The 109,546-nt window shown below is 48.1% G+C and overlaps 9 protein-coding genes and 1 long non-coding RNA gene across 17 annotated transcripts; 5 read left to right on the plus strand and 5 right to left on the minus strand.

Moving 5' to 3' along the window:
* Window positions 1-6,088: 6,088 nt before the first annotated feature.
* On the minus strand, window positions 6,089-12,505 carry CENPM (centromere protein M). The gene is made up of 6 exons (XM_063394895.1): window positions 12,361-12,505; window positions 12,046-12,125; window positions 9,470-9,568; window positions 8,366-8,445; window positions 7,258-7,349; window positions 6,089-6,565 (listed from the first exon to the last, which is right to left on the minus strand). Exons 1-6 carry the CDS (start codon window positions 12,415-12,417, stop codon window positions 6,440-6,442), a joined length of 534 nt encoding a protein of 177 aa, XP_063250965.1. The 5' UTR covers window positions 12,418-12,505; the 3' UTR covers window positions 6,089-6,439.
* A 25,116-nt stretch (window positions 12,506-37,621) lies between these two features.
* On the plus strand, window positions 37,622-42,605 carry SMIM45 (small integral membrane protein 45). Of its 3 annotated transcripts, XM_063396058.1 has the most exons (3): window positions 37,622-38,553; window positions 39,175-39,391; window positions 41,658-42,605. In XM_063396058.1, the coding sequence occupies exon 3, from the start codon at window positions 41,660-41,662 to the stop codon at window positions 41,864-41,866; it is 207 nt and encodes a 68-aa protein (XP_063252128.1). In that variant the 5' UTR covers window positions 37,622-38,553; window positions 39,175-39,391; window positions 41,658-41,659; the 3' UTR covers window positions 41,867-42,605. The 3 variants fall into 3 exon arrangements, with proteins under 3 accessions (XP_063252128.1, XP_063252127.1, XP_063252126.1); XM_063396057.1 differs by lacking the exon at window positions 39,175-39,391 and having other exon boundaries at window positions 37,623-38,553; XM_063396056.1 differs by lacking the exon at window positions 41,658-42,605 and having other exon boundaries at window positions 37,628-38,553; window positions 39,175-39,385.
* Window positions 42,606-48,455: 5,850 nt separating this feature from the next.
* SEPTIN3 (septin 3) lies at window positions 48,456-61,275 on the plus strand. Of its 4 annotated transcripts, none has more exons than XM_063396059.1 (10): window positions 48,456-48,465; window positions 53,551-53,742; window positions 53,992-54,120; window positions 54,856-54,937; window positions 55,313-55,450; window positions 55,813-55,930; window positions 56,356-56,451; window positions 57,282-57,381; window positions 57,857-57,908; window positions 59,163-61,275. In XM_063396059.1, exons 1-10 carry the CDS (start codon window positions 48,456-48,458, stop codon window positions 59,296-59,298), a joined length of 1,053 nt encoding a protein of 350 aa, XP_063252129.1. In that variant the 3' UTR covers window positions 59,299-61,275. The 4 variants fall into 4 exon arrangements, with proteins under 4 accessions (XP_063252129.1, XP_063252130.1, XP_063252131.1 ...); XM_063396060.1 differs by lacking the exon at window positions 48,456-48,465 and having other exon boundaries at window positions 53,559-53,742; window positions 59,163-59,294; window positions 59,614-59,635; XM_063396061.1 differs by lacking the exon at window positions 48,456-48,465 and having other exon boundaries at window positions 53,559-53,742; window positions 57,285-57,381.
* On the minus strand, window positions 56,499-62,592 carry LOC134549928 (uncharacterized). Its single transcript, XR_010080213.1, has 3 exons — window positions 62,572-62,592; window positions 61,275-61,436; window positions 56,499-58,471 (listed from the first exon to the last, which is right to left on the minus strand). It is a non-coding gene; the product is annotated as an uncharacterized LOC134549928 (long non-coding RNA).
* Window positions 62,593-62,616: 24 nt separating this feature from the next.
* Window positions 62,617-73,156, plus strand: WBP2NL (WBP2 N-terminal like). Its single transcript, XM_063396066.1, has 8 exons — window positions 62,617-62,757; window positions 65,751-65,859; window positions 67,130-67,265; window positions 68,763-68,855; window positions 69,643-69,831; window positions 70,222-70,341; window positions 70,678-70,754; window positions 71,651-73,156. The coding sequence occupies exons 1-8, from the start codon at window positions 62,699-62,701 to the stop codon at window positions 71,696-71,698; spliced, it is 831 nt and encodes a 276-aa protein (XP_063252136.1). The 5' UTR covers window positions 62,617-62,698; the 3' UTR covers window positions 71,699-73,156.
* Window positions 73,157-73,502: 346 nt separating this feature from the next.
* On the minus strand, window positions 73,503-79,514 carry NAGA (alpha-N-acetylgalactosaminidase). Its single transcript, XM_063396065.1, has 8 exons — window positions 79,279-79,514; window positions 78,756-78,930; window positions 78,436-78,613; window positions 78,062-78,156; window positions 77,227-77,388; window positions 76,562-76,759; window positions 76,211-76,354; window positions 73,503-75,955 (listed from the first exon to the last, which is right to left on the minus strand). Exons 1-8 carry the CDS (start codon window positions 79,440-79,442, stop codon window positions 75,773-75,775), a joined length of 1,299 nt encoding a protein of 432 aa, XP_063252135.1. The 5' UTR covers window positions 79,443-79,514; the 3' UTR covers window positions 73,503-75,772.
* Window positions 79,515-79,841: 327 nt separating this feature from the next.
* Window positions 79,842-86,447, plus strand: PHETA2 (PH domain containing endocytic trafficking adaptor 2). Of its 2 annotated transcripts, XM_063396068.1 has the most exons (3): window positions 79,842-80,063; window positions 81,014-81,110; window positions 81,634-86,447. In XM_063396068.1, the coding sequence occupies exon 3, from the start codon at window positions 81,642-81,644 to the stop codon at window positions 82,458-82,460; it is 819 nt and encodes a 272-aa protein (XP_063252138.1). In that variant the 5' UTR covers window positions 79,842-80,063; window positions 81,014-81,110; window positions 81,634-81,641; the 3' UTR covers window positions 82,461-86,447. The 2 variants fall into 2 exon arrangements, with proteins under 2 accessions (XP_063252138.1, XP_063252137.1); XM_063396067.1 differs by lacking the exon at window positions 81,014-81,110 and having other exon boundaries at window positions 79,847-80,063.
* A 96-nt stretch (window positions 86,448-86,543) lies between these two features.
* SMDT1 (single-pass membrane protein with aspartate rich tail 1) lies at window positions 86,544-89,118 on the plus strand. 2 transcript variants are annotated; one of them, XM_063396070.1, is made up of 3 exons: window positions 86,544-86,855; window positions 87,409-87,549; window positions 88,369-88,816. In XM_063396070.1, exons 1-2 carry the CDS (start codon window positions 86,571-86,573, stop codon window positions 87,544-87,546), a joined length of 423 nt encoding a protein of 140 aa, XP_063252140.1. In that variant the 5' UTR covers window positions 86,544-86,570; the 3' UTR covers window positions 87,547-87,549; window positions 88,369-88,816. The 2 variants fall into 2 exon arrangements, with proteins under 2 accessions (XP_063252140.1, XP_063252139.1); XM_063396069.1 differs by lacking the exon at window positions 88,369-88,816 and adding an exon at window positions 88,830-89,118 and having other exon boundaries at window positions 86,547-86,855.
* A 1,531-nt stretch (window positions 89,119-90,649) lies between these two features.
* On the minus strand, window positions 90,650-92,980 carry NDUFA6 (NADH:ubiquinone oxidoreductase subunit A6). The gene is made up of 3 exons (XM_063396071.1): window positions 92,808-92,980; window positions 92,503-92,618; window positions 90,650-91,271 (listed from the first exon to the last, which is right to left on the minus strand). Exons 1-3 carry the CDS (start codon window positions 92,932-92,934, stop codon window positions 91,140-91,142), a joined length of 375 nt encoding a protein of 124 aa, XP_063252141.1. The 5' UTR covers window positions 92,935-92,980; the 3' UTR covers window positions 90,650-91,139.
* A 789-nt stretch (window positions 92,981-93,769) lies between these two features.
* LOC134549929 (cytochrome P450 2D14) lies at window positions 93,770-108,079 on the minus strand. The gene is made up of 9 exons (XM_063396064.1): window positions 107,653-108,079; window positions 103,881-104,052; window positions 102,999-103,151; window positions 101,208-101,368; window positions 100,903-101,076; window positions 98,755-98,896; window positions 96,535-96,722; window positions 95,503-95,644; window positions 93,770-95,389 (listed from the first exon to the last, which is right to left on the minus strand). The coding sequence occupies exons 1-9, from the start codon at window positions 107,863-107,865 to the stop codon at window positions 95,211-95,213; spliced, it is 1,524 nt and encodes a 507-aa protein (XP_063252134.1). The 5' UTR covers window positions 107,866-108,079; the 3' UTR covers window positions 93,770-95,210.
* Window positions 108,080-109,546: the final 1,467 nt, after the last annotated feature.

Here is a 109,546-nt window from a genome sequence, read left to right on the forward strand (position 1 = left end):
GAAGTGGGGAAAGATATCAATCACACTCAGCTTTCAGTGCAAAGCAGATGGCAAACATTCCAACTATACAATTTATAGAACACCATCACTAATGTATTAGTCCCATACAGTGGCTGAGCTCAGCCAACCACAGCTCATGCACACTCTCATAGGTGATGCTCCACAGGCAACCTGGGTAAAACCCGTTTTGAAGAAAGCACATGCTGCATGTTTCATCTCCTTTATAACACAGAGCAGAAGATGCAATGCAACAGCCCTCGTCCCAGAGGGTCTTCCTCTTCCCCCTGGACTGGGGAAATGCTTCCCAGCCTGCAAACTTGTGTTTGAACTAGGTCTGTATTACACAACATCTGCATGCAAGCAACTCCCCATCCCTTCCCTGCAAGCAGCTCATGCAGCAGCATAATGAATGCCAGGGCAGCCCAAGGCCAGGTGTTGGGGTTTGTTTGCACTTCACGGCTGCCATGCCATGCTTGCACGGCCTGGCCTGCAGTATGCTGGGGGTCACAATGCCCAAGAGGGACGTGCATCACCACCACAGCTCAATTTCAGCAGTGCCTAAGCTTCCTTGCCTTACCTTTCACCCAGACGCATACACAGTGGGTGCAGTGAAGGACCTGTAGGTCAGGAGGGGGAATTGCTCAGGATGGCCAAGTTTGGTTGTAACAAAGAAAAAGGGTAAAAAGGCAACATCAGGTAGTGAAAACTCTCCCTCTGGAGGAAGGTGATGATAGCTCCAGCCTTGTCTCCAAGGTTGAAGAGTTTTCAATCCCCTGCATGGCTAAAAAAAGTCCTGGAGGTACAAGATTGAGCCTTCACAGGTGGCTTGGTGTGCAGGCACAGAGTGACACTGTGGTATCCCAGAGCTTCCCCAGCTCCAATGCCTTTGATCTTCTGCTGTTCAACATAACAGCATGAGGCACTGAATCACCCCTCAGTCCCACAGGGGAATGAGGATTAATTAGTTGATTCTGGCACATGCGTTTTAAGAAAGATACTCCACTGCCACACAAGCCACAGGTTGTTACTGAGCTGAGGCAAATGCAGCCCCGGCTTCATGTCTGTGATCTCTGGAAGAGCAAGAAAAAGAAACAGCAGTGGGGCAAAAAAATTGAATGTTCACACTGGGGCAATGCCAATGCTGCCATCAAAACTAGGAGAGTGGCCAGCACAAAGGTTCAGGAGAGCTTTGAGCTGACCAGTGCAGAAAACAATAGTGCCTCAAGGACTGTCAGCCCTCAACAAATACCTAAGGTGTTTCAACAATCTGAGCACAGGGCAGGACCAAGGCAGGTCCAGTCACAGCATGACACCGTCACCTTGTCACTGCATGGTAAACACATAGGAGGACAGGAGAGCTTTCATGAGAAGATAGAAAAGCAATGCTTCATACTGACAGAAAATGGGAAAGCCTCCTTAGCTTGTTTAATGCTGGCTGGGCTTTTTAGTTTTTTCCAGCATGCCTGAGCACAGATGCTTCAGTTGCCCCTGGCACAGCTTGTTGTAGAGCAAACAGGGTGTTGGGATTCACAGGCTAGAGCAGACCCTGCACCCCAGGGCTGTGTTTCCCAAGGGGAGGTGTTCTCTCTTGTTGTTTTTGTCCTTGCCCCACTTCAGTGCTCCTTCCCGTGACACAGAGCCCATGGGGCTCTTGTACCCAGCCCGCAGCTGCACCTGGGCCAGCAGCGAGGAGGCTGCCTGCACATATGTAAAACATGGGCTCTTTTTCACACACTGCTGACTTCCCTCGGCAAAGGAGGTGGCAGGGCGGGGCACACGGGCACGGTGCTTTTCCTGGCTCCTCTCAAAATGCCCCAGTCCATGGTGAGCTCCAGGGGGAATGAGGGATGTGACATCAGAGCATGTGACAGCTCTTGCAAAAGGAGCCTGTGGCAAAGGAAATGCGACCCAGCATGGGCTGGGAGCCCCAGCTACTCAGCTGCCAAGGAGTCTGAGCAAGTCACCACTCCAGAGACCCCCGTGCCCAACCTCTCTTGCACATCGGTTCTTCACAGCCAAGACAGACCCTCCTGCAGAGGGCTGACTCGAGGAGATGCCTTCCTGCCTAGTATTGCCGTAGTGTATTAATATTTAACAGTGAGGAACAGATCCAGAGTCTTTGATTTCCTCACTGGCCAAATCAAGGATAATTAAACTATGCAGGGAATTTCAGCATTTCAGAGGGTGATTTCGTTCCAGTTCACACCAAAACCTAACCATACTGCAATGCCTTATGAGAAGGATTGCAGCCAATTTCAGGCAGCCTCCCTGCAGTGGAGTCAGGCATGCGTGTAAGCAGCATAAAAATGGCCAATCTCAGGCCGGCCAGCAGGCCCCACCAATGCATCCCCCATAGAACTTAGGTAAAGAGAAAAAAATGTGTTTTTCTGAATGTTTTCACTCAATTCCAGATTTGCAACCCCAAAGTACTGTCAATTTGCCCTTGTTACACACCCCAGTAAAGGCACATCCTGCTGTAGTAGTAGAGCAAGAGAGGCACAGTGAATTTTCACACACGTGCTCACGGTCATGCAAGAAATCAGCCACAGAAGTGAAACGAATCCAGTGTTTTTGGCTACTGCCTGTGGGCTGTACCAGCTATTGCTTTCTCTTGCATAAAAATCACTTTTCCCCACCAGTGAAGGACAGCTGGCCACTGAATGTAAAGTGGCAGCTGTTCAGCAGCCCACAGCAACACCGCACACCAGCTTAGGGTGAGGAGTGGAGAACAGAGTGCAGAAGAGACTGCCAGGGGATCTGGGCCAGCTGAACGGAAACAGAGCAGCTGGAAACGAGCCAATGCTCCAGCAGAATCAAGACAAGTTAAAAACCCCTCAGGATGAAGCCTCTTCCTTGCTTTTGGCAGCTGACCTCTGCCACAGTTCTGCCAGTCAGCTCTAGGCAGCACAGCAAGAGTCCCTTTTTGTCCACCACTGCTGTGTACAGTGTTCATGATGACAGTAACCAAGGAGCACTTACAGCTTGATCACAGCTGCTAAACACCACTGACCTAAGCCAGCCACTCCCTTCAAACTACAGGTCTTGGCAAGCAAAGACATCCAGTTTTAACCAGTCCCCAAACCAAATATCAGAGGTGACCTTGAATCTAAAACTCTACTACCAGTTTCAAGGTTTGGAAGGGACAGATGTATCCCCACGGTTGGATTTATCTCTGGTCTTTGTTCCAGGAGCAGAGAGATCTTTTACTATGGATGCCATTTCAGTGTGCAGACTTTCTCTCCCATTGGTATAGACTGAGCATATCATGTTTTATCATGCTTTAAAGTTGATCTGATTTAACTGCTGGTGCAGCAGAGACAGTCTTAGGAAACCTGGCACAGCGGAGAGCTGTAATCCCACCAAGTAATGCCAAGCAAGCAAATTTGTGCCAAAATTTCTCACAGACCACCTCTGTGAGCTGTTCAGCTAGCAGGCTGAGGATGAAAATCTTCTTCAAGGGACTGGATTGAAAATGAAATCCTGTGGGTCAACCTGCCATAGCAGAGGAGACCATATTACAACCTAATTTAGTTCCATCCCCCAAAAAAAGCACTGTGAGACCAAAGCTTACACCAGTGCAACTGGTATGAGCTTTTCTATACTAATTAAACTGCTTTTACTCTAAATTTGCTGACATAACTGACAAACAAACATATCCACAAACTGAAACAGTCAAACCAGCAACACTCACAGGTACTTTCACTACAGAGAGGGGGATTCCTTTTTGAAAATCTCCACAGGGATAGGGAACTGAGACAAGAGAGAAGAGAAAGCAAGTAACTCCAAAATGTTTCTGTTAGTTTAGATTTCAGTCAGCTTGGCAAGCTCTTTCATGAAGTTTGAATACAACAGAACCTAAGTAACTAGCCTGAATTCAGCTTCAGGCCTTCCATGCCTCTGATCCCAGTCCAAGTACTAATTTCATAAGACCTTTATCAAATATTAGCCCTGGCTACTCCATCCAGATCAAAGATATCCTCAGCTGCCTTGTCTCATCTGGTAGCAAAAGCAGTGTTATGGCCTGTCTAAACTAATAGCTGACAGTTCCTAGAGGTATTTACATAGTTGAAGATGTAACTTTAGATGTGTCCCAGCTACTTTGGGTTGTAAAACGTGATGGACCTGAGACACAGTGTCATATTGTTAGGTACGCTCCGCTTCCCCTGCCAGTTCTGGTAAATACTTTCTTCTAAGAGTAAGAAAAATATTTGCCCCAAGGTGAAGCAAGATGCCACTCTTAAGGAACTAGATTTATTATGGGCTAGCTGAGATTCCAGCCACCTGTAGGAAGTAAAAACAGCATCTTTCTTATTTGAAAGCAGTAGAATGGAAGAAATATCACATTTGAAACATAACAGTGGGGAAAAAAAACCCTGCTTGAAGGTGCAGAAATGGACAGTAACACATGTGGGTTACTCTAAAGCATTCTGGGTTGACCAAAAAAAAAGTTTCATTTTCACTAGTTAAAAAAAGCGCAGTGAAATTACTCCTGAAGGCAAAGGGATTTAACTCAAGTCCATCAGTTACTAAAGTCAATTAATAAGGAGAGCAACCTAGCAGATGGAAAAGTCTCCTCGCCTTATAGGAGTTGCAGAGGACACAAAAGAGTAGCTCATTTTATGCCACTTCCTTCTACAGACTGCACCTGCACATGGAGAACAAATTGAAACTAGCCTATTCTAAGCCATGGTCTCTTATTTTGATTAACTCAAAGCAAGAGCAAGGCTGAGACAGCATAACCAACACAAGAAACTTGTTTCTCAGCATGATTTTCCCCTCCATGGTGGCCAAGTCCTGGTTAGTACCATCAGGATGGCAAAGCTAGCTGAAAGTAGGGCATGCCCAGTAAGCTTTCAATCCTCCTTACACAGCCACGACAGTTTGCACATGTCTTTCTCCTTTGGGTTTTAGCCAGAGTCCAGCCCTTTTGGGCATCATAACACAGCTGAATGGTTTAGCTCCTTTTGTTTCAGCTGACAAACAGCCTAGCCCTCCCCCACCAGCAACAATACCACTGGAGCTGGGATTTGTGTGTCCTCTGAGCAAGGATACAGGCTTTGTGCCTTGCTGAGCTGTCTTTGCAAGGACTGCCAACACTCACAGCTGATTAAGCCTGCAGTGCTGCTTTTTGCTTTTCCTGCTCACAGACAGATGTCAAAAACAATCTAACTGAAAAAGTGCACACAGCTAGAGCTCTGCACCTAGGAACATTAAAGCAGACTATTAGGGATTAAATAAATTAAACCAGAGGAGAGCTTAACACGTTCTCTCTAGGCTTCATTTCTACCTGGCATGCAATTCTGGGTAAGAAACATGCCCCCAAATATTTTCAAAAAAACTGTATTCTGGCAGGTGGCTCAACTCAATGAACAGAAAGGGCTGTATTTGAAAAGCTTTTGCCACCACCACATGGTTGAAGGCACAAGTGCAGCAAAACAACTAACTGGGAGTTCGAGCTGCCAGCAAGGACCAGCCTGCCAGGGGAAACTGGGGCAAGTGTTCACAGGTTTTAGAGCCTGTGCCACTTTGCTAATAAACAGCATATAACTATGTAAGTAGTTACTAAGTAAATTACGTATTACTTGTTTTATTAAATTAGAACTCTCAAACCTTAGTGACTTGCAGTAAGTACAAGACACAACTTACTGCTGGTCAGAACCTGTTAGTAAAGGGATTATACACAGCATATGCCCAACTAGCTGAGACAACCTGTTTTCTGTGTGCTGCTGTGGTCCATTCTTCTGGGTTTCACCTCTGGTCAGCCCCAGAGGCTGCATTACTGGGGCTGTCTTGGGCTTGACAAGTGGAGTCTTTTTCTTCGAGAATCTAAAAGAAAGCTAAAGTGCTGGATTAATTATCTTCTTTAGCACCTTCCTTCCCAGTTAGGTACCAGGCACGGAAATAGTGAGTCCTTTGCTGGGCAGATGCTCACGCAGCTGGATCATTAACTGCTAAGTGCAGTCTATCTAGAAGCTGCAGACCAGCCTTCCTTCCCCAGTCTTCACTTGGTGGACAGACAAAACCTGGCAGCAAGGTTTTACATTAGACTAAGGTGCTGCATTTCAATTGAAAGAAAGCAGGAGTCTGCTGTCTCTTCTCTGGTACTTTGGAGACAGTAGCCTGTTCTTCTAATATTCTCTCAGAAAAACATGTAACTCCTGACCACTGGCCAAGTGGAAAAAACTCAAACTTGATCATGAAATGGGATTCAGATATAATAATGGATAGAACTCCCCAATTCAAACTGCCCTCCCCATCTGTTATCCACTGAATAGGAATCAAACTTTTCTTGAGAGGTAAGCAACTAGAAACTGTTCTGCATGAGTGGTCATGACAAATCACATAAAAAAAGCTTCCCAATGTGATTCCAACTGCAGCAGCTTGAATGCCTGAAGTGAAAAAACCCTGATGAAAGAGTCTGAAGTATCACAATGAGAAGCTAATCATCATGAGAGTTCCTCATCAGCGAGACAAAGGACAAGGCAGAAACTCCCGGTATATGACCAGCACAGATCTGTAACATTCGCAGAAGTCGTTGAGCAGTAGCAACTCGAATCCCTTCCAACTGAAAACAAAATGGAGAAGTTATTTAAACATTTGAAAAGAAGAAAAGCAACAGTTAGTTGTAATAAAAGAAAGAACCAGGGCAGGCATCAAGTGGCTACCTACAGAAAATTGCAAACAGGCCTATTTACTTCCCTAATGTTAAGGAAGGTACAGTGTTGCCAGCTGGAAGTGCTGAAGGGATTCTACCTGCTGGTAGGGAAGCAGTCGAGGATGCAGTGACAAGTACACAGAAAAGTGAAGTGTGGTGCTGCTAAATGCCAAATTCTCCCTCCAGCTTTTCAGACCAAGCAGGTAACTGGAAAGAGTGGAATACCAGATGGCAAAATGGTCAATGCAGCCACAAAACCTTACATGGGCAAGGCAGTCACACAGCAAATAACATCTCAGGGGCTCCCAGGAAGAGAAAATGCAGCAAGGAAGAAGTGTACCAAGGTTTTGCATATCAGAGATGTTTTTTGTTAGCTTAGGCTTCACGAAGTTTTGAAGTAGCACAGGAAGGACCAGATTACTAGAAGACTCATTTCAAGGACAGCCAGAGTCCTGTACCTCTACCGTTCCTGTAGACAGCCTGGTCTCTGACACTTATGAAAGCCAGTAGCATATGTATTTATTGCTAATATAATGATGTTTCTAACAACCACAGAGCAGTAGAATTCAGAAATTCCTTGATATATTAAATAAGCACCTTACCTCCAGTTCACAGAATAGTACAGGACTGCAGTAGGCTTCTCCTAATTTACAGATGGCATTTGTCTCAATGCTGCAAGCATTCACCCTGCCAACTAAAACAAATGTTTTCCCACGTTACAAGCCTCATAATCGGCAATCAGTGAAGAAAAGTTTTAGGAAATTCCACATCCACAGAACAATCCAGAGCTAATTTTGAGAGTGTAATAGAAGGTAAGGCAACAGTCTGCAGTGCAAACAGAATGGTAGAACTTTTGAAATGGATTTAGCACAGAAGTCTTTCATAATACTAACAGCAGGAATAGTACCACATCAATCTTCATATAACATTAACATTCTGCATAAGGGATCAGCACACCATCAGCGAGGCAGTCTTCCACTCACTTATCAGAAGTCCTCCTGGCTCATATGGTATCACAGAGTGGTCTGGTCTCCAAGGAATTCACTTCATCAGGAGAGCCATAATACAAGACAATGCTAAGATTCCTCCTCTACCTTAGAATTAGGCCTCCTGACCCCAAAACTCCAGGGACAGCACCTATCTTCCAACACAGAACAGTACAGTCTGACCCCTCTAGTTGCTCAGAGCTGAAGCAGGGAGGGTACACAGGAAACCACTAGGAGACAGAAGCTTTAGAGGCACAACAGGGCCAGACAGTACACAGCAGGGATACTAGTCTTGTATTAAAACTATACTGCATAGTTTTGTAGCTCATCCATTTAGATTCACTTTATTACCACAGTATCATATACTTCTCACTGCTCATTAAGATTATCATTAAGACAGATCTGCAAGAACAGATAGAACAGACTTCTAGAGTGCTACACACACAAAAAATAGTATCAATAACACATCATATTCAGGGATTAGGAACAGAGAAGAGAGGTCTGACTGGCAAAAAAAAAAGGGAGAGCAAGTGAGCATGAGAGAACTGTGTTTTATCTAGGAAAACAATGAAAAAAAGCAGAGGAGTTCAGAAATAATTTAAACAAAGTTTCAACAAAGCCACTGGTTTACTTTAGTTTATTTCAAGTTAAGTCAGTGCCCTGTTCTAAGAAAACCAACAGCGAATTGTACTGCTTGAAGAGAAGAAAGTGGTGCCATACATACCCCCAGTCACAAGAAAGCACACTTTCCCCAGGAAGAAGCTGGCATCCACATGAGCTAGAGAAGTTTCAACATTCTTCAAGCTGTCAGAAAAGTAAGTACAGACAATCCAGTTGGACAGGGAGGTTAAACCAGTGTAGCATAGGAACAACAGGAATAATTTTCAGAAGCACAATTAGAAAACGAATGATGTTAACATCTGCTGATTTGTGAGCTTGCAGAGTTCTGCTTTATGCTAAAAGCATGACATCAGAGACCTCTGTAATACCCACAGCTGTTTAATAACCCATAACATATCCTTTCTACACAAGACTCGAGTTAGTTTGAACAGTGTCCTCCATGATTTACAGACATTAAGCATCTGAATTCATTAATATCCAATGAAACTTCAGCACCACTTCGGCTCTTTCAGGAAGCGCTTGCCCACACATTTCTGCAGCACCATCTGTGCTGTAAGTATGCAGCTGGGCCTGTCATTTTTTGGTAAATGAGAGCCCAGGATCATCAGTCACAAGTTAAGTCAGTAATAAAATGCTGACTTCTGTGCCTTAGCAAGTCTTTACTTGTGGCCTGGGGAAACAAGTATCATTTCTACAAAGGCAAGCACAAGATAATAGAAAAGGGATCAATCCCTGCAGACCTTTCTCTTTTACCTAGAGACATCCATAGTGCCGATCCCACTTGACCAGGAGTATCAGTGAACTGAGGACCAGCATTTGCTGGTTACTGGGCAGCACTGCCCAGCACACATCAGACTTCTGCATATTATAGAACTTTACAGCACCACCAGCACTTCCATCTGATTCTACAGACAGCATTTTTCCAAAGCTCAGTTCATATTGTCACATATCCAGATCTAGAAATAAATTCTGTCTTCTCTGCTATGGCAACTTAGTGCACAACAGGCATGTTACTGGACAGAGCAGTTCAGTCCTAATCCACTGCTGGAGGCCAGAAATTCACTGTATATATTACTGAGTTCTTCTACCACAGCAAGTTTTGGGTTTGAAACCCACTATTCAGCAATTCCAACACAGTAAAAATGTAGATTTAGCCATCGAACCAAGAAAATTAGTCCCCCCTCTCATATTTCTGCCCTTCTTTTACCTGTACTTGCTCTTGATGTCAATCATAAACACAACCAGATCTATCCTGGGTCGGAGATGATCCCTCTCTGAAGGTAAGGGGAGGGATGTAGCAAGGTGACTGAAAGATAACAAATTTGCCAGTTTAACGAAATAGCTTGGCAAGACAGTGTCCACTCATCCATAATCTCATAACCACCGCAGTTCACCCTGTAGCAAGTTACTAGGAAGGCTGCTAATTACTAAATATGTGGGCATTGAAGAGACATTGTGCTTCTTTAAATGGTACTCTCATATCTTAGGCCCACTCATAGCTACTGACAGGCACACTGGTAATTGCTAGACAAGGCTGGTTATAATGGGACGCTTATTAGAGCATAGCAAGACTCACAGAAACATCTTCTCTGTGCAGATCTGTATGGCAAGTCATTTAATTTAATTGTTATAAAAAGTCCTTTCTAACAAAGTGAACCCCAATTCTTTACTGGAATATTTTGCTGCCAACTTTCAGTTAAAATGCATCAGTGCTTTTCTGTTACATTCGAGAGATACTGCTCATATGCTCACACAGGACAGGTGACCTTTCCAGGTACAGAAGAATCTTAAATCACGAATTTGTCACTAGTACAGCTTTATAGATGAAGATATAACTCAAAAAGAGCTTCTATTATATAACTACTCCCTCTTTTAACCCTTCCACTATGTCAGGAGCTGCTAGTTTAGGCATCCTTCTACACAGTATCACCACTGCTAATTAGAGCTGTCAGAAGAACTACAGGGTGGGGATTTTTTCATCTCCTCCCACTAAAAAAGCCAAACAACCACAACCACAAACAACTAACAACAACAAAAACCAAGCAAACCAACCAACTAAAAATTCAACCAAAAAAGGTTTCAAGAGTGCATAACTGGATCTTCCACAGGGAAGAACATTATCAGCATCACATTTTTAGAAGATCACCTTAATTTAAACTGGACAAACAAATATCCCAGAAGTTCAGTCACTCTCACAATTCACTTCCTCTCAAGAAGCCAGGGAAGAAACACTGATTCTGGTCTTCTCGGGAAATATTACTTCTAGCAATTCAGTCTCAAGGATTTAACAATTTTCTCCTTCAGCCACAGACCATGGTACACATTCCCTTCCATTAATCCTATGTAGTTTGCAGTTTTGTTTGCTCCAAATAAAGGTGTTTTGTTTCTTCCATTTATGGAAGATATGATTTAACAAACATATTCTGAAGCTAACACAAGGGATGAGCAAAGTGAGCTTGAAAGACACGCTGCAACACAAACCAGCTTATTAATTTAGAGTGAAATTTAGGGAGACTCTTTGATTCTGCTATATTTAAGCCAACATGACTAGATGATGTCAGGAATCTCCAGATATGAACTGCAGAAGCCTTCCCCCACTCCCACCTAGCAGTAAGAGACACAAAACCCCCAAACTCTGTAATCCTTCACCCAATAGCTGTAGCTGTCAGATTAGATACCTACCATATTTGTTTGTAATGTGTATAATCCCAAAGTAACACAGTGGGGGGGAAAAAACCCACGGACTTTGCTTTCCTAGCGATATTTACACAGGGACGTATCTTGCTGTGTAGCACGAGCACACGATTCTGTGCCTTTGGGCAGTTACCCAGCTGTAGTACCAGCAGCCAGCTAGTTATGGCACTCCACAGCTCAGCAGAGGCTGCAGGTTTCACATAGAAAATGGGGTAATTCATTTCATATTAGTTAGCACAGACATCCAAGATGTCACAATCAGAGCACTACAGTCACTGTAATTATCCAGCAGAACTGGGTGGCTCGGGTGGCTTTTACTGCATAGCCATGGATTACAGCAGCAAAATAACACAAACACCTTCTGAAGAGCTGACTAAACTTATTTGGTCTTGGCAAGAGAGCTGTCAAGGACGTTTAATCATAAAAAGTTAGTTAATCAAGCATTTAAGACAGGACATGTCACGTGGCTAAAGCTGAAATTCCAAGTGCATCTTAATAGCTTGAGGAGGAAAAGCACGTATGTGTATACAAACCAGAAAACAGCTACAAAGAGCATCCAAAGCAATAGACATTTTTCAGAAACACTTGTTTGCCTGCAAGTACTTGCAAGCATTGTACCTGCCCCATTTGTGTCCCAGGATGTTTAATTTCCGTATCTCAGGCGTGGGAAAAAAATGTGTAGCTCTCAAACCTTTCCAATTTAGTAATCAAACACCTTTGCAACACGTAAAAGGCAAGGGTATGTGCGTGGTGAACATGAACGTGGGAAATGCTTCCCCCCCCCACCCCGTTTTCAAGCACGCCCAAACTGCTTGCCCTGAGGACAGAGGAATTTGCCCGCTGCAGATGCAGTCACATCTGGGCATTGGTGCTCTCTAGCGTTCGCAAGAGCGAAGTCTCTCTGAACCGCGTGCTCGACAGCTCCGACTCCGGCCACGGGGACGGAATCTGCGTTTTTAACCAATTTCGGTGCATCAAGAATCTGAAGAGCAAGCTTTCCGTGAATTCGCGTCACAGCCACTGGTTTGCACCTCTTGGACCGTACGGGCCCGAGGCTGCAGGCGGCGCATCCAGCTCCCCACCACTCACATGTTGATGCTGAAGTCCTTCCTCTCCAGGAGGATCGCTTCCGCCAGCTTCTGCTGGAGCGCCTCGTCCGAACCCACGAGCTACGGGTAGAGGTGAGAGCATGGTCAGACACAGCCCCCGCCCGGCCGCAAATTTCCATAATGCCCCCGGACAGCCAACCTCCGCAGGAGGCCCGGCCGGCGCGCAGGCAAGGCCCGACAGGGCGGAGGGTACGGGACAGGCCGGTGCCCACAGCGGGGCCGGTCCGGACCAGGGAAAGGGAAGGAGAAGAGCCAGCGGGGCCGGGCTGCGAAGCGGAGCCACCGCCGGACCTACCAGAAGGACGCCGGAGTTGAGCGTCGGGAGCTTGTCCAAGGGCCGCAGCACCGCCATCCCGGCGGGAGACGGCGCCACCAGCCCGCCGGAATTCAAACGGCAGCCGCGCTCCGCCTTGCCCTGACGTCGAGCGGCTGGGCCGAGGCCTGTGGGGGCGGGGCCTGCGGGGCTGAGGCCTGCGGGGGCGGGGCCTGCGGGGCCGAGGCCTGTGGGGGCGGGGCCTGCGGGGCTGAGGCCTGCGGGGGCGGGGCCTGCAGGGCCGAGGCCTGCGGGGGCGGGGCCTGCGGGGCCGAGGCCTGCGGGGCCGAGGCCTGCGGGGCCGGGGCCTGCGGGGCCGGGGCCTGCGGGCGGGTGGCGATGGTCTCACTGGCTATCCCGGCTTAGAAGGACCCACAGAGATCATCGCGTCCAGCTCTTGGCTTTGCACAGGAATCACATCACGGGCCCCAGGAGCCTCAAGGGTCACACCATGTGCCTGACAGCGTAGACCAAACGCTTCATGAACTCCGTAAGGCTTGGTACTGTGACCTGGGGACCCACTGTCTGGGTGAAGAAACTTTTTCTAATATCCAGCCTAAATCTCCCCAGACATTGCTTCAGGCTATTATCCTGGGTCTTTTTGCTGGTTGCCAGAGAGACCAGTCAGTGCCTGCCCCTGCACTTTCCTTCACGAGAATGTTGTCGACTGCAGTGATGCAGGGGTGCAGCGTGGGGCCCCTGTGAGCACATAGGCACCACACGGTAAGACAGACCACCAAAGACAGCCAATCACCATAAAACCCTGCAAAGCAACACTATCCCTGTGGCATCCAGATACCCCCAGGGAACAGCTGGGCATGAGGCACCCACAAGCAATGCTGGAAGGATGCTGAGGGGAGGACACTGGCCTTGTCTTGGCTGTGCAGGGGGATCATGAACAGCCCTTAGCTTTTGAGAAACAGAGCCCTTATTTCCAGGGCTGTGCTGCTACCTGGCCCTTCCCATGAGCTGTTGCCCATTTGTTTACTCAAGACTGAACAATATAAGGAGGCTTCAGTAAAATTCCACAGCCTCCTTATATTGCAGTTTATAATGTAAACTAATACATAGACTCATTCAATCATTAGACTGAAAAGACCTCTAAGATCGAGTCCAACCATTAACCTTATACTACCATGTTCAAAACAACCATGTCCCCACATGCCACACTTTTCAAACACTTCAGAGATGGTAACTCCAACACATGCTTGGGCAGCCTGTTCAACTTCCACCCTTTCAGTGAAGAAATGATTATTAGTATCTGGTTGCATCCCTGGAGCACCCTGAGGCTACTGCTTGTTACCTGGGACTAGAGACCAACCCTACCTGACTGTAGCCTCCCTTCAGGGAGCTGTAGAGAGTGATAAGGCCTCCCCTGAGTCTCATTTTTTTCAGGCTAAACAACCCCAGATCCCTGAGCTATTCCTCGTAACACTTGTGCTCTGGACACTTCATCAGCTCCTTCTGTGCCCTTCTATGGACATGCTCCAGCACCCCAATGTCTTTCTTGTAGTGAAGGCCCCAGAACTGAATACAGGATTTGAGCTGAGGCCTCACCAGTACCAAATATGAGAGAAAAATTTTAACATAGTGTCTTAGTTTGGAAAGACAGGTATCTGTCAGGGAAAACTGGAGTTTCCCTTGGAATGGAAAATGTAAAACCTCCTCCCTCCAAATTATTACTATTTTGCTATTAGGAGGTTTCAGGCAAAAATATGGGAATAGGAACAACAGTTCTTTACTACAAATATTAAAAAAATACAAATGCAGTAATACAAAAACATGAGCAAGCAAACAAACAAAAGTCCTAGAAAACCTTGATGGAGTCAGGAATACAACCTGACACCCTGTCGGCCAGGGTGTTGGAAGCAGTCCAAATAAGTCCTCCTGGAGTGACAGATGTGGTTCTGTTGGAGTAGAGATGATCCTGTAGACAGTTTCAGTGGTGGTGAGATGAGATAAGTCCGGTCTTCCTCTGAGAATCCAGTGGAAAAGAGGATGCCTGGGGTCCCTGCATCCCCATTTTTATCTGGGTAGGGAAAGGTTGGCTCCTCCCCACTGGGTGGTGCATCTCACAATGTGATGATGTGTCATGTCATTAGTGAGCCTTAATGGCCCATTTAACAGAAGATATCCCCCGAGGGTGGACAGTTTATGAAAGAGATAAGAAACACTGGCCCACCTGGATTGAACAGATGGTCTGTTATCAGAAGGCATCCACCCTCCTCCTCCCTGGAGTTACAAGAGATAAAGAAAAAAGAAACCATCCCCAACTGCTTTCTACAGATGAAATAGAATACACATATTTTTTTGGTTACATAACCCAAGCCACATAGTTAACACCCTTTCATACTATGAAGATTACTTTATAACATACCTAGGGAAGGGAACTTCCCTAACACCGTACGACAGTAGCAACTGGCTTTGCACACTGAATTATTCTGTGCAATGTTTTGCGGCAGCTCCAGCAGTCTCGACCTCCATCCTGCCCTTTCCTGGGGGCCTTCCCCCTCATCCCCCAATCTGGTCAGCCTCTCCCCGGCCTCCAGGGTTTCTAGCCCGCTCCACAGAACTGGACCTCTACAGGCTGTCGAGTCCAGCTGATGCCCAGAGAGACAGCTGCTGCAGTTACTTGCAGAGATCCCTCTCTTGGCTCAGTGGCTGAGATCTGTTACACCTGTGCCACGTGTTGGTCCAAGTCCTGTCTTGTCCCAAACCCAGAACGGATGCAGTAGATGCAGACCCCCAGGAAGCTGGGAAAAGGAGACCACTTTCCTTGGTGTTTACTTGCCAAGAAACTGGAAGAGACGAAAAGAACAGGAGCCAAATGGCAGGGGGGTTTTCTTAGTCCAAAGTTTATTTGAGCCTCAGCATGGGCTCTGAACCAGTCAGACCCCAGCCCACCCTGACCATGCATCCCATGGTCCCTTTTATTCAGGGCAGGAGTGGGAGCAACGGGCAAGGAACTCACCAACGAGAGGGCAGGAGAGGAGACAATTCAGGTAGAAGGACATTCAGGTGAACCAGTGTTCTTCTAGGGAGGGGAACTTGCTTTGTTTTTCTCCTATCACTCAATGCCTGTTGGGGGTTAGATTTGCCTCTTTTTTTAACATGTGCTGCAATCAAGCAGGCTAAGCGAGTGAAGCCCCTATGGTATGGCAGGCGGTGGTCCAAATATAGGTATGGTGAAGCCTGGCAAATTGACTACATCACCCTTCCCCAAACCTGCCAAGGCAAGCGCTACGTACTGACCATGGTGGAAGCCACCACTGGATGGTTGGAAACATACCCTGTGCCTCACACTACTGCCTGGAACACCATCCTGGGCCTGGAAAAGCAAGTCCTGTGGATGCATGAAACCCCTGAGAGAATCGAGTTGAACAATGGGACCCATTTCAAGAACAGCTTATAACAACCAGGGCTAGAGAACATGGCATTGACTGGGTGTACCATATTCCTTATCATGTACCTTCTGCTGGGAAAGTTGAACAGTGCAATGGCCTGCTTAAAACCACCTTGAAGGCAATGGGTGGGGGGACTTTCAAGAACTGGGAGATTAATTTACCAAAGGCCACATAGTTAGTGAACACTCGAGGTTCCACCAACTGGGCAGGCCCTGCCCAATCTGAGCCCCTGAGAACAACAGATGGAGATAAGGTTCCAGTGGTACACATGAGAGATATGCTAGGAAAAACTGTTTGGATTAATTTTGCCTCCAGCAAAGACAATCCCATCCGTGGGGTTGTCTTCGCTCAGGGACCAGGTTGCACCTGGTAGGTGATGCAAAAGGATGGAGAGACCTGATGCATACCTCAAGAAGACCTTGTTTTAGGATGAATTACCCACATCACTGTGTCTGTAACCATATCTGTATGTACATATGTATATAATTTAGGTAGTGCATGTGTGTATATATTTTAAAGGTTTAAATTCAATGTAATAGGTTGGTATGGAAAAAAATTCGGGGTGGATAATGTTGGGGGTTAGATTTGCCTCTTTTTTCACTTACAGAATTTTTTCCCACAAGTTGCTAGGAAAACTTAACAACAGTGCTTAACCAGAACAAAGGGAGTAGCCAAAAGAGATGGCAGCACAAGGCTACACCTATTGTTTTGGGTCTCAGGGAGCTTCCCTCAGAGGGGAGATAACACAAGCTTTGGGAAAAGTAAAAGACAGAGCTGGGGGGACAGTTGCTCTCTCTCTTGCTCTCAGCATCCAGGAGGATAGTCAAACTGCCCCTCGCCGCAGGAAGAGTTCACAGCCATCACTCCATCTTGTCCTGGGAAATCTACCATCATCTGCTCGTGTACCCAGGAATCCTGCACTCGTTTTCTCCAGCCCTCCCACAACTGCCACTGCTCCTTCAAAGCTTTGAAGTTTTCCTGCTACTCTGTAGCCCTGCACTGCCCCTGCTCTGCTGGGACATCCCTGCCGCTTCAGCTACCAGTGCAGTGCATCTGATCTCATCCACCAGCCCAGGACTTTCCACCCTTCTAGCTTGACCTCTCGGAGTCCTGCAGGGGCACCGAGATCAAACTGCCCTGGGCTCTTGTGAAAGAAAGCCCTCGAGGTTCCCAGTTCTGTTTATTGTTAATGCTGTAGTTGTTGTTTGTTTGTTTGTTTTGTCATATATACTAGTAAAGAACTGTTATTCCTATCCCCATACCTCTGCCTGAAAGCCCCTTAATTTTCTAAATGAGAATAATTTCAGGGAGGGGATTTGAATTCTCCATCTCTAGGATGGTCCTGCCCCCTTCCTAGCAGACACCTGTCTTTCAAACCAAGACAACGCCCCTCTCTGGAATTTCCCCCAGGGGGTAAACCCCCTTTCATTCATGGACATGTCTCTGGGGAGGGGGATGTAGAAGGTTCTGGGGGTCTGGGAAAAGACAGGACTGACCTAAACCTGGGGGGAAGGTGGGGGGGGGCGGGCAGGGGGGAAACCATTAACAGAAATTAAATCTTACATCATAAAACACACCGCAACACTGGCCCAGTGCTCCCCTGCTCATGGTACAGGCAGGAACAGGCCTGGGCAGAAGCACTGCAGTAACACAGATAGGCTCAGTTTTTCTCATTCTGAGGTCAGAGGAGGAGGATGACATGCAGTTATGTAAAACCTCAGAGGGTCCAGTGTACCTCAGTGGCCTGTGATCCACCTTGCTCTATCTCCTGATCTTTGCCTCAACCCTGAGTTTGGCTCCACCTTAGTGTGGAAAGGGCTCCAGAACCCATTCTACTGTCTGCTGGTGCTGGCTCTCCCTGCCCTTTTAACCAGGGTACCTCCAAATGGCAGGAGATGTGCCAATGGAGAAAGAAGGCTGCAGGAGAATGAAGACACATCTGCCTCTCTACAACAATCTGGAGAGGGAAGGCAAAGGGGAGAGAGACAGGGTTAACAAAAGCTGACATCACGTGGCCATTTTTGATGGCCGTGTGGCATTTTTGATCTTGACAAAGGCAGACGGTTTCCCTCATTGCCAGCATGAGGCAAATTACAGGTGAAGCAGAAGGGATTACAAGATATTTCTGGCTGGTTTTGAGTTTAGTGGGGGTAAGGGAGGACAAATTCAGGGCAGATGTGTCCTAAAGATGGGAGACAAGCAGATGCAATAAATAACAAGAGCCAGCTCCTAGCCTGGGGAGATGTAGAGAGCAAATAGAACAATGTTCCTTTTGGGCTGCTGAAGGTGTGGGAATATGCTTAAAGTCCACCTAAAAGGTGTTTGTCCTCTTTCTGCCCCCTGTTGCCGCCTCTCTAGTCCCACTGAAGGGCCTGGGTGGCTTTAGTGTCTGGTCAGGGACATGCTTGCTGTGCCCTGCTGCCACAGGCTTCTGTCTTCTCACCACACTGGTGTCTGTTGAAATTCAGTGGATCCAGATGAGCTACCACTCCTCTCACAGTTAGAAAATTATTTTTCATGGTAGAGAACATTGTAAGGAAGTGGAGACTCAAGTTGGCAATTGTCACCTTTTGATAGAAAGGCGGGCGACCTGGTTCCAGAAAGCCAGCACGGCAGCTCGACGTCCCCGAGCTACTCGGGCCACTGACACGCTGACACCAATGTGGTGGAAGACAAATGGCGGTTTATTGGGTCAGCACATGGGGTTAAATAGCCTAAGGGGTCTTTACTACATCAGAGGAGGGGGCGGAGGGTTCAAGGTGAGAGGCCAATGGGGTTAGGAGGGGTCACCACAGGAGAGACGGGGGAGGGTCTTTATCTTTCCGTGACATCGCGAGATCTTCCGTGCGCCTTTCCTTATCTAACACACACATCTCCCCCCCCCCCCCCCCCTCACAAATAAATGAGGCAGTTAAAACATAGGCATTAAAAAAGAGGTACAAGGTAGTAACTTAACAAGGAGAAAAAAGGGGGTTTGGAGAACCTGAGTAAGTTCTGCGAGGCAGATCAGGCAGACCTCGCGACTGGCAATGTTCATAGTTTGACTCACAGCATTTGTTGTTGTCCTACAAACAGACTGATGGCCCGTTCTAAGCGTGTTTGAACAAATGTGACCAGCTTGTTTAGCAGGCATGGTCCAAAGGCGAGAGCTAAAAGCAGCATTGCCAGTGGACCCATCAGGGTGGAAATTAGGGTGGTGAGCCATGGCGATTGATTGAACCAGGACTCGAACCAGCCCTGTTGGGCTTCCCTGTCTCTCTTTCTCTGGGCCAGTCTGTCTCGGAGTTCCATCATGGAGTCTCTAACGACTCCTGTATGATCGGCATAAAAGCAACATTCCTCTTTCAAGGCGGCACACAGGCCTCCTTGTTGCATGAACAGGAGGTCCAGTCCCCGCCTGTTCTGCAGGACGACTTCTGAAAGCGAGGAAACTGATTTCTCTAGGAAGGAGATGGATTTCTCGATCCTTTGCAAGTCCTCGTCGATGGTCATTTGTAATTGAGAAAGTCCTTGGTGTCGGGTCACGAGGGCTGAGACACCTGTGGCCATGCCGGCTGCTCCCAGTCCGAGCAGCATCGCGATGGTTACCCCTGTTATTATCTCTCGTTTGTGGAGCCGGCCAGGTTCCTCGAAAAGTTGACACACCTCCTCGTCTGAGTGGTACAGGACCCTAGGAACGATCAGAACTTGAACACAGAAATCATCAGTCTCATTGAATTTGGCAAGGGACACACAAGGACTCATCCCAGACCGCTGGCAAACCCACATCCCGGATACAGGTGGGATCACCCACTTATTGATCTTCTTGTCAGGTTTGACAACTTCGGCGCAAACATTTCCTTTCTGCTTGGCTAAGGTTGCGTTGCCAAAGCATTTGCCCTGGCCTGTGACTTGACTCAGAGTGATTCCTCTGCGGGGCGTGTCCCACCTGCACTGGTGGGGGACATCAGCTGTGGAATAACTGAATGGGATGTTTAGAACAACTCCTTCATAGAAAGGAGGTTTAACATCGTAACAGAGCCAGCATGAATCAGTTAGGTTCGAGTTGGATTCATTTAGAGATGAAAAGGTAGCTTCTAACATGCGGAAAATGGGGTTCGGGTCAGACACAGCTAAGCGGTCTATCTGAAAGACATCTGCATAGCCGGTTGGGGTATTGGTGACCTTTGTGGGCAAGGCTTTGGGGTGGGTTGTGCTTTTCCCTTTTTAGTGAGTCTCTAATAACTTCATTGGGTCCAACCGCTCGGGGCACTGGCGGCTGGAGCCTGATAATTTGTACATTCACCCACTCTTTTGGCGATTGGAGGACTACTGTCCACGTCCTGCCTGTGGCCCAGCTAGGGTGATCTGGCTGCAAAATGGTCATGTTATAATCGGTGCATGTCCAGCGAGCAGGGTCCTGATAATAGTTTAGATAGAACCCTGTCCTGAAGAAGGGTTTGTTACAGCCGGTGGGTGCCCAGGTGAACTGTAAGAATTTATCAGGTTCCTGTGGGTCCCACCCGTATCCGGATGGTCTGGCATCTGTAACAATGGTTTCACACCCCCAGTAACCACAGTACCCCCACCCCAGGTAGTTGCAGTACCTTTTCCCTGGGTTGGAGGCTGGGCACCAGTAGGCCATGTACATGTGCATGAGGTATGGGGTGTGGCGGTCTATTTTCGGTCGCCCCGGGAACAGGTCAGTGATGTGAAACACGAAGGATGGGGTGCCCGGTGTGGTAATTTCTTTGAGCACTTTGTCACTTGAAAGATGTTTCATGACCCACCTGAATGGTTGGTGGGGTCTGGGCTGGCTTGCACTCTGGCTGGCTTGCAGTCTGGGCTGGCTTGCACTCTGGCAACAAGCCCTAGTAGCAAAATCATGCAAAAGCACCATTGTTGTTTGGGTCTCACCGGTGCATGACTCTTGGGTGCTCTTGGTTCGTCCCTTTCCTCTGGAACTGGAGTGTACGCTTTACGGGGGCGTCTCACAGGCATGTCCTGTAAACAGAAGCTCACAATTTTCATTAGTCTCATTCTGAAGATCAGGCTGGATCGACTTCAGTGGACACCACCTGATTCTTCCCTCCCTTTTGACAGCTGCGTACCCTCTCCCCGTGAGTACCAACCTCCAGCCCCGTTCCTATTCACCCAGCTCATTTTTGATTACAACTTGCAGGCCCTCCTCTAGTGCTTGGGTGGCCCAATGCTTTTGAGCAGGACTGTTTGTTTCATCCCCCCTGGGGAATTGGTTCAGTGCTAGCAGGGCAGTTGCCAGCAGCCGTGCCTGGTCTCCTGGGGGAATGGCATTGGCGAAACCCTCTGACTTCGCCAGCACCTCTATTCTGGTTTTGAGGGTTTGGTTGGCTCACTCCACTATGGCCTGACCTGTAGAGTTGTACGGAATGCCTTGCACTAACGTGATGCCCCACTTTGAGGCGAATTCTTGCACAGGTTTGGAGGTAAAATTTGAACCATTGTCAGTTTTTATTTGCTTGGGGATACCAAGCCATGCCATGGCGGTCAGCCAGTGTTGAATCGTGGCTTTGGAGTTAGTTTTGGAGTGCTGTGTGGCCACAATCACTCCACTGTAGGTGTCCACTGTCACTGCCAGCCATGCTCTGGGCTTCAGCAGTTGACATAAGGTGAAGTCCGACTGCCAGATTTCTGAGGCTTTGAGACCTCTTGGATTGACCCCACTGGTCCACAGGGGTGACTTCTGGCAATGAGGGCAGGTGGCCACTACAGGTTTTGCATCTGCTGTTGAGATTCTGCATCTCTTTGCCAGAACTTTGGCTCCAGTGTGGAGCAACTCATGCAGTTGATGAGCTGCCTGCAATGTCCACACTCCCTTTGCTGCGGCGTCTGCTTTGTCATTGCCGGTTTGGAAGAAGCCCTTGACTGGGTTGTGGCTGTTGACGTGAATGACAGACACGGTGCCCTGTCGTGAGGAGAGCGCTTCTTCAAGCATTGAGGCTGCTGCAGATGTTGACACGCCTGGTCCCGACATGGCCAGGCACAGCCTTGCCACGAATATAGAATCCGTCACGATGTTAAGGTGTTCATCTTGGAAGAGTCCGCACGCCAAGACCACAGCTGCTGCTTCCAGTTGTTGCACTGACAGTGTTGGGTCACATGCTTTGACACAGTGCCATTGTTCTCCTGCCTGCCACACCGCCGCTGCGGTGGAAGTCGCAGAGGAGGCGTCTGTGAAGACCGTCGGTCCTGGCAGTGGTCGGTCCATGATCTTTGGTGGCAGGTCTATGTCAACAATGGTCAGTAGCTGAGTCCAAGGTGGTCTGGTGGCGTAGCAGATTTCTCCTCCGAAGCCAGTGAGGGCAAGGGCCAGGTGCTCCGACGCTGCGGTTGACTCCGTGTTCAGCTGCTTGCGGAAGGGGAGATGGATTCTTGTTGGTTCAGTTCCCAGATGTTTCAGGGCAAGTTTCCTGCCTTTCATGATGATGTTGGCGACGCATTCGACTCCCGGGGAAAATGCACGAGCTGGTTTTCCGAGGACCACCCACTGGATCAGCCGGGCCTTCTCAGAGGGTCCTTGGGCCAGTGCTCCCACTCCTCCCTTCTGAGTGAAATGGACGTACAGATCAAGGGGCGCACCTGGGTTCCATCTGGCAAGTGTGCCAGTAGACATCTGATGTTCGATGAAGTCGAGGGAGCTCGCTGCTTGTGGCGTCAGCTCCTTGGGTTCCCAGGGGTGCTTTCCTTTCAGGAGATCATACAAGGGGTCCATGACCTCGGGAGGGATCAGGATGATGTTGCAGAGCCACTGCAGAGATCCCACGAGTCGCTGCATGTCATGGAGTGTCTTGATGTCTCGGCAGACCTTCACCTTGGGAGGGGTCACGTAGGAGTTTGTGATCCCCACTCCCAGGAAGGCCACGCAGGGTCCTCTTTTGATCTTTGCACTTGCAATCTCAAAGCTGTTTGCCTGAAGAGTCTCTGTGATTGTGGACACTAACTGATCCACCTGGCTGGCTGATGGTGCGGCGATGAGGACGTTGTCCATGTACTGAATGATGGTTGCAGCAGGGTGGGAACGTCGGACTGGCATCAGTGCTCTGTCCACGGTGATTTGGCATACCGTAGGGCTGTCCACAAAACCCTGTGGTAGCATGCGCCATTGGAAACGGAGGCTGGGTCGCTCGCCGTTTGGGAACACAACAGAAAAGGCAAACCGTTCCTTGTCCTCGGGGTGCAGAGGTATCGAAAAGAAACAGTCTTTGATGTCCAGCACTGCGCATGGCTGCCCTTCGGGGATGGCTGAGTTCATGGGCAGCAGCGTCTGGACAGGACCCATAGGTTTGGTTGTCTTATTCACTTCTCTCAGGTCATGGATGAGGCGATAACCTTCTCCAGACCTTTTGGGGATCACGAACACGGGGGTGTTCCATGGGCTGGTGGAGGGTTCTATGTGACCCTTTTGCAGCTCACGGTCGATCAGTTCCAGCAAGGCTGCCATTCGAGGCTTTGGCAGGGGCCATTGCTCAACCCATACAGGTCTGACGATTCCATGTCAGTTTGATTGGCAGTGGTGGGTGCATGGCAGTGCCCCTCAGGATAATTTTGTAATCCTCACTCCTAACATGGCAAGGACATCCCTTCCTATCAAGGGTGGTGAATTTTGCAAAATGTAGGGGTAGATTGCCACAGTTTGTTCTGGTCCTTTTTCTGTGTGGAGTGTTATAGCTACCAACTGGGTGCTTCTCCACGCCCGGGTCTGCCCTCCCACTCCGTTCAATGGGGGTACTTCTTTAAATTGCCAATGCCGGGGCCAGTATGCTTGCGGGATTATCGAACAGTCAGACCCTGTGTCCCCCCAAAGCTGAAGCCCTATGACATGGGGGTCCCGGCTGCCATAAAGGCGGCATGTTCCCCAAATCACCAGGGGCTCCTTCCCGATTTTCATGGCCAGGGCCACCCAAGGGTCCTGCTCTGGGGTGACCCCTGCTGGCCCAGTGCCACAGGCGCGGCTTGTGGCGGTGGTGGACACGAGGGCGCCGCTGGCGGTGTTGTGAAACCTTGCCATTGTGTCGCTGTGGGGGGTGCAAAACCAGCTGTCCCCTGTGGGGGCATGGGGTATGAGGGTTTCCCGCCCCACTGGGGGTTGGCATAGATGGGCCGCCTCGCATTTGCAGCGGGAGGAGGCTGGGTGCGGCCCACACGCCCCCTCCCTTTCCCGTTTCCCTGAGGCCGGGACCTGCAGTCTTTGGCAAGGTGCCCCTTCTTCCCACAGCTCCAGCAGGGCCCTCTCGCACGGGCTTGGAGCGGGGGCATCGCGGGGGATGGCTGTGCTGGCTGGGGACAGCTCACTGCAATGTGGCCTGCCTGGCCACATTTGAAACATGCCATCGCACTGGTTAAGGTGCGGACGGCTGCCTGGATGGGTGTCAGTTGCTCCTCTTTTACTACATGTTTAATCATGTCGGCCAGGCTGGCTCCAGCCGGCAAGGAGCTCAGAATGTCTTTGGTAATTGAGTTGCATTGTTGCCACAGGCAATCAGCTACTACAGGGCCTTTTGCCTCTGGGGGCAGGGTAGACGAATCCACCGCTGCCTGAAGGCGATCCACAAACTGAGTGAAGCTTTCACTTTCACCCTGTTTTATGGTGGACCATGGAGAGGGCCTGGCCACCACTCGGGATGCAGCTCGAATGGCCTCCCGGGCAGCTTGGGTGGTGGCTCTGACCTCCTCAGCCCGCATGTTTGAGGCTTGTTGCTGAGGGGTTATCATGTTGTCATGTTTTCCCATCAACCTGGATAGGCTCGAGCCATGCAGTGGCTGCCCTACTCCAGAAGACTGAGCCAGTAAATTTGTACAATTGTCCTCCCATTCCTGATTGAAAATAATCATTCCCGCCCCATCAAATATCATATGTCCTATCTGTTTAATATCAAAAGGGAGCAAATCATAGTTGCCAAAAAGGCCATCCACCAGAGTGGAGACCATGGCTGAATTCAACCCTTTTTCTGAGATTGTTTTTACGATTGTTTGTATATCTTTGGGGTTTACCGGTGTATATGTTTTTTGCTGGCTGTCCTCTGGCCCGGTAACCCTTACTGGGAAGGCTTTCACTGCGGCCGCCGGTGCCCATTCGGCACAAGCTATTTTTATTTTTCCCCAGTCAGTGAACTGGGCTGGCTCATATTTTGAACCCCTTCCGAAGTGGCTTAAGGTTTTATTAGGTTTTGCTCTAGCCCTTGCTAGCCTCTCTGTCTCTGTCTCTGTCTCTGTCTCTGAGTCCCAGTGTCCGACAGTTCTCCCGAACTGCTGCCGCTGGTGGTGTCCGACTGAGAGTCAGAGGCACACTGCCAGCGCACTTCCGGCCCCGCCCCTCCCCTCGGGGGTGGTGCCGCTCCCGCCGCCTGGGCTCGCCCTGCCTCCCACGGGGGGCGGTCTCTCCCTTAAATGGTGGCAGTGTTGAACGCAGCTCCCGACGGGGCGTGTTCTCTCTGCCACTGTTCCGCGCGTGCGCGTTTGCGAAAGCCCGCGGCTCCGAGCCGAGTGCATGCGTCTGTGAGAGCCCACAGCTCCTGGCTGAACGCTTGCTCTTCGCCACTGTCCCGTGCATAGGGCTCTGCGGGAACCTGCCTCTCCGAACCGCGCATGCGCTCTTCGTCGCTGTCCCGCGCGCACGTGGCCGCGGAAATCCGTGGCGCCACTCCAAGCATGCACTCCACCCCTTCCTGCTGCTCGTACGTGCCAGCAAAAGCCCGCGGCTCTTGTCTGAGCACGTGCTCCTCTCTCTCTTCCCCGTCTTTCCCCCGCGCATGCGCGTCGGCGAACACCTGCGGCTCCGGGCTTTCCCCACCAAGAGCATCCAGACCCCGCCTTTCCCTGCGGCCGCCGGCGCGATTTTCAAACACATATGGTGGCGGTGCCACCCGCGTGTTCTCCCGTGCCACGTGTTTGGCGTCTCTGGCCTCGCTCGCCAATCCCTCCCAGAAAAACTGTGCGTGCTGCCACGCCTCAGGCACCGAAATGCCGGCTGACGGTGAAGAGACGGATGGGGGACCCATGGATTTTCGGGAAGGTTCCGTGGGCGAGGGGGAGGCCGGCGGGTTCGGCGGGGGGGCCGGGGGGTTCCCTGACGGCACCGGGGGGTTTGGACTCGGGCTCCAGGAGGGGGGAAGCGTGCTTGGCTCCCGCAGTTCCCCACCCTCGGACAAATCATTTTCGGATGCCGTTTGCGTTGTAGCCCCCACCCCCAGCTTGGGGGTAGCTAGCAAGCACACGCGCACGGCGCTCCAGGTCTCTTGCTCTTCCATCGCCCTGCGTAGAGCCTGCTCTACCTTTCCCCACGCCTTGAGGCTTTTAGCGCTGCCCGTGGATTTAGTATCCTCGGCCAGGGCAACTGTGCACCTCCCCCAAACCTCTGAATGTAATACATCTACCGGTCGTTCGACGACCCCAAGCTCTAATAACCTTGCCATAGCAAGTTCAAAATCCTTGAGCTTGCACTCAATTCCCCACTGTTTATGAATCGTACTTACGACCTTCGCCATGGCTTCCATTGGCTGGTCCGACGGCGTCCCGTCTGCCTAGGGTCACTTCCTTTCTCCTGCCCTGGCCGCTGCTCCTGTCCAGGTGAAAATCCCAATTCCCGAGCGTTTTTTCCTCCCGGGTTTTTGGCACCACAATGTTGCCTTTCGATAGAAAGGTGGGCGACCTGGTTTCAGAAAGCCAGCACGGCAGCTCGATGTCCCCGAGCTACTCGGGCCACTGACATGCTGACACCAATGTGGTGGACGGCAAATGGCGGTTTATTGGGTCAGCACATGGGGTTAAATAGCCTAAGGGGTCTTTACTACGTCAGAGGAGGGGGCGGAGGGTTCAAGGTGAGAGGCCAATGGGGTTAGGAGGGGTCACCACAGGAGAGACGGGGGAGGGTCTTTATCTTTCTGTGACATCGTGAGATCTTCCGTGTGCCTTTCCTTATCTAACACACACAGGAAATGTGCCTGCAGCTCTTGCCTAGACCTGTATGTTGGCAAGGAAAGAAGGGGAGAGGGATGAGATGTGGTTGATGTTGGAGGCCGGGGTGTATTTTACATAAGCCTGTGTGACTGTGTCAGGTTGTTTCACCTCTTGCTGCCTTATTTCCAGTTTGCAAAGTGGGAGTAATGAGTTGATCTCTGCTTCTGAGTGATGCAGGAGAGCTGAGATAGGTGTCAGTGCACTGGCCCAGAGTGTAAGCAGAAGAGACAAGAGCAGGGCATGATATAGAAGGAGAGAGCTCCTGATTTTACTCTGTGGGCCATGGTACATTGCTCTGGTAGCACAAACCATTCCACAAATGGGTAGAAGTTTATTGCAGCCAACATGAAGATGTTCTGATGCTGCCAAAACCCCACAATTGACATCAGCAAGACTTGGCCTGGCCATCACCAGTGCTCCCTTAGAATGGGGCAGCTGCTCCTGCAGCAGGACTGCACCAGCCAGTACAAAAAGTGTTAAAAAGCACATCTCCTCCTCATGTATCCATGGCCAATTTGCTGTATGATTTATCCAGTGGCTTACATCTCAAGGTATTTTCTCTCTGGTTTCTCTCTTGGTTCTCCCTGAGCAGCCAGAGGAGCAAAGGAGACAGGTTTGGAGATGGTCTAGAGAGGAGCACTGACTCCAGCGTGGTCCCAGTTGTCTCAGCAACTGCTCCCAGCTCCTGACAGCCCCATTCAGTATGAGTTCTATGAGATGTCACCCGCTCATGCATTACTGGCTCCAATCTCTTGGGTTGGGGTTTCATTACTGACTCTTGCTGTCCCTCCCGTGAAGCCTGCGAGATAGAACTCCTATGTATTTGATTGCACTTGTTCTCTCACTAATAGACAAAAATTATATCATTTGCAGCAAGTGCAAATTATTAGAGAAGTTAATGACATTTTCACATATGTTGCTGGCAACTTCTGCTTCCTTTGGCAAAGGCTCTTCACAGCTATTTTTAGACCCAAAGTAAGTCAGCTTTTTTCATTCTGCTCTTTAATTTAACTCACTATACAAATTTCCTTAGTTTTTAGTCAACTCAGCAAAGCTTCTCTAATGGGTTTCCTTTTTTGAAGTTGCAGTAGCACCCAGGAGGTGGGTTAGTTTGCTTTCCCACCATACTATCCCCAGCTGATGCCCTGCCATGCATCCCATGTGCCTTCTGCATCCTGCAGTAACCCCCTCACCTTCAGCAGTTGAGCAGGGAAGCATTTCTGTGACCCTTACTGAAGTTTGTCCTCTACTACAGACCTCGGGGAAGGCAAGTTTGATAAACTCCATCTTCTCCCATGCCTCTACCTACATCAGGAGAGTAGTATTGGGAGATTGGTGTTGCTTTAAAGACAGACATCTGGGTCTGGTCATCTCAGAAGATGCTGATAAAAGGCTAAAGAACACTAAAGAACAGTGAAAAAACTTGTTAAGAAAGACTGGAATAACACTTAACCAAGCCTGGGTTTAAGTTGAGCTCAGTACATTGTTTATGCTGTGATTTACAGACGTGCTACAAGCAGGAAGTATGTGCCCAAGGTTGCCTGACCAACTCCTTTTGTTTCTCCAGCCAAGGCTTTTGTCTTTTGTTTTGAGAAGGGTTTCATGATTTCTGCACTGGCTGTGTGGCCCTCTCACATCAAACCTGACCCTGTGTTTGCCTTCATCACACAGGTGAATTTGTTGCCCAGAGATATGGAGGGAGTCAGAGGTTTGATGCTAGGCAGGTGTTCTGGGATGAACAGCTTTGAGGGACTCCGTGTGTGCACAGACACTCAGAGGCTTCCTCCAAGCCAGGAAGGAGGCTGGAAGGCCCCAAGGCACCAGACAGAATGATATGCACAAGCTTGTGTGTGGAAGACCTAAGTGGCACACAGCAGCCTCATCTAGGTGAAAGCTGAAGTGCAGCTGAAGTGTTTCCATGCAGACTGAACAGTACTGGCATATCAGTCCCTGAAGCTGTCTCGCATCTTCAGCTCTTCTTGGGAAAACAAAGGATGTGACAGCACCTGAGAGCCCTGTCACCGGCAGCAAGCAGCTGCATCAGAGGCACAGGGTCTTCAAGCGTGTCCCAGCTCCAGCACCACAAAGCCTCATGTCTTTTTCTTGCTGTGTGCAAGGGTGCTTCAGACTCATCTGGGGGGACTCCTGCTTGAAGCAAGAGAGGCATCCATATCGTGACCTTGCCCACTGCTGTGGTGATGGCTGCAGAAAGACGTGATCACCAGAAAAAATGACCTTGTGAGTCAAAACTATTGGTGTTCTGGAGTTTTGGCTGCATGAGCAGCATTCTGGCATTAAGCCTGAGCTTAAATCTGGGAACAAGCTGAAGACTGGCAAACACGCACTGGCTTTGATGTGCCCCCTGAGGTGCCCTAGAACAGAGAGTTGGAACTAGGGACAATGGGAGGAGCTTACACGTTGTGGCATGAGGATGCCTGGCCTGGCAGGCTCTACTGGGTGTCTGCAGCTTCACCCCTGACCAGTTACCTGGATAAATGGTCTCCTACCTTGTTCTAGCAGTCACTGACCTCCCTCTCATTTTCTTTGCACACCTGGAAAGGGATTTTCCTTGAAAATTCCTCCAGCAGGAGTTCCAGAAAGCATTTACACTGAGATCAAGCAAGGTCCTTCGGAGTCCTTCACTTCATTCCTCGATCGCCTCACACAGGCAGTGGACAGACAAGTAAATGATGAAGGAGCAAAACCACATCTACTTCGAAGTCTTGCCTTTGCAAATGCCAATGTGGAATGCAAGCGCATCATCAGCGCCATGCCAGGTCAACCCTCTCTGGCAGATATGGTGGAAGCATGCAGCAAAGTGGGCACACCTCAACACATTGCATCAATTCAAGCGAGCCTTTTGGGAAAGCAGATTGACAAAATCCTCAAAGCCCAGAACGAGCACTTTAAGGAAGCTCTAGCAGCACTTCATCAATCTGATTCTTCAGAAACAACAGTGACGAAATTTTCAAAAGCAACATGCTACAATTGCGGCAGACAAGGGCATCTCAAGATACATTGTCTGGAGCTTGCAAAAGCCAGAAAACAGATAGGCCTTTGTCCGAGATGTCGAAGAGGAAGACATCTTGCAAAGAATGTCACTCCAAGACAGATATAGATGGAACACCTTTACCAGTTCCGGGAAACTTGAAGAAGAGCGCGAGCCACCAGCGTGCAACGACACAAGTGATGGCGATGACTCCAAACCAGGTTCTGCAAAACACACAGTTCTTGGGGAACGTCAATCAGATGCCCTCAGCAGGGCAATCTGCAGGATCCCCAGTGACCCAGAATTGCTGCCACCAGGGGCACAATGCGACTTGGCAGCTTCCAAACTGACATACTTTTTCGACGGGAATCATGCAGTGATCTCCACGGGAGTCACTGGAACATCTTTCAAGAGACAAGACTTTTTAATCGTAGGTAAAGATAGGAGCAGCATTCTAGGACTCATCATCTATCCTTCCATTGTCTCAGCAAATCGTAATGAAGAATTGACAGTTTTAGCCACACCTCTTCAAACACCACTGGTCATTCCAGAAAACACTTTAATAGCCAAGTCTCAGGGTTATCAATTCCCTGAGATTCTCCTTAGGGTTGCTGTTCCCCAAGGTAATAAGGGTTCCCCCAAGGTTGCTGTTCCCTGCGAGTTTCCTCGGGGTTGATGTTCTCCGAGGTAATAAGGTTTTCTGTCTTCTCTTCGCCCTAGGTGTTTCATACCGAAGCCAGAGACAACAAGTTGAGTCCAGCAGTTCATGTTATCAAGGTTGTTTATTCTTAATTATCTATCAGTTCTTTCCTACCTTTGCAAGGCATCCCCAGCAAAGCAAGACACATGGCAGGACTGGGCGGATCAGAGAGCCCCGCACCTTATGTACGGTACCCTTGACCCAACCACCATCCAAAACGTACTTTTTATTTACAAAATTTTACCAATACCTACTACCTATGCTAACATGTCAGTTCTACTCTAAGCCAATCTCTAAAACCCAACTCAGCACAAGATGGGGGACGAGAGCAAGAACAAGGAGGACAGGGGCCACTCCCCAATTCCTCCATCTTGTCTCTTTAGCCCCATATACTAAGAATCCTAATTTCTATATTTGTATTCTATAATAAACCAGCTACTACTTATTTTAAATTCTTAGGGTTTGTAATTCTTCCTGCATGTGAGTGTTCACTCCCATGGACAGGAATCAGAGGCAGTGTCCTCCTGGGATCTGTGTGAGTCTAACTGACCCCCCTGTACAGATCCCAGACCCCCCTGTCCAGTCTCCAAACCCTCCTGTACAGTCTTCAAACCCTCCAGGGCGGCCAGAGGGATATCCTGGACTCCAACAGCCAAGGCCATTGCTCTGCCATTCCATGACACAAAACAGGTCATACTAGTACTCAGCCAACAAGACTTTCCATCTGCAGAGCATGTGGAAATTCATGCCTCATGGGTGAAGCACATAGGTCGGGATCGACCCATCATCACCTGTGAGTTGTCAACGAGGTCATTGAAGAAATGGGTACATCCCACCTCTCTCAGTGATCCCGAGAGATTGGCCACTTGTGATCATTGATCTCAAGGACTGCTTTTTCAATATCCCACTTCATCCAGATGATGCTCCTCGATTTGCATTTTCCATCCCGAGCATCAGCAGGGAGGAGCTCCTGCAAAGATATCATTGGGTGGTCCTTCCGCAAGGCCTCAAGAACTCATTGACGATATGCCAATGGTTTGTGGCGCTAGCCTTGTCCCCAGTGCGAGAGAAACGCCCAGAAGCAAGGATCATTCATTATATGGATGATCTGCTCATCGCAGCACAAACACAACAAGAACTGCAAAAAGCTTGTGACAATGTGATTGCAGACTCTCTCAGGGTTGCTGTTCCCTGAGATTCTCCTCAGAGTTTGTTGGGGGTTAGATTTGGGGTTTTTTTTTTCACTTACAGAATTTTTTCCCATAAGTTTCCGAGAGGCCTTGATGACTACTTAGTCAGAACAAAAGGAAGTACTTGAGGGACATGGCAGCACAAGGCTACACCTATTGTTTTTGAGTCCCTGGGAGTGTCTCTCAGAGGGGAGAGATGATGAGCTTTGGGAAAGGCAAGAAGACAGAGCTGGGGGAGGGGAACTCACTCTTGCTTGCTCTCAGCATCGAGGAGGACGGTCAAGCTGCCCCCCGCTGCAGGAAGAGTTCATGGCCATCACTCTGCCTCTGTCTCATCCTGGGAAATCTACCGTCATCTGCTCCTGTACCCAGGAATCCTGAGCTCGCTTTCTCCAGCCTCCCCCCACCACCACTGCTTCTTGGGAGCTTTGAGGTTCCCCTGCTACTCTGTAGCCCTGCACTGCCCAGCCCTGCCGGGACACCCCTGCTGCTCCAGCTACCAGCGCAGAGCTCCTCATCTCATCCACCAGCCCGGGACTTTCCTCCCTTCCAGCTCGGCCTCTCAGAGTCCTGCAGGGGCACCGAGATCAAACCGCCCTGGGCATTTTGTGAAAGAAAGCCCTCAAGGTTCTTGGTTCTGTTTATTATTAATGCTGTAGTTGTTTGTTTGTTGTTTTGTCATATATACTAGTAAAGAACTGTTATTCCTATCCCCATAGCTCTGTCTGAAAGCTCCGCTAATTTTTTAAATTAGAATAATGTGGAGGGAGGGGATTTGAATTCTCCGTCTCTAGGGAGGTCCTGCCCCCTTCCTAGCAGATATGTGTCTTTCAAACCAAGACAGAGTTGCTGTTCCCCGAGGTAATAAGGTTTTCTGTCTTCTCTTTGCCCTAGGTGTTTCACACTGGAGCCAGAGACGACAAGCTGAGTCCACTAGTCCATGTTATCAAGGTTGTTTATTCTTAATTATCTATCAGTTCTTTCCTACCTTTGCAAGGCGTCCCCAGCAAAGCAGGACACGCGGCAGGACTGCGGCGGATCAGAGAGCCCCACACCTTATGTACGGTACTCTTGACCCAACCACCGTCCAAAACGTACTTTTTATTTACAAAATTTTACCAATACCTACTACCTATGCTAACATGTCAGTTCTACTCTAAACCAATCTCTAAAATCCAACTCAGCAGAAGATGGGGGATGAGAGCAAGAACAAGGAGGACAGGGGCCACTCCCCAATTCCTCCATCTTATCTCTTCAGCCCCATATACTCAAAATCCTAACTTCTATATTTACATTCTATAATAAATAGCTACTACTTATTTTAAATTCTTTCGGCTTGTAATTCTTCCTGCATGTGAATGACACTCCCATGGACAGGAATCAGAGGCAGTGTCTTCCTGGGCTCTGTGTGAGGCTGGCTGACCCCCTTGTACAGATCTCAGACCCCCCTGTCCAGTTTCCAAACCCTCCAGGGCGGCCAGAGGGATATCCTGGACTCTAACATTTTCCTTTTGCCCTCTCAAATGGATTGGTTTTATCTACCCTTGAGGTTTGCTCTGAGAATGCAATAAACAATATACTTCCAAAGTTATTTTAAAAAATATTTTTCTCCAAACCACAGGTTTCTCTCCGAGTTTGGTCAAAACTGTGGGGCTTGTATTTTCCACCCTCTACAGTGGAATTAGTGAAGCAGTTACTGTGTTGATGGTCAAGGTGAGTGCCATGTCTGAACTCGATTGAGGTTAAAATTAAGACAATGTTGGGGGTTAGATTTGTTTCCTTTTGGGTTTTTGGTGGTTTTTTTGTACTTATAGAATTTTTTCCCCATAAGTTGCTAAGAGACTAACTACTGGGTGCTTGTGGGTGCTTGACCAAAACCAAGAAGCGGCCAGAGGAGATTGTAGAACCGGGCTGTACCTATTGTTTTTGGGTCTCTGGGAGTTTCTCTCCAAGGGGGGAGATAACGTGACTTTTGGGAGAGGTAAAGGACAGAGCTGGGGGCAGCTTGTCTGTCTTGCTCTTGGCATTGAAGAGGATGGTCAGGCTGCTGCTTGCCGTGGGAAGAGTTCACTGTCATCACATCATCCCGTCCTAGGAAATCTACCACTATCTGCTCAGGTGCCCAGGGATCCTGAGCTCGCCTCCTTCTGCCCTGCTGGGCTGGCCCTGTCCTGCCGTCGCGGCTCCTTTGGCACTGCTTTGAGGCTTTCTGCTACTCTGTAGCCCCACACTGCCCCTGCTTTGCCAGGACATCCCTGCTGTTCCAGTTACCATTGTGGAGCTCATCCACCAGCCCAGGATTTTCCACGGTTCCAGCTTGGTCTCTCAGAGTCCCGCAGGGGCACCGAGATCAAACCGCCCTAGGCTTTGTGAAAGAAAGCCCTCGAGATTCCTGGTTCTGTTTATTATTATGCTGTAGTTGTGGTTCGTTTGTTTGCTTTCTCATACATACCAGTAAAGAACTGTTATTCCTATCCCCATACCTCTGCCTAAAAGCCCCTTTAATTTTCCTAAATGAGAATAATTTGGAGGGAGGGGATTTGAATTCTCCATCTCTAGGGAGGTCTGCTCCTCCCTAGCAGACACCTGTCTTTCAAACCAAGACAGGCACGATTGCCGGCTCCACTCTGGAATCATTGGGAGTGTCCACCTTACAGGGACAAACCAAGAAGCAGTTAGCTAAACCTGATGGATCTGATCATCCATGCAGATATCCTGCTAGGTAGGAAGGGCTTGCAAGGCCTATACTCAATGCTTCTAAGCTGTTATGAAGTTACATCAGGAAGAAGTAAGGCTCAGGAGGACCAAAAGAGGATGAAGAGGAAATCACAGAGCATACCAGTGAGCTCTCACAGATCTGTTATAAATGTCCAGCCAAGTTCCAATTAATAAAATAATTTTTACTAATTAAAGAAATTACAGAATATTATGAACGAATTCCCAGTGGGTATGAGGGCTCAAAAAAAGCTGCCTGTGTTTGCGGCTGTGACCCTGGGAGGGAGGCAGAGCTTTGTCTCTGGAGCACCAGCTGCCGGGCAGCCACGGCCGCGCCGTGCGGCCCTGATGGGCATAGCCGCTGCTGGCAGGAGCTATGGCCAGGCTCTGGGCAGAGTGGATGGGGGGGGGGGCCACTGGAACCCCCCAGCATTTCCCAGTAGGGAGGGGGGTGGGCTATCCCTGTCCTAGCCCCATAGAGAGACAGCCGAGACAGCCGCACCATCGCCCCAGAGGAAACACTGGGGAGCACCCATCAGCATATTAAAAGAGCTCTGAGCTCGGGAGCAACCCCTCCTCCTCCCGATTTGTGCTGTCACCCTGCCTTTTAGAAAAATGGGGGTTTTTCTCTTTTGCAGAGAAACCCCATAGCTGGGGTGATGCTGCTGTCCCTCAAAAGTGGCTGACCCTCCTCCCAGGCTAGGCTAGAGGTACCCCCACACCCCAGCAAGTTTGAGGACGAAGGGAAGCTGCCCCAGGACATTCTCCTACCTCATTAAAATGTGAAAAGGAGTGGCTCCTGCCTAGATTGCCCGGTCATTGTTCGCTGTAACTACCTTTCTGAGCAGGGACACCATATGCTGTGACCGGGACAAATGCATATGCATTTGTATGTGCAAATAAAACCGCCCCTGTGAATCCTGGGAGGGTTTTTTTGAAGAACTGCACCCCAAGATGAAAAACTAGATGTATCAGAGGAAAATTAGAGGGTGCCCTGGCCAAGGAAGGAGTGGATGCACCCCCTGGCCTGGTTTGAAGATTCACCGTGAGTCGTCTGAACGGAATGGGAACCGGCCAGCTTAAGTGACAAAGACAGACAAGTGGAAACCCTTGAGGTTTTTCCCTGAGGGTAAAGAGCTGATTCTGCACTCTAGTGACAGACTCGTCAGCGCTCTGCCTTCTAGTGGTTGACCAGAGAGAGCTTTTAGCCGTTCCCGTGGAGACAAGGACTCGCCACCTACTGGGGACAGCTGAGTGAAGAACCGCAATAGTACCTGCTCTGTCACATCACCACAGCAGCGTGAAAAACTCCGGTTGGACTCTGCAGTCCTGCTGATGACTTTAATAAATAACTGATCACTTTAATAAAGAGCTGGATATTAATGAGGGCATATGCTCTGTTCTTTTCACAGAACAAAATTTAGGCAAACCGGCAATCGAAAGTACAGTGTTGATAACCCAGGATCGGCACTGGGTGAACCTTAGCCACAACCTCTATCGCACTGTGACCCTCCCCTGTTCACAAATTCAGCCCATTCCCGGGTCTCCTTAAATACAGTTTATTTTGGCCACGGCCCCCAGAGTTCTTTGTTCTATTCAGCCGCTCCCGTCTCCTGAATAGGCTTTCCAAGGAAGGATGAATAATTTTAGTTTTTAGTTCAGCCATCTCATCTGCTAAATAGACTTTCTGGGGAGAGATGAATAATAATTTTGGTTTTTCAGAGTGTCTGAATAGGGGTTTGAAATGATGGATAGAGGTGTGTCCTCTCTGATACTGCTGCCGAGATAGGTATCTCTTCTTGATGGCTGGTCGTTTCTCGGCTTTCTTGCCCAGAGAGGGTCGGTCCACCCTCCTTTCTTATGGTTAATGGCAGTGCTTCTCGCTTCTCCAGCTCTACCTTGGATTTCCTGGCAGCGGCTTTTGTTCTCTCTGAAACGTAATAGCTACAAGCCCGGGCTTGCAGGTTTCAGTGCTTCAAGCCTAGGCTTGCTTGTTACATTGATTTTTTATATACATATAACCTTATGTTATAAATGCCAATACGATATTCCAATTAAAATAATAATTTGGTTTATTAATAAAGATTGAATTACAGAATTTCGATAAACCCACCAACAGCGGAGACACTTGACAGTCTTTTTCCCGGGAAAATGCCAAGGGTGAACCGTGAGATACAGAACCTGGCAGTCTGCTATCTCCCCAACGGTTCACAAATTTGCCCGATTCAGGGCTTGGTTTTTATACACTTTATTCTGCCCTCGGCAATATTTCCCCACATTTCCCTTTGTTTCCCGGCTAGCTATTCAAATTCAAGGGTTTCTCCGACCAGGCTGGAAAGAGTTCTTTTCTCAGTTCATATGTTAATGTCCAGTTTCTATAGATGCTTATGGCTGATGAATGGTCGAGATATGGATGATGGTGCCTGATGATCTGTGAGGGTGTCAGCCGAGGTGCAATCGCTTGGCCACCTTATCTTGATGGGTCTCTTCCATGTACTGGAGAAGGCTGCCGGTTTTTCCAGTAAACCTTTTGTCTCTTTCTGAATGGGGGTTTCTAGGGTGGCGCCTGCTTTTTCAACATTTTTAGTTTCACCATCTGCTACAAGGTCTCCTGAAACATATACTTTATACAACACACATTTATACAGTTTTATAGTTTTTCAATTAACCATAAGAACATGAATTAATCATTTCACATTTTTCACACCTTACAACACGAATTATCCCATGGCACTTATTACAGATCCATGACAGCCTTGTCTCTGCACTGGTGGATGAAACCATGGCACAGACTAGGTGACACACCCTTACTGTGCATTGGAGCTGGCAAGCACACATGGGCTCTGTCACCATCTACAGGTTGGCTTGGAGAGAGGATGAACTCATTTGTGCCTGAAACAACCTACTGGGAAGTAAGACCTCAAATCTCAGAGCTCCTGGAGTGTAACAGACACAAATTCGGGCCTCATACATTTCAGTGGATATTATTAATCTTGAAAACCTTTACAATAACCCATTATGGCACATCTGCAGGGTTGTAAGTGTCAGAAACTAAGTGGATAGAACTGGACAGCACAGGCAGGAGAGCAGGTAGTTCTTTGGGCTGGAGCCAGTTGTTTGACTTTGCTAAAACTTTTTTGTGTTAAACAATTTCTGGGTCATGGTGAAAATTTCCTTTTGTAAAAAAAACCAACAAACCAAACAACAAAAAAACTCCCAATATGAAAAAAAACCAAACCATGTCCCGATTTCATTTCCCGATTTTTGTGCAATGCAGAAATAGGTATGGATTCAGGAAAGCTATTTCACTGGAAGCAAGAATATTACTTCAGACAGCATTGTTTTTCTGTTTCCTTATGGAAGATTGTTTTGTCAAAGTGTCGATTGTTTTAATTTTACATTAAAGCCCTGGAGAGAGTACTAACCCCCTTGTATCTTCCATCCCTCTCTCTCTCTGCCTCCCACCCACTGATGAAAAACCACTAGCCCCCAGTCCCTGGACTGCACACACCAGTAAATCTGTGGAGCCTGAATATTCTGTCCATTTCCATCAGCTCGAGCTCAGAGACGTCTGTCCCAGCCTTTCTGCTCCTCCGGGGCTGTAGCCGGGCTGCGGATGATGCAGGAGGAGGGAGAGCATCCCACGGCCAGCTCCCCCGTGGCCCCGTGGCTCTGACCCGGGTACCATGTGCGGGTGAGCTAGGGAGGTTCGCTGCCATAGCGACCGCTAGGTTTTTGGTGGTTTTTTTTTTTTTTTTTTTTTTTTTTTTTTTTTTTTTTTTTTTTTTTTTTTTTGTTGTTGCAACTCAGCAACTCCCTCCTCCCCGCGCCACGATGCAGTCGGTTGCAGACAGTCGTTATTGCGTGTGTGGAGGAAGGCCGGCGGTGGGGTCCCCCGGGGAGGCTGCAGCGGGGCTGACACTGCCAGGCAGGCGGCGGCGGAAGCCCCCAGGAGTCCCGGTGGGCAGTGAGGTCACGCTGCTGGCTGCCTGTCCTTCCGCCGTGGCTGCTCCCGCCATCCCTCCTACCCTGCCTGCCTCCCGCCCATCTGCCCCTGTCGTCTCCCGCTGTCGCCCAGCTCTCCCGGCGCAAGGTCTCCCTGGCACTGCCTGGCCAGGAAAGGAGCCTGACTCTTCCCGGCTGGGACCCGGCAGATGCCGAAGGGAGCAGTCTCATCTCGTCGCCCTGCACCCGTGGAAGAAGGTAGGTGGCAGGTGTCAGTCAGGGCAGGTAGCGGTGCTTGTTTGGGATGTGGTGCATGGGAACGAGGTCATGTGTGGGTCCCCAGTCATCGGCAGTTCCGTGCCCCAAGCGTGGGCTGCCCCCAGTGTGCCCAGGTCTGGGGTAATCTCCTAAGGTCGAAGTGAGCCCACGGCTTGTAACGCTGCAAGCCAGATTGTGCTCCCAGCTATGCACACGGGAGGGTTCTGTACCCAAAATTCTCCTATGTTCAGGCATGCTGCTCCCAGCCTCCCCCAAGCAGTTTCTGCCTTGCCACTTGCAATGTGCCCGCTGGGGCTCCTGTCAGAAGAGCCACAGCACTTTGGGGGCAGTGGGAGGTGGCATAGGGGATCCATGGGTGACACTGAAGGAAAGAGGCTGGAGTGAGGTGTAGCATGGGTTTAAAAGGGGTCAGGTAACCTATCTATATGAGACACGCTTTTGGAAGACCAAAAACTCTTTTGTGTCTTTGGGGGGATGTGGATCTCCCATTGCAATATGAGGTGCTGAAGATCAACTAGTCCAGCAAGGTTAAGGCATATTTAATATCTGCAGAACTGCTTTAGAAAGCTGACATCTTTAAATGAAACTCCCTTTTTTCAGTATTCACAGCCAAAATCTGCTCACCTGCCTGACAAAAGCAAGTTGCTTCTCCAGGCGAGCCCTGCAGAGGCTGGAGGGGGCGTTCTGACAGCTCACCCAGTGCTTGGCTTGGCCATGATGAGGACCCTTCGTTGAGGGGGCAAGGACGGTTGAGCAGCGAGGAGAGACAACCCGAGGATAAGGCTGCATAGCAAGTAGACTGAAGAACAGGTTGCTGGTGAGAAGCTAGGAAATGCTGGCTCTACTAGTGATGAAGGAGGGATGAATTGTGAAGTGTGTAGGGCTGCTTTTTATTGCAGTGCTTTTTTGGATGGCAGCTTCACTCACACAAATTGGAAAGCCAAAGGTTATTGGCCTTCCTCCCATCAGCCCAGGAGGTACAAGATGAACTCACCTTCACAGGGTCCATAACCCTGCCCATTGCTGTTGCCAGCCAGGGACAGATACCAGCTGCAGAGACACCTCTGAAAAACAGGTTTGCAACAGCCTGAGCCCCCCAGGATGTCTGCAGCTGCAGCTGGAGGGTGCAGGACATGCAAAGGAGCTACTTTTGCAGAGCATGTAGGAAAAACGTGCTGAGGGGTTTCTGGCCCAAAGTTCAGACCCAACTCCAAGTTGCGGAAGGGGTTTGTGCCTAATTCCTTACATGGTCCCTTAAGGTGCGTTAAGGGAAGCTCCACAGCTCCTCACACCTCTGTGATGTTGATCCAAGTTATGGTGTGAGCTTTCCTCATCAGTTGCTCATCTGAGGAAGGCACAGACAGTCATGAAGTAGTGCCCAGCAGTGCCCAGATCAGATCCATGCCAATAAGTAGGAGGAAATGAGGCATTTTCTGTAGTTTCTTGCTTATGGTAATAAGAACTGCAGCTTGTTTCAGATCTTACCCTGTGACAAAAAACTTACTGTTACAGGCCTGCCCGGAACAAGAGGTGTCCAGAAGATAAATGCTGCTGGGCACATTGGAAACAACTGATGGCTGTGGTATTAAAAAAACAAAAGATAAAAGCCCAGTGGTGTGGGAAAGGCATCAACCTTATGGGCCAGGAGCAGGGAAGAGGATGGAAATATTTAGAGCTCTCCCCAGCCTCCTCTTAACCCACCCTGTGCAAGGAATTTGGGGATATATGGTTATTGCAGAGAGATGACTTGGGTGACGGTCAGACACAACAGCTTTCATCTGTCTGGAAAAGCAGGACTTTGATGTGGGTGCAGGTCTCCCCTAACTCTGTCCCCACTGAAGTCAATGGGCATTTCATCACTCCCACCAAGGGGTGACGGTTACGGAAAGCCTCCTTTCAGGACTGCATTTTTGTGCCTGAGTCTGGCACCACTGTCCTTTCCCAAGCATAAGGGTCCCAGGTTTAATTCACCAAAGCCTTTAACAAGCAGCATTTTCACAGTGCAAAACCCAGAAGATCTGGTGCCCAGTGAAGTCCTAGCTGTGCTTTTTGTGGGAGATGCTTCTTGATCCCCTTTTCTGTCCCTGCATGATCCATACCTTGGCTGGCATTTTGGTGCAGAGCAAGCAGCAGTGCTGAACAGGCTGGGCATCTTTGTGGGTTGCAATGTGGGTTGCTCTCTCCCTCCCAACGGATAGGGATAAGGGATGGGCTCAAATGTGATGCCATTACAGATTAAAATGGCCCTAAGTTAGGGTGCACACCCTAAGCATGGCATCAGCAGGGCCATAATGGTGAGGAGAGAGTGTGCCAGAGCACCAGCAGGTTAGGGGGCTGGGACCCCATTTGTCCACCCCTCCAGAAATTTTCAGCCCTGACATCTGGAAAGGGAGATGTTTGCTCCTTCCTGTTCTCCCATTTTTAGCACTAGGCCAGCAGCAATCCCACTGTGTGATGTTGTTTTGTGTTCCCCCGGGCAACGCTACTCTGGACTCACCTTGCACCTGGCTGGCCAGGGGTTCTTGGCAAGGCAGATCTGCTGCTCCCCCTGAGTGTCCCTTACTGCACAGTGGCTGATGTGGTGGAGGAATCTCAGGTCTGTTTACAGGCTGGTGCTGAACCAAGGACCCTGAGCCCTGGCAAAGCAGGACATGAAATAGAGGTGCAATAAGGGAAGGCTCAGTCCTGATGCAGACCAGCTCAGTCTGGGAATTCAAAGGGGTGATGGAGTGTCAGGGGAAGCAGATTTTCCCTCAAGCAGGAGGTGAGAAACAGCTATATTTACTCACTGCCTACCTTTAATCACTGTCAGTAGGACTGCAGGCAAGCAAGCTCGACCTGCTCTGTGGGGAGGGAGCAGGACTGACACTCTGTGCAGGGGTCCCAGGAATGATCCCAAATGCATTGACCTCTCCCAGTGGATGAAGTGCCTTCATGTGCAACCAAGCATGAACTAGGTGCAACAGGGCTGTGAGGAGGGACTGGGCTCTGCTGATGAGGCAGATGTCTTGTGATATCAATGTTGGTGGAGGTGTATTTTGGGTGCTCCTACTTCATGAGCTTTCTCTCCTTTTCTCTGGCAGCCATGCCCCACTTCTTGGATTGGTTTGTGCCCGTGTATCTGGTGATCTCCATTCTTATCCTGGTGGGCTTTGGAGCTTGCATTTACTACTTTGAACCAGGACTCCAGGAAGCCCATAAGTGGCGAACACAGAGGCCAATCATGGAGCGAGACCTTCGGAAGACACTGATGATTCGGGACAACCTGGCCTTTGGGGTGCCTGAGGTCTGACAAGCTGCCCACCACAGCCAGAGGAATCTCTCCTGGGTGGCAGCAGACCACAAGCCTCACTAGGGATGGCAGTTCTGCCCTGGTACAAGTGGGGCTGGTCATCATTTTGCTCTGTGCTGATCTGGGTCTCGTACTGATCACTCACCATTCTGCCCCTTTGCTTCTTAGTCAAGATTTGTGTGGCTGGGGCTTCCCATGTGCTCACAGCTCTTCAGCTAGCCAAGGACTTCGGCTCCTTCCCATGGCCAAGACTGATGAACCACTCAAATTAAATATTCCTGAGTTTGAGCTGCCTGGCATCTTGAATCTTCAATAGGAGAGGTACCAGGTTTTGCAAAGGAATATAGAACCTTGTACTGCTATTCCCTAGGTTAAATCTAACACAGTCTGTCTAAGTCCAACGGGTATTTTGGGGGAAATTGTGGGCTGATATTTCTGGGTCTGAGAGATTTTAGCCTGCTAGCAGCTGCTAACTTTTTTCCCAAGGGAAAATTTCTCAAGAAAGCTTCTTCTCAAAACAATCTTGGCAAACAACTACCCGTTCTTAAAACAATCTTTCTCCAGGTGGTGTTTTGCCTTTCTAGTTCTCAAAAGAAAACATTTTAGCTGTTTCTCTAGTTTAACCAATGGGATTAGAGAGGTGTCGTTCCTATTCACCAATCATGTTAAGTCTGTATCAGAATACCTTATAAAAAGTAGTAAGAATTAGACAATAAAGCTTTTCTATGCTCTTTGCCTTGTGAAATATTTGGAGTCTCTCATTTTTTTGTGTCCTACAGTGACAGAAAATAAATGGTGTTCCAATACAAATTGTTGCTTCAGCTGAGCTCTTCCCAGCATCCACTCTTGGTGCTAGGATGGTGAGCTTGCCAAAGCTCTGTGCAGAGGGACCAAGGGCTCAGTGAGCCTCAGAGACTGAATGCCTTCATTCTTGTTAAATGAACACCCCTTCTGTGTCTAGGAGATGGAGAACATCCATCAATCTATTCATTCCAGATGGACCACATTCATATTAAAGGTCTTTATTAAAGCAGTTTGTTCAAGTCCTGTGTCAACCTGAGAACATTCTGCAGCTCTTCATGAAGGGGTGCTGCCAGACTTACCACATGAGCTGGTCCTGATCTGCCGGGCCTTCAGCTCCTCTGTCATGGAGAGAGATGGTATAATCTGTGAAGCAACTTGCACTTGTTCAGTCCCCTGCACTGCAGAGCCCTACAGCTTGGATAGCCTCTTCCTTAACGGTTTTCTAATGAAAGCTGTGAAGCATCCCTCAGCCCATTTTTCCTGCATGTCTCTGAGAAGTAACATTGAGCCTAACATCTAAATGGGCCCGTTGTACCACCTTTTCTTTCTGGACCTGTCACTGTAAGCCTTGCTCAAGTAACACGCAGAGTCAGGAATTTTTTGGGAGAGCAGAAGCAGCAGAGGAGAATATCCCCATCTTGTTTATTACTTCCTATTATATACTTTTAGCAAGGTGACCATGGATTGGAGAGTGGTATTCCCACCTCTCAACCACATTGGTCAAAGGGACTGTCACACAATCATTCTTCTCCTTGAAGAAGAATATGAAAACAAATAATATTTACAAATACAATCTCCTTGTTTACATGAAATGAGCGTGAGAAGGTGCACACTTCTACTTTCATATGAACGCTCAGCAAACTAGGAAAATCTCATGGTGACATGGACCCAAGCTGTATAATATGAGCCTGGCACAAAATCCCATGTTTATAGACTTTCTGCACTGTAGCGGGGGGGATGACCAGCTGCCAAAGTGCTGTATAAAGCTGTGACACTGGGGCTGAGAGGGAAATTCCCATCCTCTCTCTCCCTGCCAGCCCAGTGCAATGCCCAGTGTGTACAGGGAGGTTTGAGAGAGCAAGGAGCCTGTGGCAGGAGGTTATGTCTCCTCCCCTCCCACCCCAACATCTATTCTTTGCAAGCACATAGATGCAGTGGTGCTACCTGTGAATACTCTGGACATATAGGGATCCTGTGTACCCCACTCCTGCATATTCCAGCTATGTTAGCTTGTGCCACCATCTTATGTGCACATGTCTGTGCATCCTGTACCATCACCTGGGCCAGCCAGTATATTGGCAACCCACATCTCCAGCATCCTTCCATTGTTATGGCTCTGTGCTCTAGTCCCCAGTGGCTCCTTTCAGCAGCAGGGTTCCTCAGACCAGGGGTGAAAATCTGCCAATGCTACTGGCTTGTGTCACTCAGCCTTGCCTGTGAACCTCAGAGCAGGATGTTTTCTCCTCCATTCCCAAAGAAAGAAGGAGAGTTCATTAGGCTGCTGTGAGTGATTGATGCAGGGAAACACAGTGAGTGGGATTACTCCTGTGCCCAAAGTTTTGCTTGCCCTGGCAAGCAAAGGCTCAAAGCACAGGTGGAACCTGAAAGTTGGTAATTCTCTGGGGATGGAAGTCAATTTTTAGCTCTAAGGAATGGATCAGGACATCCCGCAAATATCCTGAGTCTTTCTGGGACATTTCATCTACCAGACTGCAATTGCATTACCATTCTTTTCCACACCAAAACCAGACACACTGGCAGGAGCTTTCTGGCTCTATTTCAGGCAGAGGACAAGTCAAGAGTCCTTTCATTCAGCCAAGTAACAGACTGTGATGCAAGTACCCTAATTAGGGAGTCTCACTCAGCGGGGAAATGCAGTGAATGGGATTATGGGATTACTGCTGTGCCCAAAGTTATACTTGTGCTGGCAGGCAAAGACTCAAAGAGCAGGTGGAGTCTGAAACAGGTACATTTTCGTGACTTGGAGCTGTGAAATGGAAATTACAAGGGACTGGGTTGAATGGTCTGATGTGCCACCCTCTCCTGCATGGCTCACATTCCCTGCCCTGTGGCACATTACAGCTATACCTCCAAACATCAACTTGGAAATCTGCTTCATCACTTTGATTCCATGATAGGTGGCACTGCCCTGTAAATGAACACAGCTGAGCTGTGAGCTAGAATAAAAACCTCTCCACTGAAGCTGAGGGGCTTGGAGTGGTCAGGAAGAAGTTAAACTATCCCTGTGCAAATAGGAGCCTGCATTCACAGTAGTCCACTCTCCCCTCCTCTGTGTCCTCTTCTGCATGCTGTTGTGCCTGTTTTGACCTCCACTCTGCCTGTAACTCAATGCAGAAACTAAGCAAAAGAAGTCAGCAACCAGGTAAGGGCTGGATTAGAGAGAAACTAATGTTCATTTCATTTGGTTTACGCTTCATGCTGTTTACTCCTTCCACAATCAGCATTAAGACTTTATTATCAGCAGTGTCAACGGCTTCCCCAGTGCAAGTGTGTGACAAACTGCATGGTCGATGCTTTATTTTCCTGTTGTTCCCCCTGGGAGCTGCCTCCCTCTAGCTCTGGCCAGGCAGCAAGGAGCATTCTGCAGTGAGGCTTCCTTTCCAACAAGGCAAGTCCCCATTGGCCTGGCTCTTGTGCCAGCTATACTGCTGGGCTATCTGGGAATAATTAAGCCAAAGGCAAATGCTGCCTGAAAACTGAGATTGTTTCTCCTCTGTGGGATTTGTACAGCCAGAAAGACCTCAGAGGAGAAGGGAATAATCACAGATACTGAATTAAACTGCATAAAAATCGGAGAAGATACTTCTCTGTGCTGTGTAATACTACACAGTATCAGGTTGGGGTTTTTTCATGTTTTCATTTTTCTATCTCTTTGCCCTTAATGAAGCAGAGAACTCACACTGTCCCAAGCTCTGCCTTCCACCAGCATTCCCAATGGCTTGATATAATTCATTGGATGGTGATTCCTCTTCCACTTTCCCCAGGCCTGGTCACCTGAAGTCATGCAATCATTGTCCCTGCCATGCTGTGGGTGCCGGTCCCTTCTCCTTCTCTTTGCTCCCACTTGCCCACCAAACCATTCATATTCTCATCTCATCCGACCAAAACACCTTTCTTCTTCTCTCCTTGTTTATTGTATTGCCCTTTGAAGTCTCTTACAGTGAGGAAGGTGTAGAGTGGCAAGCTGAATCCCTCTTGACCCTGAAAATGCCACAAAGTTGGCAGAATTAAGAAATAATCATAATAATGATAAAGAGGAAGCAAAAGAAAATTAGAATAAGGGAATGAAGCGTCAATTTGGATGAACACCCAACAAGTGACCATTGAACTTGTGCAGTGGGATATAAATTGTTGCACTGGAATAGGCCATTTGAGGGGAAGAGAACTAAGAGAGGAAGAGAAAGCATTTCAAAAATTCAAGTTTGGCTGGTTTTTGTTTTTTTTTTTTTAATCACACCCAGTGTCCTTGGCAGCAGGCTGCACAGGCCTGACCTAGCAGGTCTGCATCACTCCTCTACCTCCTGCCACAGGAGCAGGGCAGGGGAGCATGCTGGGGAGCTGCCCATGTTGTGGGGTTGCTGGTGGCAGAGGTGAGGAAGGTGCTGAGCAGAAGTGGCCATGGCACCCAGTGTGGGATCGAGGCATGTGGGTCACAAGGGCCCCATTGTCCCAGCTGGAGGCAAGCTGGCTGGACAGAGCTGGAGGTGGGAGTTCAAGCATGTGAATGACAGCAGCCCCAGGGAGCTCTGCACCCTGAGATACCACAGCAGGGACAGCCTGGCAATCCCTGCCCTCGTGCCTTTGCTTCCAACCCACTGCCAACCGCCATGGAGGAGGATATCACCCTTCATCGCAGCTGCCTGTCCTCTCCAGGGAGCCCCAGTGGCCCCAGCCATATCCCAGGCCCCTCGTGGTGGCGGGACAGCCCCTTCGGTGTCACTGCCTTCACGAAGCGGAGCTGCCTCTCGGTCACCCTGTGCCAGGCTGGCGGGGGCGGTGGGGGCCTCCCCTGGGAGCGGCTGCGGGGCCCGGCCCCTGTCACCCCAATCCCTCCTCAGCCCTGGCCCGTGGTGGCTGAGGGGCCCCAGCAATATGGCAGCTCTGACGGGGCCGAGGCCACCCCGGTGGCGAAGATGGGGGTGTCCTGCACCCCACCACGCTCTGGTGGGTCTCCGCTGATGGGCTGGGCAGGGGGAGAGAGGCACCAAGGGGTCCCTTGGCAATGACATGGAGCCCAGCATGGGCGGGACCCATCAGGAAAGGTAGGGTGATGAGAGGGAGGATGGGCGCTTCCTCCCCTTGGAGTGATTTCATCTTGGCCCACACCAGAATCATGGGTGGGCAACAGCTGGTGGGAGGACAGCCTGTGTGTTCGTGAGCCTGGCACCCAGCAGGGAGACAGGCAACTGTGGTCACCATGTCAGGAGATTTTCTGGGTGCCGGAATGCCTGCCTGTCTGTGTGTTGGAAACCAGCCTGTCCACTGCTCAGCCTAGCTCGGGGTAACTGCTGACAATTACTTCTAAATGTTCCTGTAACCTGCAGTGGGTGCAGTTTTGGTTTTGTCCCAGAGCATTGCAAAAAGAGGAACCCCAAACCATTGCCACGTCTGCCAGGTATCCTACAGCCTGGCCTCCACCCAGGGGGATTGTCTTGTGGTGGAGGAACACATGGTGCTCCTGTCATTCCACTGACTGAAGAGTCAGAGCATTCCCAGATGCTGGTACCCTAGCACAGCATGACAGGGATACAGTGCCTATTGGGGCCAGGGCTCACAAATGTAGGAGAAAGCAATGCAAAGCAGGGAAAGGACATCCCTATCCAAAGATGCAAACAGACAGAGGCATCCACTCAGCTCTCCAGGCACAGGCACATCCACAGGACACATGGAGGTGCCTGCCAGAGCACACGGGGATGTGATCTGTGTCCCCCAATATGCTCCAAGTGGGAGGACCTGTTCCTGCTCACCAGATGCAGGCGCACACATACACACATGCACACACCTGCACGCATGTTTGTACACACAGACACACAAGCGCAGAAGGGACAGCACTGGCTCTTGCCTCTGCATCTTGGGCTGACAGCCAGGAATCATGGTGCTGGAAGAGAAAAGGTTTCTCACACCTCTGCAGGCAAAGCTGAAGGGCAAATCTCTTTTGATGAATCAAAACATTTCCAATTTCCTCCCTCTGGGAAAGCAGAAGGAGATTTTGCCATCCCCCGATACCAAGAAATACCTAGAGGCAAAGAGCACCCTTTCTCAGCCCTGCCGGGACTAAGCTGTGAAGGGTTAAATATGCCCCTCCCTAAACAAGCAGAGGTGCTGAAAAGGCTGGGGAATTTGGAAGGAAAAGGGCAAGAAAAGGCCTGTGGGGTGTGGGTGTGCAATGAGGGCCCCTCCAGGACATGGGGGCCTCATTGGCAGCGGCCCCTCCAACCCTGAGGCCATGCTCCCTCCGCAAGTCAGGGTCGCTGGTGGGGGCCTGGGATGGAGTCGGGGGAGGGTGCGCGAGGGGAGATTTTGCGGAGATGTTTAATATTCAGGTCACATGACGATAGCAGCAGGAGCAGCACCAGCATCCCCGCTCTGCTGAAATAGTCACTGAAGAAGAAGGGGGGAGAGGGGGGAGAAGAGGACACACGGAAGACAAAGATAAAAGCAAGTGGAGCCTTGTAGTCCACCGTGCTGCTTCATCAGCATCAGGCTAAAAAAGTGGGGGGAGACCCATCCCCTTGGGAGAGGATTCGGAGACAAAGGAAGCTTCATGTTCAAAGGTAGGATGCTCCGGGCTTGGCAGGGCTGGGCAACGCCAGACGGACGCTGCTGGGGCTTTTTGCGCAGGCATCCTCCGACGTCCCCCCACGCTGCCCACCTCTGGGCATGGGGGAGGGATAACCCCGGAGGGCAGTGGGGGAATCCAGTCCTGGCTTTGTCTTTCCTCTGTTTTTTTCCTTTTGGTGGCAGCGGTCTTGTATGAAGGAGAAGGAGCAGGGTAGTTATGGTGCTGATGGGGAGTAGCTAGTGTCAGGCACTGCTTTGAAAGGAAAGGATAATCCACTTGGAGAGTGCCCACAAACTCCTCGGCACCTGGCTTTTCCCTTGCCAGTGACAGGCTGCGGAGATGTTCTATGCCTCTCCTTGGGCCTCTGCACAGGAGCCAGCAGGCATGCAGGCAGGGACACAGGCAGCTGTGGTGGTGTCAGTACCCTGGTCAGGGGGTGCTTAGTGTTCTCTCTCCTTGTGATACAGCTGTGCCACCCAGGGAGTGAGCTGGGACATGGGACAAGGATTGTATGGCCGGAGAGCAGCACCAAGGGCATGGCTGGGCTGGGGATGTGCCCAGCTCCTTCACCTCCAGCTTCTGTATCTCCAGAGAGGGTTCAGCACACGCTGCCCTAGATTTCACTGCAGCTGGGCTCTTGCCCAAGCCCTTTGCAGAGTGCTGAGGGTAAGAAAAGTTGCTGTCAGGAAGGCTGTGGCAAACCAGAGGACTGGGATGATCTTTAAGCCAGGCAAAAAGATCTGGTAAGAAGAACGGTTCTGTTCTGTAGTCTCAGGTCAGGCAGTACATCCAGCAGGGCTCAGCCATTACCCTGCACAGGTGAAAGAAATGCCCTGGGGCCATCATGGGAACTGAGGAGGGAAAGGTATTTTTTCAGTGGAGAGATGCTCAGTCCAGCACCTCTGCAGATCTGAAGCACGGAGCAGGTCCTGATGCCTACAAGCTCCAGGGAAGCTGTACTACTGAAGCAGCTGCTTGCTTTCTTTCCTAGGAACCTGGCATCACCCTTTGAGGGCCTGCTTCTGCCAGCCACCTTCAGGTTTTGAACCCATCCCTCCTCCCTGTTCCCTCTCTACAGGAACTGGGACTGTGGGTCCAGGACTGCATGGGTGGAAGAAGCTGGGGTGAGATGTGTGAGGATCACTGCTTCCAGCTGCAGAGGGACAACCTTGTGTTAAATCGGAGGAGAGCTGCAGTGAGGCCATCCATATGTTACACGGGGGTTAAATAGCTTTTCCTTGCTGGAAGCTGTTTTGTGGCAAGCACTGTTTCCAGCTCTACCTCCCTCTTGCCAGACAAAGGATGGGAAGGCAGGGGGAGGGGATGTGACTCTATCTGGGTTATTGGGACATGGTAGATGTTAGTCCCCACTACCTGAGCCTCTAAGGGACCTGTAGGGCCACCTCTGTCCCCACACAGCTCCTGTGACTGTCAGAGCATGCAGTAGTGGTGTCTGCTGCTGGCCAAATATGCCAGCCTTCCAGGAAGAGGTTTTGGGGTGAATCAGTGGGTGTCAGAAGCAGGAGCTAGCTGGGACCATGGGGACCTTTCTGGGCACTCATTCTGGTTCTGCCTGTCACTGCCCCAAAAGCTGCTCCTTCTCTTGGTCCAGTCACATGGAGCATCTCTTGTGAGCCAGATATTCCCTAACAGCCTAGCCCAGGGCCACCTCCTACTGGATCTGGGCAGCAGGGGGTTATCACCAGCTACAGCCCTCTTAAGTAAGCTTCTTTTAGCACACAGAACAAAGCAGCAGGGAAAAAGGGAGCCTTGCAAACAGCAGTTGTAAGTAGTTAACCTTAGTTATTCTTCTATTCATTATCAGCTGTACTGGCTATAGTGCCCTCTTGTGCATTCATTACAGGGGACAGCTGTGAAGGCTGTGGCATGTGCCCAGGACACGTAATGCCACCCCTTGACCAGCCACTCATTGTGCTCAGGAGGCTTCCTAGCAGCATTAGCTTTAGTGCACATAAAACAGAGCCACTCCCAGGTGAGCAGGCAGGCATGTTTCATGTCTCAGGGTGCCTCTTGCAGCTCTGGTCCCTGTTTTGCACACCCTGATCCCTCTGGCAGGCTGTTCCTCAGCTAGCTCCTTGAATTCGTCTGTGGGAGGCAAAAGGCAAAATGTCACGTGCAGAAAGATGAGCCCCAGGAAAATTTATGCAAAATGGGGGCTTCCCTGCCTGAGGCTGTATGGGAAGGAAACCTACACAGAGAGGAGAGACCTAGGGGACAAAGGCAGGTGGCTTACCCTGACACCTTGAATGTTCTGATATAAAATCCAGGATGTATATTTAAGGAGACTTCTGGAGATCTTTTCTCCTGGTCTCAGGGTTTTCTACATCTGCCTAAGAACCTGAATCTGAAATATCTGCCCTAGTCACTGCAAGCTCTTGGCTCCAACAGTGAAGCTTGCAAAGGAATGGATTTGTATTTTGATGTCCACAGCAGTTAGCAACATCTGCTGGCTCTGGGCAAGGCTTTCCTTGGTGAGACTGAGGGATGAGTTATGAACCACCTAGTGAGCCTTGAGGCTGACAGCAAATTCCCTCCTTCCTCCTCCCTATGTAAGAGCAAGGGTTGAAGGAATAAAGGAGAGGACAACAGATTCCCTGAGGACAAACTACCACCCAGGCACTGAAAGGGTCACAGCCCACATGGCCCATGTCCTGCACCCATCCCATGCAGCTGCTCAGCTGAGCTTTCTTCCCATTTTGGCCTGTTCCCTTCCACCTTTAGGGTTTAATTGCCCCCATTTACTCCAATAACCAAGTGCCTCACTGGGGCTACAGCCCCCTATCCCTAATTCCCTCATTGTTCTGTTTCTCTCTCTTCTCCCACTTTTAGCCCTAGGTAGGACCCCAGCAGGGCTGTGAGGGTTGTATATAGAGAACGCTGCAGCAGCATAAGGGATATGGCGCAATCACACCACCATGATACAGATGAGTGGGCATCCTGGGGGAGGACGAGTGAAGGGCAGGGTGCAGAAGAATTAGCTGGCCTGGCCCCCTGTGCTGTACCAGAAAGATGCGCTTTCCTGGCTGACATCAGCTTTGATAAAGCTGAAGAAAGACAACAGGAGCCTTAGGGGATGCTTCATCAGCAGGAAAGGCACATACTAGCTGTGATGGGTGTAAGAGAGGATTGCAGCTGAGAAGCACTTGGCTCGGCAGGCTGCTTCCTCCAGCAGCTTTCTGGCAGTGTGAGGTGCTCCAAATTGCCAGTCTTACTCAAGCCAATGGCCCATCTTGTGCTCTGGCTCCCCCAGAGTGCTGCTCACTGCTTCAGGAGAGGGTGATGAAAGTCCAGAGTGCCCTCACTCAGTGGGGAAAAGCAGAAGGGGGGCCATCCTCCCACTGACCTCTCCTCTGTGGGCAAGGTGGAACAGAGGTGGTACAAGAGCCTTTAGATGTTACCCACAGTGCTGTGCATGAGTGGCTGTGCCACCATCGTCTCACACAGAGGAAAGCTCCTTCTCCCAGCTTAATATAAAAGACTTCCCAAGCAATGAAAAGGAGCTGAGTGGAGGCACCCTTCGCCCTGCCAAGGGTGGCCCTTCCACAAGGTCTTTCCTTAGCACATGATAGTGGGATATTACAACTTCTAAAAAATGTAAAATCTTCACTGTTAGAGCAGCCCTTGTGTCAGCACCAGAGGTTTGATGTGAGAGTGCCAGGCAGAGTCCCCATTCAGCTATGGAGCCTGCTGGAACCTAACCCTGTCATTGAACAAAATCTCTGACCTCTTCTCAATCTATTTCTGCCTAGCTTGACTAAGCTATCACAGGGACCCCAGATTGGTGCCATCAGTGTCCCCAGCCCCATGACTTCTGAGTCATTTTCCTTACAAAGAGGGGCATCACCACCAAATGGCAGTTGCCTGCCTGGCTGCTCATATCCTTTTCTGCTGCCAGTGGATTCTGATACGTGGAGAAAAAAACTCTGCCAAAATGATGGAAAGGGATAATTTAGCATGAGATACTTAAACTGAAGTGGCATCCAAAACAAATGAAGTACTTACCAAGCAAAAATGCGTTCTGTCTCTGTCCTGGAAAAATAACCCTCTAATGAGACAAAGCATGGGAGAGTCAAGTAATTAGAGTGGGAGAAACTGTGGTTTGCAGCTGGCTTATATATGAAAGGTATTTGATTCCTATCCCCTTCATCTTCCTTTCCAAATTCATCCCTCACGCCTCTCTTCCCTACCAGTTAGAGCTTTTCTTCCATGCCCTGTCCTCTCTCAACCTCTGCTTCTTCCCAGTGGGTGGGAGCTCCTCACTAATGAGACAGAGATAAATGGGTGAAGCCTGCCCCTAGCAATGTGTGCCATCACCCAAAAAAGCATCAGGAAGGCTGGAAAGCCCTCAGAGTTTTCTTTTTACCCAATTGTTTTACATGGAAGAAGTGAGGAAGCAGAGATGAGGAGGGAAAGATGCAGATAATTGATTTTCTGATCATGATGATTAGTTTATTGAGTATGACAAAAACCATTGGTCTACAGGTGGGAGGCAAGTACAGAGATTATGGCCATGCTTTCACTTCTACCACTGTCTTCCTCTGAGGAACTCAGCCTGTGCACACACCCAGTAATGCAGCCATCCCTGGCAAGGGTCAAGCTTGCAAGTTCTCATGGTACATCCCTAACTCTGTTTCAATGCCAGGACTTGACACATAATTTTTTAAAATCTGTTCCATTGCAAATTTTATGGTGAACTTGGAGGGGCAAAACACTGGTGATCCTGTTGAGAACCAGGAGACTAAAATAAGGAGACAATCTGGAGCTTTGGGTAGCTGCATATCAGCCCAGCCAGTCTCGCTGCTCCTGCTGTTTGGAGTTAGCCATCAATACATTGCATTCTCACTTCACCTCCTCATTTGGAGTGGTACATAGAAGAGTGTGCAGGAAACTCAAGTAGATGTTCCTCCATGATGAGTCTTACCCCTAAAATCTTGACATTCAGTTATCCTCAACAGCCCTTGAAAAGGCTGCTTATGCCCTCAGCCCCTGTGACAGGTCAGCAAGGAGGGTGTTGTTACACTTCAATGATGATTTTTCAATCTTTGTACCCATGCAGGACCAGCAGAGAGCAAAAACAAAGCAGCCATGTCTGAGCTGGTCCCAGAGCCACGACAAAAACCAGTCGTACCAATGAAACCCATGGGCATCAACAGCAGCTTGCTGGGCTACATCGGTATTGACACCATAATTGAGCAGATGCGCAAGAAAACCATGAAGACAGGTTTCGACTTCAACATCATGGTTGTAGGTAGGCAGAGACTAGCTGAGGAACTGGGAACCATGGCCAGGGACTGTCCCCTGAGGCCAGGTGGGAGAGCAAGCCCTGTGGGGAGGGCATAAGGGAGCAGACAGAAGTTGCTCTGAGGGAAAACAGAGCCTGCACAAAGCAAAGAGACACCTCCAGCCCCTTCCCCTGCAAGCCTAGCTCTGTTCCCTAGGCCTGCTGTCATCTCCAGGCTGTGGCAAATGTTACAAGTTTCCTTTCTGCAATTCTCAGGTCAGAGCGGACTGGGAAAGTCGACACTGGTAAACACCCTCTTCAAATCCCAGGTGAGCCGCAAATCTTCAGGCTGGAACCGAGAGGAGAAGATCCCCAAGACAGTGGAGATCAAAGCCATTGGGCATGGTAAGAGCCAGGTTCCTGCGGTGGAAGCAATACTGATGCCTCAGTGTAGTCTTGCAGAAGAACCCAGCAGTCTATGCAAGTAATTCTTTCGTATTAAGCAGCTGTTTCTCCATAGGAAGCTAAATGACAATTTTCTAAAATTGTCCTCAGAGACAGACAAGGCTCTTCTTAAACTGGAATGCCCCTGATGCCACAGTCAAAAGTGAGGGGTAGGAAAATAATTAGAGAGATTTCATCGCCTAAAACATTAGTCTGCATTTGTGGGTTAGGTCTTGCTGTAAGGCATTTCCACCTGCAGTTACATTTAATAAGCCATACAAGTTGCATTGTTGGGTCCCATCCCAAGCCTGGTAGCGCACACCTCCTGAAAAAGCATCAGCACATCTCCTACAGTGGTGCAGGGTAAGGAGCATCATCTCAGATTCAGGATGATGCATTAGAGGGGAGAAGTTGTGTTAAAGTAGGTACTACCTTTGGGCCACAGACTGAGCACAAATCCATTTTTCTGTGGCAGAGTGGTGTAAGGTGTCTTTTGTGTAGATAGTACCAAAATTTGGGGTCAGACATGCAAATGAGGGTCATAACTGTTGAGGCATGACACAGCCTGATCTAGTCATGCTTGCTGGGCAGGTATGAGGGCAGACCTCTCTTGTTCCCTTATGGGACACATAGACATGTTTCATGATAGAACAGGTTCCCAGGGAGGAGTATGATTGTTTGCAATTTCTCCCCCAGTCATTGAAGAAGGTGGTGTCAAAATGAAGCTGACAGTGATTGACACACCAGGATTTGGGGACCAGATCAACAATGAGAACTGGTGAGTTTTACAAGGTGAAAGCCTTATGTCCCAGAAAGGGCTGAAGTTAACATGGTATATGAGTGACTGTCATCTGCTTGCCCCTTGAAAGCATCTGGGATTCTATTGCTCTCAGGGGCCTGATGATGGGGCTGTGGGACTGTGAAACCATGGGTCTGTGGGTGTGATTTGGGCTATGCACATATTATATGATGAGTGCTTATTTCTGTGTTACAGTTACAGAAACTCTTAATCATCTGTGCAGATGGTGAGATGCTTGAGGTGGATTTTTTTTTTAATGCCTGAAACTGCTTTGCTGCTGTCAAAGCTGGGAACACTGTAGGCAGGAACACGAGGAAATTTGTACCTATCCATCTCTTTCTCCCACTTTAACAGCTGGGAGCCTATTGAGAAATACATCAACGAACAATATGAAAAGTTTTTGAAAGAGGAGGTGAATATTGCAAGGAAGAAACGAATTCCAGACACGCGTGTGCACTGCTGTCTCTACTTCATCTCCCCTACGGGCCACTCGTATGTACACAGTCCCTCATCCTTCCTCCAGCCCTTGGTACCTCTGTGCCAGATATATACCCTACACTGCTGCACCTTGGACATGGATCCAGGGATCCTGACAGCAGGGCGGACCACTGTTTAGCTTAACTTTGGGTGCTGTGGGGCTTGAAAAGGTCTAAGATGAAAAGAGCGGGAGAAATGCCACTGTGTTTTTTGGGAGAGGGCAGAATGGATGGGAAGGAGATGAGAACATGGTGGCAGCAAGCAGGATATGTACAAGGGAGGGTTCACTGGTGCCCTGATGATTGAACAGTTATTAGGATGAAAGGCAAGGAGGGTAAAAAGTGACCTCTTCTATCTTGTTCCTTCTTGGGCTGCAGCTTGCGGCCTTTGGACCTGGAGTTCATGAAACATCTCAGCAAGGTAGTGAACATTATCCCAGTTATTGCTAAGGCTGACACCATGACCTTGGAGGAAAAGACTGAATTCAAACAAAGAGTAAGTATCTCCTCTTCTGGATGGGATCCTTCCCTGCCCTGGCTTGGAGGTGGGAGAAATGAGTGGGATCCTTCTTCCCGGGATTGCAGTGCAGTCCCCAGGGTGTGCAGAGTCCAATGCAGCTTAAGTCCTAAAGATGCAGCTGTTTATATCTCTGAGGGCATCTGTTGGAGATGGAAGAAGTGTGTGTATCCCTGTGACGTCTTGTTTGATGTTCTGTCTGGAGAGCCAGACAAGTAACTGAGGTTGGGAAGAATGACTTATCATTGCTGCCCTGTGTCCTCACTTAACTGTGCATTTCCTTGGGACAGTCCCTCCAGCTTTTGCCTGCTGGAATGATGTCCCAGATGTGTTTGCCTGGCCTTACCAACTGCCTTCCCTTCACATTTGTGCCGCTTTGTGATCCAAAATGTCTCTCTACTTAGGTGCGCAAGGAACTAGAAGTAAATGGGATTGAGTTTTATCCCCAGAAAGAATTTGATGAGGATTTGGAAGATAAAACAGAGAACGACAAAATCAGGGTAGGAAACATTTTATTGTGGGATGGGAAGGGGAGTGAGGAAGGCACCACATTTTGTTCTGCACTTCAGCATCATTGCCCTCACATATAAGAAATAAACTGCTTTTAAGTCTCCATTCCTGTGGTAATTGCAGACTCTTTCCAGACACATCTGTAAAGCAGAGTAAACCTATAAACATCTGCACAGTACTATGGATCGCAGAGTCTTCTGCACTCTGTGCTCTGGAAACAGATAGTTTCTCCCTGTGCTTAGAGATATCTGGGTCCTCAATAGCCTCACCTACTGTCCTACTTTCCAGGAAAGCTACACCCTTACTCCATTTCTGGCTCTCCTCAGTACAATTTCAGCCACTAAACCTGATGAATGTTCATGTGGTTTATGGGGAAGGATTATTTGAGTCCTGTCTTTCTATTCTGAAGAACTAAAATCTGGTGAGAAATAATTCATCTCAAATTATCCATATGAGCAGCTCTGGGCTGACAGATCCTCTGTTGGTTATGCTAAGGTACTTCTTCTCTGGTCATCCCCCTCCTCAGAAATTCTGGAGGTAATGCAGAAAAGCTCTGCCCCAGCTCTGGAGCCCTTGCACTGCTGCAAGCTACCCACTAAGCTTGTTGGGGTGCAAGGACGCCTGGAAAGCAAGAGTCCAGAATTCTAGGGATAGCACTGAGGGGTAAAAAGGACAGCCAGTGAAGTTTTGCTCTGGAGAATCTCTTCCCTCAGAGAAGGCCTTGTGTTTGTTGAGCTGAGAAGTGGAAAGGTAGATGGGGAACCATAGTGGTGCTGGTCTCTGGAATTTGTTCGATGGATCTTTCCACATCTCTCCCTAGCAGGAAAGCATGCCCTTTGCAGTAGTGGGCAGTGACAAGGAGTACCAAGTGAATGGCAAAAGAGTCCTGGGCCGGAAAACACCTTGGGGAATCATTGAAGGTAAAAAACCTCTTGCTTATGGGAGCTGAAAGTATTGTCTGCAGATCACAGTAATAGACAAGGGTCCAGATAGCATGTCCTGTGGCTACCTTCCCATCCCATTTGTGACAAAATACTTGAAACCAAGCAGAAGAATTCTCAAATAGCTGCACCAGGAGGGAACTGCCATGGTCAATATAGTGCCACTATCACCACCTGGCAGAAGCTGGAGCCACTCTAACATCAGGGTGTGTGAAGCTAAGCTCCTGAGATTGCCTTGGTTTTCAAATGAAAGTTCATATGTGACTGCCCAGCATCTCTTAGTGTCTCCTCAATGCTCAACAATGTGGCTTTCAGACAACTGTCTGTCCTTTCTGAAGTATGCAAGGTCTACCCACTTGGAACCTGCCCCAATGGCAGTGACTTTCTCATGTTCTATAACCACAAAGGGGCTGTTGAAAAAATCAAATGTAACAATTGCTTGCTTTCTTTTCAGTGGAAAACCTCAATCACTGTGAATTTGCCCTACTTCGAGATTTTGTCATCAGGTAAGGTTATGGTCAGGCATCAGTATACTCTTGATGAACTAGATGTCTTCCTGAGATCCACTCAGAATGAAACAGCCCCTACTAAAAGGAAAATAAAGTAAATTTCAGGCAGTGAAAGCTTATTTGGTGTAGGGTTGGATTGGGTTAAGGCGTAGATACTCTAGTGCCTCTTAGTGACATGACCACTATGTCAGGTAGGTGCTAGTTTTCATGTATGCCTGTGAGCTGGATGCCTGGAGAAGAGCAGGATACTACCACCCCTCTCAAGGTTGCAAAAACTCTCATTAAGGGAGTTTAAAAAAAATCCCATTAAGCTTGCAAAAATTTTATTTGCTGCTGACAATAGTCAGTAATAGTCAGTAATAAAGAGGTCACTACCACTACCACATCTGAGACTGTGTTTCATTCCAGGTTGAAGGATGTGCTGGAACATATGGGCTGGAAGTGAAAAGCTTCCTATTTCATTAGCTTTCATCATCCTGTCTTATTTCTACTCTGTTTCATGAAGTTGCCTCAGCACAAATTCTGCAGGAAAGCTGTAGATCCAGGGTCACCTCTCTTCCCTATAAAGACAACACAAAAATTAAGAAAATACCAGAAACACAGTTCAAAACCAAAGCCCTGTGGCTCATTCCACTACTGGGTATGGTGCTATTGAGACATTTGGCCACCTACAATGCTCTGACATCACCCTACTTTCCTCTTTTTGTTCTGTAATACCTTCTGCAGCAGAGGTGCTTTTCTAGTCTTTCAGTAAAAACATCCTACCCAAATGATCATCTCAAAGCCTGTAAAAATCCAAGCCCCCAGGCTGTCTATGGAGATTAGGGATGATGCTCACAGCAGTGTTCTGCAGCTTATGATCTGCAGTGAACCTGATACACCTCCTGATACTTCCTTGTCTCACCACTACTTCAGATAAGTCTCAGTCTGCTCTGACACACCAGGATGGCCAGTGGCTGTGCCAGAGGCACAGATGCAAGAAGGGCAGGGCACTGGCAAGCATAGTCAGGAATTTCAGCCCATGTCCTGCATCTTGTGTGTTCTCAAATGCTGATGCTCCAGCTCTCAGTTGTGTAAGATGACACCCATGCTATCCATGCAGAAAGAGGGATAACAATAATTAGCTAAACTAACTGACTGAAAAACTCTTCCATTTATTTTGGGGAATAAAATTATCATCAGAAGAATAATAGCTACTGTACTGATAATGGCTATCATATCCTCTTTCCCAACCCACTTTGTCCCCTGCAGGACCCATCTTCAGGACCTAAAGGAAGTGACCCACAACATCCACTATGAGACCTACAGGGCCAAAAGGCTGAATGGCAATGGAGGACTGCCCCCCATGACTGTCGAGACAGAGGAAAACCATGAAAGTAACCTGTGAAAGACCCTCCCTCCCCACGGTCACCTGGTGACTCTGGATAGACAACCCACCCCTGCTACCCTTGACTCAACCATGGGCCTGTCTCTGAAGCATGTGGCACATCCTCCATGGGAGTGAGGGGATGCAAGTGTGAGTGTGTGCAGGCGTGTATGTGCCTCCCTGTGTGCCAGAGAGGGATAAGGGCATCTCCTCCATCCTTCCCGGAGTGTCCTCATTCTCAGTTTGTTTTTTGCACAGTGTACTGTCCATCAGCTTCCTTTCTCTTGTTTCTGTGTCTCAGCTGTGTATCTTGCCTGGGGGAAAAAGTGTTGGGAGGGAAGGATTTCTAGGGGCATAGATTTTGGAGGGGGGAGGTGTGGGGCATGCTGTGGTCCTGTTTTTATCCCTTGGAGACACAGCAAGGAGAGACTCCAGGATAGATGGTGGAGTTGATGCATGCATGTTTCAAGAGATGTCAGCAGATATTTCTCTTGGATCTTCCATGGATATAAAGGCAGCAGGTTGGTCTGAGGGCATGGTGGCCTGGCATTTTATCCCCTTTTCTTGCTGTGGCTTCCCAAGGGGAAATGACAGCTTGGAACAGAGTAGGTGAGAGAAGACGGGCATGTTTTGTGGTTCAGAGCAAGTGACTGGTGGGAGGAACCGGAATTAGTTCTTGGCCTGTAGCATCTATTTGAGAAGCATCCAAGTACTTGGGGAAAATTGATATATTTTCCAAAAAAAGCAAAACCCAGAGAAAATGAATGTGTTCCTGCTGCAGAGGGTGACCCTGCCCAGCAGTAAGGTCAAAGGCCATGCTTGTGTCACAGCAGACTTTTCTTGATCAAACCAATCTGTGCCAGTCACCCCAACTCATGGGATCAGCCCATTCTCCTGCTGCAATCCCCCATTGCAGTGGTCTTTCTCCACAGCACTGAGCAGGTCCTGGCCAAACCCTTCCCCACAACATGGCCCCTCTGCTGTGGGAACACAGGGAAGACAATGCCACTGGAGGTCCCTGCTGGGACCTCCCCCAGGGACAACTCCAGTTGGCATAGTACCTTGAGGATCTTGGAGGAGTGCAAACACCCATGGATTGAGAAGCACAGGGCCAGGGTGGGGACACAAGAGATACCTCTCCCTCATTCTCCTTATTGAAATGGCTGTATTGGCTACTGCAGCAGTGCTGTTCCTCTGCTCTCTTACTATCCCATGTCCTACTCCACTCCTGTGCTTTTGTTCTCATTCCCTTTTTGCCCTCCATAGCTTTCTTCCTTCCTTTCCCTGTCTCACTTTCTCTGTTCTTTATCCTTTAAGTCTCTCCTTCATTTCTCCAAGTACTTGAATATTCCTCATCTCCAGGCTGTTCCTCCCTCTCCCAAGCTGTCACACCTTAACAATGTACTTTAGTGTCCTGTTGACAAGCTGTTGTTTTACCTTTCCCTGGAGGGGATGGGGAAGGAAGGTAAAGACCTGTGAGCAGAAAGAAGCACAGCTTTCCTGAAGACTACATGGTTGTGTCTAGCTGTTTTGTCAGCTATTTTCTGGGTGTCCCTGAGCAAGATCGAAAGTGTCAGGGCTGTCTGGGCAGAAGGAAGGAGGGGAGAAGACCAGAGATGTCCTGAGGTTGGCAGTGTCTCTGCATGTCTTGTGGCTGGCAGGGGCTGTCCCCTTCACCTCCACGGGAGTTGCCAGCTACACTTAAAACTCATGTGGAATGCCATGCCCCAGCATGGCAGCACTGCAAGTAAGGGAAATTGTGGGGGGTTGGGGATGGAGGTTGGAAAGGCTGGCACTGGCGGGAGGAAGAAGACAACAGCAAATGAGCAACAGAGGAGGACTCAAGTCAGACTTGGTTGATGGGGCGGATGGGGGTATGGGGGCCAGGGCTGGAAATAGGGTTCTCCAGGCCTTAGCAAAACTGTCAGGAGTGTATGTCCATCTTGTGGCTTTCTCTGGTGCTGTCACTGCAAAGCAAAGGTTCCCCTCACTCTCACCTGTCCACACAAATCAGCCATTCTCAGTACCACTAGGATGTGAAGGGTGTACCAGCACTTCTTACTCCCTTCACCACTCACATTCATGGCTCCTGGTGTTCCTGTATGCAGTGTGTGCTTATAGGTTGCACACTCTTAGCCCTGCACCAGGCCTCCTCAGTCCTGCAGGGAACAGAAGCCTTGTCATTGGTGCCAGCAGCCATACCATGGACCCTTGCAGAAACCATCCTGCCACTCTGCCACTCATCCTGCCACACAACCGGCCCTCCACCGCCCAAGGACATCAAAGACGTGAACCTCATCAGAGACAACACCAGGGCTCTGCTTCTTCACAGCACTGAAGCACAAAGCCACGTTCCATCACCTTCACCGTGGGCTACAGAATGGTAGTCTTTATGACTTTAGGGCCCAACCAAGGGTTAGGGCAGAGACACAGTGCTGCTTTGCTTAAAGCAAAGCAGACCCATGCAACAGAAGAGAGACATTTTCTTTTGCCTGTAATGTGGATTTCAAGGACAAGGCTGTGGGCTGTGTGTTTTGCCCTGTAGGTTTAGGAATTTTCATTTGTTTGTAATAACGTGGTTTTTATACCCTGCTCTGTAATTTCCTCTTGGATCACAGACTACTTATAAAGGATCCGTAAAAGCTTGCTGAGAAAAACAAGCTCAGTTACTCCTCACTGCCATCTGCTCATGCCAATATCCTATCAGCATCCCGTGTACCTACCATGAAGTCTACAAACGGCAAATACAAAAAAAAAAAAAAAAAAAAAAAAAAAAAAAAAAAGCCCACTTGGCACAACAGGAGATACTGGAAGTCTCTGTGAGTGGATAAGCTGGGAAAAGCCTGAATCGTGCGCCACCAGCTGAGTTCCAGGATGACCGCAGCACAGTCCGTTAGCTATTCCCCTGAGATATCCCGAGTGATACTGCAGAAGGGAAGAGTCTAAACCTTACACCAGGGATGACCAGCGCATTCAGAGGCTCACAAACTGTTCACCAGATAAGCCGTTTGCCGGAAAAACTTAGCTAAGCACGGCAAATCCTGGACGGCTCCCACTGAGGCAACCATGGCAGCGAATAGGCGCGGTTGCACTGAGCAGAGAGGGCGCCAAAGGAGGGAGCGGGACTGCGTGTAGGCCCCTGTGCCTGTGGTTCGTTGTGCACCCCGGCGCGAGGCTCGGCGGGGCCGCGCCTTAGAGCGTCCCCGCCGCCACCACCCCGCCGCCACCACCCCGCCGGCCATTAAATCAAGCCAGCACCGCCTCCCTTCCGCCTCGCTTCCCTCTCACTTCCACCTCGCGCGCGCCGCCGGCAGCGAACGCCGCGGGGGGCGGGGGCAGGGGGCCACGCCCCCGGGGCGAGGACGCACTTGATGTGACGTCACTGCCGCGCTGGGTCAGGGGCGGGGCCAACAAGGCAAAGATGGCGCTGAACAGGAACCATTCGCAGGAGGGTGGTGTTGTTATCCCCAATGCCGAGAGGTACCGGGGGGTCCGCGGGATCGGGCGGGTCCTCCTAGACCCCTGTCCCCTCATCAGGGCCGGGATGACGGGGTCCGGTGGCTGAAGGTTCCCGCTGGGGCGACCCCTGTTTTCTGCCCGGCCGCGCAGGCCCGGCTCGGCCAGGAGTCTGCGTTACGAAAGGGCTTCCTGACAGGCTAGGGACGGGATGGGGCGGGCAGTGGGGAGAGGGCTTGACTGGAGTCCGTAGAGCTGTCCCGTCTTTATCGCAGAACTCGGGGGTCCTTAAAGCCGCTCCAGCGGGCGTCCTGGGTGAAGACTGAGACTGCCATTGCTTGTAAAAGTCAAGGACTTGGGGTTTTTTTAAGGTCATGCACTTAGTGACGCCAGAGAGGCAGAGACTATTTAAGGCAGGAGTCTTGATCACTTGAATTCATAGTTAAGGAGCTTGAATTCAAAGTTCCTCTGCGTGGAAAAGCGCCTCTCCGTGGAAGCACAACCAGCTGCTCGACGCCTGCCCTCACCCCGAGCAGGGATTGACAGACCAGCTTGACAGATGTGAGCTGCAGTTTGGTCATGTTTGGGTGCTCTCAGCATCCTGGCAAGACAAATCCTAGAAACCCGACACCCAGTAAAGGATCGAAGTAAAAGGATCAAAGGAGTTGATTTGGGTCTGATTATCAATAGGAAAATTACACTTCAAAAGTATGCTGTATCTTTTGTTGAGTTTGGAGCTGACTCCTAATGCTTCAGTCAGGAAGGTCCTCTGACATGTTGAGCTCATACCTGTTTAAAGAAGATTTCTCTATCCTTTGAATCCTGGGCTGCATCAAAAGCAACATGGGCAGAAGGAAAAGGGAGGTGATTCTGTCTCTGTATTCCACTCTGGTGTGACCTCACCTGGAGTGCTGCATCCTGCTCTGGGTTCCCCAGCATAAGAAAGATATGAAACTGTTGGAGCCAGTCCAGAGGAGGCCACAAAGTTGGTGAGAGGAATGAAGCACTTTCTCTGTGAAGACAAGCTGAGAATGCTGGGGCTGTTCAGCCTGGAGAAGTTGTGTGGAGACTTCATTGCAACCTTCCAGTATCTGAACGGGACCTGCAGGGAAGGCATGGAGGGGCTCTTTGTCAGGAGCTGCAGTGCTGGGACAAGGAGTAATGGGTACAAGCTGAAAGAAGGGAAATTTAGGTTAGACACTAGGAAGAAATTCTTTACTATGAGGGTGGTGAGGTACTGGAACAGGTTGCCCAGAGCTGTGGATGCCCCAGACTTGGCAGTGTTTTAAGTGGGTTGGCTAATACCTTGAGCAAACTGATCTAGGGGAAGGTCATGGCAGGGAGGTTGGGACTAGGTAATCTTTAAGATCCCTTCCAACCCTTAACATTGGCTTGAGATCATAAAACCATACATTCTTTGAGCTGCTACTCAGTCACAAGTGAGGACAGTGTGGCTCCACAGGGTGCAGAGCCTCCTGTGACAGCCTTGGACAGGCATGCAGGTGCAGACTGGTTCAGCAGCCTAATTACTACCTGCGGTGGTGGCTGCATGTTACTGGCTTGTTTGAGTAGCTGCAAAGCAGTAAACATTACAATGACTACATAGAAATTCTTCCCAGTGAGGCAAAATGATGTGAAATGCTGCTACAAGGTATGATTGAGGGAGTGTTCCAATAAGATTAAAGCTGTCAAAAAGTTGGTTGTATTTAGCTTAGAATATTTGTTTCCCCTTTGCATTTTGGAAATGGAAAGAGCTCTGCTGTCTCATAAGTCTGCCCATTTTAGCCAGTGGGAGAATCTCCATCTAGCTCAGCTATGAAGTAGTGTCGCAGTAGGATTTCTTGGTCAGGTTGTTTTTTTCTCATCAAACCTAGATTTTTCAATGTCTTAATTCTCAGGTAGCTGCATTTTTCATATACATCTACAGTGTTCTTCTCTTCCCTAAAGAGCAAACAACCTGAAACTATAAGGCATTTGGTTGTTTTTCCATATGGTGGCCCTGCAGATTCCTCCCTTCCCAAAATAATTGCAGTTTCCTGACTTTGACTTCTACAGTATGCTGAGCAGAATACATAAGGATTATTTTAGATCCAGCCTGTTCAGGCTTGTGCTGATTTAGGGTTTTGTCATTTTTTTTCTCATGCTCTTGAACCATAAAACACCTTGGAGTCTTCTGCCACTGTAGCATGCTGAAGGTTTATCAACTCCAAGGTTCTTTTGTTTATTCTGCAGATTTTCTTACTATGTGGTATGTTTAGATCTGTGCTGTAGATTCAGTGACATGCTTTCCCAAGACTACTCATTTTTTTCTGAAAATGTATTTAATTTTTCATACACCTCTATATGCTTGACCCTGCAGTGTTCATAATTCTCATCTGGGTTTGTGTCATTAGGAAACTCTGCTAATGTTGCCATAGATATCTAACAATAATATCTATTGCTGACATTGCTGACTCATTGTTTCATTACTTAACATATACTGTTTACTACAAAAACTTACTTAAGTCATGTGAGGCAGGGTCAGCAGTGAGGGTTTCAGTGCAGCCACTTCCTCCGTTTGCACAGTGGGTGTGGTGTTACAGCAGTGTTATTTTCCAGTACAGTGGACTTGATTTGAGCATGGACTGGGGAGGGAGGATTGCTCTGAGATTAAACCTTGGTGTCAAGGAGATGGTTTGTGACACCTCAGCCCTTTCTGTGCCCTGATCTGTGCATTGAGGGTGTTGATGTGCAGAGTGGAGTTCCTCAGTTTGACACCTTTGGAGACAGAAACTCCCCTGTATGTTAAAGGTGCCCTTTATGAAGGAGGAGCAGGGTTGTCTCAGATGAGAGAATGAATTCTTCCAGTTTGCATAAATCATCCCTCTCTGTTCAAAGTCAAAACAGCAGGGCCCATGGCAGGGCTTTGGGATAATATTCAGAGTTTTACTGTGTTATTCCCTTCCCTGTGTGATCAGGGTGTATGTCAGAGTTGTTACCAAGTTTGTCTTTCCAATTTATCTGATTTCCTCCTCCAGTATTCTCAAACAGTGTAAAGATGTGGAGCTTTCCTTCAGTGACGTGACAGGCAAGCCTGAAATCTTCAAAGGCACCAAGAAAGGAATGCTGTATCTCACCCCTTACAGAGTAAGTCTGATGGCAGCAGGGTTGCTTCTTTCTGAAGGGATCTTGCAAACTTTAAACCAGAAACCTAGCTGATGAAAAAAAGGGATTTTTATTGTGGAAGGAACCACTAACAGCATTATGTAGGAGAAGGAAAAGTGGAAATGGGGTAGTTCCTACCTATGTCACAATCCCAATCACCTACAAAGGCACATGCAATCCTGGAAATAAATATAATCACTGAGAATATATTTCATATAATGTTTCAGTCAATGATACTTCCTTTTCTTAGCTTATCCTTAAAAAAACAGAACAGTAAAACTCTGTAAGTGTGTGTGTTTTAAGTGGTTAAGTGGTTGGAATGTACATGCTTCAGGTGAGTGTCTTGGTTTGGAAAGACACGTATCTGTCAGGGAAAAACTGGAATTTCCCTTGGAATGAAGAATGTAAAAAACCCCTCCCTCCAAATTATCACAATTTTGCAATTAGGAGCTTTCAGGCAAAAATATGGGAATAGGAATAACATTTGATTACTAGGAATATTAAAATTACAAATGCAGTAGTACAAAAAAATAAACAAGCAAACAAACAAAAGTCCTAGAAAACCCTGACAGAGTCAGAGATACAACCTGACACCCTGTTGTCAGGGAGTTGGAAGCAGTCCAGGTAAGTCTTCCTGGAGTAACAGCTGTTGTTCTGTGGAGAAGAGATGATCCTTTAGAAAAAAAATTGTCATGTGCTGGTGAGATGGGTCCGGTCTTCCTCTGAGAATTCAGTAGAAAACCGGCTGAATTAGTGTTTAGGATTGCTGGTTTTATCCCGGTGGAAAGGCTTTGGCTCCTCCCACTGAGTGGAGCATCTCACAATGGGATGAAGTAATGTTATCAGTCATGTGAGAGGCCTTAAATTGCCCATTCACAGGTGATGTCCCTCGGAGGAGGATGGTGGAGGAAGAGATAAGAAGGCACTGCCTTATCTGGTGTTATCAGTTGTCCCATTAACAGAAGGCATCCGCCCTCTTCCCCCCTCACAGTTACAAGAGATAAAGAACAATTATCTCCCATCTGGTTTCAGCAGATGAAAATAGAATACATTTTTTCAGCCCAAGACAATGAGTGAGCCATGTGCCCTCAAATCTGTTGGGGACCCCCAGTATTAAAGCTGTGGAATAATTCAATGCATACTCATACTAGAGGTTAAGTTACCCTCTTTGGATGCTGATATGATGAGAGCTCCATCATCACTCTCTCTATTGAATTCAAGTAATTCAGAACCATTCCCTCCTGTCTTGCAGATGATCTTTGTGTCCAAGGGCAAGGATCCTATGCTGTCTTTCATGATGCCATTTTATTTGGTGAAAGGATGCTCAATCGAGCAGCCTGTTTTCTCTGCCAATTACATCAAAGGACAGATCCAGGCTGAGGTCGGAGGTACGTGCCATTGCTTTGTAGGTAGAACACTTCCCAAGCGTCACAAGGCTTTTGCTGAACACCAGATCAGCTTATGTGCACAGGAAAGGCAGAGTAGCTGTGTGGTATAGTTAGAGTGTTCATACTGAGGTAACTCCCCTCTCCTGCACTTCACAGCACTGCTACCATGTAACATTCTGCCCCCAGCCCAAGAACTAACTTGCCCAGGAAGATTTTTGTTTAATTCCTTAACTTCTGTCTTGCTGTGTGTATCATGTTTATTCATTTTCCCAATGTGCTTGTTTTTCTCATGTCTTTGACCTGGAAGGGTGGGTAAATGATCAAGGCACCAGTCCATGCTATTTATACACAGAATTAGAATTAGCAACCAGTTTTGGTTTTGGGGAAATTAGGAGCCCCTTGGGTATGGTTTGCATGGATCTAGGAGTCTGCTGTCCATCATTGATTTAGCTTTGATCCCAATTTGATCATGAAGGTGCGGTAAGACTTAACAGTGGTGTTTATGACCAAACACGGGGAATTGCAAAAGATAAAGAGGGATTGGAAACATGGCTTCTGGTTCAAATTTCTTCCCTCTTCAGCCCTTTGCTTTTCATGGCATCTGAATTGTTTATAGTTTTTGCTTTCTGTTTGTAACAGGACCCAGGGTTGGGGATTGGGACGTCTGGGTATTGTGGATCAACCCACAATGAAGCCTTACTAAGGGCTGAAGTCTTACTAAGACAATGTTTTATGGAGGTGAATCTGCAAAGGAATTACTTTATCCATGATGGACTCTTTCGTTATATTTCTATACTTTATTTCTACTTTGTCCCAAAGAGATTATCTCTCTTGATACCAATTTAATAAGACAAGGAAGATAAATCTTATACTTAAATGACACATATTTTTTGTAAAAAACACCAAAGCCCAAAGCACCTTCCACCAAAAAAACCTACCAAATCCAAAAAGCCCTAAGAAAGCAAAGCACTCTTACTTACTTGCAAGACATCACCTTGATTTTTTTCTGAGAAATTGCTATTATACCTCAGCATTTAATAATCTATTTGAGCTTCTGTGTGTCAATGAGATTAAAGATTGCATTTGATTTAAATCCTAGCTTGAGTTGCAGATCTCGATCTATAGTTCACTAAGGATATCAATTAAACTTCATCCGATGGCTTTCAGTTAATATCCTCAGTGAAATAAATGTTTGATCTTTATACAGTTCATTATTAGGTTCCATTAAACTTTTCAGGAAAGAACAAAACAGCCATGTATCTAGAGTAGGCTGCTTCTACATGACTATAGCTTTCAAAGGGTAAGAAAATAAATTCCTGATCCTCTTGAAATATTATTTCGGAGGATGTCTGGTAGCAGTGCCATGACTCTTTCTCCCTGGTAATAGGATGCAAAATAGTTTCGAAATAATGAAGAAAAAAATAATTGAAGTATAAACAATTTTGCTGTCTTGGCTGGTACTGTAATAGTCTGATTCAATTCTAATTCTCTCTCCAGGTGGCTGGGAAGGGCAGGGGATGTTTAAACTGACTTTCAACAGCGGAGGAGCCATTGAGTTTGGACAGCTGATGTTGAAAGCTGCTTCTAGTGGTAAGTGATTTTCAGATCCTGTGGTTCCTCCATGGTTGGCTAGCTAGTAAGCAAATTGTGCTTGTTCTGAACTTCATGGGAAGAGGGGTACTCTAGGCCCTCTTCCACAGCAAAGTATTTTTTTCCAGGGGAACTTGTGGTTTCCCTTTCAATCCTTTTTCATTATTTCATATTAGTGCTTTGTGCAGTCAGGATATTCTGGGGTTTGGGCTTCTGAGGTGGACCACCTTTTCCGACAGAACCTTATTTCTCCTGGAAAAAAGTTGAAATATGTGATGGTGAAAACTTGCTTCACTTACCTACTCTCAGCTCAGTTCTAAAATAGTGCAGTAAGATGGGGAAGATATCGGGCACATTTGAAGAGGGGGAAAAACAAGTTTTAAAAACCAATTTTGTTTTAAAATTTTCAAATGAAGGAACAAGTACTTTTTTTCTGATAAAGTTTTCTTTTTAAAGAAATGTGCATTTTAAAATGTACTTGTTTTAAGAAGTAAAGTCCATTAAAAAAAACGGAAAACATGCTGTACTGCTACTTGCTTTAGAGCGGTCTTTTCTTCAAGCAGTGGGAGTTCTGTGGTAGGACTGGGACCTGTGAGGTTGTATTTTTGCAGTTGGTTTCCTTTAGCACTCTATGAGTAATGCTTTTCAGGCACAGTACTATACCAGGACTGTATAGTGTATCTAGATAAAGGGAAACAGTTGCTGCATTAACAGAACTATTTTCATTTTATTCTGTACATTTAGTTTTAAGGAAAGATGTCTGGCTTAGTAAACATGTGTTCCTTAGTTTCTAGTGGCGTTCCTCTGCAGAACCCTAGCTGTGGATACACCTCTGTTCCCGGGGGCTACTCACCTGTTCCGGGAGGCTATGCTGCCCCACCGCTACCAAACGGACCTTATCCCTATGCACCACCTTCAGTGAATGCTTACGGACCTGCTCCACAGCCCATGGGATATCCATACACCCAGACCCCAGGTTTGGAAGCTGAGTAATGATGACTGTCTGATCTTAGCTGTGAAGAAATCACTGTGGTACAGTGAGGGTTACAATGAGGGTTGCTGTAGTTTTGTCTCCATCAAGGATCCTTGTCCTTGTAGAAATCTGTCACATATTGTTGATCACATCCATGTATTACTATAGTTCTAGCTACATGAAAATGTGGTTTGCAAATTGTGCTGCTGCTTGGTAGAGAATTATTGGCTGCTGACATGACAGACATAAGCAAATTCTCAAATCCTTGCCAAGCCTGGAGAGCTTCCCTTACCACTGCTCTTCTCCCCAGCTAATGTGCTGGACCTGGGAGCTCTCTCCCCTCTGTCCTATGGTCTGTGATCCAAAGCATCAGCCTGGTGTTGTCTTTTTCAGGTATTTACCCACCACATCCAAACACAAACCCCATGTACATGCCATCTCCACCACCCTACTCCGGGGCACCTCCTGCAGGACCCTCGGCTCCCCCAGCCTGGGTGAGCCCAGGAATGCCAGGTAAATGGGATTAGGCAGTTGCCAGGGTTTGGGTGCAAAAGGGTGCATGGTGTCTTGGGCTGAGGGTGGCATGAGCACAGCATGGAATGGAGAAGCTGTTGTTGCAAGAGCTCCAAGTCTTCTGTAGGGAGCTGTTCAGCCTTGCACTGCACAGCTTGTGGTCAGCTCTAGCCAGCTTTCCTGAGCTGCTCTGAATTCTAACCTAGCTTGTTGCAGTTCCTGTTTGCTCCTTGGGTCTTTGTTGCCTCCTTGGAAGAGGTGAGACTGGGAAGAAGGCTCTGGGACTAGGGCCATTGCCTCAGATATTTAAGGTGGCTTCTTTTCCTTCCTTTCCAGGAGGCAGTAAGGCCATGGAAGCTGCTTCCAGTGCCTATTACAACCCTGCCAACCCACACAATGTGTACATGCCCATGGTGAGTACCGTGCCTGGTCTTCATATGCCTACTCCCTCCTCTGTCACTAGCAGAGATGGTGCTTTGCTTTCTTAGCAAAGTCTAGTGTCCCTTCATTGTGCATGTTGAACATGCACAGAAAGTATGCATTTTTCTGGGAGGGAGGCTCCCATGAAGAAAGCTGGTTAAATTTTCAGTCAGGAAAGGAGGAAGGCCTTAAGATTGATCCAGTGACAGCCATTTACTACCTGTCTTACTCCTAAAGGCATAACAGATGTGCATGGGCACAGAGAAAGCACAGAGCTCTCTGCATCCATTGTGCCTGAAAATGAGGAGAGTTAAAGAAAAACAGGTCACTTAAGGATGATGGCATGTAGGTTTCTGGTTTGCTTTCTTTCTGGGCTGCATGGAGACAGGGAGGTCCCTTACTGTTCAGTCAGTGGCAGCCAGTAGATTGTCTGTAGCCTCCATCTGATACATGACAGCCTGGCTGTGCCCCTCACTGCCTTGCTTGGCTCTGATGGGCTGCAGACTGATGGAGCAGCAAAGCTGGCCCTCAGCCCACTAAGGTTTGCTGTCTGCTGGGTCAGAACTATGAGCTTCAACAGGGACAAAGCTCTGGAAGGGAAGGGAGGATGGCATTTAAAACAGATTAAATGGTCCATTTGCAGTAGACCATTTGTTACCTGGTTTTGAGGGGACTTTCCCTAGAAACGTTATGGAGACAGAATGTATCATGGAACATAGCTGATATTAGAGAGGAATGGCATGAAGAAATTACAGCTTAAACCATAAAACTTGGTTTTGTCTGTAGCTCACTGCAGGGCACTCATTTCTGGTGAGCCAAGCCTGGGAATACCTGGAAAGAGCTGGTCATAAAACAGGGGTGATGTTGACTCTACTGTATCTCTTTCCAGGATCAGCCACCTCCTTATGCACCTCCTGAGGATAAGAAGAACAACTAACAGAAGAAAATTGCAACCAACCTCCCAGATTATCTCTCCCTGAAGATTATTTGGCTGTTAGTACCCCTCAAGTTAGCATATCTCTAGATCTCAGTTTCTCTACAGTGTAGTGCTGGCCAGCTGAGCACCTGCCCTCTTTAAACATTGAGTCAGGCAATACAAGGCAGGACAACAGCAGTTTCCTACTTACCTGCTTTTTTCATGGGGTTGAAGGACTAACTTTTGCCCTGCCATTCGCTTGAGGAGAGAGATAGACTTCTTATTAAAGTGTATTGCATGACTAATTGTCTTGGTAATCTAGGACTAAAATGTGAAGGCTCTGGGATCTTGTTGGAGTAAACCACCTTGGAATGTCAAACTGTTGACTTCTGGAGCAACAACCAGGAAGAAAGGTGTAGAGACCTATGACATCCCCTCTACAGATCCTCAGGTGCCCTAGAAAGGTGTTAAATTTCCTTAAGTTCTAGGGCAGTTCAGTTTGGAAATCCTGTATTGTGATGGAAGTGTGTGGCATCCTGGAAGAGATGCTGAAGCATTTGGCTACACAAGAGGGAAGGGGATGAGTCCCAATCAGCCTGTCTTTGTAGCCATTGAATAGCGATGAAAACAAAGGTGTGCCTCAGGGCAGTGAGATCATAGATTGGCAGATCTGAGGATCAGTCTGTCTTTTCCCTGTCGGAGCAGGCCTCATATCTCTGTAATGATCCTGTGTCAAGCAACTGTTCTTCAAGCCTAATGGAGTCAAGTGCTGCATGCCTTGGAGTAAAGTATGTTACATTAGGCAGATGACCTGGCACTAGCTTTGTCAAGAGACAAGTCCTGCAGCCCTGGCTCCCTCTACTGAGCAAACTTGCACTGTGTGCTACCTCCACAAGGGAAAACTGGCCTTCATCTTTTCCTCTAGCTGCTGGAGCCAGGCTGTGTGTGCCCACATCTGAGCAGCATGGGCAGGTGGGCACTCTAATGCCAGAGTTGGTTGTTTACAGGTGCCCTCTTGGTTGTTACAGGCTGAGAACTGCTGTCTGAGTGGGAGTTACTAATGCTTGGATCTCTTGCAGAGGCTGGCTGCTCAGCCACAACCTTTCCTTTTTCCTTAGGATATAGTGCCATTAAACCTGTTCTGAAGAGTCTCTAGTCTGGTGAAGACCCTTGTGATCCTTTACATATAGGGTGATTGTACTTCTTCCTACAGCCTCCCTGCCTTCACAAGGGGGAAGGAGTGTTTTCCCTCTTACTTCCCTGTATGGCCGGGCTTTCCTGCAACTCAGGTTTGCACAACTTAAAAGAATGAATTCCTAAAGAAGTTCCATGTGGGGGGAAGTAAGTTTCCTGATCTGTACACTTTTTCTGACTTAGAGATATTCTAACAACACTGTATTTAAAAAAAAATCAACCATGAATGTATATAACTTTTTGAGTTGCACTTTAATACAGGCGTGTTGATACCTTTTTCTGCCAGTTCACTATTGTGTGTGTGTTGTGTTGACCTTAATTCTTGCATACTGCACAGAAGGCTGGAATGAACTACAATCACTTCTGCTGTTCCCTCAGGTCACCTGTGGGTCAGTACAGCTCTCTCCCGGGTATGTTGATGTGATGCCTGATCACTGGTATTCTGGCTAGCTCACTAGGTGGCATACAGGCCCAGCACCAGGAGTGGGGAACTGCCTCAGCAGTGAAGTGGCTGCAGGCAGAACCTTAGAGCTACAAGCCCTAGGATACGGCTACAGGAGCAACAAGGATCTGGCGAGGGAGCAGAGAGAAACTCTCAGTCCGAGGTTCCAACGAAGGTTTATTCCTGGGGGGCGGAGGGTGGGTAGTCAGGCGCTGAAGAGAGTCTCGGGGGGGTGGGGTTACACCCGATTTTTGAACGGAGGTGGAACAGGGGGTGGAGGATACAGCAATTGGGCCAATCAGGACCACACGGAGGTGGAATCCGGGAAGGGATTGACAGTGCATCAACCATTAGGAACTCACGGGGGGAGGATACCATTCGAGGGAGCCAACAGTGTACCGAGTAGGGTAGAGGATTCTAGAAGAATGGGTAAGGGCTATGGAAGATTGACATGAGGTGACAGGAGAGGAGCACAGGTTTAAACAAGATTGACAATTGCGGCAAAACCAATAGCGTGGGGGAAAGGAACAATCCATTAGGAAAAACAAGCACCGCAACAGTATGCCGCTAAGCTGGACCTGGAATCAAGTAACTGGGAGGAGTGAAGAAGGTGGGGCTTATCCCTTTGCTGCCTGGGAAGGATGGAAGACTGGCTCGTGCCTGTGGTTATGCCCAGGTATCCAGAACTGGCACATGTTCGTGTCCCATCACTGCATGTAGCAGGGGCCATGTCAGCACACTGCTACTCACTACAGCTGCATTCGTAGCAACTCTTCTATGTACATTACACCAGAGGGAATGCCTTTAAAGTCTTTAAAAGCAACTCTTCAGCAGCAATTTTTTCCAGCAATGGAAAAATAAATATATAAGGAAAATGGCACTTGGCTATAGACTGTAAAATGTGTTTTCCCTTGTGCCAAGGAATGCCACTGGCCTGCTGATTATGATGTAACTACTACAAAGCCATTTCCTACTCTATATTAGTCCAGTTTCTAACAGGAAACCAGTTCTATTTCCTAGCATAGTTGTTCCTGTTTTGAGGTAATGACCCTGTATTCATACATTACCAAACAGCTGTAGCTAGCAACAAATGAGACAGAATCTGTGATCTACTTCCCTTTAATTCAAACAATTTGTCTCAGTTACTCCTCAAGAATAAAGCCAGCTTCTTGTCAGAAAAGTCCTTCCTTGCTAGAGCTGCAAGCGTTGTGTTCAGTATCTTGACCCTGCATCCCACAGAAAGTTTCTGGAAGGGGCCAGAATCAACCATTTGGTCCGTCAGGAACCAGAGTGGACAGATGATCAGGAACCCTTCCACAGCTGAATAATTTTTTTCCTAATCTAAAATTTCCCTAGTATGACATTTAATCTTGTGTCACCTAGAACTCCTCCATAGGTCGTCTGCTGTATGTAGGTGAAGCAGTTGAGGGCTTTATAAGTGTCCTAACAAACTTCCAGTTTGTTAGTGCAGGCTCCTCCTCAGGACAGAGCTGTGGATGCAAGGGCCCTTGGGAGAAGAAGCCTTTCCCTGAGAAACCCTGAGTTTTCAGTCTGATGGAGTAGGATCCAATACTCCTTTTAGCAGAAATTTCCTTCTAGAGAAAGGATGCAACTTTCAGCTTGGAGACGCTTGTGATCAACTCCCAACCTGAAAGGCCACCTCAACTGACTATCAGCATCTTCCTGCCAACACTCCTACACAATGTGCTACGGCAGTGCAGCTTTTGCTGTGTATCACAGTACGGTTTCTGGGGTCATGCATGGCTCATGGAGATTTTTGCTCTGCTCTGCTGTAAACTTCTACCAGAGGGGTTTTAATACAATGCTAGCACAAACACTAGGGTGCAGTAGTGCTGGCCTCTAGGATCAGGCCTGCAGTAAAGCCCCACTGCACAGGACCATTATGCCTCCAAGAGCTCTTGGTCCTGGTGGGGATACATGGGAGAGATGTAGCCCCTTATTCTAAACCAAGCTGATTATAGCAAAAGAAAGAAGGTGACCAAGTCTGATTCTTGAGGTTAACGACATCACACACTTGCTGGGGGGTAAAGGGAAAAGGGGATGTCACAACTGCAGGAGATAAAAAAGTACCCAAAGCCTTTCTACAGGTGTAGATCAAACAGCCCCTGCAGCAGCCAGTAGTCCCCAGCTCAAAGAAATAAAGTTCTCAGGTGTCAGAGCTGACAAACTTCAGTAGTGGCTGGACTCTGCTTTTATGGCATCTTCCACAGGAGGATCTCAAAAGGCTTTGCAATCATCAAGGCACTACACTCAGCACACCCTTAAGCAGTGGGCAACAAGAATTCCTGATCTACACAGATGGAGCAGACATCATCAAGCTGATACCAGGGGATGGTCACTGTCTAGCATTGCTGGGCTCACCAGCAAAAGGCACTTGTGCAGTGAAGGGTCTCATGGCTTACCCTCGCATTGGTCCACACCCCATCCGTTGGGCCCTGTCATAGAAAGGCTGGGTAGAAACCCTTGCCGGGGACTTGCTGTCTGTCAACATGCCAGGGTTGTACCAGGAGTGCCATGGGACGGAGATACCACATCACTACCCCTGAGGGGTTAATAATGATTGAGAAGTTGTCTGATGTCTTTAAGGTCCCAATGATCTTCCCAATGTACACGTCTTGTACCTGAAAGAGAGAGATGGAGCTACTAGCAGTTCCAGACCTTTCTTCTTGGGGTCCAGCTGTGGTCACTGACATGATATAGAGGGACAGGGCAGTACAGTGGGCAACAGAGGACTTGACCCAGTGGGCAGCTGCCCTGTCATCCCAGAGGCATGGAGTAAGGGTCCTTCTCACCCCCTGCAGAATGCATAGAGATCTGGGAAGAGGGGGATCCATGTGTGAGACTGCCCTGCTATGCAGAGTGTCAGTGGGGCTCACCTCATACACAGCATCCTCAGGGAAGTGGAGCTTGGCCAGGCTGGTGGTGTAGCGGAAGGGCATATCTGTCCTCCGGCTGAAGAACACAAGGGCACTGGCAGCCTGGGACAATGGGCGCAGAAACACCTCGATGTGTGACTTCTCCTAGGTATGGGGATATGTGGGTGAGGTAGAGCTGCTAGGAGCAGTGTAACTTCTGACTTTGCCTTGTGGGGCTGCTACACCAGCAGGCTCACAACTCCCACAGCTCTCCTGCTCCTGTTTCTCTGCATTGCTTCCCTCTCCTTCCTTACTTTGATGCTCTGCGCTACTTCTGTCTGCTCTCCCAAATGCATCTGCTTTCCCCCTAACCTTGACAATTCTGCGCCCCTGGATTCCCAGGGGGTCCTGGTTGATCTGGATCATCAGGCGGTTCTGCAGGATCTCCTTGGCACTGGGGGAGATGGTCCGGAGATCCGTGGACATGAGGAGCGGAGCTGCCATCACTGTCCACAAAGCCATTTGGGAGCGTGACTGCTCGTAGCTAAGGCCGAAGTTTCCAATGATGAGCTGGAGGGGAGATAGTGAAAAGATGGAAGAAGCAGAAAAAGGTTAGAAACTTGTCTGCTTGCCACTTGTGATGCTGTTTCCTGCTGGGAGGGAATGCACAAGGGAAACTTCACACATACTTTTGCTTCCCCTTAAGTAGTCCACCACTGCTGCCACAGTCACAAGGGAGATCTCATCCCTGCTAGCAACACACATTCAAATGCACTCATTAACACCCTTTGTTTCACCACTATTTGCCTTCAGGCTGTGCAGGGAAGGACAAGAACACCTGGAGAACTTGACAGATGGTGAAGGGTTCATTGCAGCCATGGGGTTTTCCCGCAACTTAGCAAAGGGCAACACCAGCTTTGCCTCTGCAGCAACAGGGCTCCTGCTCCTGGAGCTCTTCCTTTGCCCTGCCCCTAGAAGGAGATCCCTGGAAATCGTGATCCCCAGACAGGGTCAAAGCACCCACTACCCATCTGCACCATGTCTGGGTCGTTCCAGTGACCGGGGCCAGCTGCTGGCTGCAGCACATCCTGGTTTGTGAAGAACCAGTCCACGATGGAAAGCACACTGTCCCAGGAGTCCTGGATGTCATCATAGTTACGCCACAGGTTACAGATCTCTGCCAGGATGGTGTAGTTCACCTGACAAGGAGAACAGTGTCAGGCAGTAGAGAAAAAAGAACTGTTCTGCAAGGTAGGGGAGGCAGGAGCAGCACTATTGAATTGTTGAGAGCTGCACTGTCCAGCAGGCGTGTGAAAGGCAGAGGAATCTGGAGAAGGGAAAGGAGGGAAGGATAAGGAGGCAAGACAGAGTCATATCCCACTATGTCTGGGCGCACCCCAGTGTGATAGGATGTCAGGCAAAACAACCATAGAGGCTATGGGGAAATATGATAAGCTGTCAGCTGCAAGAATGAGAGCAGCTCAGGACTGACTCAAAAAGTGAAAGAGGAAATATGTGAGTGCAACCAATTCTCAAGAAACATATACTAGGAAGATTATCCTATTTCAAGCACTGAAACCAGACATTATTGTTTCACAAGAAGACTGTCAGGACCAACCCCACATCATCTGAGTAGAATGGAGAGGATACACCCCAGAGCCTCTGCGTCTTCCCAAAAACTCCCATCACCTAGCCATACTGGGACACCTAAGTGTCCCTAGATGCCTGGCAGGAAGGCCACATTCCCTCTGGGGCCTGCAGCACCATCCAGGAGTGGAAAAATAAGTGGCACCCTGCTCCTGGTGCTCCAGCAAGAGCTCCTCCAGGGCACAGGAGACACAGAAGCTTGCCAACAGGTGGGAAAACCCTTACCTTGGGGGGAAGACCCCCTTGATATGCTGGCCAGCTGCAGGAGTAGACAATGGGGTGGCCTGTGGCGTTCAAGGCCCTCGCCATTTCTGGGTACCCTTAGGGAGAGAAGATGATAACCAGTGAAGGGGGTGGCTGGCAGCAGCACATGTCCCAGTAGCAGCCTTTGTCCCAGCCCACCCAGCAAGGGGAATACCAGGCTAGCCTGCCTTCCTTCCTTACACCAGCTCCAGGGCACACAAACTCCCACCTCTTTTCCCAACAGTTGCAATAGGAGACACAAGGGAAGAACTGGCTGGCCAAGTGTTGCTGCAGAGGGCCAGCTGCCCCAGCCCAAGAAGGAGTGGGAGGAATGTCAGAGGCTGGTGAACTTTTACCCTTTGCCTGCTCCTCTGCAGACGAGTAGCATCCATCCAGCTTCAACATGTCCACACCCCATGCTGCAAAGGTCTGGGCATCCTGCTTCACATGTTCCAGCATGGTGCCTGGGTAGCCCTCACAGGTGAAGATGCCCAGGTCACCATAAATGCCCAGCTTCAGGCCCCTGGCATGGACCTGTGAGGAGAGCAGAGCTGCAAGGAGCAAATGAAGGAATCCAAGGTGTCTCCCAGGTACCAGGGTCCTCTATTCCTTCCCAGCTCTCCCACCATACTGGCATGGAGACAGAGATTCCCAGTGGCACCCAGCATGCACTCACATAGTCAGCCAGAGCCTTAATTCCGCTGGGAAATCTCCTGGGGTCGGGAACCAGCTGTCCCGTCATGTCCCGCTGCTTGGCAGACCAGCAGTCATCAATGTTGATGTACTCATAGCCCAGTTCCCTCCAACCATCCTCTGCCAGCCGGTCTGCCATCTCGAAGAAGAGCTGCTCACTGTGGATTGAAGAGACATGGCAAGCTGAGACCTTGTGACCCTTGTGCCTCACCAGGTGAGGTAGGCAGAGGGATTTGAGGGTTAACTGGAGGGCTGGTCCGGGCCATAGCAGGATCTCCCATTTACACCCTGTCTGTGTTTATTTGACCTCACCGAGGGGGAAGCGTTTTCCCGCCTGCTTGAAAAGCCTGGCCCCATCCTCCAACTCTGAGGGCTCTCCGGCCCAGCACCGGGCCGTCTGAGTCCCCGCCTCCCATGCACTATCCACCCTGGGGTCCCACGGACGTAGACGGTGCCAGAGTCATTCCAGTCCTGAAGTTCGACCTGACCGAGCCCCATCTGCTGACCTGATGCAGTTGCGGGGATCCGCCTGGCAGTCCACGTTGCAGCGGAACCTCTCCCAGGACATCCAGCCCATGGGGGGAGTGCGCGCCAGCCCGTTCTCCAGAGCCATGGAGGACAGTGCCAGGTCCAACGCCAGGGCCAGCCCGCTCAGTACCACCGTCTCCATCGCTATCGCTGCCACTGCCACCGAGTCACAAAGTGACTCTCCGGGCCCCGCCCCGGCCCCCCTCACATGATGCCGTCCGCATCACCTGACCGATCGGCCACGCCTCCCGCCCGCCCGCAGCGACGGCGCCTCGCCCATATCGCACCCCACAGCCGTGTCACCCCATTAATATCACTCCCCCTCGTTGCACCCTGTCAGTATCGCACCGTGTCTGTGCTGCACCCCACTGCTGCTGTATTCCATAGCTGGTACCATCAGCACTGCGCCCAGCCCGTATTGCACCCCATTGCAGCTGCACCCCGTTACTGGCACCCTGACACCGCCACCCCCGTGCCTGCTGCACCCCAACAGTGACTCTGGGAGTGGGGATATTTAGGTCCCCCACAGGTGGTGACCACGCAGACGTGTCGGGCGGAGCGACGGAGTGCGGGAGGACGCGGCTTCGCTATGGCTGCGGTGTCCCCGGCCCCCCCGCTCTCCCCCGGCCGCCGGCGGGGCGGTGCTGCCGGCGCGGCGGTGCTGCCGGCGCGGCGAGACGGCCCCGCCGGCCGCAGGAGCCTTCCGGCGCCCGGCCACGGCAGGGCCAGGCTCCTCCGCACCGCCGAGCAGGAGCGGCCGGAGGTGAGCTGGGCCGGGGTAGGGGTCCCGCCGTCACAGGGGAGGCACTGGACAAGGGCCGGGTGGCGCCGGCGTTGGGCCAGGACAGGGCGGCGGCGGGGCAGGAGCGGCCGCGCGACCGCGGTGGTCGCAGGCACTCGACAAACACACACACGGAGGAGCGAACACACACACGCAGAGACACGCAGCCCCATTGCACAGGCGTGCGCTCGCACATAAAGACACAGAGCCCAGCACGGCACATGTGGGAGCCCCACAGCCCCCTCGCGTCAGGGCCAGCCTGGGCCACCCCGGCTCGCCCCGGCTGTCCGCAGCCTGCGTGTGCCAGGCTGGAAGCATCCCAGCGCAGAGCACCTCCGGGGAATAGCCTTTCCTTGACCTGTCTGATCGGGGTCTTGGGCATTTTTCAACTGGGGTCCATGCCCCCATGTCCTCAGCCACAAGCCCTGATGGGAGAGAGGGGCTCCGGGAGGGATTCTGGATGGTGCTCAGCAGTGGGGAGCTCCTAGTGCCCAAATCTGTCCTGGGAGTGTTGGTTTGTTTTCTGCATAATTCTAGGTGTGAAGTTTTAGTGGTTGGAAATCCTTCTGCAATTGAACAATCCACAGATGTTGTGCTGGTTCTGTCCTTCAAGGCTCTGTCCTCCTTGACTTGCTGAGTTGCCTGCCGCAGGGCCTCCACAAGTGGGGCACTGACAGCTTCTACAAAACATTTCTTTTTTTTCTAATAAACCCAAAACAAACCCACGAGCCAGGAGAGAAACCCACAGGAGCACTGGCCTGAGCTGGGATGGGGCTCAGGCTTGGAAGCGAGTGCATGTTACCACAGTTTTGCCATCTCAGTTTCCAGTGCAGCTTGCCCTGGATTTCTGGGGTGGGAGTGACTCAGCTCTGTTAGTCCCAAGCTGTTGTGGTTCATAACTCCTTCTTCGTCATCCTTTTCCTCCAACAAAGGATGGTGATCATCATGCTGAAGTTTCAGACACCCTCAGCTAGGGAGCAACCTGGCCAAGGAAGACAGCAAGGGTTTGCAGTCCGACCTGCACAGCTGGTACGGCACCTTGCACCCCACTCTTGATGAACCTGCTGGAGCTGGGAGTTCTGCTGCCAGGAGGGCTGGTGGGGGTGGGTGGTCCTGCATAGAGACATAGAAAGGGGGCAGAAATGAAAGTTCCAGAGCCCTTGGGTCTGAAAGACTCTCCTTATCCTGTCTTCTAATAGAGAGCAAAATGAGTGCCTCTCAGGCAGAGAGGCAAATTTCTTTGACGTGTCCCATTAAAAACCAGCAGAGCAGGTCACTTGTGGAATAAGAAATGAAACAGCTGTGTTGGTGTTTCCAGGGGAGGCAGGTGTCTGGGTGGTGAGGCTCTGGTAGTGACCTCCTCTTTGCAGCAGTGAGGAACCAGCCTGCCCTTTGTAGGGGTACCCGCTGGATTAGACACTGTCCTGTATCAGTGGCTGCTGAAGTCATGGATGCTTTTCCCTGGGAGCAGGATCAGGCCTCTTCTGGTAGGGCCAGTGACATGCTCCTCACACCAAGAGAACCTCTTCCCCCTCTCTTCCTCTGCTTCTAGGTGGGGCGATGAAGCTGAATGAGCGTAGTGTGGCCCACTACGCCACCTGTGACTCGCCTGCCGACCATGCCGGCTTTCTGCGCAAGCAGGTGGAGCGGCACCACCACCATGTCCACCACCATGGCACTTCCTACCAGCGCCGTTGGTTTGTCCTCAAGGGCAATCTTCTCTTCTACTTTGAAGAGCGGGAGAGCCGGGAGCCCATGGGGCTGGTGGTCCTGGAGGGCTGCACTGTGGAGCTGTGTGAGGCTGCTGAGGAGTTCGCCTTTGCCATCCGCTTTGATGATGCTGGTGCCAGGGCTTATGTGCTGGTGGCCGATGGGCAGGCTGCCATGGAGGCCTGGGTGAAGGCACTCTCACGGGCCAGTTTCGACTACATGCGGCTGGTGGTAAGGGAGCTGGAGAAGCAGCTGGAGGAGGCCTGCAAGAGCTTGGCTGCTTGCTGTAAGTCTCCACGGAGGTCTTCCTTGTCCTCCTCTGGCAGGAAGAGGCATCTCTCCAACCCTGCCTTGCAACCTCTCCAGGAGAAGCCCTGCACCCTGGAGAATGGCTCCTCCACATGGACTAGTGGTGGTTGTGTCGTTGGTGGGGCCACCTGCACCAACCATGATGGGGGGCAAACAAAGCCCCCACCCCTGCCTCCACGCCGGCGCTTGGCCACTGGCAGTGCCACAGGATCCCCAGCACCTGGCCTCTCACCAGCCATACTGGAGCGCCAAGTGTCACCGGAAACGATCTGCTTCTCCAAGCTGCACAACTGGTACGGGCAGGAGATCGCAGTGCTGAGACAGGAGTGGCAGGAGAGGCAGAAGCGGGGACACCCGTGACTGGGGGCACAGGATTCAAGTCACTGGCCAGCTGATGCTCAGCAGCCTGTCCTGCATGCAGGAAGAGTGAAGTGAGGGACACTGCTTGCCCTCTGCCCTCATGAGTGGCTGAGTGTGCGATGTGTGTATGCATCACTTGAGAGGAACTCCAGTCTCCTCTAAACCTCACATTTAATTTCCATGAGGCTTTATACAGCTGGAGAGTGTGTAACACCAGGGGAGTCACCTTTATTTAAACTCTTTGCTGGAAATAGGAGCTGCCCAAATCAGCACATATGCAATGAACCTCAGCCAATGGGCTTGGCCACTTGCTGTCCTGACATGGTGGACGCTCTGGGTGTTTCATCCCCTATCTCTCCTTCACCACTTTTTATTTTTCTTTTGTTTCTCAGTGTGGAAGTTTGCTTTGGATCTGGGCTTATTATGTCTATGGTCTTGTGCCAAAGTCCTTCTGCCTTTTTTCTTGTGCAGCAGATAAACCTGGGCTCTTACAAAGTGCCTCTGACAGGCCACTGGCCCCAGCGCACGCCTCCAGCCTTGTGCTTCTCTCACTACAGGTCATGTAAGCCACTGCAGCTGTTGCTGGCCCAGCAGCTGGGGCTGGTTTTTTACTTTCATCTGCACTAACCCTTCTTTCAGCTAAATCCTTCAGGATGTGGATTATCATGGTCTTGCAACTGTCTCTTAGTGTGCTCATACTCAGCAGCAAGCCTGAAATGTAGACACAGAGCTTGGCCTGAAGCCAGTGAGGACCCCAGGAGCTCCCCAGTGCTGATCTGGACTCTGTCAAGTGGCAACCAAGCCTGCTAATATCTCTGGCTCAGGGTTTCCCTGTTCCTAAACAGAGGTGGTAAAGCCTCTTTGCCTGGGCAGGAGAAAATTTCTCAGCCTTTGCTTAGATCACAGCCCCTGCAAAGTGCCATATAGGGCTCAGTCAGTTCATTGGGCTGCTTGCCCAAGAGAGTGTCTAGAGCCACATTCCTGCAGGGCCTCTTTCAGTGTTGTGGCTCTGCCCAGCTCCTGGCAGTGCTATGCAGTTGGAGGAAAGGCTTTGAAGGAGTGAGGAGGGAGAGAGGGCAGGTCTCTGGAGGAGATGTGAAGGTGTGGGAGTGAGTTATGGGTGTTGGCAGTGTCTGGGCTTGCCTCTCCAGCATCAAAGCCATATTGCTGCCTTTTAACAAGCCTGCACCTGGCCTGCTGGCACTTCCCTCTGATTTCATGTCAGCATTGCTTGGCTGATATCTGCAGCACATCCTGTGCTCCCAGCAGGCTGGGAGGGCTGCAGGGAGGCACTCCTGTTGCCTCACTGTGGAAACAGACTTGTCCATCAGTAGGTCAGAAACCTTGGCCACAAGGCACATGGTACATGTAGGTGGGTGCCAGGTGCAGGGACTAGAACACCCTTGGGATGGGGTTTAAAAAATTCCCTTATATAGTTGCATGCTTCCCATCTAAAAATGTTAAACCTGTTTTTTATTGTTGTATTTTATTAAAGAGCTTTGCTAGGAAAGCAAAAGCCCGTTTCAGGTCATGACTGGCTGGAATCTTTCTGGACTTAAACACACTCGACTCCTTACTTAGCAATAGCCTGTAGAGATAGCCAATGCAGAAATCAAATTAATTTTATTAACTCTTGGTGCTTTTTAAAATATGTCTGTGGTAGTTTTGGATGATGAGCCTCCAGCTTCCTGCCTAATTAGGGCTTGATGGTATATTAGAGGAAATCAGATCGTAAATTAGACCTTACAAATTACTCTGGGCAGTGAGAGTGTAACCTTCACTTGCGAGTAATGCAATCCAGTCCGCTCCGGTTTGTGGTTGTATAACTTCATAGTAAGGGTCTTCAAGTTTGGGAGGATTATTTTTGTTCTGCTTTTGTGAAAACAGTTCAGAAAAATCAGGAGCAAGTGGCCATGGGGCAAAGCCTTGCCTTCATCAGCAGCTCAACTGGTTGGACATAGGGGCCATTTCTGCCTCCCTATTCCGCTGCTTGAAGAGTTCAGTACTACAGCATTCCTGGCTGCAAATGTGTCCCTTTTCCCATGCCAGGGTAGCAGTATCAGGGGATTGCACTACTTGGTGCCTCCTTGCTCTGAGCATGGGTATTTTGGGACAAAGGTCAAATTTGTCAAGCATTTTCCTGTGGTTATTTTTTTAATGTAATACAGAGAGAATATTCCTAGTGTCTCAGATTAACATAAACCAGATTGACAGTAAAGACTCAACTTCCAAAATAAATAAAAATGTAATGGCAGTTCCTACATGAGAACAAAGAATTGGGAGTGACTTGAAAGGGAAAATAAATTAACAAAGCCAGTTCTGTCAGAACTGAAACTGCAACAATATTATTCATTTAAGGGCTGTTTCACTTTTAAGAAGCTTAGTTTGTTTTAATAACCCAGGATTGTGCCCGTAACACTATTAAAGAGCTTATATTAAATGCTTTAATCTGTCCCATTCAAACAGCACAATTTCCATGCTACATACCTTTGCATTACCACATATCCCAGCTAAATACCAAATCCTGCAAATGAGGTGGTGTGCTCTGCTTTCTGTCTGATTGTGTTTGGAGTAATTTTGTGGTTTATTCTGCAGTGCTGATAAGAAAATGGCTGAATCCTGATCCACATTCATCCTCAGCCCAGTCATCTATGCCTGGGCCTTTGCTAGGTCTCCAAAGCACTGCCTGACTTTGGATGCACTTGATGAGGGTTTCCTCACCATCCCACTGTGGTAGCAGGGTTGACCCTTTTCTGAGTGAAAAGGGCCATAATTGAAGCCGTGCCCAAATTTGTATGGGAGTACAAGATTTTTAATGACCACTGCCACTTGCTTCATCAGGCAGGAAGCACCTGAGTGTTGCACTGCCTTCGCGGAGATGGAGGCTATCGAGCCAGCTCAGCTGAGCTGGTTGTGCTGGCAGTGCCTTTGAAGCAGCGCCCAGGCAAGGGGTTGGGATTTCAGCTTCCTGAGGTTGAACATTCAGCTGGCTAATAGAGCAGCCTGTCTTTCTGCAGGCAGAGATTGTTTCAGGAAAGGCAGAGAATTTTCACTGCACATTGTCCCTGACAGCAAAATAAGACTACCACCCAGGGTTTTTCTCCAGTCATTCATGTTTGGACTGTTTAACCTCTTGCCTCCACTTTCCCATTTTATTTTTAAAAATAGAGAATGTCTAAACAGGTTCCTTGGCAAAGGGGAAGCTGAACACTGAAGTTGAACATGTACTTTTCTTAAAGTACTGAAGTTAGATCCTTTTCTAAGAGTTTTCTTTAGTGTACAAGTGACGAGAGAAAAGTGCTAAAATTTAAAAGAAATGTAAAGAGGAAGGCCATTTCTGACATGGCCTTTGTGAGGTGTGCTGGGAAGGGTTCCCAATCCTGCTAAAATAGTTTATTAAATCCTTATATTTTTCTGAGGCTGGCATTTCAGATTTGAGTCCGTGATATATAATTTCTGCACATCTCTCTTTTTTTGTAAAACTTCTGTTTTCCACTGAGTCCAGATTAAGAGTAACCTGAAGGGTTTACCCGTGGCCACTCTTAGCAGTGTGGTGGACAATCATGACCAAGATCAGACATTTTGTGTTAACAGTAGCTACTGCACTAATAGTGCCTGGGGGAGCCACCCCTCAATGTTACCTCGCTCGGCTGCCTTTGCGGAGAAGTGGAAAAAAAAAACCCCACTAAAATGCATAGGGCCATCTTTCACCAGCAGCACCAGACTTGTGTTCTCTCTGCACAATTACCTGGAAAACTTACGAGCAACTCCTGCCTTTGCAAGTGCTTCTATTTTAGGTAGGACGTCTTCCTTTTTTTAGGAGGCGGTTTTGCATGTGCCTTTGTTTTACATGCGGAATTAGTATTATACGTTGCATTACATTGTTTAGAGTTTGTTTTACACGCGGAACTTGTATAACGCATGTCATTACATTGTTTAAAGTTTGTATTATATGCCCTGAAGCCGAATAAAGGGGTTTGATTTGTAGCCTGTGCGCTGCCAATGGAACCGTACAGCCTCCGGGCGTGTGTGCAGCGCCTCGCCATTCCCGCCCCGCCCAGTTTTTCCCTTATCGGCCCGGGCCCTCCCTCCCGCCGAGGGCACCGAGAAATGGCCCCAGGCCCCGTGGTCGCGGTGGCGCTCCGCGCATGCACAGCGCCGATCTCGCCGTCTCCCCACAAGCCTCGCGAGATCTCAGGTGACGCCTGGGCTCGGCCGCGGCTCGCGGCAGACGGGAGGATGGCAGCGGCAGCCGGGCGGCTCCTGGCGGTGACCATGGCTCGCTCGGGGCGTGCGGGCTGGGGCGAGGTGGGCCGAGCCCCGGCCATGCCACTAGTGCCCTCCCGGGGCGCCACCGTCACCCGCAGCGGCGCCATTTTGCCCAAGCCGGTTAAGGTGAGTGAGGGGGGACCGGGCAGAGGCGGCAGCAAGGGGTGGCAGCGGTGGCCGCGGTGGCCAATCGGTGCGGGCGCAGCTGCTGCGGGCGGGGCGGTGGCGGTGAGTGACAGTGCGTAGGACCAATGAGCGGGGGGTGTGGACAGGTAGGTGGAAGCGCTAGGCGGCGGGAGGGAGACGGGAGTGGCCCCCCGAGCGGGCGGTGTCCACCCGGCTAATGTCCCTGGCGTCGCCCCAAGCGAGGCAGCACTGGGGCGTAAGGGCGCGGTAACATCCGCCTATGCACCGCCCTTTGTCACCGGCGACCGCCTCCCCGTTCCTGAGACACTGGTGTTCCTGCTCCGGACTCCCCGCTCGTTGGTGCGGGAGCGTTTGTAATATTATGATGCTAAAAGCGCGGTGCGGTGACCGGGGTTTGCACTAGGGACGCAGATCGTTCTTCGGGTCCCTTACTGGGCCTTCGATGCGCCTGTGGAGCCAGGAGTGCGCGGGTTCAGCCAAAGTGTGACTTGCTTGGATGTAAAATCCACTTTTTACTATCGACTTCTTACAGACGCCCTTCGGCCTCCTCAGAGTGTTCAGCGTCGTGATCCCTTTCCTGTATGTTGGTACTCAGATCAGTAAGAACTTTGCAGCCTTACTTGAAGAACATGATATTTTTGTCCCAGAGGATGATGATGACGATGATTAAAGGGTATGTCATTAACTACAACAGCAGTCTAATTATTTGTGCTTCCCGTTTGGCTTGTGGTAGGGAGGAGAATCTCAGACAAGGAAGTATAGCCAGCAACAGCTTATATGACGCACTTGCAGTTAAACACGTGGACACGGATGTGCCTTTGGCTGTGAACTTTTTTGTTTTGCACCAGACTAGGCCAGACTAGTATCTGCAATCTTCACACCATGTATTTCTTAGAGACTGGAAAAACTGATGGTGTTTTAGACCTTGTCAGCTGAATCAGAAATAAAATGTAGTCAGTGAGGATGAGTACTGCAGACAACAGAGAGATTTCAGTGTTCCTACATCCAAAGAAGGACAAGAGAGCTGATGAGGGGTGTGAAGCACACCTGTTAAGAAGAGTGGCTGAGGGAGCTGGGGCTGTTTAGCATGGTGAAAGGACGGCTCAGGGGAGAGCTTATCACTTTCTACAACTATTTGAAAGGAGGCTGTAGCCTAACAAGCAACAGAACAAGGGGAAATTGCCTCTGCTTATACTAGGGGAGGAAACACTTCTTCAGGGAAAGGGTTGTCCAGCATTGGAGCAGGCTGCCCACGGAAGTGGTGGAGTCACATGCCCTGGAGGTATTTAAACGAGGTGTAGATGAGGCACTTAAGGACATGGTTTAGCAGTGGATTTGGCAGTACTGGGTTAACAATTGGGACTCAATGAACTTGAATGTCTTTTCCAACCTAAACGATTCCATGATTTTATTCTACTTGTTTACCTGTCTCCTAACTCAGAGAATGACTCTTTTAAAACAGAATCTCACACTGTCTGAAAATCTGATATAGGTGAACACTGGAACCCATCAGAACCAACTGGTCGGTGTTACAACACTGATCTCTGGAGTAGCTGGACCATTCAGACTCATTGCAGAAAGGGAGAATGGAAGTAATTCACCTTTATCTGCACTATGCTACACTTTCTTCCATCTTCTGTGATTCTATTTAGCTTGCTCTTGTGTAAAAATTTGAGTTTGGGTGTATTTAATTCTTTATAGAACAAATAAACTGTTTTAGAGAAGTTATTGTAAATCACGTAGATTTATAATCAGTTTGGTGGATGTATTCCAGTTGATAAGGGGTTTTCCAGCATGCATTATGCAGCTAAAAGCTAAGACTTAAAAGATTGCAAAGACTGCACTAGCCTGTTGGAAACTCCCTTTATTTTAACCCCATCTTATATTGTTTTTGGGAGGAAGATACAGACTGCAGCTCAGTATATCTGTAACAGCTTGTTTTTCTATTTGCAGCACTGGAACAGAAGAACAGAAGGGAGAAAGCCATTGACAAAACAATGGTTCCAACATCTGTCACCTGCTTTGTCCTTCCTAAAGGGGACAGGGGGCTTTGTACCCCTTTTGCCAGTGAGTGTCCTGCACGTATCTGTGTGCTGGACATCTGTATATCAGGGTTGAAGGAAGTGCTTGATAGGTCCTGTGTCCTTGCACACACATGCTCACTTCGTCAAAGACTGCTTAGGCTGCCTTTAATTAGCAACATGGGAAACACTTAATTAAATATCAAGAGATTGATGTGCAACTTTGGTCCTGTGTTTTTATACATTATTTGCCTGTGTCCTAGTATTTTTGACCTAACTTTTCTATCTCTGTATATCTGTTCCAGTAGGGAGGCTCTCCTCATGCTTATTTTCTCTTTTGAGTCCTTTCAGTAACTCAGTACTGATCTACAGGACATATGGAATCCTAGGGGAAGCAGCAGCCCCACAACACTGCCCTATTAAAGAATGAAGTGCAAATTGACAATGGCACCATGGTTCAACAACCTAGCAGCTGTATCTGATAGGGACTGTGTAATTAACTTCACCAAACTGAAGATGAAAGACAGTATTATCATCACAGAGTTTAAAACTTTTGAGTGGTTTTGGTAAAAGGTTGAGATCACAAGTTGCAAATGAACTTGCTCATGTGTTTTGTAGCATTTAATCTCTGACCACTGGCTCCAAGTATATTTCCTAGGTAGTTCTGTACGTCCTTCTGAAAGAGCCCTAACATACTTGTTTCCTTCACTGTATGAATTTCAACTCCTCTTTTCATAAAAGTGTTTGCTATTGCACTTAAATTCTTGTATAATAGACTTAAAAGATCTTGTCTGCTGTTATGGCACAGGAAGAGTATCTTTAGTCATATCACACCAGCTGTTCTCTGAAAATGAAATCTTGAGAGGTTGGTCAGTTGTTTATTTTTCTTAAACCAGCATTGTCACAGTGTCCCAGGTTTCTGGCCACTAGATCTGACCTCTTGACTGCGCACTTCTTCCTTCCTTCCTTCCTTATTGGTATTGTTGAATTGGGAGCAGTGTATAGTTCCACCAACCACATTTGTTCCCTTATTCTTTGGCACAGCTTTAAATGTTTGCTCAGTAACTCTCCAGGCATGACTACTGAGAGAAAAGGGAGCCTGTAATCTGAGTAACTCCAAGAGCTGTAGCTAAAGGCAGCTGTCAGGTTCTTGAGTCTCTTGGTATCTGAGTTGGCCCCTCCTTGCCCAAAGCCACCTGAGAAGTGGTTGTTCCAGTTTGTCTGCTCTTGGGAGCCAAACTGTATGTGCTCCTGTTTTATATGCTGGCAAAATCCTTTTTACTGTTTTGTCCCACAGTCCCTCCTGAGCCCCTCCTGATTTTGTTAACCCTGTCCTTAAAAACATGCCAACACTAGAGCCCCAAGGTACCTACATACACATTCCTGAGGAGTGCTGTATTACAATCCTCATGGGGAAGAAAGCCCCAGTACTTACAGGATAAAAAGACTTTTATTTAGGCTGGAAAAAAAAATAGAAGTTTGAGTGTACTACTAACATTCAGTGTTGGTCACATCTGGAAGAGCTCCAGCACCAAGTTACTTGCTGAAATCCTGTTCTGTCTGATGAAAGAAGAAATCCTTATCCCTCTCAAAAGGGAACTAGTAGTTCCTGATTTGGTGGATGAGGTGATGATAGGACACCATCTCCTGCTAGGCTTCAGAAGCTCTTACAGAGCCTTTTTATTCTACAAAACAGTACAAACCCCCTTTTACCAGGTAATTTCATTTTACAGCAGAGAAAATTGACTGTGCTGATGTTTTAATGCACAAGGATTTATTTGCCTACTGGATTTTATATATTCTCTGTGAGAAACTATGCCTAATAAAAAAACCAAGGTCAACAAAGAAATGAAATTGCAAGATACTGCATGAGTACACAGGTACCTCAAGCACAAGAATATTTCTGTGAGTATGGTGGCTTTTCTGAAGGCCTGCCTTTTTCCTCACAGTGCCATCTACAGATGAGGCTGCAGGCTAAGCACAAAAACCCACAGCCAGGTTGTGTTGTGGTTATTCAGCAGACATCCCAGGGCAAGTGATGGGATAAATGCCATCCACTGAAAATACACACTGGCAAAAACTAGGAAATTACAGCTCTTCAAACAGATCATAATCACTTGCACATGCACTGGTTTCATCTAGTCATTAGGCTCCTAAGATGTTAGAGAATCTCTTTATATGGATTTTTCCTATTGTATAGAACTTTATTTGTAATATAAGGCAGGTAGACAGAGTCAGTTTCTCAGGGACTGTGGCCCGCATAGAATCTGGACAGAAATTCTTTAGGTTGCGGGGTTTCCGTCTCATGGAAGTACCTCATGACGTGAGTCCTCTGCTTCCAGACATGAATGGTTTCTTGAAGCTCCATTTTCCCCTGCATACACACAAAAGAATTTTAGACTAATTGGCAGTTAGAGCCCAAGTCTAACCACACAGTACTGTGAAAGTTATTTGAATGCATTTAAAAACATCTACGAAAATAGTAACTGCATCAACAATTCTGTAGTCCTAAAGCCTACATGCATCACCTACACTGTGCCACAAATACACTGTTCCTGCCTTGGGACTTATTTCTCTGCAGCACAGCTTCCCAGCCCTGTGAAACAGGCAAGAGACTCTGTCTTCTTCTTAAAACCTGCTTTGTTTCTCTCCTGACCAGCACCTCCCATAAAATTCTACACAACATTCCTAACTTTCGAGCACCTCTACTGAATTTGGGTGAACAGCAACACTTTAGCTGTAAAATTAACTGCTGCCAAGTGCTTTGCATCAGTATCACTGCCACTGAAACAAACAACTTCTTAACGATTCCATTCTTTTGTACCGGTTTTACAGGACGGTAGCACAGAGCAAATTGAGACTGCCTGGAATTGTCACCTACCATACTATCTAGGATTCTGTTTCCAAATTTTTTCATCATGTAAAGACAGATGAAGACGATTGACAGATCATCTTGTGATCTTTGACAGATTTCAAGACAGTCTTGAAATGCAAGAAACAAAACAGGTGAGCATGGCAGTCCTTGTTTGTAAGCCTTCTAATGCATTAGAACTGCAGAGATCAGTTACTGTTGCTCAAGCCACATTTTGAAACCTATTGTTCTGATTACTGCTTTGAAGCAGACAGATCTCTCTGGCCTGTAACACCACCAGATGTGTTACATAGTTGGAGTGTTCTGCCACCAAAACCAGCTTCCCACCAAGTACTGACACTATAATATATGTTTCAGAATCAGTGAAGAAAACCATTTTCCAATCCAATTAAGTACTCTAGAGGGTAGAAAGTTAATTTTTAATAGTAAACTACTGAGCAGCACCTATTTTCCCTATCTTTGATTGCTGTTGTTAAAAAAGACAAGCAAGAAACAAAAAATAAAGAACAAACTTAGTATTTTAACTGCCGCTTTACTTAACATACACTTGCTGAATTCTAAAGCCACCTGATCCATTATCAGCAGGTTTGCTGACATACATAATATACCAACCTAACTGCAAGAGACAACCACTACATAGACAGGCTGATACCAAGTTGTCCTTCTCTTCCCTCACACCACCAATCATCCATATTCTCTGCAGCTGCAACAAATCAGAAGTAGCTGTTTGTACCTTAATAACCAGCATGTCTATCACGCGTGGATCCGTAACGTGAGCATTCTTCATGAACATTTCTCGCACCTTGTTACGTCCCTGTTTCACTGTGATGTCCAGCTGGTATAGATGCACTAAGAGAAACACAACACCTACTGCGGTCATCCACGTCGCTCTGGACTAGTTCCACCGGCAACGCGCAACTCAACCCTAAAAAATCGCTACACTGGCATAAGTTTATGCGCTGTCCTCCAGCTTCACCAATGTCATTAACGCCGTTCCGACCTTGAGCCCGCACGGCAGGCCCCGTGTCCCTCACCCACCTGTGTTGGGCACCTCGCGGTACCACGCCCGGTACAGCTCCCTGACGCGCCGCTTCGCTTCGCCCAGGTCCCGGCTGAAGATTGGCTTGACGGCGGCCGACACCACTCCCTTACCCGCCACGGCCATCTTGCTGCCGCCTCCACCTTCCCGGCCGCCCGCGGGAACGCGCAGGGCACGGCAATTTTCCCTATTGGCCGGCTGAGCTGACACTCCAGCCTTCCGGACCGGCCACCTCCCATTCGATTGGTCGGAAGAAACGCCAATCACTGCTGCTACGTGGGGTGGAGAAGCTGGTAGGCAGCCCCATATTGGGCCACGCCTCCTGAAGGCGTCGGATCCGCACCGCCCCTCAGAGCCCGCGCGTCACTTAGGGCAGAGCTGGGCCTGTGGTTTGCAATGATCGATTCGTTCCCTTTGCCCCCGGAACGCTGCAATCGGCTGCAGTTCGGTGTTGCAGCTGGTCTTTCTGTTAGTACATTCTTGCATACTGGAAAAGACAGTCCCTACTCTAGCTATACCTACGTTTTTATCCAAATACACGAGTGCCAGGATGCCCTCTAAAGTTAAGTTCTCTTTAAAACTTTAAAACCTGCTTTGTTTCTCTCCTGACCAGCACCTCCCATAAAATTCCACACAACATTCCTAACTTTCGAGCACCTCTATTGAATTTGGGTGAACAGCAACACTTTAGCTGTAAAATTAACTGCTGCCAAGTGCTTTGCATCAGCATCACTGCCACTGAAACAAACAACTTCACGATTCCATTCTTTTGTACTGATTAACTGGCCACTATAAATCCGAACACATTCAATTCAGTGTCATTGAACAGACCAGAAAAATAACACTGAAATGATCTTGAAAGACGTAGGTGTGATGCTGGGTGTGAGGAGAGAAATCTCAGATGAGTATCTGAGGCAGGAGCACACCAGGACTGAGGCAACCACAAAGAAGAGGGGCGAGAAAGAAGATTTCACATTACATTTATTCTTTGAAGTAACTTTGTAGGTGAAAAGCATAAATGTGCAGTTCCTGCTGAAGTTCAAATCTTAATTATGTTAATAAGTATTTGTATAATTCAATAGCTTCCAAAATTACTATTACACAAAATTACCACTGGACATGGTTGTACATAGGAGCTCCATTGTGCTATTGTCTTTTTAGATGTGGTAGGGGAGCTACTGCTAATTTAAGCATCAACATATCTTTACATCTTGCAAAACAATTTGTCAGGAATATTGAAGGAAGAAAGAGAAAGGTAACTGAAATCTATGGCCATAGTTTCAAACAGTATAACTCCATCCCTTTGTGAGTTCCAAACCTGCCCCAGAGCTGACTTTATGTAATGCCAAAAAAAAAAAAAAAAGGTTTTAATTAGAGGAGATAGTAAATCTAAACACCGGGATTTCTCTTTAAATGTATTTATCTAAATTTCTGTATTTCACAAATGACTGTAGGAGAGTCACGAGATGGACGGGAGGTAGATGAGATACCTCTAGAGACAAGGCAGCTCTGTGAACATGCGGTTTATTGCATAGGGCATGGCTGCCAGGGCACTGCTTAGAGCTGCTAGCCACAGGTCTAGCAGCCAGAAAAGAGAGCGAAGTTCTTGTTACAATACAATAAATTTCCTTCTGTGTTAAATATTCTAATTTACACTAACCACTCCAGTGCAAGATACAAATCTTACAGCATCTACATACAGCCTATAGGAATCATTACCTTACCATGCTCTTCCCTGCACCCTTGGCAAGCAGGAGGGCATTGTTTAATCAAGGGGGATTGCCTTTAGCTAGCTACACCATTGTTCAGTAGTTGATGGCTCGGTATCTTACATCTCAAAGCTTGCCTTCGTTTCTGTCTCACTTGTAGGTTTTATATTCCCAAAATCTAAGCAGTCATATTTATAAGGCTTTCCTGTTCCATCTTCCCTAACAAATGATCTTCTTCTGTGGCTGAAATACCATATGGATTATCCATGTACTCCTTGGTATTTACTCCTACCGGAGGCATAGTGGGACATAAGGGTTGCCAGGATTAAAACTTACTTTCCTTGAGGCTATAAATTAAGACAATGCAATACTTGTTCAACATACAGGAGAGTGTACTGAACAGGAAGGAATGAAGGGGGCATGTATGTCTTGGATGGTAAGATTTTTCAGAAGCACTACTCTTAAACTACATTTTAATGTCACCTTGTTGAAGCTGAAGCTCTCTTGTCTGATTCAAGAACCACAACTAGAATTAAGCTAAACAAGATATTGGCCTAGATCCTTACTTTACACAGATGTGGATTTCTGCACAGATTTAAGACTGAACTTGGCACAATCCTGCCTAGACTTTCAATGTTTCTGACAGAGTTTGGGTGGGTGGTGGTCTGTGAATAAAAGGAGAGTGGTGTGCACTTATCTTGGGAGAGCTCGCAACAGATATGGGTGTGGGGAGTTCGTGAGTGCAAAGTGACCGTCCTCCCGTGGCCTGGGCTGGTCCTCAGGCAGCACAAAAGTGAATTTCTGCAGGAGAGTTGTAAAGAAGAGAAAGAGCTCCATCCTGGCCAGCTGTTCTCCCAGACAGGCACGGCGACCTGCAATAGAGGGAATAGGAAGTGTCTAATTGATGCTAGAATTGCCACAGGGGGAGCAGATTATCCTCCTGCTGTGCTTCTGACTTGCAGCTGGATCCAGCCCTCAGATTTACCTGCTGAGAAGGGCAGGAAGGCCTCTGGTTTCACAAATTGCCCCTTCACATCCAGGAAGTGTTCAGGGTAAAACTGGTTTGGTTTCTCCCAGACTGTCTCATCCTTCAGCACGGAAGACAAGTTGGTGATGATTGTCGTCCCCTGCACTCCCCCACAAGAGGAAACAAGTGAGAGCAGCAGCATTATCTTGGCATAACGGAACAGTGCTGGTCCCTCTTTAGTCCATGTCTCCCATCTAATAGCACCCTTTTCCACTTTGATGTCTTATTTGATGTACAGGAAAAGCAGGGCCCTTCTCCAATGGCATATGGTGCCTGCCCTACACTCTGAAGCGTCTGAACTTTTGCAATTTGTATCCTTACAAAGGCTGTTGCATGCAAATACCAATTTCATGGTTACACAGTGGCAACAGCCTCTGCTTCTCAGATCCTCCTGGACTTGTTTTATAGCTGCAGAGAAAAAGCTGACTGACAGACTTCAAAGCCCAATTTTCACAGGGACCATGGAAAATTGCAAAGCTTGCCTGTTTCACATGTCAAGGTTCTAAACCAGAGGAGATACCACATGGCTACAAAATTACAAAAATATCTCAGGCTAGAATTCTGCCACTGCTGCCAGGGCAGCTGCTTGTCACAGCAGAACTGGTCTGACTGCCAATGGCATTTGAGTAGCTTCAGAGGTTGGAATTTAACTACTACCATCTCAGGAAAGCCAGTAAGTTGAGTGCCTCCAGAAAGTCTGTTAGGCTTCTTCTGATAGGCAGTGAATATCACAGCTCATTGAGAGGAAAGGAAACCTTTGCACTGAGCTGCCACTGCAGTTATGTTGCCATACAACAAATGTAAGCCTACAACACAAATGTGACCATCTGCTTGAATTAAGCATTTCAAAATGTCCTATTTTAATGCACAACAGTGACTATAATTGGGGCTGGAAGTGCAATGCTGCAGGGTTGAATGGGATCGTTCCCACCCCATGCCTGGCATCTGTACAAGGAGAGGCTGTTGTATTGCTTATCTGGTGATGGTCACCTTGGGAATAAAGAAGCCTTGCAACTCGGTGTCCCGGTATGTCATGTGAGGTAGCCCAACAGGAACAATATCCCCACAGCGTTGCACTTCATGAATCACAGCATTAGTGTAAGGCATGCTTGCTTGGTCCTTCATGGTGGGGGGTATCTCTCTGCCAATCACTTTGTCAATCTCTGCCTGGACCTTACCTGAAAGCAGAACAGATGAAGAATTAGAGGACTCTCAGATAACCAAAAGCAGCTGGTACAATCTGAAGGAAGACTGGCTGCATGAGACTGTAGGCACTGTGTGAGAACAGGACAAGCAGTTAGAGACAGAAACAGAAACCAGACGGGAAGGCATTTTTCAGTTGATCAGTGACTCGATATAACTGCTCTTTGCTCATAGCATGTTTAACAAAGGCCTTGCCACTTGACATGCTACCTTACCCCTCCTCTATGCAGCTTGAAGGGTACCTGGTGTCCTGGTTTGAGAGGAAGTGAGTTTTCCAGGAAGTTGTGGTCAAACCAATTCATGGTCAGGTTTGAATGTTGGCACCTGGAGTGGCCACTGAGGGGTTGGACACGCCTCTGAGAACACAAGGGGTTAAAAGCAAGGACTCCCAGAGGGACTTCCTCTTTCTGGTTCTGCTTTCAGGAGAGAAGCATCTTGTCCTCCTCCCCTGTCCAGCTTTCAAGGCTGGGTGGGGAAGGGGGAGGGAAACCATGCGGCCAGGCAGCTGGGCTGAGGTAGGCTGGTGCCCCGGGGGGACAAGAGAGTGGATGAGACTGGAGCTGAGCCAGCTCCATCGAGGATGGAGGGGTGGAGAACTGTGGAGGTGCCTTCCCCCCCCCCCCACCCAGGGAGAAGGGAGTGTGTGGGACTGCCCAAGCCTGTGAGTGCCTGAGCCTGCGGCCCTGCCGGGAGCTTTTAACACTTTCTGAAGCAGAAGAAAACTTTTCCTAGACATTGATTCTCATGGCTGGTGGTTTCAGAAGAGAGAGAGACAACCTGGGACTGAAATGATAAAGGAAGAAGAAAAGAATCCCAGATGGGCAGAGATGAAGAGGAGTGGCTTTTTGAGCTGGACTTTTCTTGCATAATGTTAGCCATAGACTAAACCTGAATTTTCCTGAATATAAGACTGTATTTGGGTGGATGCATTTGGCTCGAACCAAAGACTTTGTGGCAGTGATTGCCACTGTGGAAGTGGAGCGAACAGAGAAGAGAGGAAGAGGGTTTGGTGGTGCCCTCTGTCTTGAGGGATGAAGATCTCTGTTCTTGGAAACCCTCAGCCCCAGGGATAAATGTAGGAGGGACTGCTTGTCCCAAAATGAGAAGATGGCTGGTTTTTGGTACTCGGCCAAACATCCTTAAAAGAGCCCTATACGTGGTTTGGGTCCATGGACGGTGGTGAGAGCACTGGACATGGAAAGGAGGGTGTCACCCTGGCAGACTTCTCTGGGTGGTGCCATGGGTGACATGGGAACATGGGAGGGTGGACCTGTGTTTCCTGTGGGGAGTCTATGGTGCGAGAGAGACTCCTCTCTCCCTGGATGAATGGAAGATTGGTTCTTTTTGAGTGATGATGACTTTGATTGGGAACCCAGGGTTTTTGGTTAAAGCAAATAAGATGGAAGGTGAAGTGTAAGTGTTATCAGTTTGAGCGTGTAAGGGGTGGAAATTGGGGGAGGAGAAGAAATGTTCTGGGAGGTTTTCATTTCTGGTTTTTTGTGTGTTTAGGTTTTCTTTTCTATTTTTCTGTTCTTATGTAGTTTAATAAAGTTTCCTGTCTATTTCAAGTTTTGGGCCTGCTCTGCTCTGTTCTTGACCACATCTCATAGTAGTTCATTAGGAAAAACATACACTCATGGGTGTACTGGCATCTGGCCAGCGCCAACCCATGACACCTGGGCAAAGAGCATTAGAGAATTTAAACCAATCGGCATCTATTCCAAATATTGAAAGAGGGTACAGTGACCACTGCAAGTTCCTAGGTGAAGTCCTCAAAATGAAGGCAAGAGCAAACTTGCCCTTTGAACTCCAGTCTTTTTATCACAGCTAACCCCCCGCCAGAACAGCTGTTTGGGAAGTGTTTCTCCTATGTTTCTGCTAGACCAACAATCATCAAAATTGTTCCTCATTGCAAAATCCACGGATTGCTGTTCCTCATTGCGAAATCCTTGTGGAAAAATGAGTCTTGAAGGGAAGAGGCTACACTTCTGTAAGTTTCTGACTTACTCTGTATTTCTGGGTGGAGAAGCATATACAGCAATGCCCACTGGAGAGTGGTGGAGGTGGTCTCCGAACCAGCTGTAAACAAATCCAGAACCACCAGACGAAGGTTGCTATAGTGGAAGCCATTCTCTTCAGCTGCCTTACCCTGTGAAGGGAAAAAAAGTGGGTGATTTGAGCTGGGGTATTTGCTGGGCGAGAAGATTGCTGTCCAAAGAAGCACTGAGAAGCACTAGATCCATTTTTTAGCGTGTGTTCCTGTGTTTCATTGGGAGAATACAGCACAGCACAGGCAACAGTCTGAGCATGACTGATGTACTTTGTAACCCTGTTACTTCCTGTATTTGAAGGTCCTCAACCACCTCTAATATACTCAGAGAAGAATGCTACCCCTGCCTTCAGGACAGAAGTTAACATCTTGGACACTCAGCTCAAACAAACAGCAGACCCTTGCCACTCACTGTAACATCTTCCCCCGGATGAAGTGGAACACCTGAATAACTTTGAGAGGGTTGGACAGCATAATAATAACCCCAATAAAGTCAGGTGCACATGGCAAATGTTGTGGAATCTGGCAACTCCAGTGCCATCTCAATATGCCACCTTCATTACAATGATTAATGCCAATACCAGCTGAGAGACAGTGGGTTCTGTCAACCAACAGGCTCAGAAATTATGAGAGTATGATCAATGGCTCAAAGTTATTCAGGTTTGATCAAATGATAAAAGCCATAGAGTAAGGTGGAGGCTGCATTGGTGTGGCAAATGCAAAATTAACATTATTTTAAGAGGATTATCTCTAGCTATGTATCTTCGCTGCTCCTGCCCTGGTAATTTCTTACAACTGAAAAATAAAAAGATCAGGGTAATCAGGTTAAAGGATTATTGCTGCCTATTAAGTCTGCAACACCACTTTCAGCAAAACTGGTCTCATTCAAATGCTAATTGAGCTCAAATTTGTTAGCATATGAGATATGACAAGCTCTCTGCACGAGTTCATCTGCTTGTCTTTTCTAATCCTCTTTACACTCCCCTTTCCTAAGGACTAGCTTCTGTTAAGTTACTCTGTATATTTAGATGCTGTTGTAATATGGTTAGCAATTAATAATGCATTTAAGACTCAACTGTTTTTCCAGTAAAAGATCTCAGACAAGGGAGTTTGGGATTGACTTGACCAAAGTTAACTCAGGAGAGGGATTTATCAGACTGGCTTATCAGGTGATGTTAGTGAACAGAAGAGAGATATGAGAGGAGGCAGCATGGTCAGGCTCACATCCAACCCCAAGCTGTATTGCTCAGTGCAAAGTCACGTTGCTCAGCCCGTGAGCTGCAGGGGGCCATCGCATGGGCTGGAGGTGCCCCACGCACAGCATGGCAGGGTTTGTTATGCAGAGCAGCAGTCAAGCCTGAGGATTTGGATGGTGGAAGTGATTAGCAAGCAGAATTTGCTCATCTGGCACTTGAAATTTAGTGAATCCATGTGCAGAAACATACGGCAGATGGATGGGCTGGCCCAAGTACCTTGATTTTATCCTGACTTTGTGCCTGACTGAATTCAAGGAAAGACTCCTTTAAACATCAGTGAAGTTCAGATTTAGGCCTTCCTCTGATACCTAGCAAACTAGCTTTTAGCAAGCAATTCAAAAATATATATCGGAGACACTAGTTTCAGATCAAAACTTAGTTTAAAGGCAGGCTACAGGTGGGGCAATGACACCAAAAAATCACTCTGTTGCTCCAGTTTTGTGACCGATTTTGAAACATCAGTCATTGAGGCAATGACATTACACAGAATCTTGCATGCTGACTTATTCCCTGGTGCAAGCTTAAGACAATTAGTGACTTCTCAATCATTGCCTTTTAATAGCCGCCAAATTTTTGTAGGCTGGAAAGAAGGAAGTTCCTAGATTCTAAAGGAAATGTGAAGGCAGAAAATGGAAACAAGAACATCAGCAGATAGTATAATGTCTTAAGACAGTAAAAGAGGTTATGGCAGGAAGAATACCTTTCTTCTCAAGATACAATGTGGAATAAAGAAATAGGAAATTAGTTGGTAAGAGGTTTTATGCAGCTCTATGAGGAAAGTCAGCTTCACAAGCTTGAACGGGCTAAGAAACTACTCCTGAACCCAGAGGTCTGCTAGTGTCACCCTACCTTCTCCATTTCCTTTAAAAATGCATCCGTGACATCTCGGGTGTAGGCAGGGTCCCATGTCTTCATATGCTTATCTATGACCCCATCTATGAAGTCCATTAACTCCTTTTGTGCTCGAAAGACTTTCTGTGGCACTCCAGGGATGCGCACCAAAATGGGAACCACATTAAGAAGCTGGGGTGTGAGAATCAGAAAGATTGAGAAAGAAAGAGAGAAAAGATATTACATGATGCAAAAAAAGAAAAATTATGAAAACACAATTCTTGGAAGCAATAGAGGGCAGCTTCTTACAGCTTGTGGTTTACCTGAGGCAGGAATCCAGTTTCTTCATTAAAGGAATTTTGAAATAACTGTGACAGTTTGTTGAAGGTCTCATCACCATAGTCAAAACGGTCTCCAAAGACAATGGTGCAGATCACGTTGCAGACAGCATTATTTATAAGAACATGTATATCAAAAGATTTACCTGAAAATGGAAATGGAGACCAAGCCATGAAGCTCAGCAACACCAAACTGCTGGACCTGATCTCTCAGCAATGAGACTACACAAATGCTACCCTGATGACACCAGGAGAAAAAGCCCCCAAACCACTCAAAGCATCACACTAGGAAGTTAAGATCATCTTGTTATTGTTATTGTTATTGTTGTTGTTGTTATTGTTGTTGTTATTGTTATTGTTATTGTTATTGTTATTCTTATTCTTATTCTTATTCTTATTCTTATTCTTATTCTTATTCTTATTCTTATTCTTATTCTTATTCTTATTCTTATTCTTATTCTTATTCTTATTCTTATTCTTATTCTTATTCTTAATTCTTAAAATTTGGTTGATCTATGTTTAAAGAAGAAAACTCCCAAGAAAAACTGAGTTGCAGGGTTGTTTTGTGACTTGACAGGTAACACTTCGTGCTGTCTCTCGATGACAGGCAGTGAACTCTCAGCTGCACTTTTATTGCATGTGATAATATCAGTTTGTTCCACTAAACTTCATAAAGTTACAGTTACTGAGCTCTGGGAATAACTCTATTTTACCCCTCTATTCTTAATTTGCTATTTGTTTACTGTTTCAAATGGATTAATGTTACGGTAGCCCAACTGTGGAAAGCAGACATAGCTCCAAGGAGTGCACATAGACTAGTATCTTGGTTTGAAAGACAGGTGTCTGCCAGGGAGGGGCAGAGCCTCCCTTGGAGTGGAGAATTCAAATCTTCTCCTTCCAAATTATTATAATTTAGGAAAATTAAAGGGGCTTTCAGGCAGAGATATGAGGATAGGAATAACAGTTCTTTACTATGATGTATAACAAGGCAAACAAACAACAACAACTACAGCATTAATAATAAACAGAACCAGGAACCTCGAGGGGCTTTGGTTCACAAAGCCCGGGGCAGTCTGATCTCAGTGCTCCTGCTCCTGAGAGCACCAAGCTGGAACGGTGGAAAATCCCAGGCTGTGGATGAGATATATCAGAAGCTCCGCTGGTGGTAGCTGGAACGGCAGGCACGTCCCGGCAGAGCAGGCCAGGGCAGGGGTACAGCATAGCAAAAAGCCTCAAAGCAGTGCCGAAGGAGCGGCAGTGACGGGACAGGGCCAGCCCAGCAGGGCAGGAGGAGGCGAGCTCAGAATTCCTGGGCACCCGAGCAGATGGTGATAGATTTCCCAGGACCGGACTTGGTGGTGACAGTGAACTCCTCCCACAGCAAGCAACAGCCTGGCCATCCTCTCTCAGATGCCGAGAGCAAGAGCTGCCCCTAGCCCTGTCCTTTACCTGCCCCAAAACTTTCGTTATCTCTCTGCTCCAGAGAAACTACCAGAGACCCAAAGAAGTTTAGCCAAGGTGCTACAACTCCTCTCCTCTGGCCTCTTTGTTCTGCTTAAGTACCAATAATTACCCAAGAGTTAGCTTCCTAGTAACATATGGCAAAAAATTCTAAAAGTAAAAAAGAAACAAATCTAACCCCCAACAACTAGAAACAGTGCATTTGCATGGGAAGAGAGCACTGCATGCAAACAGGAGTAGCTGTAGTATTACTTCTCTCTGCATCATTGTATTGCCTTTTTCTGCGATTTCCCCATCCTTATCGATGTCACAAACCTTCTTCAGACATGACTGCAGAACAAAGAAATCCAGCTTCCTCTACCACTCGCTCCTCCAGGGATTTCTTTCCCATCCCAAAGTTCCTCAGTGTAGAGAGTGTGAATCTCCTTAGCTCCTTCCAGACGTGCCCGTATCTTGCTACAACAATCCCTGGAATTGTGGATGAGCAAGAAATGTCAGCTATCTGACTTGTACATCAAGGGAATTTTGCTAGAGAACAGCAATTGTGAGTCTGGAGGTACAGGTCTGTGTGGATAGATGAAACAGTCTGACCATATGCAGTTTGTTCAGACAGCGATTCTGAAATAGATCACTGCACCTTCTAATGCCTGTGCATGGCTGGCAAAGGTGCAGAGGGGATTCAATGGGAGCAATAAGGGCTGCTAAGGATTAAGGAATCACCCCTCCAAACCATTCAGCATTGTTCCCGTAGCTTGTGTGAACGGGGTAGCAGCTTGTGCCACCACATAGGAGCTGAGGATGTGATATGGGCAGGATGCAGGTAAATACTCTATCTTGAATGAAAGTCACCATATTTTTTTTGCAACAACTTAGACGTAACATTTTGCATAAGCATTTTGTCTTACATAAGCACCATAAGCACTAATTTGTAGGTGTTGGGAGCTGGCAGAAAAGCTGTATCTCTTACAGTGTCCTTACACAGCTGAAGAAGTGTGTGCTTGCTGGAGCTATACTACAGCCTCTAAGGGGAGCTCCCATTTAATCAAATCCAAGTTTGTCACCACCAAAGGGTGCCAGACATACAAGGAGGTTGACCAGGGGGACATGCAGAAGTGCATCGTACTGAGGAAATCTTGCCTCTAACCAATCCTTCTCATGCTAGCGCCATCAAGGAATGTCCATTTTCGTGGGATTTACCTTCAGAATTCTTTCCATAGCCTACATGTTCATATATTGGAAAGTGCGGCCGGTCAGCAAAGTCCTCTGATTTGTGAACTAGGGCTTCCTTCATTGTTTTATACCCATTCAGCACTACCAGGTTGGTCCAGCAGTTCTGGAGACTGAAGATGTTTCCAAACTTCTTCTGAAGCTGCCAAGATAAAAAAGTATGTCCTTGAAAATGAGCTGATGTTACATAACATCAGAAATATCAACATATCCTTCTTTAGGGCCTTTACTATTTAGTGAACTTTGAGATACTTTAATCAGAGATCTTCAGCTGATCTTTGACCTTCTTTATCTTTGCAGTGCAACAGCTCTAAACAGTGCCAAGCAGCAGCTGTAGCAGGGATCAATGCCCTGTACGTGGAAAAATTTAGAATACACCCATCCTGGCCAAACTGTTGTCATGAACATTGTGCAAGTACTTTTAATTTTGTCAAAAACATTTTTAGGGATTTTTAAAGACTGTATGCTCAATAATGAATTATTTCCTAATGTTTCTATTTATTTTGATCTGAAAGACTAAGTAAGTTTTGAGTTAGTCTACTTCTGTTGAAGGAAATATTGATAATACGGTGATATGTAATTTTTCTTTAAAGATGCATTTGTACCTAAAGATCTACCCATAGCCAGGTACAAACATGGCTGGGAAAGGCAATTCCACACTGGAGTTTCAGGTCAAGTTTCTCCCTAAAAGGAGTGTACACGTCTATTATGACTGGTAACTGGTAACACACCCGACATATGCTGTTGATCTCTAAGCCTCATAAAGCTGAATCAGGATGGCTGTGTTATAAACACATATTATAAAGTAGGCTTTTTGCAAATATTAAAATGAATACTGTATGTATAATGTGGGAAGATTTTACTGTATTTTTTTTATTAACAGTGTTTAGAAATGTGATGAATGTATATTTTCTTTTTTTTGAGTTGTAAAGATTTTTTGTAACCAGTTAAACCAGTTGACCAAATTGAATCAAACCCCTAGCAGAAGGTTGGGGAGCTGGGGTGGGTGGGGGGAATCCTCCTGCATTCCTGAATTAACCAAATGAAGATTGCTGACCAAAAGCTACAAGAAGGAATTTCTTGAACCTCTCTTATCAGTATCAGTATCTTATCCAAAAGAAGACGACTGAAGCCCCAGGAGAAGAATTTATGAAACCTATGCTATCAGACAGAATGGAGCCACTCAAAGATGCATCTACCAGATAAAATGATTGGGGGAAGTTGAAGCTGATCAAAGAAATTCACACTCAAAAGAAATGTTTGAATCATGCATGTGAATTTATAAATATGCAACAAGCTGATACTTTTAAGGAAGGAGCCTTTTCGGTAGGTGTGTCTTTGGCTGAATGCCAAGTCACCCGGCCATATAATATTTGCTTTATTCTGTTTCCTAATTGTCTATATTTTTTTGGTTTGTTTTTTGGTTTTTTTTTAATTTAAACTTCTAAATTTTTCTAAGAAAATGAACCTCATTTTTCACAGCTGCACAGGCAATCCTGTCAGCCATACATTTGCCGTGGGAGCTGGCCATGGAGCAGTCTTCTTTAGGTAGACCTTTAAAAGGACATAGACTCCATGGAAGGCAGGTCAAAGCTCCCTTACTAGTCAGAAACACTGAGCAAAGCTCAGAAGCACATTGTTTAAAGACAATGCAATTGTAGCAATATCCCATAGTTTTTTGTGGGTTTTTTGTTGGTTTGTTTGTTTTTTGTGTTTTTGTTGTTGTTGTTGTTGTTGTTGTTGTTGTTGTTGTTTTGCTTAGAAGCTAAGAGTCATGATTTCTGCACTGTAGCATTGCAAGAAATTGAAGTACTTAATACTGTGTTTGCAGTAGAGTTGAAAAGGGAATTAGCAACTCACTGGTACTAGAAATACATCATTAGAAATGCTTACTGGTCAAGATTGTGGTTAGCATGACCCTGATGTGATATGATTTGAAAATGGTAAGCTTTTGGACTACATGCTAGTAAATAATACAAATGCTATATTTAGTTTCACTTGGCAGGTTTTGGACAGACAACTGAACAGTTCTGTCCTAGAAAAGAGGCCTTTAGAGTTTGCAAGCAGAAGCACAAAACACCCGTGGTTTATCTGCTGCAAGCTGTAAAAGCTGTGCTTTCCCTTTGAGAAAAGCTAAGCCCTTACTTTGAATAGGAAGCTACGGAGATTTTGGGCATTACTGCTGGGGCAAATCCCACAGGCAGCTCTCTTTAACTGAAACTGACACATGCCTGCAGGCATGCGTCAGCAACTCGAAGGGAATCCTGCCATTCGTGAAGCCCACCGATATTTTTTTGTCTTCCCTTGTTTGTATATTGTCTGCTCCTTTGCCTCCAAGCCTGCCCAGATGTTAGGCTGGCAGCCAGCTCTACAGCAGCACCTATCAGTGGGGGCACAGCAGTGGTATCCCACTGAGCTCATCCAGAGATGGGAAGATAGAGGTTGGGAGGTGTTGGTGTGTGGTTGAGACACTAATTTTGAAGATTTTAGAAAAGCTAAGGTTATAGTTAATAATAGATGTTACTGATTTAGCTGAAATGAATAGATAAGCTTTGCTGAAATCAGTTAAAAGTTAGAGGATGGATTTAAGATAAGCTACCCTGGATCTAGTAACTCATTGCTTGTCAACTTTATGAAAAACTAATCAATAGAACACAAGACAATTGCAAACCTCCTGTTTCCAGAAACCCATCGAAATAGTCCTGGAAAACAGGAAACAGGGAGTTCTACCATTCTTCAATCACATCTGCATTGAAAAGGTTGAAAGTTTAGAATTAGCATATGAAGCAGGGAAGAGGAAGTGACAGAGGTATGAATATGCATTTGTATCTTGTGTATTCAACATTTTTGTAAATAAAAGGCTTTGTAATTACCTGTGATCTTTGCATTAGGGAGTTATCCCACGTGCTGCCCAGCGTCGAAATAAACATACACTTTCTAACTTTAACTGTTAGAGAGTTTTCGTCCATCACAGTTGGATATCGATATTAGATCGATATTCGTATTTCAATAAATCATGATTATCTCTTTATCTGTGCAGGCCAGGTCAGTGTCCTTAGGTGACTTGCTTCATACTGGACTTTGGAGAGAGCATTGCCCTTCAGCTTTGTGCAAGGGTAGTGATACTGAAGTTGGCCAAAAACAAACTTTCTAACATAATTTGAAGTTTTAGAAAGCAGGTATTCTTTATTAGCATTGGATTCCTCTAATAAGAATGAACGTCATGAAACTTTAGAACAGGGTATTTATTCCATCATGATCATACATATTCATTGCAGCGTGCTTCGCAGCTACTACATAAACATCACTTTTCCTAGAACTTACCTGCATGCATCTACGTCCTACTGGAAGTCCCTTTATGGTCCTAGAGGGTCATCTAAAGGTGTCTCTGAGAGCCCTACTCACTGAGTGCTTCAATATTACTGGTGACCTTTCCTTGAACCTTTTCTTTGGTCATGTGCTGTTGTTTCTGGTTACATAACTTGCCAAAACACCCACTATATTCCTCATTATCTGTTTCTCCATTGTTTCCAGCTATGTTTATCATCCTGTGTGCATACTTTTACATTCTTTTATCTTTTTTTGCTAGTTAGTATTAAAGCTCTATCTAGCAGCTTCAGGAGAAAGGAAAATTCCTATTCTCTATGTTATGTATCTGTAACTGCTGCCAGGGTGTGACTCACCCCTCCTGGGCCCACAGTAGATTGTATGTGGAGTGTTTTGTTCAAGGGCTGCCACTCACCTGGTTGAAGGAGTGGTGGGGGTTGCGGAAGTCAATGGAGAACATGGTCCCGACGAATGGCAGCGAGGCTGGGCCCGGCGGGTAATGGTTCCACTTCTTTCTGCGCTTCATAAAGTCAAGCAGTAAAGTAAACACTGTAAGAAAAATTGCCAGTATAGAGATGTTGCTCCAGATGGATGACAGCTGGGACCCCAGCCACAGGAGCAATGCCATTTTGTAGCCTGTCTACTCCTTGATCTTCCTCCTTTGCACAAGACCGTCGCTGCCTCCTTTTGCCTTTTATCTTCTCTCTCACTTTCTTGCCCTGACAGCTGTCCCTTTCTCCTTGCTTCCTCCTTTTCTCCACACTGCCTTTTTCTCCTGCTGCCCTCTCCCTGCACTTGCCGGCTTTTGAATGTGAAACTTGGCTCAAACTATAAGCTCCTCCTCTGGTCAGTTCAGTCTTAGGGGAGTGGTGACGAGGTTCATCCCTCCGCCTCCGCCGGAGCTGAGAGGAGTCTGTTGCTGCTGAAAGTGGTGGCTGGTGCTAACGATGCTCTCAGTGGGGCAGGGTTGGGTGAGCAGTGGGTGTTTGGGTGCCTTCTCTGACAGACAAGAAGTTCACAAGCAACCAGTCTTGCTGCATTCTTATCAGGCGATTTGGAAAAAGTTTGTTTAAACGTGTGTCACCTTCTTGTTAGTACAGGCAAGTCAAGGAAGAAGCAGGTCCTAAACACAGATCATACAGGTTTCTGTTTGTTTGCAGGCTAATGATAGGTTCCACTGGAACTTGAGAAAGTTCAGGTATCAAAGATTCCTTTACAGAAAGGACTAAGTACAGAAATTAGCTTAAACAGTCACCTGAGATTTTAAAAATAAATTATGTTTCTAGGATTAATTTTTTTTTATCAAACTCCAAACATCAGTCAGCACAATGACCTCAGCTTTTGCAGAACACAACTCAGCTACAAGGAAGAAGTCTCATATATTACAAGGTGCCTCAAATATCCAGCCTTTGGGGCAGCAGTAAATGATAACACAATTATGGAGTTAGTCAAAGTATTTCCTAAAGCAGCACAGCTGTGTGCTCCTGGCATCTCTGCCATTGGATATCAATGAACCTTGCTCTTAGGACAGTCAGCTCTAGATAAAAAGAAGCAGTAAACCCATCACAGCGTGATCTGTGGTCTCAGTATGATCAGAGGAAAAACTCCTAATGGAACAGTTGCTGCAGCAGTGATGGAGAGCTCCGACTGCAAGGCAATGCACCTGCAAAATGCTGAGCAGGAAACGCTGGTGTGCAGCCAGGGCCTCAAACGCCCTTTCCCCTGGGAGGGGAGGCACCTCCAAGCTCATTATCTGTGTGCTGACGTTATCTAGCTGGAGTCTCCACAGCAGGATCCTGTTTTGAAAGCATCATGACTCAGGGTTCAGGGTTTGTCTCAAGTAGCTTTAAACAAACATATAGAATGGGAAACAACTGGGGGAATTACCAGCTCCGACTGCAGAATTGTGACTTCTTTTGAGTTACAGAGACATGCTGGGGTAGTTCACACACCTGGAGATCTGCCACAATGGGCACAGTGTCTTCAGCAAGAACAGGCTGGAAACAGTGAGGAGTGGTTGTGTGCCTAAAGAATAGTGCCCAGAACTTGGCCATGGGAGAGGTGATGGGCCATCTGAATACCTGTGGACAAGGAAAATGTGGCAAAGCACTGTGGGCAGTGTTGTGCCAGGCACTCACTACAGACTTCTTAGGAAAGGAGAGAAAGTCAGTAGAGCCATCCCACACAACCACAGGCCTTAGGGCTAACTCACAGTGTGCTTTAACTGAAGGGCTGCACGATCAGGCACAATCTGGGTGCTTTCTTGAGTGCTCAAGTCCATATCACAGGTGACTGATAGGACAACTGGA

The sequence above is a fragment of the Prinia subflava genome, chromosome 4, assembly GCF_021018805.1.
Source record: "Prinia subflava isolate CZ2003 ecotype Zambia chromosome 4, Cam_Psub_1.2, whole genome shotgun sequence".
NCBI lineage: Eukaryota > Metazoa > Chordata > Aves > Passeriformes > Cisticolidae > Prinia > Prinia subflava.

Coding starts and splice junctions, on each gene's coding strand:
- CENPM (XM_063394895.1), bottom strand. CDS start 12,417: ATGGCGGTGCTGCGGCCCTTGGACAAGCTCCCGACGCTCAACTCCGGC. Junction 9,569..12,045: donor AAGGACTTCAGCATCAACAT/GTGAGTGGTGGG, acceptor GTTATCTTTCAG/TCACCTTGCTACATCCCTCC. Junction 6,566..7,257: donor TACTATTCTGTGAACTGGAG/GTAAGGTGCTTA, acceptor TTTTGTTTTCAG/TTGGAAGGGATTCGAGTTGC.
- SMIM45 (XM_063396056.1), top strand. CDS start 38,185: ATGCAGTCGGTTGCAGACAGTCGTTATTGCGTGTGTGGAGGAAGGCCG. Junction 38,554..39,174: donor CCCTGCACCCGTGGAAGAAG/GTAGGTGGCAGG, acceptor CCCTTTTTTCAG/TATTCACAGCCAAAATCTGC.
- SEPTIN3 (XM_063396059.1), top strand. Junction 53,743..53,991: donor CTTCAACATCATGGTTGTAG/GTAGGCAGAGAC, acceptor TGCAATTCTCAG/GTCAGAGCGGACTGGGAAAG. Junction 57,909..59,162: donor CTTCGAGATTTTGTCATCAG/GTAAGGTTATGG, acceptor TGTCCCCTGCAG/GACCCATCTTCAGGACCTAA.
- WBP2NL (XM_063396066.1), top strand. CDS start 62,699: ATGGCGCTGAACAGGAACCATTCGCAGGAGGGTGGTGTTGTTATCCCC. Junction 62,758..65,750: donor GTTATCCCCAATGCCGAGAG/GTACCGGGGGGT, acceptor TTCCTCCTCCAG/TATTCTCAAACAGTGTAAAG. Junction 70,342..70,677: donor GGTGAGCCCAGGAATGCCAG/GTAAATGGGATT, acceptor CTTCCTTTCCAG/GAGGCAGTAAGGCCATGGAA.
- NAGA (XM_063396065.1), bottom strand. CDS start 79,442: ATGGAGACGGTGGTACTGAGCGGGCTGGCCCTGGCGTTGGACCTGGCA. Junction 76,760..77,226: donor ACTGGAACGACCCAGACATG/GTGCAGATGGGT, acceptor TCTCCCCTCCAG/CTCATCATTGGAAACTTCGG. Junction 75,956..76,210: donor CTGAGGATGCTGTGTATGAG/GTGAGCCCCACT, acceptor TCTCTCTTTCAG/GTACAAGACGTGTACATTGG.
- PHETA2 (XM_063396068.1), top strand. CDS start 81,642: ATGAAGCTGAATGAGCGTAGTGTGGCCCACTACGCCACCTGTGACTCG.
- SMDT1 (XM_063396070.1), top strand. CDS start 86,571: ATGGCCCCAGGCCCCGTGGTCGCGGTGGCGCTCCGCGCATGCACAGCG. Junction 86,856..87,408: donor TTTTGCCCAAGCCGGTTAAG/GTGAGTGAGGGG, acceptor GACTTCTTACAG/ACGCCCTTCGGCCTCCTCAG.
- NDUFA6 (XM_063396071.1), bottom strand. CDS start 92,934: ATGGCCGTGGCGGGTAAGGGAGTGGTGTCGGCCGCCGTCAAGCCAATC. Junction 92,619..92,807: donor CCGCGAGGTGCCCAACACAG/GTGGGTGAGGGA, acceptor TGTTTCTCTTAG/TGCATCTATACCAGCTGGAC. Junction 91,272..92,502: donor TAGACATGCTGGTTATTAAG/GTACAAACAGCT, acceptor GTGTGTATGCAG/GGGAAAATGGAGCTTCAAGA.
- LOC134549929 (XM_063396064.1), bottom strand. CDS start 107,865: ATGGCATTGCTCCTGTGGCTGGGGTCCCAGCTGTCATCCATCTGGAGC. Junction 103,152..103,880: donor CTATGGAAAGAATTCTGAAG/GTAAATCCCACG, acceptor CCACAATTCCAG/GGATTGTTGTAGCAAGATAC. Junction 95,645..96,534: donor AAGGCTTCTTTATTCCCAAG/GTGACCATCACC, acceptor GGGGGAGTGCAG/GGGACGACAATCATCACCAA.